The 143854-nt window shown below is 41.8% G+C and overlaps 4 protein-coding genes, 1 long non-coding RNA gene and 2 other non-coding genes across 24 annotated transcripts; 3 read left to right on the forward strand and 4 right to left on the reverse strand.

The window, feature by feature from the left end:
- Positions 1–569: 569 nt before the first annotated feature.
- Positions 570–19337, reverse strand: LRRC42 (leucine rich repeat containing 42). Of its 2 annotated transcripts, XM_019937748.3 has the most exons (9): positions 19122–19337; positions 17827–17859; positions 12992–13478; positions 8947–9078; positions 7430–7548; positions 6101–6189; positions 5815–5928; positions 2439–2523; positions 570–1066 (listed from the first exon to the last, which is right to left on the reverse strand). In XM_019937748.3, exons 3-9 carry the CDS (start codon positions 13462–13464, stop codon positions 792–794), a joined length of 1287 nt encoding a protein of 428 aa, XP_019793307.2. In that variant the 5' UTR covers positions 13465–13478; positions 17827–17859; positions 19122–19337; the 3' UTR covers positions 570–791. The 2 variants fall into 2 exon arrangements, with proteins under 2 accessions (XP_019793307.2, XP_004329613.2); XM_004329565.4 differs by lacking the exon at positions 17827–17859 and having other exon boundaries at positions 19122–19335.
- A 438-nt stretch (positions 19338–19775) lies between these two features.
- Positions 19776–54192, forward strand: IFT25 (intraflagellar transport 25). 14 transcript variants are annotated; one of them, XM_019937750.3, is made up of 7 exons: positions 19803–19948; positions 34143–34213; positions 34911–35023; positions 47871–47977; positions 49600–49668; positions 51858–51901; positions 53988–54192. In XM_019937750.3, the coding sequence occupies exons 3-7, from the start codon at positions 34926–34928 to the stop codon at positions 54099–54101; spliced, it is 432 nt and encodes a 143-aa protein (XP_019793309.1). In that variant the 5' UTR covers positions 19803–19948; positions 34143–34213; positions 34911–34925; the 3' UTR covers positions 54102–54192. The 14 variants fall into 14 exon arrangements, 12 of the variants coding, with proteins under 12 accessions (XP_073645619.1, XP_019793309.1, XP_073645605.1 ...); XM_073789504.1 differs by having other exon boundaries at positions 19803–19906; XM_019937752.3 differs by having other exon boundaries at positions 19896–19979.
- TRNAG-CCC (transfer RNA glycine (anticodon CCC)) lies at positions 47575–47647 on the forward strand. Its single transcript has one exon. It is a non-coding gene; the product is annotated as a tRNA-Gly (tRNA).
- Positions 54193–56638: 2446 nt separating the features above from the next.
- Positions 56639–56711, reverse strand: TRNAG-UCC (transfer RNA glycine (anticodon UCC)). Its single transcript has one exon. It is a non-coding gene; the product is annotated as a tRNA-Gly (tRNA).
- A 10856-nt stretch (positions 56712–67567) lies between these two features.
- On the reverse strand, positions 67568–82025 carry DIO1 (iodothyronine deiodinase 1). Its single transcript, XM_019937759.3, has 4 exons — positions 81643–82025; positions 73599–73742; positions 70438–70637; positions 67568–68636 (listed from the first exon to the last, which is right to left on the reverse strand). Exons 1-4 carry the CDS (start codon positions 81977–81979, stop codon positions 68568–68570), a joined length of 750 nt encoding a protein of 249 aa, XP_019793318.1. The 5' UTR covers positions 81980–82025; the 3' UTR covers positions 67568–68567.
- Positions 82026–93103: 11078 nt separating this feature from the next.
- Positions 93104–94406, reverse strand: LOC109550369 (uncharacterized). The gene is made up of 2 exons (XR_002176858.3): positions 93636–94406; positions 93104–93239 (listed from the first exon to the last, which is right to left on the reverse strand). It is a non-coding gene; the product is annotated as an uncharacterized lncRNA (long non-coding RNA).
- A 2765-nt stretch (positions 94407–97171) lies between these two features.
- YIPF1 (Yip1 domain family member 1) lies at positions 97172–132305 on the forward strand. 4 transcript variants are annotated; one of them, XM_019937760.3, is made up of 11 exons: positions 97192–97380; positions 97667–97739; positions 98111–98189; positions 102244–102407; positions 106914–106994; positions 107269–107356; positions 113478–113594; positions 116835–117001; positions 117362–117544; positions 121475–121606; positions 131750–132305. In XM_019937760.3, exons 3-10 carry the CDS (start codon positions 98159–98161, stop codon positions 121562–121564), a joined length of 921 nt encoding a protein of 306 aa, XP_019793319.1. In that variant the 5' UTR covers positions 97192–97380; positions 97667–97739; positions 98111–98158; the 3' UTR covers positions 121565–121606; positions 131750–132305. The 4 variants fall into 4 exon arrangements, with proteins under 4 accessions (XP_019793321.1, XP_019793320.1, XP_019793319.1 ...); XM_004312394.4 differs by lacking the exon at positions 97667–97739; XM_019937762.3 differs by lacking the exons at positions 97667–97739; positions 117362–117544 and having other exon boundaries at positions 97172–97380.
- Positions 132306–143854: the final 11549 nt, after the last annotated feature.

Consider the following 143854-nt stretch of genomic DNA (forward strand, 5'->3'; position numbering starts at 1 on the left):
TCAGAATCTACAGTTCAAAAAGATCCCCAGGGGACTTCCCTGGGGGTCCAGTGGTTAAGACTCCTCACTTCCAATGAGGGGGGCGTGGGTTTGATCCCTGGTTGGGGAACTAAGATCCCACATGCCACACAGTGTGGCCAAAAAAAAAAAAAAAAAATCCCCAGGTGATCTGCATGCACAATAAAGCTTGAGAAGCACTGGTCTAAAGTGAGTCATTGGTCTCAGGTTCTTCATCTGATAAATGGAGGTGATAATCCTTACTTGGCAGGACTATCGTGAAGATTCTTGGTGGTTTACTTAATAGACCTAATATTTGAGATTTTAATGAATGGTAACTATTATTTAAGAAGGCCATGTAATAGAGTGGGCTTTACAGCTGGACAGAAAGAAATATAAATTCTGGTTCTTATAAGCTCCGGACCTTAAACAACTCACTTAACTTGAGGCTGGGCCAAACCGGAGTAGTAACAAATGACGCTAAGCTGCCTTGTTAGTTCACATGGCCTTTGTCCCAAACCAAAGTGTTACTTCCTGTGGCTCCAGTCTATTTTTCACAAGGAGAACCTAAGGACAGCAAAAACGTTTATTTGAAAAAATTACTATGTATTGAAAATATACATTAGAAATTATTACATACTTCCATAGCATTCCCCTCCCCCACCACAAAAGTAGAAATATCCGCTTGCTATGCTAATGCCATAGGTAAATTCAAACGAAAAGGAAAACATCATCAGCCCCCTTTCCTCGAACATTAGAGTTGGAGGGAAAAATGGTCAACTTATACCCGCCAATCAATAGGAATTTAACAAGTCCCAGTCTTCCACAGCAAGACACACATATTTCTGCTTTGAAGACTGTGAAGAGTTGCTCTGTTCCTTCTCTGGCTCCTCGAAAGCTCTCTTCTTGCTCTTCTTTGACTCCTGGCTTGAGAGGGCTTCGTGTTTCAACAGTGGTCCATGGCAATCTGGGGCTTTCTCTTTATAGAACTGGAGTTTCTCAGAAGAATTCATGTGGGCGTCTGCCAGGTGACACTTCACTGGGGCTTCTGTTCGAGCCCGCTTCCCATCTGTAAGGGTGACAAACGGAAGGGCAATGAGCTTTCCTATGCCACTGCTAACGGCTGCCTAAGTCCAGAAAGATGATCCAACGGAAGTGATAAGAGGCCCAAACAGGGTGAGGTTTGGATTTATTTTATTCCCTACTGAGTGCCCTGTAAAGTAACTTACAGCAAATGCACCAGCACAGGTTGAAGGTATGCACTCACGTGAGAGTATCACAGATTTGGATTCAAATCTCAGATCTGCCACTTGCTGCATAAATGACCTTGAGCAAGTGACTTGCCTGAGATTCAGTTTCCTCATCTTTAGAGGGATATAAAACCTATTTCATAAGGGTGATGTGAAGATAAAGTAACATAAGGGGCTTAGCACAATGCTTGGCACAATAGTAAAAGCTTGAAAAAACGTCAGCTATTATTACTCAAAATCTGGACTTGACTCTGTCTTCTAAAAACAGCCAAGTTTGCGGCACAACTCTAGCAAATGATACAACCTTATCCTATATTTTTTGGTTTGCCCTGAATTTTTCTTATTTTTCTACCTTTATTTTTCCTTCACTTCGATTTCATCCTTTAACTCCTTAGAGAAAAAAAGTACTGTAAAATACACATAACATAAATTTAGCATTTTAACCATTTTTAAGTGTATAGTTGTGACATTAAGTACATTCACATTGTTGTGCAAACATCACCACCATCCATCTCCAGAACTTTTTCAGCTTGGCGAAACTAAAACTTGGTATCCGGAAACTAAAACTTGGTATCTATTAAATAGTAACTCCCTACCACTCCTCACCTCAGTCAGTCCCCAGCAACCACCATTCTACTTTCTGTCTCTATGAACTTGACCACTCTAGGAATCTCATAAGAAGACTCATACAACATTTGTCTTTTTGACTGGCTTATTTCACTTAGCAGAATGTCTCTAAATTTCAGCAATGTTATAGCATGTGTTAAAATTTCCTTCCTCCTTAAGGCTGACTAATATTCCATTGTATGCAAATACTACATTTTGTTTATCCATTCATCTGTCAATGGACACTTGGGTTGCTTGTCCCTTTTGGCTACACTTTTAATTCCTTTTTAATGTTCTATATCCATCTACTTTTGTACCACTGCAAATTTTTTCTGGAACAAGATGGGATGTCAATAAGCACATAGGTACATCATACATACATTTAATAAGTTATTTTCCTGGTGCTGGTACTCAAAGCTAAGTGTGAACTTACACTGTAAGCTGTGTTGACAGAATACAAGTCTCAGTGATCTAATTAAGTCAATACTATCATAATTAATTTTCCCACTGAGTGAAGATGAGCTAAGTGCTTTAAGGGCAAATAACCTAAGGGCAAAACACTCCAAAGGAAAGGGGATTTCTCACAGAAATGCTGAGCAGCTGTTCCAGGCTCCGAGGTTTCTCGTGGCTTCACAGCTTCCGAAGTCACACGCTCCCACTGCAGAACAATCTAAAATGTATTTGGAAAGATTTGAATCCAAACAAAATCTCAAGCTTTCCTTGGTCCCCACCCCTCTCTTTCCATGAACACAAACCCCCATGGTAATCTTACTTCAGATGATGGTGATAAGAAAAAGAACCAAGTCAAGTCTGGATTTTCTGTTTTAAGGCATGAGTTGGTCAGAATACAAACATGCTGGATATACATACTTGCACGACTCAGAAAAAATCTACAAAGCTGACTCCCTATTTTCATCTCTATTCCAATCTAGAAATAAACTGCATATCCTTAAACTAAATACTAAAATTTAAAATCTTAGTCGTAACACTTTTCACACATTCCTAGACTCACTTTCATGCCTTAAACTATACCAACTATAACTCACTCTTGTACGTGTGTGAAAGGACCATGTTTCCATATTCTCATGACACTTCATGATCAGTTTCCATTTTTTTTAACTGCTACAAATGTATTTTTATTACAAGCTACTATAAATTCTTTTGAAAATTTGGTTTAGTATAAACTACACATAAATAAACAATTATTTCACATATAGCACAAGTAGCAAGCACTTTAAATTCAGCACTTCTCATGGTATGCAATGAAATGATCATAAAAGAAAGTCAAGACAAACATTTTCAGGTCACAGAGGCAGCACAACACATAGTTTAAGAATATTGTTCCAGAGTTAGTTCCACCACTACTAGCCAGGGGACCCTTGGCAAGTGATTTAATTTCTGTCTTTCAATTTCTTCATCCGTAAAATCGGGATTAATAATAGTACATAGCCCACTGGGCGGTTGTGAGGATTAAATGAGATTAACATACATGAAGGGTTTAGCAGTGTCTGGAATATAGGAAGCACTCAATAAATCTTAGTTGTCAGCCCCTCTATGATACCTCCCTGAGCACGGAAAATGGGGACAGATCTAAAAGAATGCTAAGATGAACTGAATCTGGTGGCTCAGGGGACAATAAGGAAAACTGTGCTTCTACTAACAGAAATAAGAATGTCAATTAGGAAGAGCTGTTTGGGGATGGGGAAGAAGAAGACAAGCCTGGTTCTGGACAAGCTGAATTTGAGGTGCCTGGCAGAGATTTATGGAGAATATTTAGGAACAGGTCTAACGTGTAAGAGAAGGTGATATCATTCCCGCAGGGACAGTAAAGGCTCTGAGAACAGTTCAGATCACCAGGAGAGTGGGTGGAGTTAGAAGAGAAGAGGAGAAGAGGAAATGAGGAATCAGCAAGAGCTAAAGGGAGAAGCGAGAAAGTTAGGGGATACTGAGCAGGAAGGCCAGAGAGAAAAAGCATAAGGCATGCATGTTTATATCAGAACTGCAGAAAAGCCAAGGAAGGTGAATAATGAGATCACATGCCACCTTCAGGACAACACCTGCAGCAGAGCCGTGAGGGCCAGAACTAGCTTACAAGGGATTAAGAACTGAGTAGGCAGTGAGGAGGTGGGAAGATGAGAAAAGAAAACAGCTCACAATCGCAATGGGGGATAAAGAACATGTGAGAATAGAAGTAACATGTTTATACACATAAAGAAAATGGTCAACAGAGAGTGAGATTGAAGATGTAGTGGTGGGGCAGTAGAGGGAAATTATAAGTAAAATATCACAGAGTAAGCTGGAGATCTCGGGGAACAGAACTGAAAGGAAAAGAGGCCACTAAAGGGCTTATCACTGGAATAAAGCGGCATACCTGTTCCCTTAGATAGGAGGGAAGTGGGGTATGTTGCAGAATTGTAGAAATTTTGAGACAGAGGGAAGTAAAGGACTCCTGTTAGATGGCCTCATTTTTCTGTGTCACCTTCTGAGAATGAGGCAGGAGGAGGATGGAGTCAGCCTGAAACAGTTTCAATAAGGATCAACAAAAGATAGATAAAGCACTGCTGCCAAGTCCTAGGGCCCAGATGAGACTGCACAGTGCTTTCAGTCCAGGCTGTTAGGTATTTTACTTCATCCTTAGCTCTGCAAGAAAGGTCCTGGTTTCTGCATTTTACAGATAAATAAAGAGACTCAAAGTTGCCTTAAGTCATATCCCTATTGGGTTGCTGAGCCAGGATCCCAAACTCAGGCCTCTGACCCTACAGCCTATGCTCTTTCCACCATGTCACCTGCTACCATAACCAAACTACATCAAGCCCTTGTAAGACCATCCCACACCTGCCCCAAGTCTACTGGATGTATCTAGGATTCTTCCAGCACTATAAACTTTGTCTGGCAATGAACTGTTGTATTATTTCAGCATGCATTTTCACAAACTTCAAAGTGCTTCTGAAACACTGATTCACCAGCACCCCTTCTTGCTTACTTATAGGGAGGTGATGCTACAATCAGGTGGTTGGATAGGTCCACAACCATGCGTTATTGCTTGGAGCCAAGGAGGGATCCAGATCAAAAAGTTTGGTGGTTCCTCTAGGCCTCCAGCAATAAACATTGGTTTATAGCATCTGAAGGAGAAAGGCACCAGCCACAGGGAGGCTGGCATCTACTGGTGCTCTACTACTTGGTTACCTTCTGACTCTCTACTTAAGTCTGTACTTTACCAACTTAAGGAAGACCATCAAAAAGACAAAGAGAGCATCAAAGTTCAGCTAAGAAGCTGAATATGGAAGGGCTCAGTGTGCTCAAACTAGCATAGTCTGATCTGGAAATATGGCCTCAATATGTGTCACCCGTGTTTCTGCCAGTACTTGGAGGATATCGGCTTCGTTGAGTTGGACTAAGTGAACTTCCTTGAATGGTTCATCCAGGACATCTACCTTTCCAAACAGTCCTAGTTCTTTGTACATAATTTAAAACTTCAAAAAGAAAGAAAGAAAATGGGAGAGCTCAGGATAAAAAAAGGTTTCTTCACTAAGAGTTAAGAAATTTGCCCCCAAAAGGGAAAGAGTTAGATTTGAATTCTTATCAGTGTGACTTATTCTCTTTCCAGTATACACACACTGCTAAGAGAATCTGTCCTTGTGAAGTTGGTTCACACTGCTTTTTTGCATAGCAAGCAAGAATTCATTTATTTTCTGAGTCATTTATAAGAAGGCGTTTTCTTCCAGGTCCCATACGGATGAAGCACAATCTAGCAACCAGAGCATGAGATTTAAGGACTGGCACCTAACACCTTTTCTTAAGTAACTGGGTTAGTTACCAGGCCATCAGTATCTCGGATTCGACTGAAGATGACAATTCAGCCAAGGAATACCAAGAGGATTAACATTTGTTCAAGTGTTGAATAAGACACTTGGAATTAAAATGAAGCCACATTAACTGTAGGAGAAAATATCTGCCTTACCTGGTCAGCCCAGCCCTCTGTCTTGCAGTTACTGTGATCAAATTCCTTCAAAGGCACTTTGGAGTGAACGAGACCTATGTGGGTCTGAAGCTTGTGTTTGACAGCTTTGACGTCCTAGTAAGGGAAAACCAGAACACTAATGCACACACATCTGGTTAACTCCTACTTGCCTTCAGTAGGAAATAAACACCATCACAGATCCCAGTCCTCTCTAAATGCCAATTAGCAGAAGCAAAATATCAAATTGTAAGTCTGGAAAAGCAAGAGAAGGGAGTAGAAGTCTTACCTTGAGTCCCGTCCCAGAGATATCTAAGCAGTTTAGTTTTCTAAAAGAAAAGAGGTATCCAATTCCTGCATCTGTGATATCAGGGTTACCTAAATGTCAAAACATAGATAGTATTCTGTTATAGTTATAAGTATTGCTACAATGCCAACAATAAGCTCAGGAAAAAAGGCCAAACAATGATAAAATAGAAAATACTGAGTGAACAAGCTTTTCAGAGTAAATTGAATGTAGAAATCTTATCTTTCCTATTGTAATGTGAAGGAGCTACGCTGGATGATCCTTAACATCCTTCACAGCTTTAACTTTCTAGGAGCTGGGGGTTAGCAGAAAAATTAATGAACCAGATAGTTATTCCAAAGGGTTTAATTTGGAACCACATGAAAACAACATACGTAAACATGTATTAGAATGGTATATTAGACTTTGTTCACAGCCGTTTTACGTCCAAAGTAAAAGATTTCTTTTAAAAAGATTTTCAAGGATACTGAGGCACAAAGACTATTAATGTCTTACTAACCTGCATTTTTTTTTAATCCTTTCTTACATATCACCTTCTCATATCAGAGAGTACTGCATTTAGCACTGAGTCCTAAAGACCATGAGCACAGTGCCTGGCACATTGTAGACACTCCAAAAATATTTCTTAAATGAATAGACTTCCCTGGGAGGAAGGGAGGGCATTCATTATCATCTTCATTTCACACAAGCCAAAACCAAGGCTCAGAGAGGTTAAATAACTTGCACAAGGGCACACAGTAGCAGAGCAAGGAGTGTCCTCTGACCTCAAACCCCTGCTCTTTCTATTTTTTTGACACCATACCATCCTGCCACATATTTAATAAATGCTCAGTTAAATCATAAATGATCTTACCCTCTTTCTACTACTGGAGTCAATAACTGGTTCATTCTGTGCAAGTTATCAAAACTGTGAATTTCATCCTGATTTTCACCAAGCAATTATTGATAAAAAATGACCTAGCTGACAGACACTATAGATCAGCAACTCAAAGAAAGTAAAAATGAGCCAAACGTCCTTCATATATGCTGTGAATATGATGAAAGGTCGCCCTGTCTGCAGAGAGTAAGTGGCATGGGTGAATCTGTAAGGGCTTTTACTACCTCACAGAGGTGGCACCATGCCAGGAAAGGTATTTGGCCAGGAGTCAAGAGCCTCTGGCTTTAGGTCCTGCTCTGCCGTTAACTTGTTGTGGCACCTAAGAAAGTCACCTCCCCTCAATTTTATCACCTCTCAAACAAAGAGGAAGAACTAAATGATTTCTAAGTCCATTCTTCCAACGTTAATCATCTATAACTTCTAATAAAACTTACAAGATAAATCTAATAATGTTAGATTTTCAAGGCCTCTTTTCATCACTCGAACTGGTGCCGTCATTTTCCGCACCCCGGCATCAGATAAACAATTATCCTTCAGGTGGAGTTGAGTTACACTAGAAAACAAAGTCCATAAGTAAATTACTTAAAGAGCATTTGAGAAAGTCTAGTCATGAGAACATACTTTCATAAATTTCATTCAAAAATATATCTTCTAACCTCTGCTATTTCATACATAATGCATTTAATAAAGTTAAAGATATTTTGGTGCTACTTCAGTTGCTAAGTGAGGGTTAACTTACCGATCAAAGTGTCATGTAGTACTAGTCTCAGATGGCAGAGGGCACTAAAGGTATATGATGGAATGAGGTAAACAGGGACTGCATTAAGGATATAAATACACTTGTTTATCACAAAAGCTGCATTCCTGACAAATGCTGTGTGAAAACCAAAACCACTCTAAATATACTGGGAAAGTCTGCTAAGAACTCCTATGAGAATTCTTTATGCAAAGCACAATTCTTTCATTCTAATTATTTTATAAATCCAATTCTCAGATTGGGTTTATAAGGTACAGACATAACCCAATCCATTCAGCTAACCTGTAACTGGTGTTATTAATGTGTTCCACTGTCCCACACTCAAGAAATCCGAACCTTTACTAACCTTGTACAAAAATACCTTTGCACAAGATGAACCGGTTTGCAGGGCAGAAATAGAGACCCAGATGTAGAGAAGAAACATACGGACACTGAGGCGGGGAAAGTGGCGGGGGTGCGAGTGTGGTGCTGGTGCTGGGATGAATTGGGAGATGGCAATTGACATATATACACTAATATGTATAAAACAGATAACTAATAAGAACCTGTTGTATAAAAAAATAAAATTCAAAAAAAAAAAAAACCTTTGTACAGGGCAGTAGGTAGGTGTCACTGTCCTAGGCAGGCCCCAAGAAACAAGTTAGACTCAGGTTTGTAGTACTGTTATCCTTCTGGGTGTTTATTAAACCACAAAGGAATCCATCTGCCTTGTCTCTGCTGGCCATACTGAGATCAGTCGGACTATTTGTGAATGGTATGAACTGGATGATTTCTTTAAATTAAGGTTCTTGAAAAGGATTTATTTGGTTGTCTTTTAATAGTTCACATTTTAAATAATTTACAGTTCATTAGCAGTTAAAATAGAAAATGATAATGATTGTAGAAACTGTATAACTTCTCATCTCTTGCTAGAATAAACCACGGCAAAATCATTTTTCAACACAGGTAGCGTCAAGTATTATATGTTGAAATAAAGTTTATTGAGGTAAAGAACCTAGTGACTTACTTTCCTAAGAGTTGTCCAATCTATACTGCTTGTACCAAGTAAATGAAGATTGAATCGTTTTAGAAAAAAGAATTAGCAAATAAACACAGGATTGGGAAGTAATCAACATTCTTCAAGATGATCCCAATTGATCATCCTTTAAAAAAAGAAACAAAACAATTCATCTACAAATGGTGGCAGGTCAATACCTAGACAGGGCCTCATTGGTGAGATGTTCTAGAAGTTCATGCTCATCTCCAAGCTTGCAACAGGATAGATCCAGGCAGGTCAGCTCCCGGAAAGACTTAATCTCCTCGAGTTTTTCTGAAATCACCAGATATCTGTGGGGCGTGGAGAGCAATCAACAGCTTTTCTTTTCCTTCTTTTAAAACATCACCATTTGTGGCTTTGTGACACATCAACATTCCATCAGGACAAGGTACTACGTAATAAGCAGACTTTACTGATTACTATGTAGGCACAGGTTGAATTTTTTAAGCTAAAAATCTTTTTATGTGATGGTGGAATAAAAACTTTAAATAAATAAATAAAAACATATGAGCAAAGGCAGGACACGAGAGAAAAAATCTTCTTTGTTATAAGTCAGACAGACCTTGGTGTCAGTGCTGGGATTTCATCAGAGAATTTCCAAACTTTAGAATACTCGAAATTTTAATCACTCATTCCTTTAAGGTTGCTTTTTATCTAATGCTCAGTATCTAGTGCTTTGAAAACTGGAACAGGCCAAGAATTCTGGGTTCTAACCAGCACATCCCCAAGAACATACCAAGATATATTTGACAGTCAGGTTTTATCTTTTCTATTCAAACACAAGTTTGAGTAGCTGCCCACGTCACTGTGCCACTGTTATCCTGCTAACTTTACTCCAAAAGTATGTGCAGCATGACTATTATAAGAACTCACTCTAAACTAGATGGTTATTAAGGCAAACCTGCAAGCATGAACACTTTAATTACACTGGGGCACCTTGCCAATCTGCTATCGGGAAGTATCAGGAGGCCTCTGGAGAGGAAAAGAAGATCAAAAAGACACTGCACAGCCCAGGCTATGGCCTCCACCCTGCTTTCTAGTTGTCCATCTATTTCATATGATGTCAGTGAGAAAAAATGAAAAGGGATTAGAAGAGACAGGAAACAGGAGAGGAGTCTAAGAGAACAGGGAAATGCTTGTGGGCAAGAGCATGCCTTTCTCATCCACTTTTCTCATGGATGTCTAGAAGTTTCCACAGCGAGATGGTAAGCTAGGATCAGTGGGGTTATACTTAAAAGTGTTCACATTTCTCTACTGTTGCCAGAATCATAATTACCAAAAACAGCACTGAATAATCCAAGGACAAGAAGGGAGTTAGATCTCTTTTCTTCCTACTTCCAATCAGAATAAGATATACTGAAGCTGATCGCTGGCCTGACTGCTGGGTACAGATGGCCTGGGGCACTGATACCCCCTCTAAGCTGCCTGGTGACTGAGCTCAGCTGGGTACACAAATGAGCCTTATTTACTCAGACATATTTTAATTGCATTGTAAATAAAGCTGCTGTTTTCCATCTTCCAATCACAGAGTTGAAGTGGGTTAATGGGAATTTGGGGAATTACTGGCAATTACAGAAAGGAAAACACACATCCTTTGATCAGTTAACCAAAAGATATTTAGTAATTCTGAAACAAGGGTTATCTGGGAAGGACACAAAAACGTATAACATGATTAACAAACATTACAAAAATCAAAGCTGAGAAACGAACATGCAAAACCACAGACACTACTACATGCTTATCTAGGACGTAATTGAAGCTCTAGGGTCTCGCTCAAAATTAGTCTTACAACTTGCCCCTTAAAAAGTTCAGAAGAGTATAGTGGAGAAGCAACAGAAACAGCACAGATATTTTAGTGTCAGACCTGAGTTTGGGTTCCAGCAATGCTAATTACTTGTATGATTGTAAGAAACTTACTTAACCTCTGTGAGCCTCAATTTCTCCAGCTAGAAAATGGAGCTGATGATCACTTCCTTTAAGGACTATTAAGAAAATCAGAAAAAATGTTCCAAAAGTAAATGGCATCTCATAGGCCCTCATTAAATGGTAGCTATTATAATTACTTCGGTTACACAGGGTGATATTTTAAGGCAAATACTTGCCTCCCTGTGACCACCGGTGGGATTAAAAATCACAGGGAGGAGACAGTTTTGTAGGGTTGAAACCCAGTTGCACTGGCTTCTCCTTTTGGCAGGCAGCTTTGTGACCCAACCCCACAAAGCAAGTGCCTGTACCTACACGATTATCTTATTTTTCAATTATTTTCTCAAGCTCTTTCCCCATGACCTGAACCCTTTCATGCTGGTAAAACCTTTGCTGCTGCAGCTTCAGCTGAGAATTGCAAATGCAAACCCAAATCTCCTGCCTTCTTCCTATTTTCCTTTGAGGGTTCAAAAGAAGGCAAGTTTTTGATCACAACTGAAAAATCTTACTCTTATATCTGAATAAGGCAGCATTGTCTTATTTGTAATTGTTGCAATAAAATATGAGCCAAAAGATTGCTAAAAATGTTTCTTATATTTTTCTGATTATAAAAGTAATACACATTCCTTGGAGAAAAAAATTAAGAAAATCTGGAAAACTATAAAGAAAATTAAAACCAACTTCAATCTCATTACCTAAATTACATTTCAGTGGGCTTCTCTTCCCCCCCCCATATATGCAATACATGTAAATTTTTCTATTTTTTTTACAAACAAAATTGGGATCATACATATAATTTTAATTTTTATTTTTTTCATTTATTATATAATGAACATTTTACCACACCATTTTAAATGATCTTTGGATATTATCTTAAAAGTTATACACTATTTCATTATATGAATGTACCATAATTTATTTAATTAATTTCCTCTTGTTGGATATTCAGCTTTCAGATTTTCACTATAACAAATAGTACTACAATGAACACCCTTATGTAAAGTATTTGTTCTCATATCTGATTATTACATTAGAAATTAGAACAGACTCTTAATAAATGGAATTAATGGGTCAAACAAAAGATATGAATATTTTTAAAGCTTTTGATACATATTGCCAAGCTTCTTTCCAGAAATGCTACATTAATTTATGTGCTCATCAAATGTGAATGGAAGTGCTATTCTCATCCAATTTGACCACTGGAACAGTGTGCAGACATCACAAATGGATAAAAAGCATCTTCCCTATTGTGAGAAATACTTAAGGTATAATGGTACGTGGAGAAAAAAACAGAACACAATTTATAGATAGAGTATATTCCCAAATGTATAAAGATATATATAATGGTATACTATACTGCTATCTTAAAAATCTACACATATTGATGGAAAATGATTTTCAAAATATGTGAAGAAAGCAAAGTGCATACCAGTGTGAGTACTGTGTGTGTGCTGCCGTTTGTATAACAAAGGGGACAGCTATACATGCATGTGTATGTACAGAATTATCTCTGGAATTATGTAAAAGAAATTGATAACAGTAGTTGCCTCTGGGGAAGGGAAACAGGAGAGAGATGGGAGGGAGGCTTATGTTCCACGTTATACCTTTTTGTGTTTGTGTTTAAATTTTCTGTGTATTTTTTCAAGTTTTTCTTTTTAATTAGTAGATGCCTTGAAAGTCATTTTACACGATGGTGGTATAAAAATTTTAAATAAATCAATAAAAGTATATGAGCAAAGGCAGGTGATAAGAGAAAACATCTGCTTTGTTAGAAAATAGACAGACCCTGGTTCTGGTGTTGGGACCTTACTGAAAATTTCCAAACTTTAAGACACTTGAAATTTTAATCACTTATTCTTCTAAAGTTGCTTTTTATCTAATGCTCAATATCTAGTGGTCTGAAAACTGGAATAGAGACAGGAACTTTGGTTACTAATCTTCACATTCCCGAGAGCATACCAAGAGATATTTAGCAAATCACATTTTCTTTTCTATTTTCTCTTTCTAGAAAAGTTGGTAGAGGAGTATTTACTACCTAATGGAGGAGCTGTGGTAATCAACTAATCCTTGTAAAGTGTTTTCAAAATAAACCTAAGTGTTGTCTGGGAGGGTAAGGGAGAAAGACAATGATTTTTCTCAAAACGGCCTACCACTTCGTGTATGGAAATTCTGAACTCAAGGGCTGTTTGATGGGGAAAGTGCCCAAGCCCACTAAGCCCCGTAGCTTGACAGAATTCACACACCCAATAAAATACTCACTATCGTAATCAGAACACCCACCTGTTTCGCAAACACAAGGAGCAAAGCACCAGACTTCCATAGGCCTCTGTAAATTTCTGTAAAGCCCTGAGCCCTGCACCTGGCTCTGTGAATTTCTGTCTGGCTTCAGCAGCAGAGAACAGCTTTTCAGCAATCTGCTCAGGGAAGCCAATAAGGGAATCAATGTGATCAACATTGTCAGAGATGAAGCCCAGGACGAGGCTGAAGAGGGATTTGGCAGAGTACCGAAGATTCCCCTCCCGGGTGTATGTGAAGATGAAATGATCAGTCTTCTCTTTCTGTGCAGTATCATCTTCCCTGTTCATGCAAAGCTCCACCGAAAAGCCTTTGGGAAACAGTCTGAAAGGCCTTGGCTTCTGCAGGCTACTCCTGACACCATCCAAGGCCAGATTGACCATGTGCAGTTGCCCATTTTCTCGCACGTAGACAGGCCCTGGGTCCAGGTGGTTTTCTGAGTTGAGGTAGTAAGACATTGCCTTGGTTGCAACTGTAAAAGCAAGGCACAAGGAAATCAAATCCAATTAAAATGCCATTTGTAACGTGTAACTTCATCTTGCTGTGCCCAGAGTTTTATGAGCTTTCCAGGCAGGCCCTGTAGCTGATTTGGGGAATCAAAGCTTACCAGTTGCCTGTGAACTATGGCACTGGAGGTTACCTCTATTACCTCGACCTGGAAGCCCTTTCCTATGCTTCCCCTTTTCTTGTCTATCTGGTGAACTCTTATTCATCTTTCAAAAGCCAGCTCAAATCTCATTTCTAAAATTCACTCTAAGGGAGTTATCACAGAAGTGGTCAAAGAGTCACCTACAAGGAAAGTCATGGCAGCACAGCTGATATTAGCAAAACAACCGAAAATAACCTAAATGTTCAACAAGGGTGTTATTATATAAATGATGATACATCCATACCATGGAATGTTATGCAGCCATTAAAATGATAAAATTTTTTATTGATTTGCAAATTACAAATTGTACACGTGGAATTTACTATTTGTTTTTTTTTAATTAATTTATTTTTATTTATTTATTTTTGGCTGCATTGGGTCTTCACTGCAGCACGTGGGCTTTCTCTAGTTGCAGTGAGCGGGGGCTACACATCGTTGCGGTGCACGGGCTTTTCATTGCAGTGGCTTCTCTTGTTGCAGAGCATGAGCTCTAGGAGGCGAGCTTCAGTAGTTGTGGCACATGGGCTCAGTAGTTGTGGCACATGGGCTCAGTAGTTGTGGCACATGGGCTCAGTAGTTGTGGCTTGCAGGCTCTAGAGCACAGGCTCAGTAACTGTGGCACACGGGCTCAGTTGCTCCGAGGCATGTGGGATCTTTCTGGACCAGGGCTCAAACCCGTGTCCCCTGCATTGGCAGGCGGATTCTTAACCACTGTGCCACCAGGGAAGTCCAACTATTTCTGTTTTTTAAAACATGTTTACACACAGAACAAAGGCTAGAAACTAATAACTCCCTTGCTACCTTGGCACCTTCCACACATTTCTTTATTGCACTTGGCTCACAGTTCTGCTACTGATTTATTTCTGGGCGTGTTCTGCTGATTTGAGCTCCTTGAGAGCAAGGATCATGTTTAATTCATCCACCCTAACAACATAGTGCTCTGGCATGTAATAGTCCCTGAGTAGATATTCATGGAACTAAAGTTTACTCCTTTGCTAAACCTTACACAGACCACAAGCAACATGGTTTTTTGGATCCACAAATAAAGACCTCCACCACAAGAGCTAACTAAAAGCTATTAAGGTGTGATGCTTCCAAGGGCTAGAATAGCTTTTAGTTAGCTCTTGTGCCTTAACTTCTTCAGTTAGCTGGCACTTCCGAAGTAAGGCAACATATCAAAAACAGCAGGGTAAAAAAAAAAACAGCAGGGTATTTATGCAATCATATGGGTGACATTTTGTGTCCAAGCGCTAACTGAAATAAACACTTGCTTTCCTGAGGAACTGTGAGGTTTCAAAATATTCGAGAAATTGCCAAGTTAAATAAAATGAAAGTATATGATTATTATTGCTACAATTTTCAGGTAAAACTTAATATAATATAGGTCAAAAAGCTGCTATTATCTCTAAAAGACTCTGACTGACTTTTAGAGTGAACAAACCCAGTTTCTTCTGCATCAATGCAGGGCTAGGATGTAGCTCTGAAGCCACTTAAAAGTGTCAACAATCAATCAAGTCAGTGATCAAAAATGCTGAGTCTCTGGAGATCAAACACTGATCCTGTTTGTGGGTATCAGTATGATCCATGTTTCTCCTGAGGATAATTATGTGTATAAAAGCACATCAGAAAAGAGGGCCCTGCCACGCCCGAGAGCCTCGCTCTTCCCTGCTCATCTCCTTATGCCCTACTCTCTGGCTAAGCCATACGACCCAGGTAAGTTGGCTGTGTTCTCGTCTCACTGGCCCTTGCACATCCTGCTCCCTTTGGCTGGAACATCCTCCTCTGCTTCCCTGACCTAGCTAACTCCTAGTTATCATTAACACTCAGCTCAACCACCATCCCTCTCCTGAGAAAACTTCCTAACCCCTGCACTAGTGCACACATCTGTCTGGTTTTCCCAGAGCACCAATGTCTCTTTCTACATAGCACCTCGCACTGTGTACTGTCCGTTCACTTTCTAATATTTCCAAAGCTGTGAGCCCTTTGAGTACACGACACTTAACTTGATTCATCTCTCTTTTCTTTTCCAGGCCCAACACAGAGCCTAGCTTGAATAAGTCCTCAACAGATATTTGCTGAACCAAATGAAGAGGAAGGGTGAGACCTCAAAGGGACAGACTTAGTACTCTGAGCTGCAAGGCCTGCTGATACTGTTGCTAGGAGCCAGCTCCTCTACCAGGCAACAGCTGCAGACTCCTCCCCCACTCGCCAGACCCTTTTGCAGGTGGTAGAAGCAAAGAGGATGATGGGAGTATATTGCTACTGGTACTACCAGGGAGGAAAAAAAAATCTAAAAACCAGAAAAAAAAAATTGGCTGGCTCTCATAACCCATACTCTCGCCAGTATTCAGTGCCTGCTGCCGAGGAGATACTTCACTTATTCTAAGCTTTTCTTCCAGGGGTAAGCACCTGGCCCCTTCAGTCTCACAGAGTTTAATCTTGGTAAGGAGATAAAGCAGATCCCTTTCGGTCTTTATCTCTGGATTTGGACATTCAGAGTCCTACTCTACCTGTAGACCAGAAAGTAGATACCAGATATGGCCCCAAACAAGAATGACTTAATTTTAAAAGTAGAAAGACAAATTCCATGGAACATATTATAAGTAATCAGCACACTATAAACTTCCTGGCAACGAAATAGGGTCTGCCTATCTGTAGTACCCCTAACCATCACCTGCAATAGTGTCTTCCATAAACTTTGGAGTAAAATGGACAAATGGATGAATGGATGACCACTTCCGGTGAAAATCAGAAAAATCTGATTCCATCCAGCAGAGGGCACAAGCAGCTTGGGACCAAAGTGAGGACACTTACCCAGGCTGCCCCAAATCCTGGCAGCTCCGGCTTCCATGGATCATTTTCAAAAACGGCACAGTTCTGGCTATATTTTACTTTTAAATTACTCATCAAATGCTAGTTCTCTTTCTAAACGATGAAAAAAACCAAATATTTCCTGAAGAGTAAGCCCACATCATCTGTCCAGAAACCCCAAGGGCTCTCTGTTCTTCAACTATGATACTTGAGGAACTGACCATGGTCAGGAAATCCTGGTGACCTTTGATTTCTACTACTAAATTTGTGCATCTTGCACTTTCACAGTAAGGAGCTTCCTGAGAGTTTGTGAAGTACTATAAAATGATCTAAGAATTGAATTAATGTTTAAGCCTTTCAAGGTTAAGAACCATAAAGGTGAGAAAATTCCAAACAAAGCTTCTGTAACTTGACTTTGCTTGTGCCTGGCTGTTACACAGAGTGGTCTATTATAAGGGAGCCGCTCAGGAGACAGGGCCTATTCTATACCATGGCACAAATACTACACGAACTGGAAAATTTAAGTAATTGGTATGTGAAAGAATAACAATGTCCAGTGGAGATCTGTATTAGCTATACTTCATATTAGAGCGACAGAGTAACAGGGCATTCTGATAGCCTCTAAGCCTGTCTCCAGACAGGGAGTTTTGTAACCCATAAAACCTCATAGAAAACTATTACAATAGTGCATGTTCTAGTATTTGGTCACCACAAATGAGCCAAAGTTACCATGAAGCATGTCATTTCATCAAATGAATAAGATGTAGCCTTACTACATTAAAAACTCAGTTCTCTTCAGCCTCTTTGAATAAGAGGCAAGATAAAATAATTGATAACTAAACAGCTTTTTAGATCTTCAAGCCAGTTTGCCAAGCAAGACTCATGACTACCCAGTCAAGTGGACTGGAAGGACAGAGTCAGGGAAGCAGACAATTAAAATTGTGAGCTGAGTCTATGGATATCTAATTTGAAAAGAAAGAGAAGAAAACGCCTAACTTTAGTAGGTAAAGTAAGTTAACAATCCCCCAGGAATATTAATCATAGTAAGATTATGATGATAACAATAGTGGGTGTGAAAGCTACCACTGAGTTGCCAAGCACTGTTAGGCACTATATTAAATGATTCCTGTAATTCTCAACAATCCTACGAAGTCAGGATCGCCATTTAACAGATGAAGGCGCTCAGAGACGTAAAGTAACTTAAGAAACAGAACTAATAAGTGGCAGAGCCAGAATTCAATCTCAAGGCTGTATCACTCCAAAGCTCAAGCTCTTGCCACTGCATGATGCTGTCTCTCAAGAATAAAAATATGACATCAGCCTTAAGGATAAAAAAATGTTAAAAATTAATCTCACCCACCTGTTGGATCCCTCTGGTATTCACTGACTCAAGCTGGGGGGGAGGGGTGAGAGAGGGAGGAGATAAAAAAAACAGTGGACAACTGAGGAAAGAGTTGGTGGGAACAGAGCCAGGACAGAGCTACACTGAGGCCTCCCCTCCTTCCTCTGCCAGGGCAGAAATTACCCAAATCCACACACCAGGAAAACACCTGTCAATCCATGGCCGTCATCCCAAGGCTGCAGACACCCTTGGTTTATTTGAAAATGCAGTATTCTGAAGAAAGTTTCTAACATAAAAACCTGAACAGAAACTAGCTCCAAACCACCAATAACCAACTAACAATCTCAAGTTTATTGTTCTGGGTCACCACCATTATCCAGTTTTCAACTTACTTCTGTTGTCCTATAACTTGCACTTTCCTACCTGCCTTCTCACCATACCTAGCTCCTTACTTCCCTCTTAGAACAGACCAATCTCTCCTACACCCTGACATTTCACAGCTTTTCTACCTGCCAACTCTAAGCTTCTCACACAAGATCCAATCTCCACACCAAAATTCCTAATCCACCCCCTTCACCCACGCCCAGCTCCCCTGCCCCCACCTCTCAAACCTCATGCCCTTCCAATCCTTCCATCCCTTCTGAAATACGGCTCCCTGTCGCCCAGCTGCAAGCCCACCTCCACCTGGCTCTCCTTCCTTCCCCCCACACCATTCCACCCGCGCCCTCTCTAACCCCCATGCACTCTTCCTCTGTCCTTCACCATGTACTCCTCCCTTCCTCCCATTCTGAGATTCCCTCTCCCAGGACCCCAAACTCTCCATCTTTTTCCTGGTCTTCTGCCCTCAACCTTCAAAATCCTTCACGCTCACTATGCCCAACTTCACAGCCCCAACAACTTCTCCCTGCCCCCAAAACCCCACCCCTTCTCCTATTCCCATCCTAGATCCTTTCCTCCTTGCACTCTTCTAATCCCACTTTTTCCCCCTCCCCAGTACTGCAATTCTCCCTCTCTCTCTAAATTCCCACGCATGTCCCTCCCCAAATCCACCCAAGCTAATCCTGCTCCCTTTTCCCACCCAGGCCCCGAACCCCAAGTCTCACACGCCCCCATACACTACCCCAGCACCCCAACTCCACCCTTAAACCCGTCTCTGACAACCCTAGACCCTCACACCTTTCACCCAACCACACCCCAGCCCCGTCCTTCTCGGTCTTCCCCTCCCCCCATTCCACCCCTCCCTCAAACCTCACACCCGCCCCCACTCGCAGCCCCGGGCTCGGTGAGCGGCCCAGCCCGCGGCCGCCACCTACCTGTGCCCCTGCCTGGGGCAGCCAGCAGCAGCTCCTCGCTGACGGCTCCCTCCTCCCGCGGCGCGGCTGAAGGGGGAAGCGGCTCTGCGCCCCCGGCACAAAGCTAGGGAGGGTGGGACAGAGAGTGTGCGGGAGAAGGGAGGGGGCTGGGGGCGACCTGCGCCTTGGGACCGCGGGGCCGTCGGGGGCGGGGGGATGGCTGGGCAGGGGAGGCGCGCTTGCGCGATACCCGGCATGAGGGGCGGGGTCGCGCTTGGAGGCGGGGCCGGACCCGGGGCTGGCGACCTGAGGGCCTAGGGCTCTGAGCAGGGAGAGGTGGGGACTGCGCGTGCGTGCTCTTGCGAGGGCGGGTCCCGTGGGTCTCAGAAGCCCCAGGGAGCCAGCTTAGCTGGGGGAGGGTAAGCAGCGTGTGCTCGGGCGCATGCCTAGGGAAAGGCCCTTGGGCGGGGCTGCGGAGCTCAGCCCGCGCAGTAAGGAAGAGCACGGGGGCGTGGTCTGGGGGCGGGGCCTGAGGGAGACTGGGCGCGTACAACCGGGAGTACAGCGGTGCGCGACTGGGATCTCGGAGGAGGCTGGGCGGGAGCGGGGCGGAGCTGGGGACCGGCACGGTGCGCAGGGTGGGGCGGGACGGGGCAGAGCCTGTGGGCGGGGTGGAGCGAAGATCCGGGAGTAGGATTTGAGCGCCCGCGAATTCCGCGGAGGCCTGCGGAAAGGGAAGGGGGCGGGGCGGTAGGGAGACCTCGAGGCCCGACAATCAGCGCGCTTAGAGCTAACCGGAGGCCCAGGCGAGCAGGGTGGTTCGGCGGGCTCGGCTGGCACCGGGGGAGGTGGGAGCCTGGCTGGGCGAGGCCGACGGAGGTGGGGGATGCTGGTGGAGGAGGGAGAGAGCGAGCGTGGCTGGGGTTGTGAGGAGACGCGCGGCGCGGAGGCGGACGGTGGGCGGGCGGTGAGGTGACCGGGATGGTGGAAGACTGACGCATGACGCAGGTCTGTTCACTCCCCTGAGTCCTGGAGACACTAGTGCCAGCCCACGAACTTTCTGGAAGCCAGAAATAATGTTTTGACCCCCAAAAGGGAAAATCAGTTCCAAATAGAAATTAATAAATGTATCCAAATGTAACCTATTAACTGGAACGTAACCCATATACTTAAGAATTATATTTGATGTAGAATGTGGGTTCATATATTTTATGTAATTTGGGCCGGGCGTCCAAAAGTATGTGTTTAGGGCCCTTGGAGCTATTGAAATGGTCTTGAACTGAGTAGAAGGGTGTGGGACGGAGATGAAAGGGTAGTGTCAGGGCTGGTTGCCTTTCAAGTGATACCAAGCTATAGGCCCTGGCCCTGGGGAGGCAGAGGATGGCCGTTTTCTAATTTACACAAAAGTTCCCAGTGGATGATGTTATGGGAAAGGGTTTGAGGAGTCTGGTTCTAAGAGTACCAGACGCAAGGGGTACTCTTTCCTGACCACAAGAAGAAAGTGAACTGAAGGCTTGGCGCAGAAAGCTTTTTGGAAAGAAAGGTTACGTGAACTGGAGGTGAAAGGGTTGGGTAAGTGGCACTGGGTTTAGAGGAGGATAAGGCATCAGGGAAGTCCAGGGTCAGGGAGTTTTAAAAATGCAGAGGATGGCACCCCAGAGTGCACCACCTTTGATGAACTGAGGCCCTGAGTGAACACGTGTGAGTTAGGTAAGGCATCCCAGGATGGGGGGTTAGATTACATCCTGAACCTGCATTTTGGAGTTAAGGAAGCAACATACCTGTTGAGTTGTGTTATGGGTTTCTTCGGGATTGGTGTGCCTCTTTCGCATTAAGCGCAACAAAGAAACCTTAAAGTGAACCCAAATTCTGCCGCTTCTTGTTATTTAAATAATTCCATCCAACACAGGAAAAAGGAAGGGTATTGGTGGCTATAGGAGGTATGAAATGAGTTTTGTATTAAAGTACATATTTGCTTCCTTCAGATAATTTAGGTGGTAAGAATGTGACGTCAGAAAAGAACTGAACATTTGGAGAATACATGCTCTTATTTATCTACTACACATCAATGCTAGATATATTTCCCTAAAACATATTACTTTTTTAAAGCAAATTCTGTCCTTAAGTCTCCATCCCCCACATTTCCACTGCCAAGTAGGTTACCACAGGGTTTTTCTACCTCTGCACTATTCACATTTTCCGTCAGATAATTATTTGATTTGGGGGACTGTCCTGTGCATTGTGGAATATTTAGCAGCATCATGAAATGCCCACTAGATGCCAATAGCATCACCCCCCCACCCCCAGTATGACAGCCAAACTGGCTCTAGACATTGACAAATGTCCCCTGGGGGGCTGAATCACCCCCAGTCCAATTGAGAACTACTGGACTACAGACTAAAGCCTACCATCTTTACCTGGCTTTCAAGTTTCTTCATTATCTGTTCCTAATCTACCTTTCCTAGAATTTCATTCAGGCTAAAAGAACCCCAGTGCAAGAGTTCTTTCTCTGGTTTCCTCCGTAGGTTATCACCTAGTCTTCTTCTTGGACACTTTCAGGGATGGAAAAGATTAAAAATCTTTACTTTGCTGGAAAGTTCTTACATCTATGATGTCTTCCTGCTTACAGTTCGTATTTGTTGAGTCCAGTTAAATCCTTTTTCCATTTGTGAAGACTTGTGATATTAAAACTTGTAGTCATATTTCTCTCACTAAAGTATCTCTTCTTTAAACGATAGTCTTCCAACTCCCTCCATGTAACATAGTTTATAGATCATCATGAACGTTCTGTTCTCTGAACAATATCAAGCCTGATAATGTCCTACTTAAATTATACTACCTAGAACTGAACACAGTATTCTAGATGTGGATCACACTGTTTGCACATAACAAATTATTAGTTTCATGTTTGTCCATTCTCCTTGACTCTGAACTTAAAGGCAAAAACAACTCTTAAGTCACCATCTTTGTCTTAGGTTTACATAGTCAAAGATTACTACGTAGTGTCTTTGCATTACTAGCACAGTGCCTGGCCCTTAGTTGGTTTTCAAAGATTTTGGTAGAATTTAGTTCCTTCTTAGCTACACTAATGTAATTTAAAATAACATTCCTTTACCTTTGGGGGCAGATATAGTACACTCTTGCCTTATAGTGACTTTGCAATCAACTAATCCTCTGCATGTTATAGATGAAAGGTTGGCAAATTTTTTATGGGCTAGATAATAAATATTTTAGGTTTTATGAGCCTTATAGTCTGTCACAGCTATTCTGCTCTGTCACTATAGCACAAAAGTAGCTATAGACAATATATAAATGAATGAGTGTGGCCATTTCTAATAAAACTATTCATGGACACTGAACTGTGAATTTCATATTTCATATAATGTTCATGTGCCACAAAATATTTTGATTTTGAAAACATATTTTAAAATGTAAAAAACGTTCTTAGTTTATGGGCCATACAAAAACAGGTGTCAGGGTAGATTTGGCTCACAGGCAGTAGTTTGACAATCCCTGATCTAGGCCGTTCCTTGTGTGATTGATTTTTTAAGTCTGAGTATATTAAATATCTTATTCATTGCAACCTATCTTTCTAGCTTGCTCAGATTTTTTGTGTGCTAATTCTTTCATCCAGTATATTAGCTGACATCACAGCTTTGTGTCATCTGCAAAACTGATAAACATATTTTTTCCTTCCTTAATTAATAATAATCTTGAATGGGATAAGGGTAGAGGTCTTACACAGTTCATTTTGTTCCATTAATCACCATTCTTTGAGTATTACCATTCCAAGAATTATAAATATCTACCTAAAGTACTGCCTATCACCCATCCCATATTTATTCATCTCATCCACAGGCTGTCTTGGGATGCTTTGTCTGAAGTTTTGTTGAAATGTTCAGGAATATCCCTAATAGGTAGTAACTCTATCAAACAAACAAAAAGAAATATGTAGGTTTGGTATAACTTGTGAATTAATGGTACTGTTGCTTTCCAATTTTACTACTTTCTTGTTTAGATTTTCAAAGCTATCCTTTTAATAATAATGAAATTTAGTAATTTTAGAATTTTGTTGAAAATTCACATCCAAGTACATCAGCCTCCATTTCCAGGAATTCACCGTATTTTTTTGTCTTCAAACTAAATGTTAACAGTGTTCATATAACACCTGTTCTCTGGTATCAGTAGTATTAAAAGCTGTAGTAAGATTGGCAAGAAAAAAGGCAAAATAAAAGCATATTCGAATATATACTTTTTTCTGAACCACTGCTTTTAACACTTGACCAATCTTACCACAGCTTTTAACACTATCAATACTAGATTTTAAAATTACAATAGAAAATGCACTTTGTGCCAATAAATATAAAATCTAGGAAGAAAGAATTTTCTCAAAATACAGATTTCAAAATTGACTCAGGAAAGTGTAGAAAGCCTGAAAAGAACTACTGAATTGAAAATAGTCAAAAATCTACATACGAACACTTTACTAGGCTTATAGGATCCAATGACCCAGCAAATAGAAAAATAAGGGAAGCTCTCCAGCTTCTTTATGTTCAGGGTACAGTCTAAATTCCAAATCCAGACATAGACTAAATAACAACAAAAAAAATTATAGGCCAATTTCACTTAGAAATATATTTGCAAAATTTCTAAAAATAATAGCAAACTGAATCCAACTATGGATAAAAATACCAATACACCTTGGCTGTGTAGATAGAGTTTATGCTGAGAACTGGGGATGCTATAACATTAGAAATCTTGATTTAATTTATCACATTAACCTGTAGAAACATCTATGTGATCACCTTAGTAAATGTTAGAAGAGCATTTGATAAAATTCAACGTTCATTTGTGCTTAAAAAATAAAAGCTAACAAACTAAAGAGAAGGGAATTTCTATAACCCAATGAACAGTGTCTAACAAAACCTTCACTGAGCATCACATTTAATGGTGAAATGTTAGAAATATTCCTTGTAAAGAATAAGATTTTTAAAAAATAATGTTATTTTTTTGAAGATCATTTATAGTAACAATGGAAATGATAAGGTATCTAAGAGTGAATCTAATGAAAGAGGCGAAGATATGTTCCTAGAAAACTGTAAAACAATTTAAGGACTTAAAAGAAGTCTTAAGTTAATGAAAAGATACTCCAGATCCATGGATTTGAAAACTCATTATAAACATGTCACTTCTCTCCCAATTAATCTATAATGGAATTGAATTATAATTAACATCTCAGAAAATGTTTTAATATAATTTAACAAAACTATAATAATCAAGTATAAAGCATAAAACAAAAAATTTTTGAAAATTAAGTAGGGGAATTTACCTTACCAGATATTAAGATTTATTCTATCTTATTCTATCCTTTTAGTTTTATATTTAGAGTGTGTCTCTTGAAAAGAGTACTTAGTTTTTTTTTTTTCTTCAGTCTTAAAGTGTTTAGTTTACTAACATTTAATGGAATAATCTGTGTGTTTGTGCTTAAATCTGTCTTCTGGATATTTATTTTCAATTTGTCCTAACTGACTTAATTCTTTTTTTCTTCCTTTTCTACCTTCTTTCAAATTTACCATGTATTTTATGGTATTCCATTTTTTCCTCTCTGTTGGCCTCCTTTCTATAACTCTATGTTTTTTAGTGGTTGCTTTATCCTAAGTCTAGGATTATAACATGTATCCTTACTGTCTTTTTGTTTTTAACATCTTTATTGGAGTATAATTGCTTTACAATGGTGTGTTAGTTTCTGCTTTATAACAAAGTGAATCAGCTATACATATAGAAATATCCCCATATCTCCTCCCTCTTGCGTCTCCCTCCCACCCTCCCTATCTCGCCACTCTAGGTGGTCACAGAGCACTGAGCTGATCTCCCTGTGCTATACGGCTGCTTACTACTAGCTATCTATTTTACATTTGGTAGTATATATAAGTCCATGCCACTCTCTCACTTTGTCCCAGCTTACCCTTCCCCCTCCCTGTGTCCTCAAGTGCATTCTCTACGTCTGTGTCTTAATTCCTGTCCTGCCCCTAGGTTCATCAGAACCATTTTTATTTTTTAGATTCCATATATATGTGTTAGCATACGGTATTTGTTTTTCTGACTTAGTTCACTGTATGACAGACTCTAGGTCCATTCACCTCACTACAAATAACTCAGCTTCATTTCTTTTTATGGCTGAGTAATATTCCATTGTATATATGTGCCACATCTTCTTTATCCATTCATCTGTCGATGGACACTTAGGTTGCTTCCGTGTCCTGGCTATTGTAAATAGTGCTGCATTGAACATTGTGGTACATGACTCTTTGAATTATGGTTTTCTCAGGGTATATGCCCAGTAGTGGGATTGCTGGGTCATATAGTAGTTCTATTTTTAGTTTTTTAAGTAACCTCCATACTGTTCTCCCTAGTGGCTGTATCAATTTACATTCCCACCAACAGTGCAAGAGGGTTCCTTTTTTCTCCACACCCTCTCCAGCATTTATTGTTTGTAGATTTTTTGATGATGACCATTCTGACCGGTGTGAGGTGATGCCTCATTGTAGTTTTGATCTGCATTTCTCTAATGATTAGTGATGTTGAGCATTCTTTCATGTGTTCATTGGCAATCTTCTTTGGAGAAATGTCTATTTAGGTCTTCCACCCATTTTTGGATTGGGTTGTTTGTTTTTTTGATATTGAGCTGCATGAGCTGCTTGCATATTTTGGAGATTAATCCTTTGTCAGTCGCTTCATTTGCAAATATTTTCTCCCATTCTGAGGGTTGTCTTTTGGTCTTGTTTATGGTTTCCTTTGCTGTGCAAAAGCTTTGAAGTTTCATTAGGTCCCATTTGTTTATTTTTGTTTTTATTTCCATTTCTCTAGGAGGTGGGTCAAAAAGGATCTTGCTGTGACTTATGTCATAGAGTGTTCTTCCTATGTTTTCCTCTAAGAGTTTTATAGTGTCTGCCCTTACACTTAGGTCTTTAATCCATTTTGACTTTATTTTTGTGTGTGGTGTTAGGAAGTGTTCTAATTTCATTCTTTTACATGTAGCTGTAGTTTTCCCAGCACCACTTATTGAAGAGGCTGTCTTTTCTCCATTGTTATACTCTTGCCTCCTTTATCAAAGATAAAGTGACCATATGTGTGTGGGTTTATCTCTGGGCTTTCTATCCTGTTCCACTGATCTATGTTTCTTTTTTGTGCCAGTACCATTCTGTCTTGATTACTGTAGCTTTGTAGTGTAGTCTGAAGTCCGGAAATCTGATTCCTCCAGCTCGGTTTTTCGTTCTCAAGATTGTTTTGGCTATTCGGGGTCTTTGTGTTTCCATACAAATTGTGCAACTTTTTGTTTTAGTTCTGTGAAAAATGCCATTCGTAGTTTGATAGGGATTGCATTGAATCTGTAGATTGCTTTGGGTAGTATAGTCATTTTTACAATGTTGATTCTTCCAATCCAAGGACATAGTGTATGTCTCCATCTGTTTGTATCATCTTTAATTTCTTTCATTAGTGTCTTACAGTTTTCTGCATAGAGGTCTTTTGTCTCCTTAGGTAGGTTTATTCCTAGGTATTTTATTCTTTTTGTTGCAGTGGTAATTGGGAGTGTTTCCTTAATTTCTCTTTCAGATTTTTCATTGTTAGTGTATAGGAATGCAAGAGATTTTTGTGCATTAATTTTGTATCCTGCTACTCTACCAAATTCATTGATTAGCTCTAGTAGTTTTCTGGTAGCATCTTTAGGATTCTCTATGTATAGTATCATGTCATCTGCAAACAGTGACAGTTTTACTTCTTTTCTGATTTGGATTCCTTTTATTTTTTTTTTTCTTTGGTTGCTGTGGCTAAAACTTCCTAAACTATGTTGAATAATAGTGATGAGAGTGGGCAACCTTGTCTTGCGCCTGATCTTAGTGGAAATGGTTTCAGTTTTTCACCTTTGAGAACAATGTTGGCTGTGGGTTTGTCATATATGGCCTTCATTGTGTTGAGGTAGGTTCCCTCTGTGCCTACTTTCTGGAGAGTTTTTATCATAAATGGGTATTGAGTTTTGTCAAACGCTTTTTCTGCATCTATTGAGATTATCATATGGTTTTTATCCTTCAGTTTGTTAACATGGTGTATCACATTGATTGATTTGTGTATATTGAAGAATCCTTGCATTCCTGGGATAAATCCCACTTGATCATGGTGTGTGATCCTTTTAATGTGCTGTTGGATTCTGTTTGCTAGTATTTTGTTGAGGATTTTTGCATCTATGTTTATCAGTGATATTGGCCTGTAGTTTTCTTTTTTTGTGACATCTTTGTCTGGTTTTGGTATCAGGGTGATAGTGACCTCATAGAATGGGTTTGGGAGTGTTCCTCCCTCTGCTATATTTTGGAAGAGTTTGAGAAGAACAAGTGTTAGCTTTTCTCTAAGTGTTTGATAGAATTTGCTTGTGAAGCCGTCTGGTCCTGGGCTTTTGTTTGTTGGAAGATTTTTAATCACAGGTTCAATTTCAGTGCTTGTGATTGGTCTGTTTATATTTTCTATTTCTTCCTGGTTCAGTCTCAGAAGTTTGTGCATTTCTAAGAATTTGTCCATTTCTTCCAGGTTGTCCATTTTATTGGCATATGGTTGCTTGTAGTAATCTCTCATGATCCTTTGTATTTCTGCAGTGTCAGTGGTTACTTCTCCTTTTTCATTTCTAGTTCTGTTGATTTCAGTCTTCTCCCTTTTTTTCTTGATGAGTCTGGCTAATGGTTTATCAATTTTGTTTATCTTCTTAAAGAACCAGCTTTTAGTTTTATGGATCTTTGCTATTGTTTCCTTCATTTCTTTTTCATTTATTTTTGATCTTTATTATTTCTTTCCTTCTGCCAACTTTGGGGGGTTTTTGTTCTTCTTTTTCTAATTGCTTTAGGTGTAAGGTTAGGTTGTTTGTTTGAGATGTTTCTTGTTTCTTAAGGTAAGATTGTGTTGCTGTAAACTTCCCACTTAGAACTGCTTTTGCTGCATCCCATAGGTTTTGGGTCGTTGTGTTTTAATTGTCATTTGTTTCTAGGTATTTTTTTATTTCTTCTTTGATTTCTTCAGTGATCTCTTGGTTATTTAGTAATGTATTGTTTAGCCTCCATGTGTTTGTATTTTTTTAGTTTTTTTCCTGTAATTATTATTTAGTATCAGAGCGAGTGTTGTCGTCAGAAAAGATACTTGATACGATTTCAATTTTGTTAAATTTACCAAGGCTTGATTTGTGACCCAAGATATGGTCTACCCTGGAGAATGTTCCATGATTTGATTTGTGACCCAAGGCTTGATTTGTGACCCAAGATATGGTCTACCCTGGAGAATGTTCCATGAGCACTTGAGAAGAAAGTGTATTCTGTTGGTTTTGGTTGGAATGTCCTATAAGTATCAGTTAAGTCCATCTTGTTTAATGTGTTATCTAAAGCTTGTGTTTGCTTATTTATTTTCATTTTGGATGATCTGTCCATTGGTGAAAGTGGGGTGTTGAAGTCCCCTACTATTATTGTGTTACTGTCAATTTCCCCTTTTATGGCTGTTAGCATTTGCCTTATGTATTGAGGTGCTCCTATATTGGGTGCATAAATATTTATAATTGTTATGTTTTCTTCTTGGATTGATCCCTTGATCATTATGTAGTGTCCTTATCTCTTGTAACAGTCTTTATTTTATTTTATTTTTATTTTTTATTATTATTATTTTTTTGCGGTACGCGGGCCTCTCACTGTTGTGGCCTCTCCCGTTGCGGAGCACAGGCTCCAGACGCGCATGCTCAGCAGCCATGGCTCACGGGCCCAGCTGCTCCGCAGCATGTGGGATCTTCCCAGACCAGGGCACGAACCCGTGTCCCCTGCATCGGTAGGCAGACTCTCAACCACTGCACCACCAGGGAAGCCCTGTATTTAATTTTTGATAGTTTGATTAGTATGTGTTTCAGCATGTTTCTCTTTGGGTTTATCTTATATGGGACTCTCTATGCTTCCTGGACTTGGGTGACTGTTTCTTTTCCCATGTTTGGGAAGTTTTCGACTGTAATCTCTTCAAATATTTTCTCAGAACCTTTCTTTTTCTCTTCTTCTTCTGGGATCCCTATATTTCGAATGTTTGTGAATTTAATGTTGTCCCAGAGATCTCTGAGACTCTCCTCAATTCTTTTCATTCTTTTTTCTTTTTTGTGCTCCCTGGCAGTTATTTCCACCATTTTATCTTCCAGCTCACTTATCTGTTCTTCTGCCTCAGTTATTCTCTTACTCATTCCTTCTAGAGTATTTTTAATTTCAGTAATTGTGTTTTTCATTACTGTTTGTTTGCTCTTTACTTCTTCTAGATCCTTGTTAAATGTATCTTGTATTTTCTCCATTGTGTTTCTGAGATTTTGGATCATCTTTACTATCATCACTCTGAATTCATTTTCAGGTAGGTTGCCTATTTTGTCTTCATTTATTTGGTCTTGTAGGTTTTTACCTTGCTTCTTCATCTGTAATGTATTTATTTGTCATTTCATTTTTTTTGTTCTCTTGATGGGTGGTGCTGTATTCCTGTCTTACTGGTTGTTTGGCCTGAGGCATCCAGCACTGGAGTTTGCAGGCAGTTGGGTAGAGCTGGGTCTTGGTGCTGAGATGAGGACCTCCGGGAGGCCTCACTACGATTGATATTCCCTGGGGTCTGAGGTTCTCTGTTAGTCTAGCAGTTTGGACTCAGAGCTCCCACCACAGGAGCATGGGCCTGACCTCTGGCCTGGGGACCAAGATCCCTCAAGCCAGTCGCTGGGGGTTCTTCCCATCCCCTTAGGTGTCCACGGTCCCTCACTGGTGCCTCGTAAGTGCCCTAGATGTGAGGAGATGCGAATTCCGTAACCTCCTAGTATGCCATCTTGACTCCGCCCCATCCTTACTATCTTACTCTACTTTGAATTAATAGCATATCACTTCATGTTCAACATAAGAACTTTGCAAAAGTACTTCACAGAAAACACAGTGTCATTTACTTTTTTATTGCCTTTTGTGTTATTATATTTATTACTTCTACATCTATTAAATTTCTACCATTCATTGATATTGTTTTCACTTTAGTCAGTAGTCTTTTTTTTTTTTTTTCTTCTGGCCACACCACGCAGCATGTGGGGTCTTAGTTCCCTGGCCAGGGATCAAACCTGTGCCTCCTGCAGTGGAAGTGCAGAGTTTTAACCACTGGACTGCCAGGGAAGTCCCCTACTCAGTAGCCTCTTAAATAAATTTTAAGAATATTCTTTTATGTTAGCAATATATTTGCCATCTCCAGTGCTCTTCATTCCTTCCCACAGATCCAGGATTCAGCTTGTAATCATATCCCTCCAGCCTAAAGTACTTCATTTAATATTTTTTGTACTGTGGGTCTACTGGTAACAAATACTTTCAGTTTTTGTTTGTCTTTATTTTGCCTTCATCTTTTTTTTTTGGCCGTGTTGGGTCTTCGTTGCTGCATGCGGGCTTTCACTAGTTACGGCAAGCAAGGGCTACTCTTTGTTGCAGTGCACGGGCTTCTCATTGCAGTGGCTTCTCTTGTTGCAGAGCATGGGCTGTAGGCGCACGGGCTCAGTAGTTGTGGCAGGCAGGCCCTAGAGTGCGCGGGCTTCAGTAGTTGCAGCTCGCGGACTCTAGGGCATGTGGGCTTCATTAGTTGTAGCTCATGGGCTCTAGAGCGCAGCCTTAGTAGTTGTGGCACACGGCCTTAGTTGCTCCATGGACATGGGATCTTCCTGGACCAGGGATCAAACCCATGTCCCCTGTATTGGCAGGCAGATTCTTAACCACTTCGCCACCAGGGAAGTCCCTGCCTTCACTTTTTAAGGGTATTTTTGCTGGGTATAGGATTCTATATTTTTTCTTTCAGCATGTCAAGGACATCATTCCATTTTCTTTTGGCTTCCACTGTTAATGATAAGTCAGTTTTGATTCTTCTTGTTGTTTTTCTGCATATAAGGTGTTTTTTGCTTGACTGCTTTTAACTTTTTTCTTTAATTTTCAACAATTGACTAAGGTGTGCCTGGGTGGGATCTTCTTTGTACTTATGCAACTTATGGTTCACTGAACTTCTTGGATCTGTCGGTTTATGTCTTTCATAGATTTTGGAAAATTTTCAGCCATATCTCCTTAAATTATTCTTCTATATTATTCTCTTTCTCCTCTCCTTCTGGGATTCTAGTTACATGTATTTCAGATTAGTTTGATATTGTTTCACAGGTATATGATGCTCTGTTATTTTCATTTTTTTCCCCTCTGTTTCATTTTGGATTATTTCTATTGACCTATCTTTAAATTCACTGACCTTTTCTTGTGCTGTGTCCAATCTGATGTTAAACCCATCTAATGAATTCTTTATTTCAGATATGGTATTTTTCAGTTCTAGAATTTCTACTGTGTTCTTTTTTATAGTTTCCATTTCTCTGCTAAAATTCCCTTTCTGTTCACCCATTTTGTCCATCTTTTCACTGAATTCTTTAATCAATTTATAATTCCCGCACCTGGGTCATCTGTAGATCTGCTTCAAATGACTTTTTTTTAAGTTTTTAATTTTTAAAAAGTTTTTATATTTAAATTTTTTATTGAACTATAGTTTCTCTACAATATTATCTTAATTTCAGGTGTACAGTATAGTGATTCAGTATTTTTACAGATTATACTCCACTAAAAGTTATTAAAAGATAATGGCTATAATTCCTTGTGCTATTCAGATGACTTTGCATGTTCGACATTGTGTTTAAAAGAATGGTAGACACTGAAGTAGATAATGTTTTTTTCCCAGAGAGAACACACGATTTTCTTTGTCTGTTAGCTAGGATAAGGGGCAGATCATTTCAGTCCAACTAGGGGTTATGCTGGGATTGTAATGAGTTGTAGTTTTATTTAAATTGTTTCAGTTTACCTCTGATTTCACATATTTGAGAGTGAGATCAGTTCCTTCCTTCATCAGGGCTTTGGGATCTAAGTACCCAAGACCATAGAAATCTTTCTTTGCTTTTTAGCTCACACCCAGTTTCCTGTGAAACTCCACTTAGGGGTTGATTTCCTTGATCTGATTAAGAGTTGAGATGGGTGGGGCCTGGGTTACTTAGTTGCACTTCAACTCTGCTATACATAACAACATGGATAAATCTCAAACACATAATGATGAGTGAAAGAAGCCAGATACAAAAGAGTACAAACTGCATTATTTCCATGTACATGAAGTTCAGGTGAAATTAATCTGTAGATTAGAAATAAGAACCATGCTACCTTTGGGAAGGAGAGAGGGGTAGTGACTAGGAGGGGTCATAAGAAGGGCTTGTCTCAAATGCTGGTGATGTTCTGTCTCTTTACTTGGGTGGTGGTTACCTGGGTGTGTTTACTTTGTGAAAATCTATTGTACCATATACTTATGATTTGTGTTCTTTTCTCTATGTGTGTTATAGTTCAAAAACAAAAAAGAAAGTGTGTATGGTGGGGGAGGAGCTCTTGCACAAAAAAACAAAGTTAAAAAGAAAAATCAAGCTATAGAATAGAAGATATTTGTAATGCTATAACAAAGGACTTGTATATAGGTTATTTTGTTTTAAATTTTTCTACAAATCAAAAAGAAAAGGACAGAAGGAGAAAAAGCAACCCAATAGAAAATGAGCAAAGGATAAGAAAAAGCAAATAAGAGAAGAGGCCTCAATAGCCCATAAACATGAAAAGGTATTCAGCCTCACTAGTAATCCTGGAAATACAAATTAAAACCTTATTGAGGACTTCCCTGGTGGCACAGTGTTTAAGAATCCGCCTGCCAATGCAGGGGACATGGGTTTGATTCCTGGTGCAGGAAGATCTCACATGCTGCGGAGCAACTAAGCCCATGCACTACAACTACTGAGCCTGCACTCTAGAGCCCACAAGCTACAACTACTGAGCCCACGTGCTGCAACTACTGAAGCCCGTGTGCCTAGAGCTTGTGCTCCACAACAAGAGAAGCCACCGCAATGAGAAGCCCACGCACCACAATGAAGAGTAGCCCCCACTTGCCGTGACTAGAGAAAGCCCGCATGCAGCAATGAAGACCCAACACAGCCAAAAATAAATAAATAAATTTATTTAAAAAAAAAAAACAAAACCTTATTGCGATACCATTTCACACCAATGAGTTGACTAAAGCTAAAATGTCTAACAATACCAAGTTGGTGAGAATATGAGGGAGCAGAAAGTTTCATACACTGCTAATGGTAATTTAAATTGTTATAATTTAGAGATCAAATAGATCAATTATTGACTTGGAGATACATTGATTCTAAATTTTTACAATTCTACTTCTACAAAGAAAGATACTCTTTATTATAAAGATCTCCCACATTTGCCAATGGATACATGCACAAGGATGTGCATTGCAAATTTGTTTATAATAGCAAAAAATTGGAAACAGACCTAAATATCCATCATTAGAGAAATGGAGAAATACCTTACAGCAGTTAAAATGAATAAAGTAGATTTACATGTATCAACATAGTAAAATCTTGAAAACATAATATTGAATGAAAAAAGCAAGTAGCAAGGGGTATATATACTGTGAAAACATCTAAGTTTTAAAAGAACAGTACATATTGATACATATATGGTAAAAGTATAAAACTATAGTCAGGGACTTCCCTGGCTGTCCAGTGGTTAAGACTCTGCACTTCCGCTGCAGTGGGTGGGTTCAATCCCTGGTTGGGGAACTAAAATCCCACATGCTGCGTGACTTGGCCAATAAATAAATAAATAAAAATATAGGAAGTTTATTCACCAATTTCAGAATAGCTGTTACCACTGGGCAAGGAAGAGAATAAGGACAGTAAGGGGCTACTTATTTCTTAAAAAAAAAAAGTACCTATGGAAAAATGTTAACATCAAATCTGGGAAGTCAGTACACAGCTGTTTAGTAAGTGTAATATTCGCTCTACCTTGTTTGTTTATTTGAAATAGTTTTTTTTTTTTTAAGTTAGACTGGGGCTAGGCTATGAGGTGTATTAGAAGCCTTTCTTCCTTTTCCAAACACTCTTCATCTTTTAATTCTTTATAGATACAGCTTTCCCCATCACTTTGCATCTATATTTTGGTTTGTGCCTTATCACCAGTAGATCAAGGAGAAGGGTGAGTTCTGATGTAATCTTCTATGGTCTTCCTTGTGTCTTACCCTCCAGGGTTCATAGTAGAGCTCAACAATATCTTTTCATATGCTTTTTATCAGACTTAAAATATTACTCTCCAACAGAAATGTGTTTAAGTTCATGAACCAAGTGACTGATTTAGACTTTAAAAATAAGTGAAAAGTTATCTTCTCTCATTTCACATTTCTGCTCAAAAAAATATACCGATCATAAAGTATTTTTTAAGATTTAAATAACATTGCTTGCTATTTCAATTGATTAGTGTATGGATAAATAGTTACAAAGCGTCTGTTTTTATACTCTTCATTTTTTAAAATTTCTGAATTATAACTATATAAACACTTTTTAAAAACTTACCTACTAAGTCATGTCACTCTAGCGTATTAACTGTTTCCATATAATTGTTGAGGGTTTTAATTTTAGAAACAGAAAAATTATGTTGGTGTCAGGGACTTCTTTTGTGGAGTAGAGGAGTGCAAATACTCATATCTCACAGATTATCCCTGGGAGAGGTCAGAAGTTTACCTAAGTAAATATGTTAAGAGTCCCTCCCACTTGTTGAATAATTTGGTTGGTAAGCTTTGTGCTAGGCAACAGGCTTTCTCTCTTTTCCTTTGCTCAAGATAAAATTCAGAGAATAAAAAGGTTGCTTTTGTTGTTTTGTTTTGTTTTCCTTGCAGGTTAAATACTTTAAGATGAGAAACATTGATGTTTGTTTGAGCTCTGAAGGGACTGAAGTGATTTTAGCTACATCAAGTGATGAAAAACACCCACCTGAAAATATAATTGATGGGTAAGAGTTACTGTTCTTTCTTCCTTAAAGTCTTAATATTAAGTCAGTGAACCCCCTGAGTACTGAGATTATGTGTTTTACAACAACTAGCACTGTTAAACATAGTTTAATAAATGTCTGGTGAACTAAATTACCTGACTACCCACTTTAGTACCATCCCTGGAGCTAATTCAGTTGTGTATATTTAGGGTTTTGATCCTTTTTTAAAAAAATTTCTTTATTTAATTTCTTTATTTTTGGCTGTGTTGGGTCTTCATTGCTGCGCGTGGGCTTTCTCTAGTTGTGACGAGCGGGGGCTACTCTTAGTTGTGGTGCACAGGCTTCTCATTGCGGTGGCTTCTCTCATTACGGAGCACGGGCTCTAGGTGTGTGGGCTTCAGTAGTTGTGGCACGTGGGTTCAGTAGTTGTGGTGTGTGGGCTCTAGAGCACAGGCTCAGTAGTTGTGGTGCACAGGCTTAGTTGCTCCACGGCATGTGGGATCTTCCCTGACCAGGGCTCGAGCCTATGTACCCTGCATTGGCAGGTGGATTCTTAACCACTGTGCCAACAGGGAAGTCCCTGATCCTTTTCTTTATGAATTCCTAAACTGAACTTTTTAGAAAAATAGTTTTTAAAGATGTGGTCTAACAAGGCAAAACTTCAAACAACAGCTACCTCATTTTATGGAAGTATACATTTTAATATCTGGTTATAGTTTTATTCCAAGCTTTTCTTGGTAAATAGGAATATAAACAGTATGACTTACTATGTACTGACTATTTTCTTTCTGGTCTAAGCAACATCTTTGCTGAACTGAATGCTTCACTTCTTGCTATCCACCTGCATTGTTTGGTTCTCAGCTTCTTGATATCATTCCAGTCACCACTCTTCACTGTGCTAGGGCTTATTCTAGGTAGGGATAGATATCATTCTCAGACTTTTAAATTCCAGGAAAAAAGTAGTTAATGGAAGAACTTCTTTTTTAAAAAAATTGAGGTATGTGGGACTTACCTGGTGGTCCAGTGGTTAAGACTCTACACTTCCGTTACAGGGGGCGTGGGTTCAATCCCTGGTTGGGGAAGTAAGTTTCCGCATGCCGCAGCCAAAAAATTTTTTTTAAAAATTGAAGTATAGTTGCTTTACTTTAGTACCATTCCTGGAGCTAATTCAGTTGTGTATATTTAGGGTTTTGATCCTTTTTTTTTTTAATTTCTTTATTTAATTTCTTTATTTTTGGCTGTGTTGGGTCTTCATTGCTGCACGCGGGCTTTCTTAAATATTATGTAAGTTTCAGGTGTACACTGTAGCAATACACAATTTTTAAAGGTTATACTCCATTTATAGTTATTATAAAATATTGGCTATAATTCCTGTGTTATATAATATATATAACCTTGTAGCTTAATTATTTTATACATAGTAGTTTGTACCTCTTAGTCCCCCCAGCCCTATCTTGCCCCTCTCCACTTCCCTCTCCCCACTAGTTTTTTCCCCTTATCTGTAAGTCTCTTTCTTTTTTATTATATTCACTAGTTTTATTTTTTAGATTCTGCATATAAGTGGTATACAGTATTTGTCTTTCTCTGTCTGACTTATTTCATTAAACAAATACCCTCCAAGTCCACCCAAGAAAAACTCCTTTTTTAATAGTTCTGGCAATTTTATTACCCTCCTGAATTCTCTTTCTTGGTATTTGTACAGTGATCTGAGTTTGACTCATAGAATCATATAATTTTAGAGCTGGAAGGACTTATGAGTTCATCTTATTGAAACCTTTCATTTAGACTTGTGGTAAGAGAGATCTAAAGAGGTCAGGTACTAGTTTTAACTATCGAAGGCAGAGCCAATTGTAACATAGATCTCGTGGCTCTTTGTGTTCTATTGTGAGGTCCATGTATCTGTATAAAATTCTAGCAATTGGACCTGTTCCTTTAAGCCCAGTTCTTACCTCCTCTCTGACTGACATCTGTCCCTTTCCCTCAGGTAGGATAGTTTCCCTTTTTGGTGGGCTCCAGTAGAATTTGATATATATACCTCTATTATCTTATTTATTCCTTTATTATATAATTATTTATTTTTAATGTATGTCTCCCCTCTCAACTGGAAATTTCTAGAAGTCAGAGACTATGACTTCATCTTTGACTCAACAGTGTCTTAAAATATTTGTGGAGTAGCTTGTGAATTAGACCATCAAAGATTAGTCATACATACACTCAAACGTGTACACATATACATACATACATACATGTATGCATCTGTTAATATATATTTGCATAGGGCTTTATAGTTTTATAGATGTTATGTCATTTGACCCTCAAAGTAAGCTTGGGGAGTAAGAGGCCAAAAAAAAGTATTTTCACCCTCATTATAAAGATGATGAAAAAAATGATTAGAGGTAAAATGACTTACTCAAAATCATACAGATAAGCAAGTGTCAGAATCAAAACTAACACTCATGTCTTCTAACTCCCAGTTTCTAAAACTTAAGGTTTGAATAAAAAACTTAATATATGTGCCTCTTAATCCTTCTTAGTTTTTTATTTCCTGAAATTCAGGTAATAGTTATTTATCTCACTCTGCCTTAGAGTAGAGATATAAATGTGGGAACTGCTATGAGGATCACAGACCTATAGAGATGTACCTTAAATCATTTGCCAGAAATAGAGATCTTTCCAAAAATACTCCTTGTCTTTGATTGGAGATAAATCAAATTTTCAAGGCAAGATCAATTTACCTTACACCCTTTTGGTGACTTTTCTTTCAAGGGAATATGTTTATAGATCATTAAAATTGGCTGTTACATGTAACATAATACTTTAGACTTTATCAGTCCATACTAATGAATAAGTACATAATATTTTTTAGATTAGACCAAAACCCTTAATACAGAAAACTATATGGAGTAAAGTAGTTACTGACCCGATAAACTGAACAGAGCACATCAGAGACTTTTAATTCATATGCATTTCCAACAAACGCAATTAGATTTTATATAGTAGATAGTAAAATTTATTCTTTGCTCATAAGTTGATTTATCTAAATGGAAATAACAATAGAATTATTTGGAGAAAACAGTGCTGTAAATTTGCCCCTAATGGATAGTGCTCCCAATTCTCAATTTCCTCAGAAATAGAGTTTTAAAAAGTGATTATATTTCTACTTCCTCTTGACTCTACTTTTGACCCCTGGTATTTAACATGTCAGTGAAAAAGGAGAAAAATTTTACACAAAAAAAAAATGAGTTAGAAAAAGTAGAAGAGAGAGAGAGTTGGTTCCTTTGGCATAATGTAAAAGAATGAGAGATTTACAGTTAAAATTCCTGGGTAAGTGAACTATGTGTGTTACTTTGGGCTAAGAATATATGTGTTATTCTTTGAGCCTCAGTTTCCTGGTCTGAAAAGTGGGGATAATACCACCTTCCCTGACTACCTCAGAGTTGTGAAAGAATTACATGACTTTTTTTATTATCACATGAGATGATAGATGTTGAACAGTCAATGGCTATAAGGCCTTGTTTTAAGGAAACTACTATTTTGATGACTTCATTTTACTTAATTATAGGAATTCAGTTATTTTAAAATCCAAGTGCATCTCTATATATCTTTATGTTATTACTTTGATCATGTTCATTAAAAGCACCCAAGAAAAAACATAGAGCAAGTAAAAATTGTTTAATTTATTTAAATAAATAAAATTTTAAACCATATAAATATAAATAAAAAGAAATTGTGAAATAGTAAGCATAGTATAAAAAAATCAAGAATTGCGAGTTAGAGACCTGGATTCTGTTTTTTTCTTTTTTGTAACACCTTTATTGACATATTATTCTCATACCATAAAATTCAACCATTTAAGATATACAATTCAGTGGCTTCTAGCATATTCAGAGTTATGCAGCCATTTGCACAATCCATTTCAGCACCCCAAAAAGAAACCTCACACACTTTCATTGTCATCCCCTATCCCCATGAGCCCTAGATAACCACAGATCTACTTTCTGTCCCTACAGATTTGCTTATCCAGACATTCATATCAATAGAATAACACATATGTTGTCTTTGGACTGCCTTCCTTCACTTACATGTTTTCAAGGCTCATCCATGTTGTAGTATGTTATCAGTGCTCCATTCATTTTTATTGCCAAATAATTTCATTGTATGTATATGGCAAATTTTATTTACCCATTCATCAATTGATGGATATCGGAATTGTTTCTACTTTTTGGCTGAATTTTCCCCAGTTTTATTAAAGAATACCAACTCACAGATCCAAGGAACTCAGCAAACCCCAAGCAGGATGAATAACAGACCATATTATAGCCAAACTGCTGAAAAACAAAGATAGAGAAAAAAATTTTTAAACAACTGGAGCAAAAAAATACATTACATACAGGGGTACAGTGGTACCAGTGACAGCCAACTTTGCATCACAAGCAATGGAATTCAGGTGACAATGGAATCATATCTTTAAAATGCTGGAGAAAAAAGAGAAACAAACAAATAAACCTGTCAACCCAGAATTCTGTGTCTAGTTAAAATATCACTAAAAAATATAGGATATAAGAAAGACTTTTCACTTACCACAAACAGACTTGCATCACAGGAAATGCTAAAGAAAGTTCTGCAGGTTGAAATGATAAAATACTAGATAGAAATTCAAACATTCAGGAAGAAAGTAAGTGCATTGGAAATGGTAAATATTTCAGTAAATATAAAAGACTATCTTTTCTTTTAATAATTTTTTTAAAATTTTTTGTGGTATGCGGGCCTCTCACCACTGCGGCCTCTCCCATTGTGGAGCACAGGCTCCGGACGCGCAGGCCCAGCGGCCACGGCTCACGGGCCCAGCCGCTCCGCGGCACGTGGGATCCTCCCATACCGGGGCACGAACCCGCACCCCTGCATCAGCAGGCGGACTCTCAACCACTGCACCACCAGAGAAGCCCTCTTTTAATAATTTTGAAAGACAGCTAACCACTTAATGGCAAAAAACATTTTGTATTGTGGGATTTATTATATATGTGTGTATAAAATATATTAAAACAATGGCACAAAAGTGGAGTTCAGTGCAAATTGACTGTCATGAGGTTTGATAACCTTGAGAGCAGCCACTAAAAATAAGAGGTATAGTTAAATAACTAATAAAGGAATTAAGCAGCATTAAAACTTTTGTTGATTCACTCAAAAGTAGATAGGAAAGGAGGGAATTCCCTGGTGGTCCAGTGGGTAAGACCCCACGCTCCCAATACAGGGGGCCTGGGTTCGATCCCTGGTAGGGGAACTAGATCCCGCATGTGTGCTGCAACTAAGAGTTCACATGCTGCAACAAAGAATTCTGCATGCCGCACCTAAGAAGTCTGCATGCTTCAACTATAAGCCCACGTGCTGCAACTAAGAGCCGGTGCAACCAAAATAAATAAATAAATAAATATATATTTTAAAGTAGGTAGGAAAGGAGAAATGGTACAAGAAAAAATAGATGGGAGGGACAAATAAAAATGAATAGCAAGACTTAAACCCAACCATATCAATAATTATATTAAATGCCAGTATTCTAAACACTTCAATTAAATGGCAGAGAGGGTTATACTGGGTAAAAATGAAAGACCCAAGTATATGGTGTCTGCAAGAGATGTACTTTAAATATAAAGTCATGAATAGTTTGAAAATAAAAGGATGAAAAAGATTCGCCCTATCAATAGTAAGCATGAGAAGGTGGCTGTGGCTATAGTCATATCAGACAAAGTAAAATATAAGATAAGGAGTATTTCCAGATATAAAGGGGACATTTTATAATGTTAAAATATCAATTCCTCAAGAAGAAATAACAATCTAAATGTACGTTGACCTCATAATCGTTATTAAAAATACATAAAGCAAAAACTGACAGATGGGAACTTCCCTGGTAGTCTAGTAGCTAAGACTCCACGCTCCCAGTTCAGGGGGCCCGGGTTTTATCCCTCGTCAGGGAACTAGATCCCACATGCTGCAACTGAGTGTTCACAAGCCACAACTAAAGATCCCACATGCCACAACTAAGATCCCGCATGCCGCAACTAAAGATCCCGCATGCCACAACTAAAGATTCCACATGCCACAACTAAAGATTCTGCATGCCACAACTAAAAGATCCCGCATGCCACAACTAAGGATCCTGCATGCCACAACAAAGACCTGGCACAGCCAAATAAATAAATATTCTGACTTCCCTGGTGGCACAGTGGTTAAGAATCCACCTGCCAACACAGGGGACATGGGTTCGATCCCTGGTCAGGAAGATCCCACATGCCGCAGAGCTACTGAGCCCCCGTGCCACCACTACTGAGCCCACACACCGCAACTACTGAAGCCTGTGTGCCCTAGAGACCGTGCGCCACAAGTACTGAGCCCATGTGCTGCAACTGCTGAAGCCCACGTGCCTAGAGCTGACGCGGAGCAACAAGAGAAGCCACTGCAATGAGAAGCCCACGCACCACAATGAAGAGTAGACCCTGCTCGCCGCAACTAGAGAAAGCCCACACGCAGCAACAAAGACACAAGACAGCCCCCCCCCCGCAAAAAAAAAGAATGTTTTAAAACCAATAATTAGGGCTTCCCTGGTGGCGCAGTGGTTGGGGGTCCACCTGCCAATGCAGGGGACGCTGGTTCGTGTCCCAGTCCAGTAGGATCCCACGTGCCGCGGAGCGGCTAGGCCCATGAGCCATGGCCACTGAGCCTGCGCATCCGGAGCCTGTGCTCTACAACGGGAGAGGCCACAACAGTGAGAGACCCGCGTACCGCAAACAAAACAAAACAACAAAAAACAATAATTAAATTTCTCCCTTAGGAAGCTAGATAACAAAGAACAAATTTTACCAAAAGAAAGTAGAGGACAATAAATGACAAAGGTAAGAGCAGAAATCAATGAAATAGAAAATAGACAGAAAAAATTATCAAAGCCAAAAGTTGACTATGTGAAAAGGTTTATAAAAGTTATAAACCTCTAGCAAGACTGACTAAAATAAAAAGGGAAAATGCAAGTTACTAGTACCAGAAATGAAAGAAGCAATATCACTACAGATTGTAAAACAATAGTAAGTCAGTATCAAGAACAGATTTAGGCTAATCAATTTGACAATTTAGATGAAATGGACAGATTCCTTGAAAAACTCAACCTATAAAAATGACACAAGATGAAATTTAATAATTTGAATAGTTTATATCAATTGTAGAAATTATGTAAAATATTTAGAGAAAAAATAGTACCAGTCTTTTAGAAACCCTTTCAAAAATAGAGGAGAAACATTTCCCAGATTGTTTTATGAGAACAGCATAACCCTGATACCAAAGCCTGACAAAGACTTTACAAGAAAGGACAATTAAAGAACAGTATCCTTTGTAAACATAGACCCAAAAAACCTTATAAATTGAATTCAGCTAATGGAGTTTATCATAAGAATGCAAGATTGGCATATTCACCACATTATCACAGGAATACAGATTGAGTGTAATTTACCATATTGCCAGAACAAGGGAGAAAAAAAATATGATCATTCCAAAAAATCATTTGACAAAATTCAGCATCCATTCATGATAACAACTCTCAAAAAATTAAAAAGAGAAGGGAATTTTCTGTTTGATAAAGGCATCTACTAAAAATTTTCAGCTTAATGATGAAATAATAAATGCTTTCCCAATAGAGCAAATGAGTATATATAACAAAACAGAAACAGACTCACAGATATAGAAAACAAACTCATGGATATCAGTGGGGAGAGGGAAATGGGGAGGGGCAAGATAGGGGTATGAGATTAAGAGATACAAACTACTACATACAAAATAGATAAGCAACAAAGATATATTGTACAGCAGCGGTCCCCAGCCTTTTTGGCACTAGGGACCAGTTTTGTGAAAGACAATTTTTCCACGGACCAGGGGGTGGGGGTGGGGTGGTTCAGGCAGTAACACAAGCGATGGGGAGTGGCAGGTGAAGCTCCACTCACTTGACCACTGCTCACCTCCTGCTGGGCAGCCTGGTTCCTAAAAGGCTGCAGACCAGTACTGGTCCGTGGTCCAGGGGTTGGGGACCCCTGTTATACAACACAGGGAAATATAACCATTATTTTGTAATAACCTTAAATGGAGTATAATCTATAAAAGTAGTGAATCACTGTGCTGTACACCTGAAACTAATATAATATTGTAAATCAACTATGTTCGGTTAAAAAAAAATGCTTCCCCTCCAGTATTGGAAACAAATCAAGGATGTTTGTTCTCACCATTTCTATTCAGTATTGTCCTAGAGGTCTTAAACAATGCAATAAGGCAAGAAAAGACATAGAAGTCATAAAGATTGGAAAGAGAGCAAAATTATCTTTGTTCAGTATAGTATGATATCACTTACGCGTGGAATCTAAAAGACACAACAAACTAATGAATATAACAAAAAATGAAGCAGACTTACAGATCTAGGGAACAAACTAGTGTTTACCAGTGGGGAGAGGAGAGGGGGAAACTGTTGGGTGTAAGATAGGCTCAAGGATGTATTGTACAACATGGGGAATATAGCCAATATTTTGTAATAACTGTAAATGCAAAGTAACCTTTAAAATTATATAAAATTAAAAAAAATTTTTTTAAGAAAATTAGTAGACATAATGAGGATAATGATCAAAATGCACCCTTGTGGTATTTCCCCAAAGAGCCTTCCCCTTCCAGATGGCAACAAGGAAAAATAAGCTTTGGAATGAGTCCTCTTTACATATCTTGTAACCAAGTAGCCTTTTGAACTATTCATAATATTTATTTGAGTTTCAATTTCTCCAGGTGTGTGTGTGTGTGTGTGTGTGTGTGTGTGTGTATAAAGCAAGAGCTATTGGCCACTAAAAAATATTGCCTTTGTTCGCAGATTATGTGAATCTACACAACCCTAAGGAATCTGCAAAAAACTGCTAGAGCTAATAAGTAAATTTAGCGAGGTCAATACACAAAAATCAATTGTATTACTATATACTAGTAGGAAGCATTTAGAAAATGAAATTTTAAAAAATTCCAATTACATTAGCATTTAAGACGTGAAATAGTTAAAAATAAATTTAATAAGACATGCAAGACCTTTACACTCAAAACTATAAAACGTTGCTGAGAGAAATGAAAGAACTAAGTAAATGAAAAGATATACTACATTCATGATTGGAAAACTCAATATTGTTACAGTGGCTGTTTCTCCCTTAAATGACCTATAGATTCAGTAAATCTCGATAGACTTTTACATAGAAATTAACAAGTTGATTCTGAAATGTGTATGGAAATGCAAACTAATCTTGTCAGACTAATTTTGAAAAGAAGAAATCTTAAATTATCTGATTTCAAGATTTAAAATAAATACACAGTAATCAAAACAACATGGCATTTTTGTAAAGATAGATCTATATAGATCAGTGGAACAGACTAGAGAGCCCAGAAATAGACCCACACATATAAAGTCAATTACTTTTTGACAAAAGGCTAAGGATACAGAAACAGATCAATGGAATAAAATGGAGGGGCAGAAGTACATACACCCATAGACAGTTCATTAATTTTAGGAAAAGACACTTAGGTGATTCAATAGGAAAAGGAAAGTCTTTTTCTTTTTTTTTTTTTGGCAGCATTGGGTCTCCATTGCTGTGTGCAGGCTTTCTCTAGCCGTGGTGAGCAGGGGCTACTCTTCATTGTGGTACACTGTCTTCGCATTGTGGTGGCTTCTCGTTGCGGAACACGGACTTTAGGTGCACGGGCTTCAGTAGTTGCAGCACACGGGCTCAGTAGTTATGGCATGTGGGCTCTAGGGCGCACGGGCTTTAATAGTTGTGGTGCGCAGGCTCAGTAGTTGGGCTTAGTTGCTCCGCGGCATGTGGGATCTTCCTGGACCAGGGATCAAACCCGTGGCCCCTGCATTGGCAGTCAGATTCTTAACCACTGCGCCACCAGGGAAGTCCAAGGAAAGTCTTTTTAACGTGGTGCTGGAATGACTGAATAAACATGTGGATTAAAAAAAACCCTCAACCCCTGCCTCATACTAAACACAAAAATTAATTCAATATGGATAATAGAACTCAATTCAAAGCTAAAATAATTAAATTTCTAAAAGAAAATACAAGAAAGTACTTTTGTGACAATGAAGTAGGCAAAGGTTTTTTAATAAAGACACAGGGCTTCCCTGATGGTGCAGTGGTTAAGAATCCTCCTGCCAATGCAGGGGACATGGGTTCGAGCCCTGGTCCGGGAAGATCCCACATGCCGTGGAGCAACTAAGCCCTTGCACCACAACTGCTGAGCCTGCACTCTAGAGCCCGCGAGCCACAACTACTGAAGCCTGCACACCTAGAGCCCATGATCGGCAACAAGAGAAGCCACCGCAGTGAGAAGCCTGCACACTGCAACGAAGAGAGTAGCCCCCACTCACCGCATCTAGAGGAAGACCACGCACAGCAATGAAGACCCAACGCAGCCAAAAATAAAGAGAGGGAGGGAGGAAGGAAGGAAGGCAGGCACAAAAATTACTAAGCATAAATGAAAAGAGTAATAAAACTGGACTTCACCAAAAATAAAACTAATACTCATTGAAAGACACAATTAAGGGCTTCCCTGGTGGCGCAGTGGTTGAGAGTCCACCTGCCGATGCAGGGGACGCGGGTTTGTGCCCCGGTCCGGGAGGATCCCACATGCCGTGGAGCGGCTGGGCCCGGGGGCCATAGCCGCTGAGGCTGTGCGTCCGGAGCCTGTGCTCCGCAACGGGAGAGGCCACAACAGTGAGAGGCCCGCATACCGCAAAAAAAAAAAAAAAAAGTTTTTTTTAATAAATTTATTATTTATTTTTGGCTGTGTTGCATCTTCATTGCTGTGCGGGCTTTCTCTAGTTGTGGCGAGAGGGGGTTACTCTTCGATGCAGTGCACGGGCTTCTCCATGCGGTGGGTTCTCTTGTTGTGGAGCGTGGGCTCTAGGTGCATGGGCTTCAGTAGTTGTGGTGCACGGGCTCAGTAATTGTGGTTCGTGGACTCTAGAGCACAGGCTCAGCAGTTGTGGCACACGGGCTTAGTTGCTGTGTCGCATGTGGGATCTTTCTGGGCAAGGGCTCGAACCCATGTCCCCTGCATTGGCAGGCAGATTCTTAACCACTGCACCACCAGGGACGTCCAAAAGAGCTTTTTTAAAAATGAGAAAATACTTAACAGACACTTCACGAAAGAAAATATATGAATGGCCAAAAACACATGAAAAAGGGCTTAGAATAATTTGTCATCAGGGAAATGCAAATTAATAACATAGTCAGATACCATTTCACATCCACTAGAATGGCTAAAAAGCCTAACAACAGCAAATGTTGTCAAGGATGTGGAGCAACTAGAACTCCGTCACATTTCTGTTAGGAATGGAAAATGGCACAACCACTTTGGAAGTCTGACATCATCTTATAAAATTAAACATACCTTTACCTTATGACTCAGCAATTTCACTCCTAGTAATTATCCAAGAGAAATGAAAACATATCCACAAAAACACCTGTACAAGAATGTTTATAGAAGTTTTACTCACAATAGTAAAAAAATTGGAAGCAATTCAAATATTCAACAAAAATATCAAACAAAAAATGAATAAACAAACTATAGCATAGTCTATGGTGATAGGAATCAGAGCAGTGGTTGCATAAGGGAGGTTGTTTGGAGGGAAGAGAAGGGAAGTTTCTAGAGTGATGGAAATGTTCTTTATCTTGATTAGGGTATTGGTTACCTTTGCGATATTGGTTACATAAGCATATACATTTATCAAAACTTTGAATTGCACTTAAGAGAAATTCCACTGTAGGTAAATTTTACCTCCAAAAGAGAAAGAAAAACCTTATATAATTAAAATAGAACTGATTATTTCTGTAGTCAATACTATATATGTGTGTGTGTGTCTAGGTATATATGTAATTTTACATAGTATATGACCAACATTGAGTGCATGTTTTAATTTTTTTCAACAAACATCTGTTGTGTATCTGCTGTGGGTCAGCCATTGTGATAGTTGCTGGGGATATAAAGGTGACTAAGAGAAAGTGGCTGGACTTATAGAGGGTGTAGTTGGAGCAATAAAAACACAAGAGGAAAGTGCTAATGTAAAAATGGATGCTGTGTGTGAGGTGAGTGCAAAGGAGGGAGAAAGTTATTGTGATTTGTTGGGGTTGGAGAGATGTGACCAAAAAGTGAATAAACTTTTGCACGGGAAGAAGGGCTTTTTTAGGTCAAGAGAATCTCATGAACTAAGGCACAGAGGCATGAGCCTACATGACGTGTTTGCAGAATTTTAATTGGTCCAACGTGACTACAATAATGGGAGATGATATCACGATGGGGGACGATATACTTAATGATGGGACCAGATTGTACAGGGTCATAAAATGCCATACTAAGGAGTTTAGATTCATAGGCAGTAAGGGGTCACTGCTTTTAGGCAAGAGTGACATCAATTCCATTTTTTTTAAAATGTATCTGGTAGTAGTAAAGAATTATTAAAGTTGGGGAGAGATTAGAGGCAGAATGAACAGTTAGAAAGGGGTTGTGGGACTTCCCTGGTGGTCCAGTGGTTAAGACTCTGTGCTCCCAACGCAGGAGGCCCAGGTTCGATCCCTGGTCAGGGAACTAGATCCCGCATGCCACAAGTAAAGATCCCATGTGCCACAACTAAGACCCGGTGCAGCCAAATAAATAAATAAATATTTAAAAAAAAAAAAAAAGAAAGAAAGGGGTTGCAAGAATCCGGTGGTCGTTTATTTTTTTAAATAGTTATTCACTAGAATTTTGTGATTAAACATTTCTAAACATTTGGCTGTTTTTTTCTCTTTTTCTTTAAAATTAACAATAGAAATCCAGAAACATTTTGGACCACCACAGGAATGTTTCCCCAAGAGTTCATTATTTGTTTTCACAAACATGTAAGGATTGAAAGGCTTTTAATCCAGAGTTACTTTGGTAAGCATGATATTTTCATTTCACTTCATTTCATTAATTTTCATCATCTTCAGTTTTTTCATAGGCAGAAGGCACATATGTAAACTTTTGGCAAAACACTGATTTTTTTTTACCGCATGGAATCCAGTTTTCTTGCTGGGGTTGATGGGTGGGGAGTATGGGTTAACTGCCTTGAGCACAGTTAGCCTCTCTGAAACTGCAAATTTGAAACCCTTCCAAAGCACATAATAATTTCCATGCAATTTACTACGTGAAAGCCTTTGGCAAAAGACCGTGTTATGAATGTAAGAAGCCAGCTTGCCAGAACACTAGGTTTCTTGACATCTTTATTCCAGATTCTTTTGGCTAAGGGTTCTCTGTCAACTTTTTTCTGACAATCTGATAATCCTGATTATTTGCATTTGATAATTTTGATTCTTTTATTAATAATGGCATTTTCTGAGGGATTCAGGAAGACTATCTCCCACGGGAACATCATCCTAATCCTGTCTTATGTTTATTTAAGGATAAAGTATGTCAGACAAAATCATGGCAGGAAACAGGATATACCCCAGATGACTCAAATGAAGAGACATTATTGATGGGACTACTTACAGAATTATGGCCTGGGTTAAGGGAACAACTAGGGATGGTGAGACACCCAGAAAGTGGCTACAGCAGTAAGCCATTACCTCCCCTGGGCCAAAGGAAGGAAATAGTATTGCTGGAGCCCAGTAAGTGCTGGAGCCCATGCATAAGAGCCTGCCCAACAGGAGCTGTAACCAATGAACGGACATAACAACTGTCAAGACACGGCACTGAAATGGGAAGGACGCGGAGAAAATACAACCTGATGTCACTTCCCCACTGCTCTTCAGTTTCCTTCCAGTGCCTCCAGTTGGCCAAATCCAACCAGTAGTCAGTGGGCAAGTGAGTCCAGGTGATGCAGTCCCCAGGGGTCCTCCCCACAGGGCACAGAACACAGAAGGGGAAGAATGGATTTGGGGTGAAGGGAACTGATTTAGGGGTAAAGGAAAAAAACAGTGCAGAAGGAAGATGACTGCATTTTCTCTTCTGTCATTAATTGCGAAGGCTCTGGAGTCAGACCTAAAGTCTGAATTCCAGTTCTAGCACTTACTAGCTCTATATCATTGAACACTTCACCTGGCTTCTCTAAGTTGCCTGATTTCTTTAAGCCTGTTTCCTCATCAGTAAAGTAAGTTAATAATACCTTTCTCCTAAGATTGAAGTCAAGAGTCAATGAATATGTCTGACTCATAGTAGTTTCTCCATAAAGTTTTATGATCAAGACCACTAATGGTATTATTTACCAGTGTACAAAAAAACAAAAGCACAAAACAAAAATCTAGATAATTCCAAATGCAGAAAGGCCCTACTAGCTTTGTGTTGTATGCTTGCAAACACTTGTAAGATTACAGTTACACAGTCTGCATTTTACTGTAGGGACTTACGGAAAAACGGAGTGAGTGAGTGATTTTCAGAACATGTTGTTCCTGATCCCAGTACTTTGTGCAGTCCCACCAATGCCTGACGGTCTCAGACAAAGGAAAAAAGGAATACAGGGACAGCAACATAGAATTAGATAGATACTAACACTTTATTTTGTTTCTTTACAATGTCAGTACGGACCTTGAGGATTGAAAAGAGCACTTCTAAAGAGCCAGTTGATTTTGAGCAGTGGATTGAAAGAGGTATGTGCTGTTTCACCAACATTGTTCTGATCATGAAGAAGTAGAGAATTGTCCTTTACTCTGTATTTCCAACTGGGCTGCATTTTGGTGAAAAAAGATGACTTGAATGATACTTGTGACATACATATATATATATTTAAAAGGACCCTAGGTACCTTCTCCCCTATAAAGCTAGTGACCAGTCTTTCCTCCCACAAACCACCCCCAAGAGGTGACTAGGAACATTGAATGTTGAGGCTCAGGACTCAAGGAGACGAGGCATAGTAAAGAGAGTGAGTGAGACACGGAGTAGAAAACAAGGGATTTAAGTGGAAGCGTACATATTGAGTGGTGGGAACTCCAGCCTCCTTCCTGTGCTCTGCTCAGCAACCAGGAATATAGCCCCAGCCAGGAGATTGGAGGATTCATCTTTGGAGAAACTGAATGGTCCCAGAAGATCTATGGATACTGACACAGGCTAGCTCATTCCTGGTCACCCTGTCAAAGTCCAGTAGTCAACGAGTCTGGCTCATGCACGTTTTTCAAATGATCTATTCATGAGTAACAGAAGCCAAAAATCACCAGACATATGATGAAGGCCTTAAAACCTCAATATAATCAAGCCTTTAGCTCTAATTCCAATCTATAGGAAAAGGGGATAGAGAACAAATTAAATGAAACCACGAGGAGGCAATATGAGAAAATGAGGGACATTTACAGGACAACTGACCTGCTCTCTTCAGTAAGTCAATGGTGTGGGAAAAAAATGTGTGTGGGAGAGAAAGCAGTTCAAGATTAAAAGAGACTTAATTCTGATTTGAATAAACCAACTATAAAAAGACAGTTAGGGGGACAATGGGGAAATTTGAATATGGACTGGATATTAAAGCATTGTTTATTGTAATATGATAATGGCATTGTAGTTATATAAGAAAATATTCTTATTTAGAGATAGATAACCAAATATATAAAGGTGAAATGTAATTATGTCTTAGACTTTCTTTAAAATACCTTAGCAAAAAAAATTAGATAAATCAAGTATGGTGAAATTTTAGTAATTGCAAATTCAAGATTATGGGTATATATAGGAGTTATATCCTGTCTTTTTTATGTATGTTTGAGATTTTCCAATTTTTCATAATTTAAAAAAATGAAGCAAATGAAAGAAGAGGTTATTATTAACTTCTAGTAGAGGAGGAGTTGTCTAAGAAAGAAAATGTGTCACAATTTATTACTTATTTCAGCAGTAAATAATGTTTAGATAGATAATAGTATAACCATCAAGTATTGATTTCAAAATTGAGAGGATGGCAGGAGGGAAAATTTGCAGGAGGAGGAGGAAGAGGATATTGGTCCAAGAGACATAAATTTTACCTACCATAATATAAAGTCAGTAAAAAATTGATAAATCAAGAAAAGGAGTATAAAACATAATTCCAGGAAAAACAGCTTAAAGTGTTGAAAACATTTGCCTTTAGGGAGCAGGACTGGAGGAAAAGGGGTCAAGCAGGGAATTACTATTTTTCATTACTTCAGAGAAAGGTTAGGAAACAGAAAGTCATACATAATCTTACTTCCCAGAAACTTCCCTTTTTGTACTACATGCCTTTTAAAATTATGTACACTATTTTGATACAAACAAAATTAATTTCTAAATAATGTCGACATTATTACATCAATTAAATATTTCATGTTTCCTAAAGAATGTTTGATGTGATTAACTCATGACCAAATAAGATAATCTGTCCTAAAATTACGCAATTAAAGGTTTTCTAAAGCTGGACACCAGAAAAGATCAATTCATGGGTGGCATAACTCAGCATCATAGTGAAAATTCATTGTGAGAAACTGAGCCCTAGTCTGTACCCATGAGAATGGTAAGATGGCTCCTTTCAGGCCTGCAATTACTCTTAGTAACTTGATCCTTAAAAAGGACTTTCACATTTTATCAATTCTTCACTTTATATTCCTTTACTGTAATTTACATTTACTTTTATTTATACTCACTAGAGATATTTTATAGCTCATAGTTTATCTTTCATACCTTTTATATCAAATATCTCTATTTTTATATTGAATTTTAACCCCCAAACACTGGTAAATCTGGTCTGACTATAGTTTACCAGATATCGTGTGTTGCTGAATATAAATTTCAATATGTCCTCATGCATTTTGAGCCCTACCTCAATTCTGTTGAATTTGTGTTTTAGATCTGGTACATACAGAGGGGCAGCTTCAAAATGAAGAAATTATGGTAAGTAACTATACTTTGAAGAGATAAACATTATCTTTAGCCAGCACAGCATATTTAAATTTTACACCTAACTCCATAGTCATAAAGTTAATAAATACCCTCATAATATTATAGGTTCTGTGTCTCATCAACCAATAGAGACGGTTATTCTCAATAATGTATGACAGCATAATAATAATATGACAGCAAGGATAGAACAGAATTCACTTGTTTTTGTTTTATTTTGTTTATTCATTTATTTTGAAGTATGTACTTGCTTTCCTTTCACTTGATTCTGTAGGCCTTATAGAATAGGAATCAAAAAAGGTTGAGATGCCAAAATCGGATGTTAATTTAAGTATAAAAGGACAAGGGAGATTCAGATAAGGGAACTGGAGCATAGGATCAGCAACAAATAAGCCAAAGAGAGATGAGGTGAAAAGAGAACCAGCAGTTTCCAACAACATTCCATTGGGCTTTGCTTGTCAAGTGGAATGAATGCCCATTGATGAGGAAGCTGCTGCCTCATCAGGAGTTTCTCTGTTCCTGCTAGTTTGTCAGGCCCTGGTTTTACACAAACACAAAAAGCCAAACAACTGTGAATATGTGTTTTTTAGGTAGTAGTGTTTATTTAACTAAGGTGTCTCTAAATAAGGGTTAAAGAGGTACCTTGTCCATTAGGTTTCCTTCTTCACAACTTACTGGCAGCTGCTATGAAATCGGTGTTTCAAATGATTCTCTAGGAGTTTTTGAATCCTGTTAATTATCTTCTCTACCACCTAAGTGTGCCCAATGACTGGGGAGGCCAGTGGGGACCAGAAAAATGATTAATTAGACTGAATTTTATCTTCCTGTTTTTCTCCATCTTTATTAATGGGTTATGGTTAGTAAGCCTCTGCTGAGTATTTTGTTTCAGGACTCACTGTGGATCAGGGAGGGTTGCAGCATCATAGAGCATTTGGAGAAAAGTAAGGGGGAATGGAAGGCTGTAAATCACCCAAAGTTTAGTACCCTCTCACAACAGCTTTTACTATACTTATTTTCTTCTAGTTGTTAACCAAATGCATTACATAGTTATAATAGTATGTATGAAAAAATTTGTATCTTTTAAAAATTTAATATTGTATCAAAAGCTTCATAATTATAATTTTAAAATTAAATGTATGCAGATAGATGTTAACTGATTTCCTTTTTCCTCTCTCTGTCATTATAACTAATACTACAGGGGACATCTTATGCCTGTTCCTGCTACCACAATGTTCACCTTTTTAATTATTTTCTAAAATTAAATTTCAAGGAATGGAATTACTGGGTCCATGGGTATAGACATATTTAGAGCTTCTTATATATACTGCCAAATTGCTTTTCAGAGACTTTTTTTACATTTTTATATAAATGTAAAAGTATAATAATATTCAGGGTAGTGTATTCTGAGGCATCATCCAACAAATGAAATCTCTTATTATGAAAAATACTTCAGAAAAACACTTTAAAAAAATTAATCAGGGCTTCCCTGGTGGCACATGGTTAAGATCCGCCTGCCAGCGCAGGGGACACAGGTTTGAGCCCTGGTCCAGGAAGATCCCACATACCACAGAGCAGCTAAGCCCGTGTGCCACAATTATTGCGCCTGCACTCTAGAGCCTGTGAGCCACAACTACTGAGCCCTTGTGCCACAACTACTGAAGCCCGTGTGCCTAGAGCCCGTGTTCCGCAACAAGAGAAGCCACAGCAATGAGAAGCCTGCACACCGCAACAAAGAGTAGCCCCCACTCGCCGCAACTAGAGAAAGCCCATGTGCAGCAACAAAGACCCAATGCAGCCAAAAATAAATAAATAAAATAAATTACTTTAAAAAAATCAGAATTGTACAGTGCAATTTTTAGCTCCACCTGCTATTCTTCCTCAAACCAAGGCTGATATTTGGCTGCTACATATCAGAATAACTGTACTATTACATGTGGCTGGCTTCTCTTCTGAACATTATATCTTATGAGTCATTATATATTTAGAATATTATTCTTGCATCAAACACTTTCTTCTGCTAACTTCTTGTTTAACAGTTAACTAGAATTCTAAATCATCTATATTGATTTTTCCCCTACAGGTACATGATGGCCACGCCACTTACTTGAGATTCATTATTGTATCAGCCTTTGATCATTTTGCATCTGTGCATAGTGTTTCTGCAGCGGGAATAGCAGTCTCAAATCTGTCTTAATAATTATAACAAAATACTCTTGCACTATTTTTTAACAATATATTTATTTAAACATGAAGTTGTTATTATTAAAGGTATTTGTATCAATCTGTTTCAGTTTTTATTTATTTTCTCTTCAACATTTTGTAGGAATTTGGTTCATCAGACAGCAGTGACGGCCACCGTGTAGGTCATAAGAAAACTTTTGCTTTGGTATACAGCTTAATCAAGGACGTGACTATACATGAAAACAACTGATAATACATTGTGTCCCCACAGTATCTAACATAGTACTCTTCAGATATCAGTGCATTAATTTTTAAATTTATTGATTGATTAATGCAAAGGGCTAAGGGAGCAATATGGAAAATAAACAGTGTACGAGTTCAAAAAAGAGAAAGTATTTATGGGATGGTTTCTTTGAGGTCATGGAACTTGAACTGGGCCCTGTAGGACAAATCATTTTATTTTTTTCTCTTTATTTTATTTTGTTTTGATTTCAAGACCTCAGAGAAGAGTTAGGAAACATATAATCTTACTTCCCAGAGACAACCATTATTGATATTATTTGATTTTCTTTATATTTTTGGGAAGGAAAGGAACAAGATAGGACAGATTCAGGTGGGGATATAAGACTTCTCTGAACATATTATACAACTTGAATTTGAAAACATAAATAAATAATATAGCCAAAAGTTAAAGAGCAATTCCAAAATGTCGAAAACAACAGAAATGCATGAACCTAACTCTGTTACAATTGATAAACCCACAGGAAAAAAAAAATGGCATTAGAATATAGTATTTTATCTATGCAGTCTATGTTAGTCTCTTTTTTTATTTTTTATTTTTTTTTTATTTTTGGCTGTGTTGGGTCCTCGTTTCTGTGCGAGGGCGTTCTCTAGTTGCGGCAAGTGGGGGCCACTCTTAATCGCGGTGCGCGGGTATGTTAGTTTCTTATAGCTGCTGTAATGAAGTACCACAAACTTGGTAGCTTAAAACAATAGAAGTCTATTCTCTCAGTTCTGGAGGCTAGAAGTTGGAAATCAAGGTATTGGCAGGGTTTGTTCCTATCAGAGTTCTGAGGGAGAATGTGTTCCATGCCTTTCTTTTAGCTTCTGGTGTTTCTGGCAGTCCTTGGCATTCCGTGACTTGTGGCACCATAGCCCCAGTTTATGCCTCCATCGTCATATGGCATTCTTTCTGTGTTTCTCCACATCATCTTCCCTCAATGCATATTCTGTGTCTTCTCCTCTTCTTATAAGGACACTGTCATATTGAATTAAAGGTGCACCCTACTCCAGTATTATCTCATCTTAACTAATTACATCTGCAATGATCCTGTTTCCAAGTAAGGTTGCATTCACAGGTACCAGGGGTTAAGATTTCATCATATCTTTTGGGAGATGCAGTTCAAGCCACAACACAGTCTTAGTGAAATATATATGTGATAGTTAATTTTATGTATCATATTGACTGGGTCACAGTGCCCAGATATTTGTTCAGACATTATTCTGGATGTTTCTGTGTAGGTATCTTTGAGATGACAGTAACATTGGTGGACATTGAGTAAAGCAGACTGCCCACCATAATGTGGGTGAGCCTTATCCATCAGTTGAAGACCTTAGTAGAACAAAGACTGACCTCCCCTGGGCAAGAAAGAATTCTGCCAGCAGATGGGCCTTCAGACTTGTATTGCAACATCAGCTCTTCCCTGGGTCACTGACCAACCCTACAAATTTTGGATTTGCCAGCTTTCTTGTTATCACATGATACTTTCTTACCAGTCTCAGCATTCTAAAAAAGTAGCAAAAGAGGGACAGCCACAAAGTGCCAACACTTTGAGTCTCTGCTTGTATCATATTTGCTATTGTCCTGTTTCCCAAATCATGTTATATGGCCAAGCCCAGAGTCAGAACAAGAGGGGTCTACCCAAGGGAATGGATATAAGGAGGTGTGACTAAATTGGGAGTGGGGAGGAAGTGGTAGCCACTACTGCTAGAATCTACTACAATTAAACATGGTGCCTCCTGATATGATGCAATATGAAGCATATAGACCAACCTATGAAGTGCTCTTGCCAAAATTACTGAGCCTGAATCAAATCAAGTTCTAGAGTTATCTTTCACTTTCAGGAAGTTCAAGAGAGAGAGGAACAAGTAAAATGACACCACAAGGAAGCAAATAGACTTGTAGCCATTAATGCAGCTCAGTGAAACGCCCAGATCTGTGCCTTCTCTGCCCATGGTAAGATATACTTCCTGGCCTTCTTTGGGTAGGGCCATGAGACCAATTCTGGCCAATGAGATGAAGGGTAGTTGAATTCCAGGCTGAGCATTTAATTGCCTTCAAGAGACCCTTCAAAGCTCTTTTCTCTCTCCCACAATGACCAGCAATGTTATTCTCCACAGTAACTACTTCATCATTCTAGGTCTGGGAGTGAGACTGATGATAACAGGTAGCAGAGGTCCCAGTCAATCTGAGGTACACATAGAAGGAGAAATAAAGCTTCATTGTTTTTTTTTTGTGTGTGTGTGTTTTGGCCATGTGCGGGATCTTAGTTCCCCAACCAGGGATCAAACCTGGGCCCCCTGCAGTGGAAGTGCAGAGTCCTAATCACTGGACCACTGGGGAATTCCCAAGTCACTGATACTTTGGAGCTGCTTGTTACCCCAGCATAACCTGGCCTATCCTGGCTGATATACAGACAAATCTAGAATATGGCTTATCCTACAGGACAAGTGACCTGGTTTCTTCAACAAGTCAGTGGCATGAAAAATGCTAATTAATTAAGGAAGGGGATCCACTCAGAGAGATGTAAGAGCCCCAGAAAGCACATGCTACGTGTGGATTTTAATTGGATGCTGGTTTGAGCAAACGAACCGAAAAAAAGACATTTTAAAGATAATTGGGGAAATCTGCTTATGGACTGGGTTTTATTGTTCATTTTGCTAGGTGTGATACTGGCATTAAGCTTATCTAAGAAAAGGCCCATATTTTTCGAGATGCATTTAGAAGTATGTAGGGTAAAATAACATGGTATTTGGGACTTGCTTTAAAATACTTGAACATATTTTTTTAAAGGAAAAAGTGTTCGTTGAAGTAAATATAACAATAAATTGTTGGACCCAGGTTATGGATATATGGGGCTTCATTGTACTAGTCTTTCTACTTTAATGTATGCTTGAAATTCTTCATAATAGATAAATAACAATAAATAATGCTACAGAGGATATCTCTGTGCATAAATCTTTGCCTACCCCTCAGATGATTTTTTTTTTTTTTTTTTTGGCCATGCTGTGGCATGTGGGATCTTAGTTCCCCAACCAGGTATCGAACCCATGCCCCCTGCAATGGAAGCACAGAGCCTTAACCACTGAACCACCAGGGAAGTCCCGCCGATGATTTTTTTAGAAGAGATTCCCAGAAGGGAATTAGACAAAGTTAGGAACAGTTTTAAGGCTTTTGATACTTTCTGATAATTTGCTTAACAAGATTTGTTGCACAAATTTACTTACTCTCAGAAACGTAAGTTTTAAATAAATGGAAGAGAGTAGAAAAGCTACTTCAAGAGTAACGTTGATGCCATCAAAGATATGAAGGTGAGTACTCTCATAAAACGTATTTAGGGAGTGATGAATACATACGTCTGACTAGGGCAAAGGAGAAGACTAAAACCAGACATTGCAGCCAGACCAGAAAGAGCCTTTAATGCTTTCAGATATTTTCCCATAATGCTGGAGCCATTTAAGGTTTTTGAAAAGGAAGGTGACTTAGAGCAATTGTGTTCATGTTCAATAAAATCAAACACTGAGGATTTTCCTTTCGCCAGCTTCCTAAACTGGAATGTCAGTAATTCTTCATTTAAGAAACACTGTGTTAATTTGTATGGAAACACAAAAGACCCCGAATAGCCAAAGCAATATTGAGAAAGAAAAACGGTGCTGGAGGAATCAGGCTCCCGGACTTCAGAATATACTACAAAGCTACAGTAATCAAGACAGTATGGTACTGACACAAAAACAGAAATATAGATCAATGAACCAGGATAGAAAGCCCAGAGATAAATCCACACACATATGGTCACCTTATCTTTGATAAAGGAGGCAAGAATATACAGTGGAGAAAAGACAGCCTCTTCAATAAGTGGTGCTGGGAAAACTGGACAGCTACAGGTAAAAGAATGAAATTAGAGCACTCTTGAACACCATACACAAAAATAAACTCAAAATGGATTAAAGACATAAATGTAAGGCCAGACACTATAAAACTCTTAGAGGAAAACATAGGCAGAACACTCTATGACATAAGTCACAGCAAGATCCTTTTTGACCCACCTCCTGGAGAAATGGAAATAAAAACAAAAATAAATGGGACCTAATGAAACTTAAAAGCTTTTGCACAGCAAAGGAAAACATAAACAAGACGAAAAGACAATCCTCAGAATGGGAGAAAATACTTGCAAATGAAACAATTGACAAAGGATTAATCTCCAAAATAAACAAGAAGCTCATGCAGCTCAATATCAAAAAAACAAACAACCCAATCCAAAAATGGGCAGAAGACCTAAATAGACATTTCTCCAAGGAAGATATCCAGATTGCCAACAAACACATGAAAGAATGCTCAACATCACTAATCATTAGAGAAATGCAGATCAAAACTACAATGAGGCATCACCTCACACCAGTCAGAATGGCCATATCAAAAAATCTACAAACAATAAATGCTGGAGAGGGTGTGGAGAAAAGGGAACCCTCTTGTACTGTTGGTGGGAATGTAAATTGATACAGCCACTATGGAGAACAGTATGGAGCTTCCTTAGAAAACTAAACATAGAACTACCATATGACCCAGCAATCCCACTACTGGGCATATACCCTAAGAAAACCATAATTCAGAAAGAGTCATGTACCACAATGTTCATTGCAGCTCTATTTACAATAGCCAGGACATGGAAGCAATCTAAGTGTCCATCAACAGATGAATGGATAAAGAAAATGTGGCACATATATACAATGGAATATTAGTCAGCCATAAAAAGAAACAAAATTGAGTGATTTGTAGTGAGGTGGATGGACCTAGATTCTGTCATACAGAGTGAAGTAAGTGAAGTCAGAAAGAGAAAAACAAATACCGTATGCTAACACATACATATGGAATCTAAAAAAAAAAAAAAGTTATGAAGAACCTAGGGGTAGGACAGGAATAAAGATGCAGACATAGAGAATGGACTTGACGACACGGGGAGGGGGAAGGGTAAGCTGGGACGAAGTGAGAGAGTGGCATGGACTTATATACACTACCAAATGTAAAATAGATAGCTAGTGGGAAGCAACCACATAGCACAGGGAGATCAGCTCAGTGCTCTGTGACCACCTAGAGGGGTGAGATAGGGAGGGTGGGAGGGAGACCCAAAAGGGAGGAGATATGGGGATTATATGTATATGTGTGTGTGTGTGTGTGTGTGTATGTGTGTGTGTGTGTGTGTGTGTGTATAGCTGATTCACTTTGTTATAAAGCAGAAACTAACCATTGTAAAGCAATTATACTCCAATAAAGATGTTAAAAAAATAACAACAACAACAAAAAAATACTGTGTTAGACTGTGTTAGGCTTACAGATTGCTGGAAAGGATTTTCAGAGGTTATCTGATTGATCTCTTTGGCACAAGCCTAGTAAATTATCTTTAAGTCTTTTTCTGTGTCTCTCTCTTCTGTGAATGCAGAGAAGTTGTTCTCAGTGCAGTGCTTGTAATACCACATTATGATATTTGAAAACAGCATCCTTTCACCTTCATTTTCCTAGGCTTTAAAAACTCATTTTCACTTGATAAAACCACTCTAAGTCTCAAGCAATAGATACAATAATATGTGGCTTTACCTTTTGTTTTTCACTGCTGAACCCATCATCTTTTTAAAGTCTCATTTGTCCCCAGTTGGCTTGCTTCTATCCCCCTCATTTGGCCTTGTCTCCACCTGCCCACCAACTCCTGACTGCGATTCAGACATTTGTGGGGTTTTTTTTAATTTATTTTTTGGCTGTGTCGGGTCTTAGTTGCGGCATGCGGGATCATTGTTGCGGCACGCGGGCTTCTCTCTAGTTGTGGCATGTGGGTTTTCTCTCTCTAGTTGTGGCGCACGGGCTCCAGAGCTAGTGGGCTCTGTAGTTTGAGGTGTGGGGCTCTCTGGCTGAGGCGCCTGAGCTCAGTAGTTGTGGTGCACAGGCTTAGTTGCCCCACAGCATGTAGGATCTTATTTCCCTGACCAGGGATCGAACCTGCTTCCCCTGCTTTGGAAGGCGGATTCTTTACCACTGTACCACCAGGGAACTCCTGATTCAGACCTTTGAGTTTGCTGTTTCCTCTGCCTGAAAAGCTCTTTCCTTAGGTATCTATACAGCTAGCTTCCTCATTTATTTCAGATCCTTACTCAAAATCTTCTTCTCAGTGAGGCCTTCCTCACAAATTACGGAGCCTCCCTACCCTCACCACCAGATTCCCACCCCCAACCCTGCCCCCCTGCCCATGGGTTTAGGCAGCTGAGGTAGCCAGCCTGTGTCCTGTGCTTCAAGCGTTCTTGTACCTTATTCCTCTTTTCTCACTACTTCTAAAATTCAACTTAGATTCTTTTTCCTTTAATGATATCCCAAGCATACTATGAAAGAGGGCAGTGCAGCCTCCTTTCAAGCATGAATATCTCGGGTCGGGGGCTCAACTGAATGAATTGCCCTTGGCTTCCATACCCTTTTAGGGACAGCCCTGCTCATCACTATCTATTTTGTCTTACTTATCCTGTATATCATGTTTATTGTCTCTCTGCTTCACTAGAATGTAAGTTCCACAGGGCAGGGAGTTTTGTTGCTTTTGATCATGACTGTATCCTCAGGACGTAGAAAAGTGCCTGGCACATAGCAGATTTTCAATAAATATTTGTCGACTAAATGAACATTGTTCATTTATTTGCATGTCTATATCTCTTTATACTTTAAAATCCTTGAGGAATTTTTAATAAAGCTAGCTAATAATATATACATGTTTGGATCACTTACTGTGGGCCAGTGCCTGTCACAATGCCTTGCATAAAGTTAAACAACCAATCAGTATTTATTTAAAGGATTGGATAAAAAAGTAAAAATCTAATAACTTTTTAACCATGTACTCAAGCAAGGCAAAGAAATATTATACAGACGAAAATTGTGTCTATCACTTACTTATACAGACTTTTTTAAAAAGCACTGTGCTGTGAGTTATATCTCAGGAATGCCTCTCTGTGTGAGGCATCTTTTGGGACCTTCCCCTTCTAGGTGATGTTCCAACAGCCATTTGTAGCTTGACCCCAAGCTACAAGCCTTCTAAAATCTAATGTGTGGCAGAATGCATCAAAGTTTTAAACATGTATAGTCTTTGACACAGAAATGCCATTTCTAGGAATCTATTCTAATAAAATAATCAGATAAGTGACAAATGGACAAAGATGTCTAGCAATGCTGTTTATAAAATGGGAATCTGGAAACGACTCTGCATCCATACATTAGTAAGTATGATATGTACAGATATCATATATCATACTTTATAATGGGATATAAATCATATATAAATATAGAATGGTAACTTCTGGTTAAAGATGGTAGAGTAAAGGGATTTTTACTCCACTCTTCCTCAAAAGTCATTCACAACAAAAAAGATTACAAAGAGGAAGAAAAAATTTTCTCTTCAAGGAAGTAGGTACAACCTCTAACTGGGAAGCATACTTGCTAAGTACTGTGAAATCAGGATTCAGTGAAGGAGGAAGATGAGACTTGACATGCTCTCCCAGAGCTAGACACTTTCTTAAACGTGTCACAGTTCTGAAAGGTTTATCCAACAATCCTTTGATTAGATTGAAGCGATCTTGGTCTGTAGGCAGCTTCAGGATGGAGAATGTCCCCACAGAGCTCAGGTTAATCATTCAAAATGGCGGAGGAGGTGGAGCTGAAGGAGGAGCCAGGCAAGATACACCAGCGGAGGCTGCTGGAGGTACCGCATGGTGAAGGAAGGCGTCTTAGATAGCTTGGACTGCCGTAAAAAATACCATAGACTGAGCAGCTTAACACACCTTTATTTTCTCACAGTTCTGGAGGCTGAAAGTCTAAGATCGGGGTGTCAGCATGGTGGATTTCTCGTGAGATGTCTCTTCCTGGCTTGTAGATGGCCACTATCTTGCTGTGTGCTCATATGACCTCTTCTTGGAGCAAATACAGAGGGAGGGAGGGAGGGAAAGAGGGAAGGAGAGAGAGGGAAAGAGAGCACTTTCTGGTATCATTTTTAATGTTTTTTATTTTTGGCTGCATCAAGTCTCAGTTGTGGCACGTGGGATCTTTCATTGTGGCATGCGGGCTTCTCTCCTGCTGTGGCGCAGGCTCAGTAGTTGCAGTGCACAGCCTCTCTAGTTGTGATGTGCAGGCTCCAGAGCACGTGGGCTCTGTAGTTGTGGTGCCCGGGCTCCAGAGGATGTGGGCTCTGTAGCATGTGGGTTGCAGCATGTGGGTTCTCCAGTTGTGACCCACGTTCTCAGTGGTTGTGGCATGTGGGATCTTAGTTCCCAGACCAGGAATCAAACCTGCGTCCCCTGCACTAGAAGGTGGATTCTCAACTACTGGACCACCAGGGAAGTCCCTCTGGTGTCTCTTCTTATAATGACTAATCCTATCGTATCAGCCTCCCCCCCACCCCATGAACTCATTTAACCTTGAATGAGTCCTACCTCCAAATAAAGTCACATTGGGGCTTAGGGCTTTAACATATGAATGGGGGTGGGGGGAGGGCACAATTAAGTCCAGAGCAGGTGGTGAGAAGGCAGCTTACCTTGGATCTATGAGCCCCATTGCAAAGGAAATAACGAGAGTATTCAAGACAACCAATCTAAATCAAAGTTGCAGATTGCCCTAGCTGACAGTTCCTCTTTCTATATTATGCTTCAGCAAATAACAAGCCCTATTAAAAAAGAGCAATCAGAAAAGATCCAGAAGAGGATTGCTTTAGGTCAGGGTCTCTAGAAACAGAGCTTTAGAGAGGAATGGTTGTAAGAGTGATTTACTGAGGGAGTGCTCTCCGGAAGCAGAATAGGTCAGGGGAGAGAGTTAATCAAAGATGGCTTCAGCTGAAGTCTGGCCTCAGCCTGATGCCACAGGGAGCTTTGGAGCATGAATGACACCAGAGAGGTATGCTCTCCAACTTGGAGGCAAGGGACAGGCCTTTGTGCTCTCAAATCCATCAGTCATTGGCCATGGGCCACCCTCAGGGGAACATAACCTCTCAGGCATTGTAGCTCCTGTCACTTAGAGCAATTCTCAGGAGAAAAGACACTTGTGAACCATTAGCAGCCAACACTCACAGCAGCTGGCAGATGGATGCACTGATGTGGAAAAGGGATCTGGGCAGAACACTGACGGCATCTATAGTAACAATAGTTCTCAAAGTGTGGTCCCTGGAACAGCAACCTCCTCCTCATCGGAGAACTTGTTAGAAATGCAAATTCCCTAGCCCAATGCCAGATCTATTGAATCAGAAATTCTGGCGGGGGAAACCCATGAATCTGTTTTAACAGTCCCTCCAGATGATTTTGATGCATGTCAAAGTTTGAGAACCATTGTGCTATAGGGACCTATGACTAGAAACTATAAGACAAAAAGATGGGAGTGGGGCCCAGAAAAATAAGGCAGTTACAGGACACTCATTGCAACAGAAATTACACAAAGAACACATCAAGAATGGAGACCCAATAGTTATCTCTCAAAAAATCAAAAAGAGGGACGTCCCTGGTGGTCCAGTGCAGGGGATGAGAGTTCAATCCCTGGTCGGGGAACTAAGATCCCACATGCTGCAGGGCAACTGAGCCCACGTGCTGCAACCACTGAACCCGCCCGCTCTGGAGCCCATTCGCCACAACTAGAGAACCTACGTGCCACAACTACTGAGCCCGCATTCTCTAGAGCCCACGTGCCACAACTAGAGAGAAGCCTGCCTGCCGCAACAAACAGCCGTGAGCCGCAATGAAAGATCCCACATGCTGCAACTAAGACCCAACACAGCCAAATAAATTAATTAATTAAAAAAAAAAGAGAGCTCAAAGAGGTGCAAAGATTTAAAGAAAAAGAAGACGCAGAAGATGAAAATTGAGCTGGCAGAGCTGAGAAAAGAAATGGAAGAGAAAAATAAACTGTTTCAGAGCTGAAAGCCACATAAGAAGCAAAGGGATGATGATGATAATTGTAGCAGTCAGCATTGAGTTAGGAAAACTGAAATCAATCTAGATATTTAGTTAAAGCTGGGAAGGAAATAATGCAGGCAATTTGTTACAAAGTGTTGAAAAGTCTGGGAAAACAAACAGAAGATGAGAATGTAACCCAGAGCTGAAGCCCATGGGCCACACTCACTGTTGATCAATGGAAGCACCATTACTGCCTCTGAACAGAAGCCACTCCACCACCATGGCTGGTGATCCTAAAGCAGCTACCATGCACAGTCTCCTGCAATCCCTACAGCCAGAGATGGAGAAAATGACTTCTGCCTTCTGCCCACCTCTAATCTCCACCAGTGCTTCGCATTGGCAGAACCTAACCAGAATGCAGTGTTCAGGCTTCTACCTCCTGAAACCCAGAGGAGAGTGTGGAAGAGTAGGAAAGAGTGAGAACCAACAAGCCGTATCTGGAACAATAACAAACCCAACTTAAGACGAATCAGGATCAGAGGAAAAATTTTGAGAAAAATCACAACATGGAATCGAAAAGAACAAAGATTTTAAAAGTTATGGAGAAGATAATAGTTATGGAAGAAAAAAGGATACGACATACCCATAATTATAGTCCGTGAGTAAGATAATAGAACAAAAGCAACAGAGAAGATGTTCAAGGCAACAAAAAATGTCCTTGAAATTTAAAAAAAAAAAAGAAATCTTAAGATCAAAAGAGGATATTGTATTTACCTTAGTCCTTTAGGTCTACTATAACAAAAATAACATAGACTGGGTGGCCTATAGATGACAGAAACATTTCCTACAGTTCTGACGGCTGGAAATCTGAGATCAGGGTGTCAGCAAGGTCAGGTGAGGGCCCTTTTACAGGGTTACAGACTTCTTGTATCCTCAGATGGTGGAAGAGGGCAAGCCAGCTCTAATCCCATTCATGAAGACTCCACCCTCATGACCTAATCACCTCCCAAAGGCCCCACCTCCTGACACTATCACACTGGGCTTTAAGATTTAGCATATGAATTCTGAGGGGACACAAACATTCAGACCACAGCAGTAAATTGTGACATAGAACAACCAACACTAGACTACATCTTGGTGAAGTTACTGAACTTCAAATATGAAGAAAGAATCTGACAAGTTTCCAGGCAGAATAAAAGCAAGTAAGTGCCAGGGGAAATAAATGAGGCTGGCCTCAGACTTTTCCTCTCATGACTGCTAGACAACAGTGAAACAATGTCCACAGACCTCTGAAGTCGAGACTGAAACATAAGAATCTGAAACCCAGCCAGATATCCTTCAGGCTTAAGGACAACAGCTGGTCATTAGAAGCATGTAAGACTTCAGGGAATACAGGATCCACGAGCCCTTCTTCAAAAAACTGCATACTTGAGACTTTCAATGATGTAATCTATATGGCCAATTGGATATCCTGGAATCGAACATCTAACAATGCTGGATAAAATATTTTAATACACCTTTTGAAGTTAATGGCTGAACTTAGCAGAAATAAAGTTTTCTGTGGCCAGGAACCAGTTGAGAGCCTGACTCTGGGGAGTTGAACAAGCATTAAAATCACTGGGCCACTCCGAGGGCATCTGCCAATTTCTGAGAGTCAGAGCCTGAGCTTCCTGGGCCTCCTGCCAGGCACATAAGGCAATGTCTTGCATCAGCTAGAATGGGGTGTAGGCTCAGAGTCCCACATAAAGCCAGGTACCACAAAGGTCATCACCCTTAGAGAACAAGTGAACTAAAAACGTAAACCCTCCCACTGAAAGCAGACCGGCATGGTATTTTGAAGAAGATTCTTCAAATCAGTTGAAGTTCTGAATGCAAACTGTACTCAGAGTGGGACAAGACATTTTAACAAGCTTCTTTTACTTCCTCTGGATAACAAGATCATTCTTGTTATCCAGACCCAGAGAGGTCACCTTCAAATAGAAAAGCCCTTTCTTGATCATGAATTAGAACTGAATTCAAACCTCTTGCAGTCTCCTGGGCAGGTTGTTTTCCCACCTTTGCCCATGCTGTTTAGCCCACTTGAATGCTCTTCTCCCTTCCCATACTCTTCAGGCTCCCATCCCAGATTATAGAAGTCCTAGGGATCCTAGAAGGCCAAGCCCAGAGGCTCCCACCCCCACAAAGCTTTCCTAGACGCACCTAGCTCAGAAGGGCTGCTCTCTCCTCTGTGCTCTCTGAGCTTTAGTCTTCACTCTAACCCATCATAGTCCAGCTTGAATTATGGTTATTGCAGTGCATGTCCACCCCCATCCCCCCTGCCCTAGGAGGTTAAGCTGCTGGAGGACCAAAGCTGGACTTTGTCATCTTTGCATCATCACTCAGCACCCAGAAAAGAATCAGTGCTCAATTAATGTCTGAAGCATTACATTGAAGAGAATTGAATTGGAATGTTTGGGATCTATTTTAGCTTTCTGAAAACTCCTCAGTTCCAGCTACTGTTTGTTTAAAACCGGGATATTTCTGTGCACTTATAGACGTGAATTGAAGGGGGCCCAAGGAGGCAGCTGTGGAACAATAATGATGGTAACCATAAGAGCCAACACTTCGATGGCATTTTCTCCAAGTCAGGCACAGTTCTGAGTGCTTTATTTATGAGTCCTCTGTGGGGTAGGCCCTATTGATACCCTGTTTTGTAATAGTTCAAGATACAAAAGCAGCTTAACCAAAGTCACACAGCCAGCAGGGAGCACAGCTAGGACTCTGGTTTGAAGTTAGAGATGGGGTTTGAATCTCAGCTTGTTACTTACTGGTTCTGAGACCTTCCACAAGTTACTTAACTCTGAGCCTTGGTTTCCTCATCTCTAAAACAGGGCTAATAATCTCCTCTTTGCAATATACAGAGATATTAAATAAGACTACGTGTCTGAAAGTGCCTGTGCCTGATAGATGATTAACAACTATTTTTTAAAAAGTAAAATAACGACATTAATAATAACATGTGGCAACTAAGGCAGAGCCAAGGAGAATGTGTTTTCATGTTAGAAAAAATGCTTCCCAAGTCCATTCTGTTATGTCATGTGAACGTAATATGACTCCCACATGGATGTTCTCTGGCAAGGAGCTCACAAGACAAAACCATGTTAGACAGGTAACACATAGAGACTGAGTGTTCTTCCCTCCAAAGGAGGGCCTTCCAACATATGTTATTTTTTCTAATCAGATTACATTGGTCTATAATAAAAGCTAGAACAAGCTGACACACATTAGAAAAGACAGTGTAAATATCGCACTGAAGCCATCTGAACTAGCCTGATATTTTTTAATCATTCTGTATTAGCTTGCTGCATCTTAAAACATTTTCTTTCAAATCAAGTCACAGCTGTGTGTACTTTAGGCTGTGGCCATCATAAACAAATATGAAAAGAGGCAGAGTTAAAACAGATCAATACCAATGGTTATTCATTAGTCTGATGTAATCTAACACAAATGACCATTAGGAGACTTGTGAAGAAATCAGAGAAGCAGAATTTCAGATATGAGCTTCTGCATAACTGAATGACAGCTCTGTATTGCCTGTGGTCTAGTTTGGTCAAGGTTATAATGTTTTTAGGAAGCCAGTCCTCCCCACAAGTGGCTCTTGGTAAGTGAAGATAGTAGAAGATTCCCGGGTATGGAGAGCCAGACTTCTATGAAATATATTCAAAGATGGTAAAGTGAGTACCCGCCTCTTCTACAGTAGAATTGAAGACATATTACCAGGGAAACTCACCTCTCATCACCCCCACCACTTTCTGGTTTAAATCTTTTGGCAAGGGAAGCGTTCCCATTTGTACTGTCTGCTCCCATTCCTACTCCTTTCTCTTTAAATTCCTCATCTCTCTCTAAACACCTGGAGTTATCCCCATGCTTAGTTCTAAAAACCAATCTAGTTATTAAATTATCAATTCCATAAATGGCAAATTTGGTAAAATGAAGTTACTTCATTTAAGGAATGCCATAGTGGAGTGGCTGGATGTTCAGAAGGAAGCCCAGGGAGTGCGCCTGCTCTCACGCTGAGACGTTGTGCAATGAACAAGATCTCCACGGTGGGGGCAGTGTGGAGTTGTACCTTCTTTAACACTCAGCTCACTTGCAGCTTCATTTTCTCATTGTAACAGTTGTTTGCTTGGATAAGAAAAATCTGGGCTAGTGATTCCGCTGGGGACACAGGTCAAGAGGTAAATGTCAGCTGGGATGGGGGGCAAGCCAAGCCTTCAGAAGACCTCTTGTTGAGCACCTAGAACTGGGGGATCTGTCCAGATTAACTGTGGAGCTTTTCCAGAACAGCACGAACTTCTTCTGGACGGTAGTTCCAAGGGCCAGGTTTACCCTGCAAGAAAAATGAGTCAGCATTTCCAGATTTCCACCTTGCAGGAATATGTAGGTCTGGAGCTTAACTGAGAAATCTGGGCTGGTGATACACATGTGGGAGTCATCAGGATGGTATAGTCAAGGCAGGCACCCATGAGGTGGTTGAGATCACCCGTGTGGAGTGGCACCAACACTTAATGGGAAGACTGGACAGAGAAGCAGGAGGAAAACCAGAGCAGGTAAAGTGAATAGTTTTAAAAGGAGAAAAGGGGTCTATACAAATAAGCTTCTCTTCCACAGTCAGACCTTCAGACCAGCCTTATCTACTTCTCCACCTCTCATCAAGTTCTGCCCACTCTGCATCAAACTACCTCTGCCTCTCCAGTCCCACAGCCCCAGTTCAGCCCTCTTCATCTTCTGTTTGGGCAGCTGCCACACCTCCCCCCACCCCCAGTCCTCAGCCCCTGCTCTCTCCAGTCCCTTCTTCACCCAATAGGCCATGATCTTTCTAAAGTACCGATCTGATTGTGCCTCTCCCCTGCTCAAAACTCTTCAGTGGCTCTCTTTTGCCCTAAGATGTAGGCCAAACTCCTTGGTCCAGAATGAACCCTTTGTAACAGAAGTGTCCCGGATTCTCCATTCACACCCTTCCCTAATGTGTCTCAGTGCCTCTCCCCACCCTCTCCCCTATATTTGCAATGGTTTTCACTCACCATGTTCACGTGGCTGGCTTCAGTTGTCACCTCCTCTGAAAGGCCTACCTTTCCCCGACATTCAGAAAATTTATAGTCTGAGAGCTAAATCTGTCCTGACGTCTCACACCCTTTCATTTACATATTGTCTGTGCTGGTTTTGTGCTATAACAGCAGAACTGAACCATGTCGGCAGGGATTATTTGGCCCACAAAGTTGAAAATATTTACTATCTGACCCTTTACAGAAAAGCTTTGCTGATCCCTGTTCTGGAGTCTCACAGCACTCGGGCCAAGTTAACGTTCTATTTGTGTCTTCCTTATCACCTCAACTGTGAGCACCTTGAAGTAAGATGTGGGCCATTTTAAATTTGTGTTTGTGTTTACAGCGCTTTCCAGGGTAGGGACTCGGTACCTAGCTTGCCTCAATCGTGCCACTTTACTACCATGTCACAGGAGAGAGGAAAGGAAGAAGGACCTGAATCCTCATGCTGTGACCCTTAGCACCCTGAGGATTCATCTGCAGGTTGTTGCTTGTTTCACCCGTGTGAGTAGGGCCTGTCCGACCACGTGAACATGGTGAGTGAAAACAGTTGCACTGCGGCATGATCGCGAAGGGTGTGAATGGAGAATCGGGGGCACTTCCATTACAAAGGGCAGAGGAGCATCCACGTGACTGGGCTGCATGTGCTTGCCAAGGCTTGAATCCCTTCAGCAGCTATAAAACTTAATTTCCATCCTCTCAGGGGAGGCTACCAGTGCTCACAGGGTTGGAGGCTATGCTTACTCCCCTCACCCTCGCCAGGCTGGAAGCACTGAAGGGTGGTGACACAATCACCAGAAAAGAAGCCTGGACGTAATGCCTGTCTCGAATTCCTGCTTCAGCATTTCCAGCTCCTAACTGCAGAGTTGGTTCTCTTCTGGCCTCTACACCCCCTTCCACGTTCAGGCCTGTCTCAGGGATTAGCAGCTTCAAACCCTGCCACTCCTATCCCATCCCAGAGGATTTGGAATTGAAATCAGAGCCTGTGCAGTGTGGCCTTGGGCAAGGCAGTTTCCTTCTCTGAGCGTTGATACAAAGTCCTGTCTTTGTCCTCGCCCTCCCTGGCGCCCTGCCCCCGGTCACCACCTTGTACAGGATCCTGCCGTCCTGGAGCACGTACAGCCTCTCAGGCAGCGCTGCGTAGAGCTGACTGCTCTGGTTCTTCATTGTGTCCACCACCACGGGGCACTGGGGGCTCCTGTCCAGCAGCAGGCGGGCTGCCCGCAGGCGGTCCTGGAGATGCTGGTGATTCTTGATGTCCACGTTGTTCTTAAAAGCCCAGCCATCTGTAAGAGAAAGGCCGGACAGCAGCCCCACAGGCATGGCACCTACTTCCTGCCGGCCAAATACACCCCCGCCACACACACTTTTAACTGAGGGTTGCAGATGGAGGACTTCTCCACTTTGGCACTATTGACAACTTGGGCTAGATAATTCTTTGATACGGGGGCTGTCCTGTGTGTTGTAAGGCACTGAGCATCATCTCTGGCCTCTACTCACTAGATGTCAGTAGCGTCCCCCTGCCTTCAATTCGTGACAACCAAAAATGTCTCATACATTATGAAATATCCCCTGCGGGACAAATATAACCCTCAGTTGAGAACCACTGCTGTAACACCGTCTCCTCCAGGAAGCCTTCCCTGACACACCCAGCTGTGTGATATTGGGCGAGCTCTTTAAATTCTCAGTTTTCCCATCTGTTAAATGGGATTAACAGAACCTACGTTGCAGGTGGCTGTGAGGCTTACATGAGAGAACATTGCAGAATTCCCAGTACTCTGCCTGGTTCATAGTAGATGCTTGAAAGATATTGGTTTGTTTTGCCTCACTGCCCCCAAATAGCGGACGGGTGGGAAAGAAGCTGGTTTTCTTTTTTTTTTTTTTTTGCAGTTTTCATTCTATACTGCAGGTATTCTACTACTTTGCTCTGGAGATGCCCCACCCCCACCCCCAAACCAAACCCATTTAAGCTGCTTCACTTTAAATGGAAGGGGATTTTCAATTGGCCTCGTTTGCGAGGTGCCCATCTGCCTACTTAAAGAGAGGGTACTCATTAGCTAATGGGCCCACAGGTTGAAAAAATAACCATAAACTGCTACTGGCCTTGCCCTTCTACTTGGGTAGAAGGTTCTTTCAGAAGCCACGTGGCTTGCATTTATACTAATAGTTGCCTCCCAGGGTAATATAAGTTGCTGAAGTCCATCAGCAGAACTGGCCCCACCTGCTCCATGCTTCCGAGTCCTCTCTGCTTAGTACCTTTCCCCTAGGAAACCCAGCTTTCAGGAGAAATTTCTCAGTGGCTTGAGGTGGACAGCCCTGGGTCCAGGAAAGGGTTAAACCTGCTAGTCTGATTCCAGGAGAATGGGGGAGGAGACAGGTATCAGGACCAGAAACAATTTCTGGGAGGATCCAACCCCTTTTGTTGCAATGTGTACTTTTAGAGATCAAAGCGGGATCCTCTACCACCTTATTACTCCAAGTGTGGTCCCTGCGCTAGCAGCCTCAGCACCACCTGGGGAGCTGCGTAAAAATGCCGAGTCTCAGGCCCCTCCGCAGCCCCACCGGGCCAGAATCTGCATCTTTATAAGATCACCAGGTGACTTAAGTGCACTTTAAAGACTGAGCAGCGCTGACCCCACAGGTAAATCAGCTTCGGCAGCGCTTTGGCCATCAGCTATGAGAACATCAAGGCATCGCCTCTTCTCAACGGTGGAGACCACAGACACCTGTAGGTGCCCAGGGTCTCTCTCTTTACTTGACGGCAGCTGCTCTCCCAAAGCGTATTTAACAAAGAGGCACATTGTGCTTGCCTTTGCTCTCCTGATACCTATGCTGTTTGTTTTGAATTTTATTTTGGAAATGTTCAAATATACATAAAAGTAGAGAGAACAGTTTAATGAATCTCCGTGTACCTGTTACCCTATGCTAATATTTTAAGTTGCCCCAAAGCCGTACATGAGGCTAGAAATGGGCAGCTAAATGAACACAGTGTTAGGTTGAAAGCAGTTCTCCAACCTCTGGGTGCATATGAACTAAGATGCAGTGGGCCTAGGGTGGGGCCCTGAAATACGCATTTCCAACAAGCAACCCAGTTGGATCAGACATGAGGAATCTAAGGACCACGCTGGGGAAAGGGCTGCTGGACCAGCTTTGCTGAAAACGAATCAATAGCAATCTCTACACTTACAACACGTGGATAAGCCAGCAAGGCTAATACTGGCCTAAAGGCTCACTTATTCACCCAACTATTACTGAGCACTGACTCTGTGACATGTACTGTGCCAGGTGCTGGGTGACAGATGATCAAAACAGCCTCTCATCTTGTGGGGAGATGGGTGAGTAAATGACTCGTCCCCCTCAGCCACATGAGCCTTCTTGCCTTCTCCAATCTCTGGGTTTGAGACTTGGGCCAAACTCATGTGTTGAGTCCCCATGAAAATCAGGGAGACAGGGATGTGTCTGACCGTCTTATAAAGTTCAAGGGGCTTAGACCAAGCTGTAGAAGTTTCAGGAAGGGACATGTCTGCCCATCGTAAGGAAGGACTTTCTCACAAACAGAGCTGTGCAGCAAAGGAACAAGATTTCCCATGAGGTAATGAAGATGAGTCATCACCTATGAGGGGCTGAAGAAAGGATCCCAGCCCCAGGTAGAAGCTGGCCCAGAGCAGTGGTCCTCAAAGTGTGGTCCCCAGTCCGCAGCTTCAGTGTCACCCGGAGCTGGTTAGAAATGGAAATTCCCAGGCCCCACCCCAGATCTAACTCAGACTCTGGGGTGGGGTCCGGAAGTCTGCTTTAACAAGCCCTCCAGGCGCTTCTGGTGCTCACTGACGCTTGGGAACCACTGTCTGAGATGAAACAAAGTCCCTTTGATCTTGGAGAGGCTTGGAATGGATTTCACAGGTTGCTATAGAGCCGCCATTTCACTTGTGACATTTCAGGTCTAAATTCCTTGTGACTGTGCTCATATTAGCTCCTCTCCCTTGGTTTCCCTATTTATCCATTCAGAATGTTAGATGCTCTCCCAGCTAGACCTGTCGCTCCAGGTTTTCTGCTCTGTGTGCCTAGTTGAGAGCACAGACTGTGGAGTTAGCGAGTGGTGGGTAAACCTAGCAGGGACTGGGAGATGGTAGGTCCTCAACAAATAGCGGCTCTTTCTCTCTCTCCTCCTCTTCTCCCTACCCCCAACCTTGAGCAAAGGGGGGAGAGAGAGAGGGAAGAGGTGGAGGCAGGCAATCTTTCTTTTTTACCTGATGCGTGTGCTTCTTCAATGTAAATGATGAGAAAATCTGCTATGGAACTAAAATCTTCAATAAGTCTCTTGAATTGGTCAAACTTGAAAATAAATGAAGGTCAGGTGCAACTTCCAAAATTCAGCACCAGTGGCCTGTTGCCTGAAACAAATAGAATCACGATCACCCAATAATCGACACACAGCATTTCTTTTGCAAGCACCATCTTCACTCCCGCTTTCATTCTATTACCTTTATTTCCCCTCTAAGATGGAGCCAGGGCACAGTGCGGGATGGAAGCCTGGAGCGCGTGATCTAGCAGAGGCTGGAGCCAGTTTACTCCACTCCAAAATGAGGGGATTCTATCAGGTGGTCTCAGCAGACCACCTGCGCTCACTGGGTGGTAATTAAAATAAGGACAAGGAGAGTCCCTTTCATGCGGTTTAGAAGGCAGGCACACATCTATTCTCTCATTGATGTAATCAGTATACTACAAGGTGGGTGATTTTTTTCCCCTGGTTTATAGCCTGGCTCCATGTCACACAGCAGGTCAATGATGGAATTAACATTGTGGCTTCTACATTCTCAATTTGGTGCTCTTTCCATTCAAAGCACCTCAGTTTCCTCACCCACAAATGGACATAATACTTACCTTATAGGATTGTTCTGCATCTTTATAAGATCACCAGGTGACTTAAGTGCACTTTAAAGACTGAGCAGCGCTGACCCCACAGGTAAATCAGCTTACCTTATAGGATTGTTCTAAGGATTAAATAAGTTAAAACAGAAAAGGGCTTAAAATGGTGCCTGCCCATAGTAGGTGCTCAATAAATGTAAGCTCTTATGTTCTTAGCTCTCATCTCCTCCCTGTGAAGTGGGGAGCAGTGGAGGAGACTCCACAAAGGGGAGTGAAGCGTGGGGACTGGCCACATAATGGGCTGGGCCAGGGCAAAATGAAAATGCAGAGTCCCTTGTTCAAAAAGTGGGAGAAAGTGCCGTTAAATACATTAAAATAGAAAGTTTTCTTGTGCAGTATCTCTCTTGCCCTGGCATGCTGCTTTTCAGTTGCTGTTTAATGTCATGCTTCCCTGGACACAGGGATATTCATAGGGCGAATGCAGACTCTCACAGTCACCCAGGAGCCCCCAAACTCTGTGCACGTGTGTATGTGTGCTTGTGGCTGCTGGCTACCAGCTTTCCTTTCCCTCCAGCCACCAGACCAATACACCATGCCCCAGCCAGGAGCACAGAAACTGAGCCAGACATATCATCTTCCTACCTGCCATCACCCCAACCCACAGACTATTGCAACCTCCATGCAGGGACATGCTAGGTACCTTGATGAGGGGAGAGGGGGCAAAAAGCTTCTCCCGCCAAGTCACCCCCAGTCACTTGCCAAGTTGCTTCATGGTGCTGTCAGCCCAGGCTAGGGATGACCACCTCCACGCCCTAATATGAGATGCGGTGGGATGCCCACACCTGACCCTAACCTTTCCCATACCTTGGTTCAGGCCCCCTCTGGGGCCAGAAGGTGGTAGCAGTCACTGGGTGGGAGCAGGAATGAGGCTGGATAGGCTGGGGCACTGGGAGCGGAGGAGTGGGGCTTAGAGAACGTGTTGGGGGCAGGGAGGCTGTGGGAAGCAGAAGCCTGTGTGAGCCAAGGCTCCAAGTGTCCAGGGCATGTTCCATTGTGGAAAAGTCTTCTCTTACAAAATGCAAATTAAAGATAAAGCTATTGGACTTCCCTGGTGGCGCAGTGGTTAAGAATCTGCCTGCCAATGCAGGGGACACGGGTTTGAGCCCTGGTCCGGGAAGATCCCACATGCCACGGAGCAACTAAGCCCGTGCGCCACAACTATTGAGCCTGTGCTCTAAAGCTCGTGAGCCACAACTACTGAGCCTGCATGCCGCAACAAGAGAAGCCACTGCAATGAGAAGCCTGTGCACCGCAACAAAGAGTAGCCCCCGCTCGCTGCAACTAGAGAAAGCCAGCACGCAGCAACAAAGACCCAACACAGCCAAAAATAAAGAATAAAAAAATAATAAATAAATACATTAAAAAAAAAAGATAAAGCTATTAAGAATTTCAAGACAGCTACTGCAGAGCATTCAGCCCAAGCTCAGGGCCCTTCTGAACATGGCACCCTGTATGATTCATTAGTCCCGCGCCCATGAAGTCAGCCCTGGTGGGAGTCTTCTGTAACTCCCCCAGTCTAGACTGGGGGTAACTCTAGGGAGCGGCTAGCACCCTGTGGCTACTTATGACCAAAGCTGACATCGCTGAACCCTTACCGTGCACCTATTAGATAGAGCATGGCAGGTCCCGCACTGTGACATGGCCGGTTTGTGTCTGTATCCCCCAGGCTACTCATTGCACCTGAGGGTAGGGCCTGTCCCTCATTCTTCTTCATGTCCCCAACATCAAGCACACTCTCATTCCATTACAAGCATTTACTCAGCGCTCATAATGCGCAAGGTTCTCTGCCGCACACTGGGGGTTCAGCAGAGAGCGAGAGCAGCAGGTCTCTGCCTGCATGCAGTTGGGGTTCTGTTTAATGGGGAGACAGGCAGGAAGCAAGCAAAAGCATCAATGAAGTAATTTCAAGTTGTGATAAGTGACACAAAAGAGACTCTAAAGGAGTGACCTCCTTGAAGACAGGTGGGTCAGGGGAGGCCTCTGAGGAGATGCCATGTATCCTGAGAAACAGGGAAGAGCCAGCTACATATGGGCAAAGGCAGGAGAAGAGCATTCCAGGCAAAGGGGCTCCATGTCCAAAGGCCCAAAGAAGAACAGAGCTTGGTGTGTTCAAGGACCTGCAAGGCCACTGTGACTGGAACCAGGCCAGGGGCAATGAGAGACGTGACTGGAGAGGTAGGTATGGGCCAAAGCAGGCAAGCTCTCCTATGCCTTGTATAGCAGCTGGATTTTCTTCCAGGTACAAGGGGACATCATGGAGATAAAGTAAGGATGCTGGATATTTGTTGCAATTTTGGCTGCTCAGTCTCTAGCCCTCCTTCCTCCTTGGAATTTATATTTTGTGTACTATTAATGGGGGGAGCGTGCCCAGCCTTGGTCTGTAGAAGGCAGGGGGGCCAGGTCCATTCTCGCTCCCAGCAGCCAGGGCACAGGCAGTGACCCAGGCTGATTGGGCTCTCTCACATAGCTCTTTGATTCTGGAGTTATTGAGATGGTAGAATTCTTCCACGGCCCAGTGGTAGCGCCCCGTCAGGGATGGTGGAGTCCTATAGTGGTGACGAATTCCCATGGCAATCACAGTGACAGCAGCTTCCAGGCCCAACTCTTGATGCTAAAAGATGGTCCAGGCCCAGTGCTCCAGCTGTGGTTGATTCTGGGGAGCCTGCAACATCTTTCTAATACACTTTGTACGTGTGTAAATGTGTATGACTAAGAAAATCAGAGTGAGTTTCTGTTGCTTGCAAGGCAGAACTCTGACTGCTACAGTAGGCTGTGAGATGAAAAGTGGTCAGCTTACACTTGAAGATCACTCTGGTTGCTCAGTGGCAAAAGGACTGAGGGTGAGAATGGAGGCAGTTAGCAGGGGTTGGTGGAATCCACATGAGAAATAATGGGAGTCTGGGCTAGTCTGTGTGCAGTGGGGAAGGGGAAAAGGTAGAACTGACAGGACTTGTTGATGGATGGGGAGTAGAGGGCATCTTAACTCACTTGTGGTTTATTGGGTTAGTTATTCCCTCACCTCATTCTGCAAAGGATTTGAAGCAGCTTATACATATAATAAATAAAATTATTTATTTATACATATGATAATAAAATATCAAATAAAAATGTAAAAACACCATGGCGCTCTGAGAGGCACAGAACAGGTCTCACGCATTCATTATAACTGAGCTAGTATTTGACTCCGAGTTTCCATGTGGCCAAGGAAAAGGAGAAACATGATTACTTATATATTCCTCATTTTTCAGTACCTGAGGAGGAAGCAGGCCAGTTTCTCTGGAGATACAAAGCTCTCCTCGTCCTTGTCTCACAGATTTCCTCATAGGAGGCCCTAGGAGGCATTGAGAGGGCCTCCATTGGTCGCATCCTCACCCATGTGCAGGGTTTGCCCAGGTCACAGCAGGAGAGGCTCAGAGGCCAGTCATGGCCAAGTGACTGGCCACTGGCCTCCAGTGACCCCAGGGAGTCACACTTCAGATAAGAACAGAGGAGATTTAAGGTCAGGACCTGTGCAAAACGTGAGCTGTCTGGAATTTTGTTCTCAACTGGATAAAAAAAATGCACCATCCACTGGTTAGGACACTGGAAGAAGCAGAGCCATTTGTTTAATTATTTATAGTGTGTCTGGGTGCAATGGCCAGTAGGGAGGGCAAAGTTTAAACTTAGTTCCCTGCTTTCCTGCTAGCAGAGAGAGGAAGGATGGGCGCAAGTGGATGGCTGTACTGGGGGCTGGCAGCCTGCCCATGTCCACAGGCCGCAGTGCAGAGGACACCAGTTCAAGAACATCAGGCAAGACTGGCAAGTCCAGTTTGTTTGCATAAGTGGGAAAACGGCTCTGTGGTGGCACTAGACTCGAACCCACCATTGGTTAGCTTACTGGTTGACCCCCAAACCAGTAAATCAACTCTCTACGCCAGGCTCTCTCAGCAGAGAAAGCTAGCTTATAGTTGACCCCTCATAAGTATACCTGGAGAGATTCTAGAAGATTTTAAATGGGGGCTGAAATAAATCCTGTTTCAGATTAGCTGCTAGGTTCCAAGAAAAGAAATCATCCGGACTTGCCTTCTACCCCAACGTGCCAGTTAATGTTTTGCGGTACATGTGTGTCTGAGAGTGTGTGTATGTCTTGTGTGGGCACATACATGCAGAGGATAAGAGGAGGCTGGGAATTTCTCTGAGCCTCTGTTGTTTTATCCAACAACAGAATGTACACTAGCTGAGAGTCCTAAGGCTCAAGTCTGGTTCTCACTCTACAAGAACTCTCTGTGTGACTCTGAGCAAGTCCTTTACCTTCCTGGGCCTTTGCATCTGAAAAATGTAAAGGTTGCTTTAGATTATCTGTAAAGAGTTTTCCAGACTTTCCAGTCTGTGGCTCTCAAATGAGTTCATTTTTATACCTAAAGCATACAACAGAGCTTTTTAGTGAACTGGTGGGTTTCCAAAACACATACAGGATGTCTTTCTAATAAGCAGAACTGATCATGTTAACTTCCTGCTTGAAAATCTTTCTAGAACTCATCAATACAGGATAAAGGATACCCTCTTTGCTAAGACGCATGAGGCCCCACAAGCTCTGATCCCTGATGGTGTCTCCAGCCTCATTCTTCACCCCTTCATACCTCCCACACCCCACTTCTGCCAAACTGACTGAAGCCCCTCCACATATCAGACCTCTGCTGCTCCTCCCCTCTGCGTGGCTCTGGTCACCACTCTCCTCTTCCTCACCCACCTCAAGGCTTCGGTCCCTAGACCATCAGCTCACCATCCTCTTCTCCAGGAAAACTTCCCCTGGCCACCTTCCTACCCCACCTGACTCCTCCCAGAACTGCTGGGTCCCCTTTCCCGCTCCATCATCTCCCTCTGTGAGTCATGAGATCTTCCAGTTGTGTTGATTTCTGTGTTGTCAGTATCTATTATTTCAGGGGACTCTGGGCCACTGTGCTGAAAGCCAACTCTATTTTATAAATAGAGTTTTCTTTTGTCTCTCAGACTCCCTCTCTCCATCTTCAGTTTCAGGTGTAGCAGCAGGGAGCAGAGACAAATAGAACAGTCTTTAAAACGTACACTGGAAAAAAACAAAACGTACACTGGCTCACTGGAAGGTAAACAGTTAAAATAAGCAAGTGAATGCTGTGAGTTGGCCGTGAGGCAAGTTGGCTTTCATGGAACCGATCACTAGACCGTCAAAAGTCAGCAAATTGGCCTGGTTCTATCACAGCGCTTGGCACGAGGCAGACGCACAGTAAAGATTAGCTATTACTCTCATTGCTCTTATTATCAGTGGTCACTTAGTGAATGTTTATTGAATAAATAGAGGTCATTTCAGCACAATGGTTTAAAGTCATCAGCAAAAAACTCTTCCCCTTCCGTCTGATTGCAACACTCTTTTCAAGCTATAAAAATCTTACTCATTCTTCAAGGCCTAACTCCAAAGCCACTTCCTCCAGGAAATCTTCCAAGCCCTGCAGGCAAAGTTCATACCTTTGTCTGCCCGCCTCACGGAACTGTACGGATTTGTTTATTACATCTGTCTGTTCCGTGGAACCATACGTTCCTCAAGCAAAACAGCAAGCTCTTTCCTAGCTCTGAGTCCCTGGCATCTAGCTGAGGGTCTGGCTCATAGGGAACGCTCACAAATGTCTGTTGAGGTGTATTGAAAAAACAGGGTGAAGAAGCCCTGATTCTGGGTCTGACTTGGTCTCTCACTGGCCCTGTAACCTTTGCTCTCAGTTTCCTCCATTTCCGTTTTAAAATGAAAACATTGGATCAGGTCAGCCTTTCCCAGAGGTTGTTCTTTGGAACCAATATGATGATGATAAGATTTTCCTCTGGTGGAGAGTGGGGAGTTGTATGTGTATGTTAGGAAAATTGGTCAGTGCCGTGTTAAAGTTTTTTCAAGCTTTGTTTGTTTTTAAGCTTCAGGGTGTCTTGGAGCCTTTTATATGTTCATGTGCGCGATGAACTTCCGGGAGGAGAGTATAGTATGCAGTGTTTCCCAAACTATTTTGACCAGAGAACTCTATGTAGTAAAGCACATGTGTGGGATTTGGGTTCCAAAAAACATGCTTTGAAAATCACTAGATTAGCCAGCTGCCTCAGGGGCCTTCTCTACTCTGCTGTGTCTATACCCTGAGAATTCAGAGATGAATCAGACACAGCCCCGTCCCAAGCCTCCCCACTGGGCGGAAGGATGACACTTGAGCTTCGGTAGCCGGGTGCTGGGTAGGAAGGATCAATGTCCAGGAGAGATGCAGGCAGAGATCCATGAGTTCAGAAGGGAGGGAGAGCAGGCCTCAGTGAAGGGATCTGAGCTGGCTTCACAGGGAGAGGCATGAGAGCAGGACCCTGACGATGAGGAATGCTGGTGACAGAGGGGAAGGGCCAACACCACCAGCAAAGGCAAAGAGAAGGGAAAGCACAAGGGATGTAAAGAACCAGCAGTTCATCTGGAGGCAGTGGGCCTGAGGGGAAGCCTGCAGATGAAGTCGGGAAGAAAAGCTGGAGTCAGATCAGGAAGGACCTTCAGCACAAGGCTGAGCCTGGGTTTCATCCCAAATGCAGATGGGGGCTGCTGAAGGTTGGTGAGCTGGGGCACCAGTCATCCAGGAATGTGCTTATGGAAGGGGAAGCTGGCAGCCATCCACAAGTTCGGTGGGAAGAGATGGCAAGACGGGGAGGAGGAAGGACAAAAAGGGAAACCTGACCAGAGAGGCCTTTAAGAACCCAAATAGAGCTGGTTTGCCTGGAAGAGAGAGAGAGAGAGAGAGAGAGAGAGAGAGAGAGAGAGAGAATCTTCAACAGATATTTACTGAGCAACTACCATGAGCCAGCAGCAGCCAGGGGGACCCAATAGTGAATTAGAGGCCTGACCTCCACCTGCACAGAGCTTGCAGGCTAGTGAAGGAGACAGACATTCATCAAATACCCACACATAATTACAAACCACAATGGGTGTGATAAAGAAAAGTTTAGGATGTTAAGCATAGAAGAGGGAGTAGGCCAGGGGACCGGGGGTTGGCTTGTCTCAGGAAGTGTCACTGGGCAAGAGTGGACCAGGTGTGGGGTGGGGGGTAGGGTGGGGCGGCAGTGAAGAGCATCCCAGGCAGAGTGACTGTGCAGTAAGAGAGGTGCTGAAGGAGCTGACAGCCAGTGTGGAAGGTTTGCGGTTTGATTGCCTGGGAAGGGGACGATGCCACTTAGAAGAACAGAACCCAGGAGAGGTGCTAGTTTCAGGAAGTGGGAAGAGGACAAGAAGCCAAAACAGAAGCAGCTGGATTAGTAGCATTCAGGCTTTCCAACCCACCTGCCCACCCCCATCAAGCACCCCCATCCAAGCACCTCTCAAGCTTGGACCAGCCTCCTGACCTTGCATGAAGTCCCAGATGTTGCACCTCTGTCCTGACAGGCGGACCACGGGGCAGTTTGGGGCTCGACCCCCTTGCTCCGTCATGTCCTCCAGTCGCTGCCAACGGACCTTCAGGATGAACCAGAAATACTGGGCACTGAAGAAAGTGGGTATCCAGTTTTCATAGGAGAAGTGGGGATTCTTGGCCATGCCAGTCTTCTCACTCATGGCCAGGATGTTCTGCTTGACCCTCCTGGGAAACAGTGTCAGAAGCACTTTGCCCATGGCCACGTGCAGGCCCACCTGAAAGAGCACCCAGAGCCTCTTCAGCCACAGCCCTGGCAGGGGCAGCCCCATTGTGGCAGAGCCAGAGCTGGCTCTGAGGCTGGTGGGCAGAGCAGAAACCGCCGGGCCACAAGGGGTGGAGCTGAGCAAAGGTGCAGGGTAGCAGCAGCCAACCCGGATGTGAAGAAGGTGCCAGGACAGAAGGTGTTTGCCTTCCTGTCAGTGGAATGGAAAATTCCAAGCCAGGTGCTAAAGGTCTGTTCTAATGATCATTTCTGATTCTTTGCCTTAGCCTTTGAGAGATACTTGGACCGGGAAACTTCAGGTCTTAAATTCTCCCTCTGATAAATTTTAAAAACAAACACTTTAAAAGGTCACACTTAGAGGGACTCTGTGTTTCTTTAGAAAGGCTCTGCTATAAGTAAGTTCTAATGTTAAGTAGTCTTTTAATAACGTCAATTGTTCTTTCCTACTGAAGGATGCTTTTCCCACTCACAGCTTCTAGCTGGTGGTTGAGAGTTTCTGGAGGCATAACCCTTCCCAGAGGATCTGGGTCTGGAAGCTCTCCAGGTAGACAGAACTGGGAAATCTGGAACTGCGCCTCCACTTAGCACTGGGGGTAGAGTAATAAATACAACACTCTGCTCTCGGCAGGGTGCAGTGTAGAGCAGGGAAGGGTCAAGTAAACAGAAAATTACCATTTAGTGTGTTAAGTACAGAGAGGGAGGTTGAGTGGGGGCTATGGGAGCATGGAGAAGGGGCAGCTTATTCTGTTTAGAGAGGTCAAGAGGAATTCCCCAAGGAAGTGATGTCTATGCTGAAACCAGAAAGACAGAAGAGCAAGCAGTAAACCAGGCAAGTGGGGTCAGTGGTCCTGGTGGAAGGAGCCACACGTCCAAAGAACTACAAGCTAGAGAGAGCCTGGCTCTCTCTGGAGAAACTGAGAGAAGAATCACAGAAGCTCAGAGAGGGAAAGTGTCTTAGAAAACATCGAAAACCACTTTCTTTTTTAAGCAGGGAAACTGAGGCCCAGAGAGGGGAAGTGGCCTCAGGCCAGTTCTGCCATTAATAATTTCTAAGGAGTTAATTCACAAAGTTTAAGTTTACCCCTCCTGAGACATTTACATACCTGTGTGTTAGGGCAGAAGGAAGAATGACAGGAAAGTGGCTGTCACCTCTAAAAAGTGTCAACCTTGGCCTCTAGCACACAAACTTTATTTAGAGAAAGAAAAACCGTCTCCAAAAGATGTTCTCTTTCTGAGCATATCAATGCAAATGCCACATGCTGTGCCCACAAAGTGCAGACACCTGCCTCTTCAAGCCATAACAACCCTCATGTGTATGTAGCATTTGGCCAGGTACAAAGCAACCTTATATCCCTGGTGTCACTTGTTTTTTCCTGTTTTTGTTTGTTTTTAAATAGGCTATTTTTTGAGCAGTTTTAGATTCACAGCAAATTAAACAGAAAGTACAGTGAGTTCCCATATACCTCCTGCCCCTGCACATGCACAGCCTCCCGCTCTATCCATATCCCACCAGAGTAGTACATCTGCTACAACTGATGAACCTATGTTAACAAATCATTATCACCCAAAGTCCATAGCTTACATTAGAGTTCACTCTCGGTGGTGTACAATCTATGGGTTTTGACAAATATGTGATATATACGTATCCACCATTATGGTATCATAAAGAACAGTTTTGCTGCCCTAAAATCCTCTATGCTCCACCTGTTCATCCCTCCCTCTCCCCTGGCAACCATTCATCTTTTCAGTGTTTCCATACTTTTACCTTTTCTGGAATATCATATTGTTGGAATTATACAGTATGTAGCCTTTTCGGATTGGTTTCTTACGCTTAGTAATATGCATTTAAGAAACTTCCATGTTTTGTTTTTTTTTGCTGTATGCGGGCCTCTCACTGTTGTGGCCTCTCCCATTGCGGAGCACAGGCTCCGGATGCGCAGGCTCAGCGGCCATGGCTCACGGGCCCAGCCACTCCGTGGCATGTGAGATCTTCCTGGACCGAGGCACGAACCCGTGTCCCCTGCATCGGCAGGCGGACTCTCAACCACTGAGCCACCAGGGAAGCCCACCTCCCTGTTTTTTCATGACTTGATAGCTCATTTCTTTTTATCGTTGAATAATATTCCATTGTCTGGATGTACCACAGTTCATCTATTCACCTAATAAAGGACATTTTGATTGTTTCCAAATTTGGGCAATTATGAATAAAGCTGCTGCTATAGCCTGAATGCTTGTATCTCCCCAAAATTCATATGTTGAAACTTAATCCCTAAAGATGGTATTTGGAGGTGGGGTCTTTGTGAGGTGATTAGGTAATTAGAGTAGAGCCCTAGTGAATGGGATTAGTGCCCTTATAAGAGAGACCCCAGAGAGCTCCCTTGCCCCTTCACCATGTGAGGATGCAACAAGAAGGTGGCTGTCTAGGAACCAGGAAGTGGACACTCACTAGATACCAAATCTACTGATCCCTTGATGTTGGATTCCCAGCCTCCAAAGCTGTGAGAAATAAATTTTTGTTGTTTATAATCTACCCAGTCTTTGTATGGTATTCTGTTATAGCAGCCTGAATGGACTAAGACAGCTGCCATAAATATCTGTGTGAGGTTTTTTCGTGGACTTGTTTTCAACTCATGTGGGTAAATAGCAAGGAACACAATTGCTGGATCTTATGGTAAGAGCATGGTTAGTTTTGTAAGAAGCTGCCGAACTGTCTTCTAAAGTGGCTGCACCATTCTATATTCCCACCATCAATGAATGAGAGTTCCTGTTGCTCCACATCCTCACCAGCATTTGATGGTGTCTGTGTTCTGAAATTTGGCCATTCTAAGAGGTACGTAATGGTATCCCACTTGTTTTAATTTGCAATTCCCTAATGGCATATGATGTTAAGCATCTTTTTATATATTTATTTGCCATCTGTATATCTTCTTTGGTGAAGTGTCTGTTCCAATCTTTTGCTCATTTTTAAATCAGATTATTCTTTTTTTAATCGTTGAGTTTTAAGAGTTCTTTGTTTACATTAGATAGCAGTCCTTTATCAGCTACGTCTTTTGCAAATATTTTCTCCCAGTCTGTAGCTTGTCTTCTCAGCCTCTTGACAGTGTCTTTTTCAGAGCAGATGTTTTTAATTTTAATGAAGTCCAACTTATCAATTCTTTTTGCATGAATTGTGACTTTGGTGTTGTATCTAAAAGTCATCACCAAACTCAAGGTCATCTAGTTTTTCTCCTGTGTTTTCTGCACGTTTTATGGTTTTGTGTTTTATATTTAGGTCTAAGATCCATTTCAAGTTAATATTTGTGAAAGGTGTAAGGTCTGTGCCTAGATTCATTTTTCTTGCATGTGGCTGTCTGGTTGCTCCAGAACCATTTGTCAAAGAGACTTTCTTTTCTCCTTTGTATTGCCTTTGTTCCTTTGTCAAAGATTACATGGCTATGTTTGTGTGGGTCTGTTTCTGGACTCTCTCTTCTTTCCATTGATCTATTTGTCTATTCTTTTGCCAATATCATACTCTCTTGATTACTATATCTTTAAATTAAGTCTTGAAGTCAAGTCGTGTCAGTCTTTCAGCTTTGTTCTTCTCCTTCAATATTGTGCTAGCTATTCTGGGTCTTTTGCCTCTTTGTATAAACTTTGAAATCAGTTTGTCAATATGCACAAAATAACTTGCTTGGATTTCGGTCAGTATTGTGTTGACTCTATAGTTTAAGTTAGGAAGAACTGGCTCTTCCTATTCATGAACATGGAATATCTCTCCATTTATTTAGCTCTTCCTAGATTTCTTTTGTCAGAGTTTTATAGGTGTCCTTGTATAGATCTTCTACATATTTTGTTAGATTTATACCTAAGTATTTCATTTTGGGGGGTGCTAATGTAAATGGTATTATGATTTTAAATTTCAGATTCCAATTGTTCATTGCTGGTATATAGGAAAGCAATTGACTTTTGTGCATTAGCCTTGTATCATTCAAACTTGCTATAATCACTTATTAGTTCCAGTAGTTTTTTGGTCAATTCATTCAAATTTTCTTTTTTCTTTTTTTAAAATTTATTTATATTATTTATTTTTGGCTGTGTTGGGTCTTCGTTGCTGCACGCGGGCTTTCTCTAATTGCGGCGACTGGGGGCTACTCTTCGTTGCGGTGCGCAGGCTTTTCATTGTGGTGGTTTCTCTTGTTGCGGAGCATGGGTTCTAGGCACGCCGGCTTCAGTACTTGCAGCATGCGGGCACAGTAGTTGTGGCTCGCCAGTTCTAGAGCACAGGCTCAGTAGTTGTGGTGCACGGGGTTAGTTGCTCCGCAGCATGTGGGATCTTCCTGGACCAGGGCTCAAACTTGTGTCCCCTGCATTGGCAGGTGGATTCTCAACCACTGTGCCACCAAGGAAGCCCCATTCAGATTTTCTACATAAACAATTGTGTAATCTATGAGCAAAGAAAGCTTTATTTATTTCTTCCTGATCTGTATACACTTATTTCCTTTTCATACTTCCAGTATGATGTTGAAAGAGTGGTGAGAGGGGATATTGGAAGAGATTACTGAGAGGACATGACCACTAGTTAACCTGTAAGCTGGACTTGGGCAATCAGAAGCTCCTCACCTCCTCCCCTGTCTTTGGAATGTGTGTTCTGCTTGCCTTCCCCATGCTAGAAGCTACCCAAGTATGCAGCCTGAGATAGTAATGTGATGTTGAGATCATCTGGATGGTATGTATGACTGAACCCAGTTAAGTCCTCTGTATAAACTTTTAAGATAATGGTGGGTGTGTTCAGAGATCTACTTGTCTTGTGGCTGCCCAAGACAAGCCTCGTAAATCCCCTTGCTTATTTAAAATGCCATCCTGCCACCTACCAATCTGGAGTGATCTGCCTCTTTCTTTGGTCTCTCCCTGCCTTCCATGTAAGGGGACCAGTTTGCAAACCATCAGAGTATATTCTTGCCTTATTCCTGATCTTAGCAGAAGAGCTTCTAGTTGTAACATCATTAAGTATGATGTTAGCTGTAGGTGTTTTGTAGACGTTCTTTATCAACTTGAGGAAGCTCCCCCTTTATTCCTAGTTTGCTGAGAATTTTTATAATTAAGGGGTGTTGAATTTTGTCAAATGCTTTTTCTGCATGTATTGATATGATCATGTGATTCTTATTCTTTAGGCTTTTTATGTAATGGATTACAGTAATTGATTTTTTAATGTTGAGCCAGCTTTATATATCTGGAATAAATCTCACTTGGTCATGATATACAATATTTTTTATCACTGTTGGATTCAATTTGCTAATATTTTGTTGAGGATGTTTGCATCTATATTCATGAAAGATATTGGCCTCTAATTTTCTTTTCTTGTAATGTCTTTGTCTGGTTTTGATATTAGGGTAATGCTGGCTTCACAGAATGAGTTAGGAAGTATTCCCTCTCCTTCTAATTTCTGGATGAGATTGTAGAAAACTGGCATAATTTCTTCCTTAATTGTTTGGTAGAATTCACCAGTGAACCTATCTGAGCCTGTACTTTTTCTGTTTTGGAAGGTTATTAATTATTTATTCAAATTCTTTAATAAGATACAGGCCTATTCAGATTGTTTATTTCTTCTGGTGTAAGTTTACACAGATTGTGTCTTTCAAAGAATTGGTCCATTTTACTATGTTATCACATGTGTGGGTATAGAATTATTAGTATCCCTTTATTATCCTTTTAATATCCATGGGATTGGTAGTGATGTCCCCTCTTTCATTTCTGATACTAGAAACTTGCATCTTCTTTCTTTTTTTCTTACTTAGCCTGGTTTATCAATTTTATTCATCTTTTCAAAGAACCAGCTTTTGGTTCATGGATCTTCTCTATTGATTTCCTGTTTTCAGTTTCATTGATTTCTGCTCTAATTTTAACTTATTTTCTTCTGACTACTTTGAATTTAACTTTCTCTTCTTTTTCCAAATTGCTAAGGTGGAAGCTTAGATTATTGATTTTAGATTTCTCTCTCTTTCTTCCTTTTTTTTTTTTTTTTTTTTGCAGTATGCGGGCCTCTCCCGTTGTGGAGCACAGGCTCTGGACGCGCAGGCTCAGCGGCATGTGGGATCTTCCCGGACCGGGGCATGAACCCGTGTCCCCTGCATCAGCAGACGGACTCCCAACCACTGCGCCACCAGGGAAGCCCTCTTCTTTTTTTTTTTGGCTATACTGCACTGTTCGTGGGATCTCAGTTCCCCGACCAGGGATTGAACCCGGGCCTTTCTTTTCTAATATATGCTTTCAATGCTATTAATTTCCTTGTAGGTACTACTTCTGCTGCATCTCACAAATGTTGTTAAGTTGTATTTTCATTTTCATTTAGTTCAAAATATTTCTTAATTTATCTTGAGATTTCTTATTTGGCCCTGTTATTTAGAAGTGTTTTGTTTAATCTACAAGTATTCTGGAGTTTTCCAAGTATTTTTCTGTTATTGATTTCTAGTTTGATTCCACTGTGGTCTGACAGCATATATTGTATGATTTCTGATTTATGTTTGTTTTGTTAAGGTATGTTTTATGGCTTCAAATGTTGTCTATCTTGGTGAATGTTCCATGTAAGCTCGAGAAGAATGTGTATTCCACTGTTGTTGGGTGAAGTGGTCTATAGATGTTAATTACATCCAGTTGACGAATGGTGCTGTTGAATTCTCCTATGTCCTTTCTGATTTTCTGCCTGCTAGATCCATCCATTTCTGACAGAGGGGTATTAAAGTCTCCAACTATAAGAGTGGATTTGTCTATTTCTCCTTTCAGTTCTATCAGTTTTTGCCTCATGTATTTTGATGCTCTGTTGTTAGGCACATACACATTAAAGCTTATGCCTTCTTGGAGAATTGACCCCTTTATCGTTATAAAATGTCTTTATCCCTGACAATTTTCCTTGCTCTGAAGTTTGCTCTGTCTGAAAGTAATATAGCATTCCAGTTCTCTTTTGATTAGTGTTAGCATAGTGTATCTTCTTCTATTCCCTTACCTTTGTCTTTGGAAAGAGTTGTTATGTAAAGTTATTAGAACTATATGATCTACATCTGCAATCACTGGCCCTATTACTTTTTTATTTTTGTTTTTTTATTGTGATAAAATACACATAACATAAAATTGACCATTATAACCATTTTTAAGTGTATAGTTCAGTGGCATTAAGAACATCCACATCGTTGTGCAGCCATCACCATAACTCTTTTCATCTTGTAAAACTGAAATGATACTCATTAAACAATAATCCTCCATTCCCTCCTCCTGCTAGCTCCTAGCAACCACAATTACATTTTCTGTCTTTATGATTTTTGACTACTGTAAATACTTAATATAAGTGGAATTATACAGTACTTGTCTGTTTATGACTGTCTTATTTCACTTAGCATAGTCCTCAAGTTTCTTCCATGTGTAGCATACTGTGAAATTTCCTTCTTTCTTAAGGATGAATAATATTCCATTGTATGTATATAAAACATTTTTCTGGGCTTCCCTGGTGGCGCAGTAGTTGCGAGTCCGCCTGCCGATGCAGGGGACACGGGTTCGTGCCCTGGTCCAAGAAGATCCCACATTACGCGGAGCTGCTAGGCCCGTGAGCCATGGCCACTGAGCCTGCGCGTCCGGAGCCTGTGCTCCGCAAACAAACAAACAAACAAACAAAAAACATTTTGCTTATCCCTTCATCTGTTGATGGACATTTGGGTTCCTTTCACATTTTAGCTACTGTGAAAACCTGCTTTCCTTCTGGGAATTTGGAATTTAGGTACATGCTAGACAGAGGATGACTATGTGACTAGCCCCCAGTAGAAACCTTGGGCATTGTTCTCTGATGAGATTCCCTGGTAGATGATATTTCACCCATGTTGTCACAGCTTGTTGCTGGAAGAGTTAAGTGTATCCTGTGTGACTCCACTGGGAGAGAACCCTTGGAAGCTTATGCCAGGTTTTCCCTGGACTTTGGCCCCGTGTGCCTTTTCCCTTTGCTGATTTTCTCTTGTATCCTTTCACTGTTAAAGCATAGCTATGAGTATGACTATAAGTTCTCTGAGACCTCCTACGTATCATTGGACCTTGGGGTGGACCTCTGATACACCATGTTACACAGGCTGCCCATAAATATTTCAAAACTCCAGTAATTCTGTTATTTTCAGCAGTACATCAACCATCACTTTGGAAGCTGACAATTATTTAGAATACAAAGTAGTTATAAATATGTATAACTGAAATCTAAAAAGTGGTTAAATATGTTTTGCCCTTCCTTTCCAATTGCAGATATGTGTTGGGAGTTGGGATTCTTGGTGCTATAACATCAAAACCAAAGGAAAGAATCATTTTGTTATTCTAGAAACTAATCCTTATTTTAAATGAAGAGGCAATGAGTTTAATATACATATCTTCATTACTGATTGATCATAAGTTATTCCTTTATTCTCACTGAAAAACTTTTCAGGTATGTATTTGTATAAATCAATTCATTATTACTTTTATATCTTATTGTTTATTTTCTTAATTTTTAATAACTTTGATTTTCATTTTATTTATTATTATGGTTACATTCTATTACTGGCAAGAGATCATGGTTTTCCATTTCATGGAGTCAATAGAAGTTTCTCTTCAAAACAAATGTGTTTAAGTTTTAAAAGTGACCTCACAAAACCATAAAAAGAAAGAAGGAAAAGGGGGATCAATAGCAAAATTGCAATAAGTAAATATAGATGATGGTATACGGGATTTCATTATATTGTTCATTACTTTTTTGTGCATGCTTGGAATTCTGAGTACCAGAAAGGTTAGCTGAGAATTTCATTTCTGGCAGTACGTCAAACTTTTGCTCACTAAACAGTTAGCTTTTCCATGAAATAACTATTTAACGTACTGCTTTCATAAGAGTTAAGGGAATACCTCCAAGCATTCACACATATGTATATACGTAAACATAAATAATATCATTGGGTAAAACCAAAGTAGGGAACTGGGCAAAATAGTCCTGGGCAAATAGAAAAGTTAGAGCAGGCCTGAGAGGCGCCAGTATCAGCTCTGTGGTTGTGAAACTAAGCCCTGAACCAGCTGTAGAATAGGAGAGCTGACTGAGATTCCTGTATTAAGATGGAAACTCCTCAAAGGATATGGAAGTGGTCCCCTATCAGCAGTGACTCCTGGCTTCTGGAAGATGCAATAGCAACTCCTCTATGAAGAGGTATCGCCTGTATCTTGGTGTCAAAAATGACCATGTACTTTTGATAAAAGAGCCAAATAGGACTTTTTAGAAAAGACAAAATATTTAGATATTGAGGATTCACATAGATTAGGGTGAAACTAATATGAGCTCACAAAGATTATCAACACACAAAGAAACAAACCACCGTGAGTGAGAATCAGCAGAAACAACAACGTTCAGATCCTCAAGAATTTCAGACATTGGAATTATCAATAAGACTATTTAAATAGCTATAACTACGTATTAAAGGTTTAAAGCACTCATAGGCACCAGGGCACCCTGACAGCAAAGATCAGCTTCCACCAGTAAGCTATTAAATCATTTGCCTTCCTGGATTAAAAAAAAAAAGCATTAATAGGCTACCCAAAATGATTTTTAAAAGAGTCAAATAGAAGTTTTAGGAAACAAATACACAATTGTTGAATTAAAGACTGGGGGGAGGGCATCCTGGTGGCACAGTGGTTAAGAATCCGCCTGCCAATGCAGGGGACACAGTTTCGAGTCCTGGTCCGGGAAGATCCCACATGCCGCTGGGCAACGGAGCCCATGTGCCACAACTACTGAGCCTGCGCTCTAGAGCCTGCGAGCCACAGCTACTGAAACCTGCATGCCTAGAGCCTGTGCTCCACAACAAGAGGAGCCACAGCAATGAGAAGCCCGCACACCACAATGAAAAGTAGCCCCCGCTCGCCGCAACTAGAGGAAGCCCGCGTGCAGCAACAAAGACCCAACGCAGCCAAAAATATATTTTAAAAATTAAAATAAAATAAAATAAATAAAGATGGGGGAATGTGTTAAATAACAGATTAGGAGTCACTTGTTCAATAGAGTATTTTATATATATATATATATATATATATATATACATATATAAATATATATAAATAAGCTTAAAAAGCAGACAGGAAAAAATAAATAAAATGAGTTAAAAGCAACAACCAAAATAAAATAAAATGAATGTATAACTTTGAACTAGCAAGAAAAAAATAGCTAGTGAAAGAAGGGAAAGAACATGAAAAGATGCTCAACATCACTAATCATTAGAGAAATGCAAATCAAAACCACAATGAGGTATCACCTCACACCAGTCAGAATGGCCATCATCAAAACATCTACAAACAATAAATGCTGGAGAGGGTGTGGAGAAAAGGGAACCCTCTTGCACTGTTGGTGGGAATGTAAATTGATACAGCCACTATGGAGAACACTATGGAGGTTCCTTAAAAACTAAAAATAGAACTACCATACGACCCAGCAATCCCACTACTGGACATACACCCTGAGAAAACCATAATTCAAAAAGAGTCATGTACCAAAATGTTCACTGCAGCTCTATTTACAATAGCCAGGACATGGAAGCAACCTAAGTGTCCATCGACAGATGAATGGATAAAGAAGATGTGGCACATATATACAATGGAATATTACTCAGCCATAAAAAGAAATGAAATTGAGTTATTTGTAGTGAGGTGGATGGACCTACATTTTGTCATACAGAGTGAAGTAAGTCAGAAAGAAAAACAAATACCATATGCTAACACATATATATGGAATCTAAAAAAGTAGTACTGGTGAACCTAGTGGTGGCGCAGGAATAAAGACACAGAGTAGAGAACGGACTTGAGGACAGGTGGGGGGGGGGGGTGGAGAGGGGAAGCTGGGACGAAGTGAGAGAGTAGCACTGACATATATACACTTCCAAATGTAAAATGGATGGCTAGTGGGAAGCTGCTGCATAGCACAGGGAGATCAGCTCGGTGCTTTGTGACAACCTAGAGGGGTGGGATAAAGGAGGCTCAAGAGGGAGGAGAAATGGGGATATATGTATACATATAGTTGATTCACTTTGTTGTACAGCAGAAACTAACACAACAATGTAAAGCAATTATACTCCAATAAAGATACAAAAAAAAGGTAAAGAAGATATAAAGAAGTAATTAATGTGAAAAAGATGACTGAAATATCTACATATAAAAATAAATGCATTTAATGTAAGTGAATTAGCAGCACTTCTGGAATGGAAGAATAAGAATCTCTGAAAACCCACTCCTTCATAAAAGCATGAGAACACTGGCAAAAATTGTCAAAATCAACTTCTTTCGGTATTCTGTAAATTAATCAAAGAAAGGTTTGTGATAATCAGAGAAGTGTCTATTCAATAAAAACAGCTGAATCTTAGTAAGAACAGTGAGCTTTGTGGTGTTTTAACTTGCTCTAGTCCCATTCCCCTCTCCCCGCTCCAAGGTAGCCTTGAAAAACAACAGCTTCACAACCATGGTTGTTGCAAAAATTAGCAATTTAGTAACCACTGGAAGGGGAAGAATAGGTTTGGAGCTCTTCAAAAAGTCCCATTCACAGACAATTGTCATTATGTGACTTGTCTGACATCTCCTTTGGAAAGCTTCATTCTCAGGTCTTGGTTTTATTTGATCTGACTCAGAGCTCACGCTATAAAAACAGGGCATTTGCCAAAATAATCAGTGGCAGTTCGCTAACATTGCACCTGAGACGGATGATGCAAAGGCCAGCAGCCTTCTTCTCCCTGGGATGGGCGTCACTCAGCAGGTGTTGGAGACACTTTCTGGAGCATGGCTTAGCTGTGGGGTCACCAGCTTTCCCCTGCGGAAAGCCAGGGGACTCTGTCAGGATCACATGCAGCATCTAACAAGGCTCATACTTTTCAGACCGTCCCCTCCACCCCCATCCCTGTCCATTAAAGCAAGGCTTGCTCCTCTGCTTCTCTTCCTCCCGCATTCTTCCCCCATTCTATCTAGGTGAGGGTGGGGTGGGTTCTCTCTCACCGGTTCATTCCCCTCACAGAGCAGTTAGAGCTCTAATTAGTATCATCAGCTGGGCTCACCTTCCTTACCATAGTTGGACAGATGAGTTAAGGAAATATGAACATTTTGAGCTCAGAGTTTTTCAACCTTGACACCATCGACATTTTCAACTAGATAATTCTTTGTTGAGAAGGGCTATCCTGTGCATTGTAGGACGTTTAGAAGCACCCTGGCCAGTAGCACCTCACAAGTCATGACAATCAAAAATGCCTTCATAAGTCAGGCAGAGAAAGACAAATATCATGATATCACTCATCTGTGGACTCTAAAAAAATGGTATAAACGGACTTATTTACAAAACAGAAACAGACTCACAGATTTTGAAAACAACCTTATGGTTACCAAAGGGGAAAAGTGCAGGGGAGGGATAAATTAGGAGCTTGGGATTAACATACACACACTACTATATATAAAATAGATAACCAACAAGGACCTACTGTATAGCACAGGGAACTCTACTCAATATTCTGTAATAATCTATATGGGAAAAGAATCTGAAAAAGATGAATATATATATATATATATATATATATATATATATATATATATAGCTGAATCACTTTGCTGTACACCTGAAACTAACACAACATTGTAAATCAACTATACTCCAATAAAATTATTTTTTTTAGAGTGAATGATGGTTTTTATTTTTTTTTTTTTGCTGCTTTGGGTCTTCGCTGATGCACGCGGGCCTTCTCTAGTTGCCATGAGTGGGGGCTACTCTTCACTGCAGTGCGTGGGATTCTCATCCTGCAGAGCATGGGCCCTAGAGGGTACAGGCTTCAGCAGTTGCGGCGTGTGGGCTCTAGAGTGCAGGCTCAGTAGTTGTGGCGCACAGGCTTTGTTGCTCCACAGCATGTGGGATCTTCCCCGACCAGGGATCGAACCCGTGTCCCCTGCATTGGCAGGTGGATTCCTAACCACTGCACCACCAGGGAAATTCCAATAAAATTCTTTAAAAAAAAATGTCTTCACATATTGCCAAATATCCCTGGGAGCAAAATAGTCCCCAGTTGAGAATTGCTGTTTTAGTTAAACCGGTATAGTTATCTTTGATTCTTGTCTTGTTTTGAGCCAAAACTTACATATCATTATAATTAATATATCAATAAAACTTTTACTTCTGTTTCCAAGAGAAGAAATATATAGTCTAGGTGTTATCACTGCCCTGCCCCCCCAGCCTGACACACACACACACACACACACACACACACATATCACTAGCAATGGGGTTGTTGTTGCCATCTGACTGCTGAGGAGTCTGGTTCCAAAATTCCATCCTGAGGGCTGCTTTCTGGGGCCACTCTTGACCAACATGACAGTGTGGGTTCCTCATCTCATGTGAGTACTTTATTGGCAAGTGTGAGTCCAAGGATCAGGAGTGAAGGACAGGAGTTGTAAAACAGAGGAGAAAGGAGAGCTATTGCAAGGGTGAATTGCAATGCAATGGTGGAGGGGAGGAAGGAGAACCAGTGCAAGGGTGCAATTCTTTGTTGAGGGTGCTCTACAAAGAATTATCTAGTCAAATTGGCCACTTCCAAAGGCATTTGGTTGTTTGATCCTGCAAGACAGTTTGAAAGCCGTATGAAATATCTGAGGAGAGTCTGAGGGGAAAAAGAGAGAAGCATGTATTCATCAGTTACTGACTCCATCGGTCAAAGATTTGTCCCATGAGGCATTGACCGCTCCCCACTTCCGCACTTCTGGCTTGCACCTGTCCCAGTGCTGAACGGTTCCAGCAGTCCCATAATCCCAAGGTATCAAGACACAAGCCCTGATGCAGAAAGCGAGAAGCCCGAGTTATGGACTTGAGGTGAAGCTCACTTAGGTTACAGCTGCTGAAGCTGGAATAAGATCAGTGGTGGTGAAATAAGCAGCTGATGAAGCCAAGAGGATCTGCCATGGGGCACAAGAAGTGTTTGATACATTTGCACACCGAATTCGTGTGTTGCAATTCATTCCTGGTACACATTCAACCAAAGTACCCTGCACATACACACACTAACTTCAGCTTTCTCTTTTTTTTTTTTTTTTTTTTTGCGTTACGCGGGCCTCTCACTGTTGTGGCCTCTCCCGTTGCGGAGTACAGGCTCCAGACGCTCAGGCTCAGCGGCTATGGCTCACGGGCCCAGCCGCTTCACGGCATGTGGGATCTTCCCGGACCGGGGCACGAACCCATGTCCCCTGTATCGGCAGGCGGACGCTCAACCACTGCGCCACCAGGGAAGCCCCAGCTTTCTCTTCATAAAATGAGGATAATCACCTCAAGCTTGCTGGATTGTTCTGAGAATTAGAGATCTGCATGTATAAAGCCTGATCACAATGTCAGTTCAATAAATACGCTCCGTATGTGTGTAACTATTTTATTAGTCAGATGTAATAAGCCATTCCGATTGACCATAAGGGCCCAGTGTAGTGAGGCCAAAGTCAAAGGTTCCACCTTGTATAGGCAGCGAATTTGGCTTATGCTGCTCAGACAGCCAGAACTTGATCGCTCTACAGTTAACCTTCAGTGAGCAACTATCGTGTCCCTGGTTCTGGGCTGCTTTGAGGACCTGGAGACCAGAGTCATTCCTGATCCTTCCCCCCAAAGCACTCCCACGCCGGCAAAGATAGGCAAACAATAACAACTGCCATGGTTTAAGCAAGCACAGGGGACTATGGGAGCAAAAGAAGTCCTGGGAGGCGAAGGCAGGCTCTCCCTAGGAGGAGGGAAGGGTACCGACAGCTGGAGGGTTGTGTAGGTGATAACCAAGCAAAGACTGGCGGCGGGGCAAAATATTTCTCACCGGCTCACTCAGTGCAACTTCACCGTCGCAGGAGTGAAGGAACAAATTACCTCACTTACGGGGGTGTCCCTAGGAACAGACATCATCCTTCCCTAGATCACTGATTCAACACTCAAAAACTAATTGACTCGTTCTCCCTCACTGGTTAATTAAATTTTTATGGCCAAAAAAGAATGGGGGGATTGATGACATTTTTTTCTTTTCACAATCGTCTTCCGTTACGCTACTTTATATTTCAATAAGAAAAGAGGTATAACCAAACATAAAGTAAACCCAGAATTCTCTGCGCCCCCCATCCCCGGAGCGAGGTGAGCCAAGGCGGACCCTCTCACGTCCCCACCGGTCCGCCCAGCGCCACCTGCCTCTTTAAGAGCCGAAGCCTAGCCCTTCGAGGGGCCGCAGAGGAAGCGAGCTTCGGTACAGTTGCCCGCAGAGGTCTCGGGAAGCGGCGTCTCCGGGAGGTGCTGTCTTTTTAAGGAGGCGGGGCTCTACCCGGAGGAGGTGGAGAAGGTGTGCCCCTCGGATCTCCGGTTTCCGGCAACTCGGCGGCACCAGAGCCTGCTCGAAGAATCTGAGGTCCGAGGCTTCCTCGCACCAGCTGGACGCCGAGCCCCGCGAGGTGAGGTGGCGGGGTCTGTGGGGCCGGCCCGGGACTGAGGGAGCTCGGGATCTCCTGCCCACCCGGGCCGCTGCGGCCCAGCTTCTCCTCCTAAAACACTGTCCGTGGTTCTTGGGTAGCTCTTTCCCAGACCGTCCTGGACTCACGGTGCCCCAGGCTGTAGGGTCCCCATCACTCCAGCGCCTACTAATTGCTTCGCTATGCACTAAGCGCCTTACACTTACTTGCCTCAGTTAATGGCACCCAGTATCGTGTGAGTAGGTACAATTATGAACCCATTTTACAGATGAGAACATTGAGGCCCCCCAGGAGCCCACAGTGTTACGGCCAGAAGCAGCAGAATCGGGAATCAAACCCAGGTCTGTTCGACTCCAGAGCCTGTGCCCTTAACCACTGGCTAGGCTGACAGCCTTTGCTCTCCACTGCCCTCATAGCCACCTCTCTCAAACCCCAACCTCCCCTTCCTCATTCTTCCATCTCCAGGCTGCACCTGGCCCTTAAACACCCACACAGTGAGATTGCATGGAACCAATGGAGCCCCCCACCATTAGTTTTTTTTTATAACGGTTTTAATAGTATCTGATGCTAAATGGTTATCTTTATATAAACCTATCGGATCCCACTAAAAAAGGACGCAAGGAAAAGCAATACCATTTCTAATGCTGAAATAAGATTCGTTTGTAGATTTTTTAATGTTATCGTATGAAATTTATTTATTTTTCCTTTTTAGACCTCTGTAAATTATCTTCCTAATAATTGGGAGAAGACCCTTGGCTGGATGGCAGCTGTAGATGACTTGCAGTTTGAAGGTACATCCGTTGGGTGCCCACCTTTTATGATCAGTATTTCTGCAGTCACAGCAGAATTTCTGTTGCTATGCTGGTGCATGTATTAAAGAAGATTATTTCAGACATCTTGGTAAAAGAATGTTTGCCACACTCAGGTTATTCTGTTTGTTCACATCAGCTGTTCTTTTTTGCCAAACAGCCCTTCAGATTGATAATATCATACATTTAGTGCAGTGATTACAGAAAATGTTTATAGAGTTCTTGCTTTAGTTCAACATGCATTTATTGAGCACCTGTTTTGTGCTTAGAATTCTGCTAGATACAGGAGATCAAAAGATAAAGGAGAAGCTTTTTACATTGGTAGAGTAGATAAAAGTGTAAAAAGATAATTATAATGAAACGTGATCAGGTCATTCCTTCACTGACTCAGTAAATCTCTCATGAGTGTGACCATGAACCAGGGAATTGTTCTAGTTACCAGGGTAGAAGAGTGAACAGTTTCTTCCCTTATGAAGCTCTCAGTGTAGGGAGGGAGACATTTATTTGTTAAATGATCATTTAAATATATATCTATAAACTATGAAAGTGCTGGAGGAAAAGTTCATAACTCACAACCCAGAGCCTGACCTAAGCTGGGGATTGACGAATGTTCATTTGCCTTGTAAACACTTGTATAGTATTTCCTAAATGGCAGGCAGTGTTCTAAGTGCTTTACAAATATTTACTCATTTACTCCTTATGTCAACTTTATGAAATAGTTATTTTATTCTCCCTATTTTACCAACGAGGAAACTGAAGCACAGGAAAATTAAGTCATTTGCTTAAAGGTTACAGTAAGTGGTAAAGCTGGGTTTGAACCCAGGCATCACAACATACGCTATCTTACTACTATCTAAGGAAGAGATACGATGTTTAAAGAGAAATCCACTTCATCAGCCAATACTGTCAGTTCCATCTGCAAAATACAACCAGCATCTGACCACTTCTCGCCCCCTCTACCGCTATCCCACCGTGCTCAAGGTCACCATCACCTTATGTCTGGATTATAGCCCTTACCTTCCTTCAGGTCTTCCTGCATCCTCCCTTACCCCCCTACAGTCTGTATTTTGCAGCCAGAGTAGACCTTTAAAACCAAGTCAGATCACGTCATTCCTTCTAAAACTTCCAGTGGCTCCCATCTCACTAGGAGTGGAAGGCAGAGCCCTTTCTGTGCTTAGGAGGCCCTACATGATCCAGGCTTCCACTGCCTCTGATTTCATCTCCTGCTACTCTAGCCCTTTCTCTCTGCCTACCCACATGGGCCTCATCACTGTCCCTCCTAGATGCCAGGTACACTAACAGCTTAGGGCTTTTGAGCCATCCTTCTGTTTGGGACATTCTTAGTCCAGCGAGCCACATGGCTTGTTCCCTTGCTCTGCTTAAATCTCACTTCATTCCAGAGGCCTTCCTTGGTTATCCTATCTGGGAGTACAGTGCAAGAAAGTTCAAGTGTAAAGAACAGCACGTGCAGAGTACTTGAGAAGGGAGGAAGTCTGTTTCATTTTCTTTCCCAAGGAATTAAAAGAAGGCCAGAGTACCAGAGCACAGATGGTGGGGGAGGCCTGTCACAAGGTGAGGTTTGAGAGGAAGCAGGAGCCAAGTCACACAGGACTTTCTACACCATGTTAAAGACTTGGCTCTTTAGAAAAGAACACAGGGTGCTGTGGGGGTCATGGAAAGCTTCTCCGAGGAAAAATGGTAGTGTTAAATGAAAATGTGAAGGTCAGGGCCCTGCAGGTGGGAGACATTGTGTCAGGAAAGGAACAGCGGCAAAACATAGCGTAGGATGTAGAAGCAGATAGTGTTGGTGGCAGAAATAAGAAACATACCAGTCTTGCCCTCAAGGCACTGAGATGGACAAGAATAACTAATACAGAGCAGAATATGTGAATAGTCATGTGCGAGGTACACACATCCTACATTAAAATCAGACTTTCCATCTGCTGTTCTTCACACACGGAACACATTTTCTGTCTTCTGGGTCTTGCTCATCCCATACTCTTTGCCTGAGATGCCATGCCCACTGCTTCTGGCCATCCTTCTCATACGGCACCTTTTCCAAGTAGCCTTTCCTAATCCCATCAACTAGATGAGTTATCATCTCTTGAACCTCTTTGGACTTGATACCTCTAAAGTGACACTCTCTGTTCCTCCTTCTGGCATGTCATTTCCCCTGGTAAACTACTGTTTTTAAAATATGAAACTTAAATATATCTTCCTTGGACTGATTCCCTCAGGCAAAGTTATAACCATCTTTTTAAATGTCAGTGCCCTGTCCAGTCAGTAAATGATAGCAATAACAGTATTTATTATCTCATATCATCCTCAAAATCTCTCTGCGAGATAAGTATTTTCTACTTTTTATAGTTGAAGAAACAGAGACTCAGGGATATGGAGTGATTTGCCCAAGGTCATGGAGTGCTAGAGTCTTATCTTAAACAGAGGACCCTCTCATTCCAGAGCCTCATGCTGCCAAAACATGGGAGACTGAAGCTTGAGTAGTTGTTACGGATCAGCCACCTTATTAACTTCAGTCACTTTAATTCTCTCCATAAAACTATTTGCGTAGCTGAAAGGCAGTAAGATTGGGCTCGATTATCCAAGAGCCCCATCCTACTGCCATGATTGTAGTGTTACAGTGGTGCCCTGCTGGCCTCCTTCCTGAGTCCTGCCAAATTCCACAGCTGCCCTAAATTTTATCTAAGAGCAGCTAAATAAAGTTTGTTAGGATGCCCAGAGACAGGAAGTCACAATCATGGCTGGTGGACATGAATAGGTGAGGTTCTTTTGGAGAACAGTTTAGCAGTATGGCTCAAGAGCCTTAAAGATGGTCTGCACCCTTTGACCTGGTGATCACACTGATAGTGTTCATACTAAGGCAATAACCCCAAAAGCTTTCTCCTCACAGATGCTCCTTACAGTGTTATTTGTACTGATGAAAAACGAGAAGCACCCAAACGTCCAATAACAGTGGAATAATTGTGTTAACTTGTGGTGTCTCTCTCCTACTCTTCCCACCTCCAGCTGATGAACTGTTATGTAGCCACATAACTGATCATTTTAAAGACTGACATAATATGAAAAAAATAATTTTTTCTATAATCCCTGGCAGATGGAGCAGGGTACAACATTGTTTACATAGTACTGTCGCATCCTAAATCAGTACTTGGTACACTGTAGGCTCGCAGTAAATATTTGTTGAGTGAATGATCATCACTGGCATGAATCTACTCTATAGAGAAAAGGAAATACACCAAAAGTTAATAGTGTTTGCTTTTATGTGGATGGGACTAAGAGTGATTTTTATTCTGTTGTTTCTACTTTTTTTTTTTTTTTTGCGGTACGCGCGCCTCTCACTGTCGTGGCCTCTCCCGTTGCGGAGCACAGGCTCCGGATGCGCAGGCTCAGCAGCCATGGCTCACCGGCCTAGCCGCTCCACGGCGTGTGGGATCTTCCCGGACCGGGGCACGAACCCATGTCCCCTGCATTGGCAGGCGGACTCTCAACCACTGCGCCACCAGGGAAGCCCTCTACTTTCATTTTTGTCCTCGTGTTTTCTGTAGTGATTACATAGGACTTATTGGAAAAAATAACTTCCATTAAGTTTTTTTGAACTTGAATCAAAGAAGAGAGGGTTAGATTGGTTACCTGCTACTGGCCAGGCACTCTGCTAAGGGCTTTACTTGAGTAATATTCCTAACTTTCCCAAAATTCCTGAAAATAAATATTATTCTCCCCATCGTATAGATGAGAACACTGAAGCTTATAGAGGTTAAGTTACTCAGGCTTGAATACTTAGTAAGTAACTGAGCCAGGACTAAAATTCTGGTCTGACTTCAAATTCTGTTGTTTTCATAATCATTTTTCTTTGTCAGCTTGATTTCTAGATGAGATTTTTTTTCAGAGCCTTTTGCCACTTGTCTCAGATAGGGTCTATAGCAAAGCTGAGGTTGTAACAGCTTGTCTTTAAATTAAAAGTATGGCATTTCCAGTGTGGGTAAGGTCACTGATACCCTTGTACTCTAATTGATTTCAGAATTTGGTGATACAGCCACTTCTCTAGCAGCAAACCCAGATGCCACCACAATAAGCATCGAGGATCCTGGTGAAACCCCAAAACACCAGCCAGGACCCCCAGGAGGCTCAGGGAGAGAAGAGGATGATGAGTTACTAGGAAATGATGACTCTGACAAAACTGAGGTTTGAACTTGTCTTTTAAATTGTTTTTTTCTTTTACCTTTTTTTTTTAACATCTTTATTGGAGTATAATTGCTTTACAATGGTGTGTTAGTTTCTGCTTTATAACAAAGTGAATCAGCTATATGTATACATATATCCCCATATCTCCTCCCTCTTGCATCTCCCTCCCACCCGCCCTATCCCATCCCTCTAGGTGGTCACAAAGCACCGAGCTGATATCCCTGTGCTACGCAGCTGCTTCCCACTAGCTATCTATTTTACATTTGGTAGTGTATATAAGTCTATGCCACTGTCTCACTTCGTCCCAGCTTACTCTTTTAACTTTTAAGAACCTCGCTCACACATTTATTCACTGTCTCCTGTGTGCCAGGTAGAATGCCAAGCAGTGGCGACACGAAGGTAAATCATGTAAATCAAGGTAAAACTGCCTTAGGGGAGAAACAGGCGAGCAAACAGACCATTGTTACCCATGGGAAGCATGCTGGGGTTGTGGGAGCAGAGACAGGGGGGTTACAGAAGGCTTCCTGGAGGTGGTGACATTTAAACTGAATCTTGTTGAAAGAATAGGCGAACCCAGGAAGAAGGTGTGGAAGGTGATCTGGGCAAAGGGAACAGTTTTGGTGACGTCACAGAGGCATGACGGAACATGGTACAGAAAGCACATCTTCCATCTTCATGTACGTTGGGAGCAAAATATAGGTGGAGACAGGAGATGAGGCTCACAGATAGGCAAGGACTCAACCCCCTGAGTATGAATTGTATTCTGAAAACTGTTGGGAGCCGTTGAAAGATTTTAAACCATATGACCAGATGCGTTTAAAGATATTTAAGATACAGTGGCCCTGTGGAGTATGAGTTGGCGGGAGACGGACTAGAGGCCAGAAAACCAGGTAGGAGACTGGTGAAGTGGCCTGAACTAGAACTGGATACGGATGTTTAGCAGATGGGCTCACTAGGACTTGGTGGAAAAGGGGTGAGGAAGAGAGGGAAGATTCTGTGGAGAGTTCTGGGTTTCTGCATCCGGTTGAATTTTGAATATCAGAGCTGTTTTTGATCACAAAAATTTACTTGCATGTACACTGTTGGTGCATTCCGGAAAAACAGTATTTCTAGTAATATTTTATAAATGGATCATGATCATGATTCACTAGAGGAGTACTCAGTTTATAGCAGTGTGTTCACAGGCTCCTGAAATAGTGGAGTGGCGAGTGCTCTTCGTGGAACTCCATGCAATATCAAAATAAGTACCAAAGTGTATGTCAGATTAAATAGCACTGTGTACTAGATATTGTGGCAAGAGCTCAGACTTAGGAGCCTGAGTTTGAATCCAGGTCTGCCCAGTAGTAATAGCTCTGTGGTCTTGGATAAGGTACTTTAATTTCCCTAAACCTGGATCTCCTCATTGGAAATATAAGAAAATAGTATACTGACTATTGTCATCATTATCATCACAAGAGCTAATATTTATTCAGTGTTTAATAGCTGCCAGGTACCATTTAAAGTTCCTTACTTGGATCATCTCATTTAATCCTTAAAACAACCCTATGCAAGGAACTATTCTCAGCTTCATTTTGTAAATGAGAAACCGGAGGCACAGAATTTCAGGGACTTGCCCCAGGACACACAACTGGCAGGTGCACATGGAACTTTAAAGCAAGGCACTCTGAGTCCCTCTGTATTAGAGTAGTGTATGTTAAGTGCTTATCAAAGTTGTTGGCACCCTCAGGATACAGGAATGATTTTTAGTATAACTGAGTGTATTAATTAGTTGCGGTTCTCCAGAGAAATAGATCAATAGGATATGTATATGTAGAGAAAGAGATTTACTTTTTTTTAAATTCGTTCACATGATTGTGGATGCTTGGTGAGTCCAAAATCTGATGGAGGATGCTGGCAGGCTGGAGACTCAGGAAAGAGAATTTGAATCCAAAGGCATTGTGCTGGAGAAGTAGGAAGAGCTGATATTGCAGATGAAGTCTGAGGGCATCTGCTGGAGGAGTCCCTCTTGCTCAGGGGCTCACAGCCTTTGGTTCTCTTCAGGCCTTCACCTGATTGGCTGTGGCCCACCCACATTATGGAGGGCAATCTGCTTTATTCAAAAAGTCCACCAATTTAAATGTAAAGCTCATCCAAAAACACCCTTACAGAAACATCCAGAACAATGTTTGATCACATATCTGGCATCATGGCCCAGCCAAGTTGACACATAAAATTTACCATCACACTGAACAACAGCAGCCATCAAAAGTTTAAGAAGAAATGTATAGGGAAAAAATCTTAAAACTGAGAACATTATATCCATTATCCTAATTTTGTCAGGGAATCGGGAAGAGGTTACCAATATTCTATGATAGTGACAGAATTTCTTGACCTAGCTTATGGAACATGGGTCTCTGGTGTTCAGTATCTTGCAATATTAGAGTTGGAAAGAATCTACAGTTTCCTCTACAATAAGTCCCCTACATACGAACCTTCAAGTTGCAAACTTAAAGATTCGAACGTGTGTTCGCATGTCCAGTCATGTAAGTTCATGTGTCTGGCGTACATTGTCACATGTGTGCATCCTCTACAAGTGTTTGTGCTTCTGTGAGCTTTACTGTACAGTACTGTATAGGGTGCAGTATCTTTATTTGAAGCCCAGGATGTCCAGAAGCAAGCGTAAAAGCAGCGGTGATACAGCTGGTACAGTACTACCCAGACATCACTGGATCGTTTTTTTAAGAGGGTAGATAGAATTGAATCCAGCAAGGAACCAGAACCTGTGCCATCAGTGGCAGGAGTGAATGAAATTGCACCTTGCCCTCCGTGTCCTGTTGCTGAAGATCCTTCAGCTCTACCGTCTCCCACCTCCTCTCCCTCCTCCAGTCAGTAACTCTTCTTGCCTGTTCACTCAGTGCCAGCCCCTGTATGCCAGCTGTTATACTGTACTACTGTACTTTTCAGGGTATTGTACTGTAAGATTAAAAATGTTTTCTTGGGCTTCCCTGGTGGCGCAGTGGTTGAGAGTCCGCCTGCCGATGCAGGGGACACGGGTTTGTGCCCTGGTCCGTGAAGATCCCAGATGCCGCGGAGTGGCTGGGCCCGTGAGCCATGGCTGCTGAGCCTGCGCATCCGGAGCCTGTGCTCCGCAACGGGAGAGGCCACAACAGTGAGAGGCCCGCGTACCGCAAAAAAAAAAAAAAAAAAAAAAAAAAAGTTTTCTTTATTTTTTGTGTTTGTTTTTCATGTATTTGTGTGAAAAGTATTATAAACCTATTACAGTGCAGTACTGTATAGCTGATTGTGTTCGTTGGGCACCTAGGCTAACTTTGTTGGACTTAGGAACAAATTGGATTTCCAAACGCACTCTCGGCATGGAACTTGTTCGTATACAGGGGACTTACTGTATTTCAGCTTCCCTCTCAAGATATTAACACTGTCCGTGGTATGTCAGAAAGACAGCACTTGAATACCTCTAGGAGCAGGCTGCTCATGACCATGTAAAGCAGCCCCTACCACTTTTGGAAAACTTTAATGGTGGAAAATTTTTCCTTATAGTGAACAAAAAATATCTGCCTATAGTACCTTCCCTCGTCTTGCAAAGGTCCTTAGAGTGCATCTGTACTTTTTGCTGTATGAATCCTCTTCAGATATCTGAGGATGACAGCCACACTTCCTGGCATGGGGCGTGCATTCTTCTGTAGAGAGCTGTGCTCTTGGTACAGGCGTGGCCCTCCTAGTGCGCCTCTTCTAAATAGGAATTTTGGTTTTTTGTTAGAGCAGTATATTTTAAGTTTTTAATTCTTTAGAGTGAGTCAGTATATCAGATTTTTGAGAATTCAGGTGGTGATAGTAGTGAGGATGTTGAAGCGGAGGAAGGGGAAAAGATATTTACACTGACTGCCTTCTGTAGGTACATGTTTGTGTGTGTGTATATACATATATATGTTGTTTTGTATAGTAATTAAGCTAGTCCTTCCTATTATCCTATAAGGTAGATCTTGTTACCTGTACTTTTTATTTTTTTAATTATTTTATATATTTTTTTGTGGTACACGGGCCTCTCACTGTTGTGGCCTCTCCCGCTGCGGAGCACAGGCTCCGGACACGCAGGCTCAGCATCCATGGCTCACGGGCCCAGCCGCTCCGTGGCATGTGGGATCTTCCCAGACCAGGGCACGAACCCGCGTCCCCTGCATCGGCAGGCGGACTCTCAACCACTGCGCCACCAGGGAAGCCCACCTGTACTTTTTAGATAAGGAGGACTGAGATGAGTCTAGTGATTTGATGAAGCCATCCCCTAGTGGAGGGACCAGGATTTGAAACCTTTTGGTGTGTCTTCAGAACTGACGCTTTTATGTCAGGCTGAGAATTGGGCGTGGCTGTGGTAAACTTGATTGATGAATGCAGAAGAGTTTTGTCTTTCGTACATCTTGATTTTCCATTAGACCCTCTCTCTTTCTGTGGGTAGCTAGAATAAGGAAATTGCTTCTGTGTTCATTACGTTTTTTATTTTACCTCTGACAGTTACTTGCTGGACAGAAGAAAAGCTCCCCCTTCTGGACATTTGAATACTATCAAACATTCTTTGATGTAGACACTTACCAGGTTTGTAAACCAGATTTACCTTTCTTTTGTCGTATAATGCAGACTTGTTCCTTCTATGGTTAAACAATCGAGCAACGTGAAAGGTTTTGTATACTGGATATGGTCTTCAAAGTAAAAGGTCAATTAGCATTTGAAAGTACTAAATGAAATAATAAAAAAAATACTAAATAAATAATAAAAGCTCTAATCACTGAGTTTCAGTTTTGCAGTGCAAACTTATTAAACTTTAAGAAAAAAAATCTTCAGTAGACTTAACTGCTGTGCTGTTTTGCAGGTCTTTGACAGAATAAAGGGGTCTCTTTTGCCAATACCAGGAAAAAACTTTGTGAGGTTGTATATCCGCAGCAACCCAGATCTCTACGGTATGTGTAGTGCTGTTTTGATTCTTTTCCATGTCCCAGCTAAGCCCAGGTGAGTGTGCGGGTTGCCTGGAAAGTCGGAGAAGCGCACTGTTGGTGGGGCATGTGGTGTTTTATTTGACTCTTCTGAGCTTTGGTAGCAACTGTTGGAAAGAATTTGGAGAAGATGCAATTGTATGTTCTATTAATGCGCTGATGACAAGTAATAGTATGTCCTTTGAAAATCTTCAAATGACATTGCAAATTCAAGACAAATTAAGTCACTTGTGTAAGAGGAGATCGTTGATTTTAATTTTAGAGGATTTCATGGTGGGGGTGAATGTGGAGGAGCTTCTCTCATGCTTATTCATGATGTGCTGAGTTCCAGCTCTGCACAGGCTGGCTTCCCCTTGAAAGTCTGTAAGAGGATGGGCCAGGGGATAATGTCATTCCGACCTCCCTGCTATCCGAGAAGGGATCAGAGGTCCATCCCGTGATCCTGAAGGAAAGGGTTCCAATAACGGTGGCCCGTGTTTGAGGGGAGAAGAGAGCCGGCGGCTCTGAGTGCTTCTGTTTGCAGGTGCTGTATGAAAGACTTGGTGCGCACGGGCACACTTAATTCTTGCATCAACCTTTGGGTAGGTATTATTATCCCCGTTTTTCAAAAGAGGAAGCTGGTGCTCAGTGGGGTTCAGTAATATATATGCTCAATCCTAAACATTAAGTTTTAGAGTGATTATACTTGTTGATTATAAGAGGAAAAGGAATTCAGGAGAATCTATTGTGTGCCAATCACTACATACACTCTTTAATCCTTTTCAACAAGGCTATGTATTAAGTACTCTTATCCCTGTTTTCCATGTGAGAAAACTAAAACTGGGATTTGAAACATCATGGATGAACTTGGAGGGTGTTAATGCTTAGTGAGATATGTCAGACAGAGAAAGACAAATGCTATATGGTGTCACTTATATGTGGAATCTAAACACTAAAACAAATTAGTGAATCTAACAAAAAAGATACAGACTCACAGATATAGAGAACAAACTAGTAGTCACCAGTGGGTAGAGGGAAGGGAGGAGGGTCAAGATAAGGGCTAGGGGATTAAGAGGTACAAACTAGTTAAGTATAAAATAAATAAGCTATAAGGATATACTATGCAGCACAGGGAATATAGCAAATATTTTATAATAACTATAAATGGAATGTAACCTTTAAAAATTGTGACTCACTGTGTTGTACACTTGAAACTTATGTAATATTGTAAATCAACTATACATCAGTTAAAAAGTAAAAGTAGGGAATTCCCTGGTGGTCCAGTGGTTAGGACTCTGAGCGTCCATTGCAGGGGCCACAGGTTCCATTCCTGGAACTAAGATCCCGCAAGTTACACAGCATGCCCCCCACCCCCCGCAAAAAAAAATGTAGAACTAGCTCCTAGTTCAGTTTTATGTAAAAGCCCCCATTTATTCTATTAGACCGGTGTTTTTAAGCTACAGAACCTTTTCATCAAATGGCACGGATGTCCAATATTTAAAACCAGTCAAAGTGGAGCAGCTCTGATGGAGGTTGAGGAAAGTCTCCCTTCCACTCAGCTTCCTCCCTCAGGGACAGACACAGAAGTTCCATCCAGATGTCCATGGAATTGCTGGAGCTCCAGTGAGCATAGTGTGAAAACCATTGCCTTGGCCCAGGCCTCTCAGCTAAAGGTTGCCAAGGTGGCATTTCTTTCTAGCTCTCATTCATCCTTACTTCTAGCCTGAGAACTTCTTGAGAAGCAGACTCTGTGTCTGAGGAATCCACGTCGTCAGCACCTGGCAGAGGGCTTGGTGCAGAGTAGGTACTCAAAGAGTTTTTGAGCACCTTATTTTGTGCTAGAGACTGAGGATTCAAAGATAAAGTCATGATCTCCATCCCCAAGGAGAAAGAAGAGAGGGACCCAGCGTTTGTTGAGCACCTAACAGGTGCCAAGCGTGGAGTTCAGCACTCTTTTACTGTGTTACACTGTTTTATTTCCCACGCTCCAAGGTAGCCTTATCTTACAAAAGAGAAAAATTGAGGTTCGGGGAGGACAGCCTGCCCATAGTCACAGAGTTAGCAACAACAACAACAACAATAATAATAGCAAACACACATAGAAGGCTTGATATATGCCAGACACTGTTATTAGGGAACAACCTGTATTAACTCTTGTAATCCTCATAATAACCCCAACTTTATGAGGTAGGTACTATTATTATCCCCATTGTATAGATGAGGACACTGTGTGGCATAGAAGTCTAGCAACTGGCCTAAGATCACGCAGCTAGTAAGTGGCGGAGGATTCAAATCAGTACTGTAGCTCATAATCCATATTCTTCATCACTGTGTTTGGCTGTCTCTCGTGACAAGGCCAGGATACGAACCCAAAGCATCCTTCTTCCCACAACACTACTAATCTCACGAGCCCATAGACATGGTTAAAAAAAGAAGGTACAATATCGGTAAAGTGTTTTCTAGCAGAGAGGGCTGGGCCTCGTGGGGTGGGTTGGAGGAAAGTGGTCAGGAACAAGATGGCAGAAGAGCCAGTCTGCAGAATCTGAGGGAAAGACTGATGAATTTGACTACATTTAAACTAAAATTTAAAATTTCTGGGCTTCCCTGGTAGTGCAGTGGTTAAGAATCTGCCTGCCGATGCAAGGGACACGGGTTTGAGCCCTGGCCCGGGAAGATCCCACATGCCGCGGAGCAGCTAAGCCCGTGCGCCACAGCTACTGAGCCTGAGCTCTAGAGCCCGCAAGCCACAACTACTGAGCCCACCTGCCACAACTACTGAAGCCTGCACGCCTAGAGCCCGTGCTCCGCAACAAGAGAAGCCACCGCAATGAGAAGCCCGCGCACCACATCGAAGAGTAGCCCCCGCTCACCGCAACTAGAGAAAGCCCGTGCACGGCAACGAAGATCTAACACAGCCAAAAACATAAATAAAAATTTCTACACCACAAAATAAACCATAAGCAAGGTAAAAAATAAATAAACCACAGACCAGAGATAATATTTCAATGCACATAACCCACAAAGGATGCAAAGCAAGTGTACATGTAGGATACCTACCGGTTATGAGAATAAAACCAAGTATAAGTTCTGGGGGAAAATGAGCAATTCACAGAAAAGGAAACCCAAATGGCCAATAAATATAGGAAAAGATAGTTATCCCTACCTGAAATAAAAAACAGGATATTATTTATGTCCATTATTTTAGGAAGCATACAGATTGGCTTGTCTTCATTCATTCGTTCAATTAATTCAACAAACACGGAACACTTACTCTTCTAGGCACTGGAGGTACAGTAGTAAATAACACACAAAAATCCCTGCCCTGAGGGAGTTTATAATCTAAGTTTAACAATAGACAAAGAAAACAGGTAAAATATCAATACATAGTGTGCTAGTGATAAATGCTAAGGTGAACATTTAAAAGCAGAGAAGAAAGACAGTAAATGTTTGTGTAGGTGGGTGGATTTGAAATTTAAAAACTTTTTAAATTTATTGAGTAAATGCCTGAAGGAATTGGGAGCAATACATATAGATATCTCAGGGAAGAGCATTTGAAACAGCTCAGCACGTGCAAAGGCCCTGGGGCAGGAACTTGCCTCATGTGCTCAAAGAATAGTGAAGAGTCTAGTGTGACTGGGCCAAAGTGAACAAGGGTGTCTAGTGGCTGAGGTCAGAGGGACAGTGTGGAGGGGCATATCATGTAGGGTCTTGTAAGCAAGTGAAGACTTTGGCTTTTGCTTGAGTGAGATGCCATCGAAGGGTCTGAACAGAGGAATGACCTACTCTAAGTCAGCTTTTCATAAACATTGATACCAACTATTGCCAAGAATGTGGAGCAAGGGGAACTTTTGTATAATGTGGGTGGGTATGTAACTGGTGCCACAAATTGGAGCAGTTTGAAGATGCTCATACCCTACAACTTAGCAGCTCTACTCCTAGATAAATAGTCTTAGAGAAACTCGCATATATACAAGAAGGCATGTTGAAGAATATTATTATTCATTACCTCAGCATTGCTTGTAATAGCAAATATTTAGAAATGACCAAAATATTCATCGCAGGAGCATGGATCAGTAAATTATGGTGTGTTCATATACGGAATTTTGTAGGTTTTAGAAATGAATGTGATCTATAAGCATCAACATGGATACATCTCAGAACGATAGTCAATTTAAAAAAAAGCATGTTGTAGAAGGATATAAGTAGTATGACAGCATTAGAAAGATTTGAAAAAGAGGCATGATGGGTATACCACTGTTTGTTTTATCATTTTTGGGCTTTTCTGTATGTTAGAAATATTTTATAACATAAAATGCACAATAAAAACTAAATTAATGCTCCCTCCCACTCCACCCCGCCCCATAATTAGAGTAGGAATTTGGCAGGAACGAGGAAGAAAGAAGACAGAATGAAGCATTGTGGCAGGCCTGGTGGTTGTGTTTCTCTAGAGGCCAAGCAGGTGGTTGTGTTTCTCTAGAGGCCAAGCTTCCTGTGTGCCTGAGTGCACCAGAGGCAGCAACTGTGTCTGTCACACATCACTGTGTCCCCAGCACCAGCCCAGGGCCCAGAGGATAGTAAGTATTTAGTAAATAATGGCTGACAGGATCCGATAGTCTCTGCTTTCTAGTTATGGGTACTATAATATTTTGACCACTTGTGGTCGCATGCTTTGATGGTCTCAGCCCATCAACAGCACGTCAGTTTTGTTCATTTGTTCACTAAAGCTTTTGGGGATTTTTAAATTATTGTTGTTGGTTGTAGGGGTTTTTTGTTGTTGTTGTTAAATATTTTATGTGTTAGTCACTCAGAATAATACAGTGAACAGGATCTAATCCTTGGCTACATCAGGGCGCCTGCAGGCTAGTGAGTAAATGGCACTCCTTGGGAAGCTGATGTTGGTGGCTCTTTGGAGCCTCCCAGCCAAGTGCTTGCGCTCCCTTTCCCACCTTAAGGAAGCAACTTGACTTCGAAAAGCGCTCATGCGTTTCTGCTAGTCATCTCCCCCAACACAATAATTTTCTTAATTTTATATGTCAAGGTGCCTGCAGTTATCCCAAAAGATATTGCAGAATATTAGTGAAATTGAAATTCATAAAATTTATTAAAATCTCTAAATTTAAAAATTGTATTTGTTCTAATAGTCCTTTTTCTAGATGGGGAGAAACAAGGATGGTGTTCATGAAATCAAGCGAAATAATGAAAGGGATTTACAAAGCATGGTACACTCATCCACTTAGCGGAATTTTTTATAATCACTAAAAAAGAATTAGCTGATTTTTATGAATAGCTATAGTAGAATCTCCAGAACATAATAAGGTGGAAATACATATGCTTGTTAGCGTTTGTATAAAGCGCGTGCACACACACACACACACAAATATGCATTTGCTTATATGTGTATAGGAATCTCTGGCAGGATTCACCAGAAACTGGTTACAGTGGTGAGCTCTGTGGAAGCAAAATGCATAGCTAGGAAACAGAGAGGAAAGGAATTTTACTTTTCTCTATATTCCCTTTTTGTGCCTTTTGAACACTGAACTATGTGCATGTATTACTTTTTGATTAAAAAAAAAGAAAAAATAAAGACACACATACACGGTGATTTGTTAGATTAAATGAACCCTTTCCTAAAGTGTTCTGCTTGCCCTACTCTTCCATTTAGACAACAAAGGACCTGTCTGATTTAAAATATTTTTCTCTGGCATTAACATTTGGTACTTATGTAAAGGAAGTAACCTTTGCTTCCTGTATCCTGATGGTGAAGGTTTAACAAAATGTCCATAAATTTTTTTTGATGATCCTCCAATACAAGAAACTATAAGCAAATCAGTGTCTTTATTCATGGAAGGTGTTTTGGTCTGTGCATTTCAATCCCCCTTGTCTTTAAGGCAGCTAATTACTGAGTTGCATGTTTGACCTTTTAAAAAAGAAAATCCCCACTAAACGAGTACCGATTCCATCTAAAATTCATTTTCCCTTCCCTTTAGATTCCATCTAAAATTCATATTCACCTCACATGAATAGGGTGAGGGAGATAAGAAATTATTTTGTGAGAGCCTAAAAGCTGGTTCTTCATTTTCTTGTCTGAATTTTCTGGTTTGCTTTGCAGGCCCCTTTTGGATATGTGCCACATTGGTCTTTGCCATAGCAATTAGTGGGAATCTTTCCAACTTCTTAATCCATCTGGGAAGGAAGACATACCATTATGTGCCCGAATTCCGAAAAGGTTGGTGAATAGCTTGACTCATTTGAAATGCTGTTAGCTGGTAACCGTGAGTTCCTTCTACCCACTGAGCTCTTAGACCCCTGTCTGTAGGTCCTGCAGCCCTTTTTTTCTGTCTTTAAGGGCTCAAAATTAATCATCCGTCTATATAGATCCACATAGTCTTTTTATTTTCTATTGTGGTAAAATATATATAACCTACAATGTACCATTTTAACCATTTTTGAGTGTATGGTTCAGTGGCATTAAGTATATTCAATATTGTGAATCCATATACTCTTTTGGAATACTGGAAGGCAAGGCCCCATAGCAATCGGAATTTATCCAAAGAAAAATGTACAAAATAAGTAAAAAGCAGTGTGCGTGAAAGTCTCCACTGTAGCATTATTTGTATTATCCAAATGTTGGAAACAATAGGGGCATTGTTATTTAAGGCATGATGACTCAGCTAGCTGGGTCTGTAGCCATTAATTATGAAGCACTTAGAGCAACATGGAAAACTCATAATCCACACTTAGGCCGGGGGCTTCCCTGGTGGCACAGTGGTTGAGAGTCCGCCTGCCGATGCAGGGGACACGGGTTCGTGCCCCGGTCTGGGAAGATCCCACATGCCGCAGAGCGGCTGGGCCCGTGAGCCATGGCCGCTGAGCCTGCGTGTCCGGAGCCTGTGCTCCGCAACGGGAGAGACCACAACAGTGAGAGGCCCGTGTACCACACACAAAATAAAAAAACAAACTTAGGCCAGTGCTGTTAGCAGCTTTGTTAAAGAGAAGTTTACAAATGGTCAGGGCCCAGGAGGGAGAATGCAGAAGTGAACGTGTCCTAGTGATGGGCTTGTGGATGACGTGCTTAGTTTAAAACGTCCTTTCTTGTGGCAGTATTGGATAGCTGGGGGAAAAAAACCAAACAGCTTTGAGGGATTTGCAGATGTCAGCCACCCAGGTTGGAGGTGTTTGGCTCTGCAGGAGATTGACCTGTGCCACTTTCTCCATTCTCTCCTTCCCTCCCTCCGTCCCTTCTGGCCTGCTCTCCTGTTGAAAGGCTGTATAAGAGCATGGGCTCGGGAACCAGGCCATCGGCTTCAGGCTCCAGCTCCACCATTCACTAGCTTCTACCTTGCTGGGCAAATGATTTCATCTCTCTTGGCTTCAGATTCCTTATCAGTGAAATGGGAATAAGAATACCTATATTATAGCGCTATTGTAAGAATAAAGAAGTGATGTATGTAAAGAGGTTAGAATAGTGCCTTGTACAAAAAGAGTTCAGTAAAATTAACTATTGCTATATATGTATGTACACATATCTGTGTGTCTGTAGAGAAATGTATTTACCTGTGTGTGTCCATGTAGCCTTCCTTTCGTCCCCTCTACCCTCGATGCCCATTTTCCCTTCTTCTCTCCTCCATTATGGAGTCAGACCTGGATTCAGTCCCAACTCCATTTGTCAAGTAACCTTGGTTTAAGTTTAACTCAATAAATGTTATCCATGAACTATCAATATGCCTTCAAGTAGCTCAGTGGTTAAGTAAAGAAAAACAGGTAAATGGATATTGCTGTAACAAATGGTATGTGTTAATTTCTATATCAGGAGTCTGTAGAGGTATATTGACAGAGAAGAGGAGTGAATCACCCTGCCTGAGGGTGTGGAAGCTGTGGGGGGAGCGGGGAGGGCAGGGGTCAGGGGTCAGGGGTCCTTGTCTGTTCTTATCGTGTTTGGCCGGGCATCCCAGTGGGAGTCATGGGATGTATGTGCCAGTAAGATAGTCATTGACTCGATCAATAAATATTTTTCCATTTTATGTAAAGATTATAAGTCACACATCCAAGGTCATGTCCCGCTTCTACCACTTATTAATTATTTGACCCTAACCAAACCACTTAGCTCTCTGATCCTGTTTCCTCATCTCTAAAATAAAGATATAGATTATATGAAATAATGTGTTTATATACAAGTTAACAATATAAAAAGCTTATTCTTGATTGGGCATTTATTATTTATCAATCAGTGTTCTAAATATACGTGTTTTTACTCATTGAATTCTCCTAATAATCTTATAAGGTGGTGTACTATTATTATTCCCATTTTACAGATGGGAGGCAGGAAGGTTAAGTAACTCACGACCCAGGTCTACTCAGCTGTAAGTGGCAGAGCTAGGATGAGAGTCTGCGTATACAGTCTGTAGCTCTGACTGTTGAACAACGTTACCTCTCAGTAAAGCACTCAGTGTAATGCCTGACACCCAGTGGACAGCTGTAGTCACTGTAGCAATTCCCTTCCCCTCCCTTTAGTTATTCAAGAAAAAGGCAGTATATCAGCAGAATTACATTTGGCTTAATGCTGGAGTTCCCCGTGTGAAAAAAACTGCTCTGGGAGCTGAAAATGTTTTAGACAATCACATATCTTACCCAGAGTCTGACTGTAGTTGCTAGGAGTGCCTTTGTTCTTGCCAAGAGCGTTCAGTGGATTACCTGGTGACTTTCATCTGGGAAGGGCTGGTGTTGCGGACTGAGCCCTTTATGATCCTCCACTCCGGAAGAGGGAGGACGAATCCTCTAGGGCGTGCTGCTAGAGGAGGGGGAGGGAGGGACAGTAAGTAATACACTGAGCATTGTTCCTCTGAGGAGCCGCTAAGTAGCATTTCCACCACAGAGACCGAATTATTTAAAGAAGAAAGTGGAACTGGAGACTATTCCAAGCAATTCATCAGTGAGCTGGAACTCCCTATTTCAGAGACAGAAGGAACTCTAAGTAGCACGTAGAACAAGTTAATCTGAACCCAGGTCATTTTCGTAAATTTGCTAAAGAAATCAGTGTCAGCTCTTGTTATATTAGGAAGGAAGATGTGTTCTTCCAAGGGGATAGTTGACTTGTATTTGATTGAAATGCTCTGTGTATTTAAACACTTGCAGTGTGGCCCTCGGAAGTATTTCAGTTGCATAATTCAGTTGTTTAATACTATTAGTTGTTAGTAATTAAGTGAATTATAGAAACCATAGGAAAGACTACTGGTCATCACCGCAAACACAAATGCTAAAGGGGCATGGATTCAGCACATTTATAGAGCACCTACTGCTTGTTGGGTACCGTGCCAGGCCCAGGGGTTGAGACCAGTAAGACACCATCCCCTGGTCCAGTGAGGCAGGTGGACACTCCTGCAGGAAGGAAGTCCAGCAGGTACCGGAAGTGCCATGACAGTGCATTAAAGGCATGGTGCAATTAAAACTTGTGTCCTCTCACCCTCAGTGTCCATCGCAGCCACAATCATCTATGCCTACGCCTGGCTGGTTCCTCTTGCACTCTGGGGTTTCCTTGTGTGGAGAAACAGTAAAGTTATGAACATCGTTTCCTATTCATTTTTGGAGATTGTGTGCGTCTACGGATATTCACTCTTCATTTATATCCCCACAGCGGTAAGTACCACACTGATTCTGAGTGAGGCCCTGTTCTTAGTGGAAAATTCAACCAGCATCATCATTTCTAGCCTAACACTGATGTGCATCTGAAAAATACCCCTTGAATTTAGAAGTTTAGTGGGAATGGAGGCCGGGGAGCCAAGTGCTTTCCCTGGATCTTGAGCCCTTTGTTAGGAAAGCGCTCCCCTCAGTCTGCACGCTGGTGGCGTTTCTCTGGGCTGTTCTGGGAAACCCGAGTGGCAGTGAAGGCCCAGCTGCTGACAGGCTCCTGGGCCTTTATGAACACGTGCGCCTGGAACGAACAAATGCCTCGCTGAATGCCTCCCCCAAGCCCTCCCCGCCCTCCTTTTCTTTCAGATACTGTGGATCATCCCCCAGAAAGTGGTCCGCTGGATTCTAGTTATGATTGCCCTGGGCATCTCAGGCTCTGTCTTGGCAATGACATTTTGGCCAGCAGTTCGTGAGGACAACCGACGCATCGCATTGGCCACAATTGTGACGATTGTGTTGCTTCACATGCTGCTTTCTGTGGGCTGCCTGGTATGGTCTCATTCCGATGCTCTTCCGGTGCGCTTTCGATGCAAATGCTAAGACCTCAAACTGTTAGGCACCACGGTTCTTTAAAAATTGGCTCCATGAAATAAATATCGTTTTAAATAGACTGTCCTAGATGAGAAATAATAGTCATGAGAATTTGATTATAATCTCTGACTTCACCTAACTTCTGAAGTTTGGTTGAGATTTGGTGTCTGGCCAGAGGAAGTAGGGGTGGCTGAGTGTCTACATATAGAGCTGGGGAGCGGAGGGTCCGGGGGGCGGGGGTTCCACCTCTGGATGCTTTTACTGGTTTTCTGCACAGACTCAGAAAGAGTTTTGAAATTCAGCATTTCACAGGTAGAAAGCTCGAGAATGAAGTCAAAATAGGAAAAAGTTATCTTTAAGATGAACAACATGTAAAACAATGTTTGAATTAATGTGTTTAGGTATCTTTTTAGGGAAACCATGTGCTTTTGAGTCAGGCCCAGATTGAAGACCAGCTGTGTCACTCACTGGCTGTATGAGCTTGGGCAGGGAACCTAACTTCTCTGAATCTGAATTTCTTAATCTGCAACGTGGGTATAATAGTTCTTGTCACAGAGGGTTGTTCTGAGGATAAAATAAAATAATACATATAAAGCACTTAACATGGAATTTGTCCCATAAATACCCATAAATTAGATCCCTTTCCTTTGATCCTAAGGAGACATGTTCTTTGTAATTTCTGTACACACTGTGTGTAAAACTTGCTGCCCAGGGCCTTAACAAGGACTGGTATAGGTTTTTTAAAAATTCCAAATCCAAGAATGTTAAGGTCATGGCTGCCCACAGGAAGATGTTCACATAGCACATGGCCAGACCCTTGGTCAGGCTTTGCAGGAGTAAAGATTTCTTTGGCACTGTTTGATCTTGAATATTTTCTGTAGACAACCATGGTCTCATTAAGTGCTTGAATAAGATCCCAATACTTTATCATTGAACAAGTCTCATAAAAAGTGCCGAGTTCTTGGTTGACATGCATTTTACATATGCCTAAACTTTAACCCCTTGAGACAGCAGAGTGACACTGTTAATGTCTGGCACTTGGCATCTCTGGGCTGATGCCTAGAAATGCTGCTGTGACCTTCCTGTCTGCTGAGGAAGAATGTGCTTTGCACTGTGACTAACTCTCTCGCTGTAATGCCTCTCACTGGTGTCTTCCCATCTCTCTTTTGAATTTTGAGTGAGTGTGTGTGTGTGTGTGTGTGTGTGTGTGTGTGTGTGTGTGTGTGTTATGTACCTTGTTAAGAAGTTGGTGAGGGGAAGGAGGCAGGAGAAAGGCATTGCCGTGTTCTGTTGTGTAAAGAGTAGAGAGGCGCAAGGCAGATGGGGCTATGGAGCAGGGAGGTGTTGTTGTTATCAACACGTTTAATTTGGTACCTGTGGCCGGGATCTTTTACCTCCTATGCCTACTCCTCCCTTTTGGGGTAAATGACACTGAAGTTAGGGTTTACCTGCCCATCTTGCTACTCAGGAACTTTCTAAAAGAGAGCATCATAATGAAGTAGAAAGAGCACTCAATGCTGCTTAGCATTGAGAGCCTAGGCTCTCAGAACTCAGAACCTGGGTTTCCTCATCTGTCAGGGAGATTCATATTTCATGGGCTTTTGTGAGACTCAGTGAAATGGCTGTGAAAGCGCTTCATATGCTGTGATAGTTCCTTCAGATGTAAAGAAGTTATTAAACGAGCCCTGTGTCATCAGAAACTGCCAGGGCCACTCTGCTGCCTGTTCCTCCGAGTGCCCCAGTAAGAGCGGTCCCAGGCCACAACTCTAGGGACAGTGCCCTTTCATTGGTGCCCCTCCCTGGCATCTTCCCATCTCTCTCCTGAACTTCTTACACATGCACACACGGTTGAGAAGTTGGAGGAGAGAAGGAGGCAGGAGAAAAGACATTGCCCTGTTCAGTTTTAAGAGACTCAGGGGAGCGGGGCAGATTGGATGGTGGAGCAGGTAGCTAATTGCAGGTGTAGGACCGCTTCTTGGACGGGAGGCACAGTTTTCTTTCCTCGAGGAAGGGAACCATTTGTTTAGCCAGGGGCCCACTGGGTCTGGGGTTTTGTTGTCTCAACTCCATCACTACCTGCTTTTTTGCTTATTAGTTCACCCCTCTGGACCCCCACCTCCTCACTTAGAAAAAGAAGTAAAAGATGTTACCACAAGGATGAATGATATGTACAATTACTATCACTGCAAAGGCAGGGAGAGGAAATGACAGGGGAGTTACTTGAGCTGAGGGGCACTGGCTGAACCAGACAGCTTGGCCTTCTCACTGTCCCCTGGGGAACACGAATTGGTGTTTTCACCTTAGTGCAGTGAAGCATATGACAGCCCAGCACCTGCACCTGCTGTGGGTCCCTCGGTGCTTGTACTTGTACACGATCTCTAAGTTGGTCCTGGAACACACCTGGCAGGGAGACTAAGGAGGCACTAGAGGTTGCATCCTTGGCTGGTGTGTTTGGAGATGCACAAACCTATGTTTGAGGTGGTACTGCTCCGAGTAGAGGGTCTGTGCCCTAGTGTTTGTGGAATTAATTATTTTTATTTTCGTGGATTATTTTTTCCAATCCTTTCATTTAACAGATAAGACTTGTGCAAAGTCATAGTGCGAGTTCCTAGCAGAGCCAGGTTTAGAAGCTGGGCTTCCTGGCTTATTCCATCTGGTGAGGGTTTCCTCCAGGAACCTGGAAGGTAGTTGTTGTTCTTGCATCCTGGGGGCGTCTTGGCTCAGTGCACATGCAAGATAACTGGAGGGGCCCAACGCTAGTAGCATGGCCCCTGCCCCTGCTCGGGTTAGGGACCATTCTTCTCCTTCCTCGGAAAACAGCTGCTGGAAGGGGCCTTGGGGAGGAAGGCTTTTAAAACTACTAGAATTGCCCAGGGGATGTGGCAAACTAGAGGGAGTCTGCAGCTAGGAACTTTTTGAAATGGATTGTTGAAAACTTAACTCGAAATAGGAATTATGTTGGGGGAAACTCCAGCGTGTTGTGTTGGCGCCCCCTTCTGGCTGATAGAGAGCAGAGCTGGTGAGATGGCTCTTGACTTGGTGGCTTTTTATCTTTTTTACCTTCCTGAGGCCCCGGCTCCAGGGGCGAGTCATGCGCAGGCAGTGGTCCCTGATTTACTAACGGGTTCACCTGTCCTTCGAACAACCCGAGTTCAGGGCTAGTGAGATTGGTATTTTCCCGGGCTCACGTTAGGCTTCTCAGACCCCGAAACAGGTGGGAAGATCCTCCCTGATGTTTTTCCGTTTTCCACCTCCTTCTGATTTTTGATAGTTAAATTGTAGATGGTGAGTGGAAGCCCTTATCAAACCTTTCATTTCCAAGTTGAAGAATTAAGAGGTGAAGCCTGCCTAGCACTTTCTTTGAAAGGTCTTTACGGGGAGCCGACTGGTTTGGCAGCAGTCTACCTTGGTTCAGTTCATTAAGTATTGATTGTTGACACGGTGTGCCCGGCCCTGTGTGAGGGGCTGGTGACGCAGAGACAAGAAGGACACGGTCTCTGGAGGAGAGACTGTGGTGATTAAGCTTGAGCTTTGCAGTCGGAAAGACCAAGCATTGAGTCCTGGCTGCACCACTTGCTGCCACGTGCACCTAATCGAATGGCAGCCTCTCTGAGCCTCAGTTTCTTCCTCTGTCAGATGAGGGTAGTGATAACAACCTCACCGAGTTGTTATGAAGATTAAGTCATAGGTAGCAAGTGCTTAATAAATGGTAGCAAAGTTTAAAAAGGCAGTCTCAGTCGAGTAAGAGGCAGAAACAGAGACAGTTCAGTGATGACCAGTGCAGTGGGGGAGATGTAGGGAGCCCAGAGGTACTGTCAGCGTGGAGTCTAGGACACGCACCTGGACCATTATTTGTTAACCACCCTCATGGGTCTCCTTTTCCTGCAGGCCTACTTTTTTGATGCACCGGAGATGGACCATCTCCCAACAAGCACAGCTGCTCCAAACCAAACAGTTGCAGCAGCCAAGTCCAGCTAAAGGGGAAAGTGAGCGATCATCGTTTCGTCTTCTCGCTATGAGGTACAGTAAAAATGGGCAGGGGCCTCAGTCCTGCTGCTGTTAGCATGAAGCGCTGAGAGGGCCAGGCCCTTCTGTCTGTCTGCATGATTCAGTGTGCTGTGTGTGCACACGCATGTCCCTGTGTGTGTCCCTCTTGCTGAGGCTTCAGTTGGGAAGTAGACTCATCTGGCTTTATACATTTGGAAAACACGAGCTCTCAGATTCTTCTGTAAGAGGAATTCCTGCCTTTTGGCCCCAGCATCCCCTCTCCTCTACTCCCTGTCCCCTTCCCAGCAGCACAGCATGGATTTGTTCCATTTGATTACAGTCTAGTGGTTTCCTCCAGTTTCTCTGTGACTTCTCAGGCTGGCCTCAGACCCTGAGTGTGACCGCTCTTGAATTACTCATGCAGTTCTCCGAAGCTTACCAGTTCTCACGCCCAGTTTGTTCTTGGGCCTCTTTGATGATTCCACTGTTGGTGGTTAGCTCAGAGGGTCAGAGTACAGGAAAAAGACCCTGTTCCTCCATGACTGGTTCTCGCCTCCCCGTTCCACCTCCTCTGTGTTCTGAGCCTGCAGCCATGCTGAGCTGCTTGCCATCTCCAGAACACATCCTACCTTTGCACCTGCTGATCCAGTTGTCTGAAATGTTCCTTCCCTTCCAACAGTCATCATTTACCTGTGAACCCATTACACCCTATATTATACATCACTTTATTAGTGGTGCTCGAAACACCAGTCACTCACTGTCAGTGTGTCCATCTGCTTATCCATTTGTTCACGCATTTATTCATCCATTTGTCCTCCATGTACTAGGGTGTCTCCCCATAAGAACAAGGAATGGGTATTTCTCTGTTTCTTCATTGCCCACCACATGACGTGGTATATACAGTGGGTGCTCAGTAAATGTTTGTGGAATGAATGAATGAAGCCACACTCTGCACATGATCTCACTGTGGGCCAAAACCTTTACTCTATGTTGTAATCATGGGCTGACCTTTCTGCCCAAGCTGCTGTCTCCCAGAGCAACAGGGTGTGGTGCAATGACCAGGGCCTTTAGAGTCAAACAGAATGAAAATCCCTGCCCTACCATGTACTAGCAGTGTGCCTGGGGCAAGGGGCTGACTCTCTCTGAGCCTCAGCTAACTTACTATGAAATGAAGATGATACAGTCTACAGGCATACCTCGGAGATATTGTGGGTTCGGTTCCAGACCGCCACAGTAAAGTGAGTATTGCAGTAAAGCAAGTCACATGAATTTTCTGGTTTCCTAGTGCATATACAAGTTATATTTACACTATGCTGTAGCCTATTAAGTATGCAACAGTATTATGTCTAGAAAAGCAATGCACATACCTTAATTAGAAAGTATCAATACTTCATTGCTTAAAAAAATGCTAACCATCACCTGAGCCCTCTTTGAGTCCTAGTAGTAGTGACATCAGAGATCACTGATCAGAGATCCCCATAACAAATAGGATAATAATGAAAAAGTTTGAAATATTTCAAGAATTACCAAAATGTGACACAGAGATGAATGCTCTTGGGAAACTGGTGCCAATAGACTCGCTCAATGTGGAGCTGCCACAAACCTTCAATGTGTAAAAAACAACAATATCTGCAAAGTGCAATAAAGTGAAGAACAATGAGGTGAGGTATGTGTGTGTATTATATTACAAGATTGTCGTGAAAGTAGAGATCGTGTTTATAAAAGCTCCTGGCACATAGTTGGTGCTCAGTAACAGAATCAAGCTGCGGTCCCTCTGAAAGGGGTTAGTCATCTGTGCGGAAACTTGGTGGTTCTTACTCACTTTACCGTCACCCTTTATTTCCTTTTTGTAAAACAAATGGAGATTTTCCCTCTTAGTTGAGGAATTTAGGTTGCCGACCCTGCAAGGTGACAAGATGCGATTGGTCAAACAGAGGCCTCTCCGGTTGCCTTGTTGGTGCGACAGTCATCCTGGCCAATGGCGTGACTGGGAAACCACTGTAAATGTCAGAGCCTGATTTCCCCGCTTCCTCTCTTCACATTATAGGTGATGCTAGAATCAAAGAAGGTCAGAGCCCTTGGAGATGGGATGTGCTTCCCTCTTCTTTTTACAATAAGGAAGCTGAGGCCAAGAGAGGACAGTGCCCTGCCCAAGGCCAGGTTTGGTAGCAAACTAACGTGTATATCACATTCTATGTTACAAAACACTGTCCAGATCACTCTCATTGGCCGCTCTTACCAGCCTTGTTGTCCCCCATTATATGGATGAGGGAAGCTGGGCTTTAGTAAGTCTGAGTTGACCAAGATCACCCCTCTCTTAGAGGCAGAGCTGGGAATCAAACCCAGGTCTTCGGGAACCAATTCCTGAGGTTTTTTCCACTTTCCCACTTTTTAGGCTGATGTTCTTTTTACCATGAAAACTTGCAGGCTCCCCTGCTGACCTTTGGCTCTTTTGGGGGGCGGGGAACGCCTACTTTGCTAATCTAGAGGTCTCCACACTACTTTGATTGCACAACCTGTCAGTTAAGAATTTGAGGACTGTATTATCTATTTCTGCCTAACAATATTGCCACAAACCTAGCAGCTCAAAAAACACACATTCATTATCTCACTGTCTCTGTGAGTCAGGAATCCGGGCGTAGCTTTGCTTAGTTCTCTCCTTCTCCTTCTCCTTGCTTAGTACTCTCACAAGGCTGCACTCAAAAGTGTTGCCTGCGCCGGGGTCTCGGCTGAAAACTGGGCTGGGGAAGGATCTTCTTCCGAGCTCACATAGCTCTTGGCAGGATTCAGTTCCTTGTGGCCTGCCAGACCAATGGCCTCCTTGCTGCTGATCAGCTGGAGGCTGCCCTCAGTTCCTTGCCACATAGGCCCCTCCATATGAGGACTTTTACTTCATCAAAGCCACAAATGGAGATAATCAACAGAGACTCTTAGGAAGATGCAAGTTACCGTCTATGTAACGTAATCACAGAAATGACATCCATCACCTTTGCCGTATTCTTTGGATTAGAGGCAAGTCGCAAGTCTTGCCCACACTCCAGGGGACAGGACACATCAGGGCATAAATACCGGATCATTGGAGGCCATTTTTATTTTTTAATTTAATTTAATTTAATTTAAATTTTTAGCTTTATGGAGGATGAACTGACAGAATGGTAAGATATTTAAAGAGCACATTGTGATGATTTGCTGTACATATACATCATGGAGGCCATCTTAGAGTCTCTCTGCCACAAGCACACACCTTCAGTGACACGTTTATAGTTGAAGCATTTACAAAGACTGTTGTCAACCCATATAGTAACTATTAAAGCTTAATTCCTTATTTTTTGATGAAAAATAAATATTATAGAAGTTCTAATATTTTGCTTCCCCTGCCTCAGTGGCTTGTTTTCGGAGCCCACTGCCTTAGAATGAGCGCGTGGTAGGGTGTCTGCATTACTGTTGAATTGTCTGCACATTTGTCCAGCTCATCCTGCAAACGGACTCCATTGACTGTTAGCAGAGAAGGCCCCAGAGCAGGATGGATCTTCATCTGAGGTCCATGGGGAAGGGACTCTTATTTCACTTGGACTCCCCGGCCTTGGCCTAATACCCGCCTAGCACAGACAGGGCGAGTGCTTCGTTAATAGCGTGGGTGGAGGTGACTTTGTAAGATTCAGGCAAGAGTCAGGATGTGGGCTTTTACCAGAAGTGCCTTGGCTCACTGAGTCCTGGATCATAATTTACTTCCTCACTCAATGTTTATTTGAGGCCACTTTGTGGCCTCTGTGAGCTGGGCACTGGGGACCTGCAAAATCAGATAGAGTCTGCCTCAAGGCGCCTTGGTCCATGGGTAAAACAGCTCACCAGATAAGGACCAGGCGGTGGGCCAGGCTGTGTGAGAAGTGCATGGCCAAGTTGTGAGCTGATGGGCACTGTGGGAGCACAGAAACACTGACTCATTTGGCCTGGGGGAAGGCTTCACAGAGGGGGTCTTGCGTGAGCAGAAAGCAGTTAGTTACCCGTTTTTCTGAAAAGAGTAGTCAACTTCCCGTGGCTTTTGGGAAAGTGAAGACGTAGGCTGTTCATTGAGACACAGTGATGCGCTGTGGGCTCACATCACCTAGAACAAGAAAACCTGAGCTCAGCTGCAGAGGGACAGAGGTGGAGGACACAGTGGCCACAGCTGCCTGGCTCTCTGCCTTGCCTCAGAATACCTGACATCAACCTGGAGAGGGGCTCTCTCAGCCTGCTCCTGGGCTGAGACTTCATACATACAGTTCCTTTCATACATTTTGGTTATGAAGTCTCCAGACCAAGTGTCCCAGGTGCTATACACCTTCAGAGAGTCAGAAGCTGGCATCTTGGAAGATCCTGGCCCTTAGGGCCCTTGCAGACCTCCCATCCTGATTTACACAGATTTGGTACCTATGGGCTTTGCTCAGATCTATAAACTTGGGTGTCAGTGTCTCCATTTGGGTATCAAGTCTCTAAATGAGATAGTGATGAACAGTTTCTTCGGAGCCTCCCTGGCAGAAGCATCAGCCGCTTTGCCAACGAGAGGGCTGTCCAGAGCCCTGAGCGCTGCAGATTTATGAGCTGGCTGTGCCTCCCACTGTAAGCTGTGGACTGCCAGCTTTCACTGGAAAAGAATGACTTCTAATCTCACAGATAACTTTCCTCATGGAAATCTGTGCAGTGGAGGGCTTAGCCTGGAAGGGATTACTGGGAGAGCATTAACCCCTTCTTTCCCTAGAACTTCAGGATCACGAGGGAGCCTCCAATTACTTGTAATCAGGGAAGCTACCTCTACATAAGTCATTGAGACATTATAAAGAACATCTGGCTTTCTTCTTGCCTTCCTTCCTTCCTTCCTTCGTTCTTTCTGTTTTATATTAACTTATCACCTGAGGGCCAATGCCAGTTCTTCTCTGAGCCAGGACCCTGGTGCACCTAGGGAGTCTTACTTTGGCTTGAGGGATGGAGTATCTGAAGGACTGTATTCAGATTGGGGCTACCTTCCCAGGGGCAATGACAAGTGGCTCTGTCCAGAGGAGGACGGCCAGCAGGTAAATATACCGCAGTGTGATAAGGGCTTTAATAAGGGATGAGCAGAGGGCTTCAGGAGACTCCTTTGTAATTAAAACCCTCCTGATTCGATACACAGGGTTTATATGCAATTATCCTTTCACTCACTCATGTCAAGAGTTCATTTTATAAGCCAAAGCTTCAAATGTTCTTACTAGGTTTATACACATCAGTTCTTTTATTCTGAAATCAGCTTTAACTCAATGAATGCTGTAATCCCCTTTAACACAGTGTCCAAACCGCATGATATCACACCATAGCTAACACTGTTTTCTACAGCCCCTTATTCTTTTCCACACCATGTCGGGAAATGTCCCTTCCCAGAGAATCCATTTTCAGTTCCTCGGCTATTTCTTTTTCAGTTTTCTTCTTTGTTCCCTTTCTTTGAGGAAAATTGGTAGACCCTGGGATGGTAAGTGGGTCAACACAATAACTTTTTATTCTTTTATTTGACTTATTTAGTGGAAACTTTTAAACATAGACAAAAGTATAGAGTGAATAGTATAGTGAATCCCTATGTACCCCTCCCCTCTCACTTTCAACAGTTGTCAACTCATGGCCAGTCTTGTCTCATCCATATACCCGTATATTCCCTACCTCTTTCCCCTGTATTATTTGGAAGCAAATATAGAACATCCTATTATTTCATCCATAAACACTTAAATTCTGTATCTATAAAAGATACTCTTTTCAGGGACTTCCCTGGCGGTCCAGTGGTTAGGACTCTGCACTTTCACTGCCATGGGCCCGGGTTCAATCCCCAGTCGGGAAATAAGATCCCACAAGCCGGGGGCTTCCCTGGTGGTGCAGTGGTTGAGAGTCCGCCTGCCTATGCGGGGGACATGGGTTCGTGCCCTGGTCCGGGAAGATCCCACATGCCGCGGAGCGGCTAGGCCCGTCAGCCGTGGCCGCTGAGCCTGCGCGTCCGGAGCCTGTGCTCTGCAACGGGAGAGGCCCCAACAGTGAGAGGCCCGCATACCGAAAAAAAAAAAAAATACCCACAAGCCATGAGGAATAGCCAAAAATAAATAAATAATTAAAATAAGAGGCTAAAACAACCTTTAAAAAAAAAAGAAAGTTATTCTTCAAAACCTAACCATAGTGCCATAATCACATCTTAAGAAATAATAACTCTTGGGGCTTCCCTGGTGGACCAGTGGGTAAGACTCCATGCTCCCAATTCAGGGGGCCCAGGTTCGATCCCTGGTCGGGGAACTAGATCCCGCATACATGCTGCAACTAAGAGTTCACGTGCTGCAACTAAGAGTTTGCATGGCGCAGCTAAGAGTTTGCGTGCCACAACTAAGGGTCCGCATGCCGCAACTAAGAGTCCACATGCTGCAGCTAAAAGATCCCACGTGCCACAACTAAGACCCAGTGCAGCCAAATAAAAAAATAAAAAATAAATAAATATTAAAAAAAGAAATAACTAATATCAATACATTTCAGTGTTTGAGTTTCATATTGCAATTGGGTGTTGTACCTCTTAAATGCCTTTTAAATTATAGAGTCCTACTCCATCTTTCTCTTTCCCTTTGCCACTTATTTGTTGAAAAATCATTTATCCTATAGTTTTTCACTGTCTGGATTTTGCTGATTGTTTCTCCATGGTATCATTTAACATATAGCTCTGTCCTCTGTTTTCTGTGAATTGCTGGTTGTATCTAAAGGTTTGATCAGATTCAGATTGATTTTTTTTTGCAAAATTACTTGATATGTGCCGTAAAACCCTTCCATCCATAAACTCATAATGTCTAATTATCTCTCTGTCTTTTTGATATTAGTAGCCATTAATAAACAATGCCTAGACCCATTAATTCAGTATGGGTTTCAAAATGATGACATTTCAGTTCTATCTTTCCTTCTTTATTTATTTACTAGAATACTTCTTTACTAAAAATTTCCCTTCATCTGTGTGGTTCCGGTGATACAGTTTATATTAGAAAAGCAAGATAAATGATTTTTTTCTTTTTATTTACCTCCTTTCAAAATAGTAGTTGGCTCACTAGGATCTGCAGCAATGACCAATTAGTTTCAGTCCATTGCAAATACTATGCTTATTGATGCTCAAATTGTCCTGTATTTGGCCACCGGGAGCCTCTTCAGTTGGCCCCCGAGTCCTGCCGGCACGACCCTAGGAGTCTCTGGTAACTGCCTTGTTATCTGTTATGACCAAATGTTCTAGGCTCATTTTGGACGTTTCCTGTCCCAGACCCAGACTGAGCCATTTCTCTAAGGAGTCCAGTCCTGGTTCCATTCAGGGAAATAGTATTTCCAGGTCACAATTTGGATGCTAGTGGTGCTCACTGCAACTGGCTTAGTCATTGTTTTCAGGCCTTTTCAGTGTCAGAGCTAGGATAATATGATTGTTGTTTGCTTGATAGAACATATGTTGTGAGTTCATACTGATACTTCCAATTCCTGTTTAGTACAGTACTAAACTGCTTGTATCTTATATTCATATCTCCTTTCTCCTGTACTGAGGATCTCATTTCTCACTGACACCATCAATGATCGAATTGGGCTATCACATAAGTACTTACTTGTTTTATCCCACTGTGCACTTACAGGGATCTAGTAGTAAAAGTACCAAACTACCTCTAACTACTGGAAATGTTACTTTAAAATCTTTGAAGGGAATTCCCTAGTGGTCCAGTAGTTAGGACTTTGTACTTTCACTGCCATGGCCCAGGTTCAATCCCTAGTCGGGGAACTAAGATCCCGCAAGCCGTGAGGCGCAGCATAAAAAATAAATAAATAATAAAAAATAAATAAATAAAATCTTTCAAGATTTTTTTTTTAAGTTCTGGAATATGCTTTTCCCTCCCTTGTCTGCTTGGAAACTTCCTATTTATCCTTCAGGGCCTACTTCAGATACTCTGTCCTTGGTGGAGTTTTGCTTTACTGCTCCAGGTAATATTACTTACTTATTTCGCTGGGCTCTGCTACAGTTCTTTGTATGCTTCTCTATTGTGGCCATTTTCTTATGAACCATAACTTCATAGACTGAGGGTTCCTTGAGGTCAGAGATTTATTTACCGATATAGCCCCAGCACTCAGCAGGCATTTGGGGAAAGCTTGATTTTGAACAAGCAAGGGTTATATACATACCATATGGCACTCAAAACTTTCCTGGGATCATTTGCCAAGCTATTTGGAAACTCTTGTTCATTCATTGAGGACCTACTCTGTGCTAGGTGCTGGGCTACTGGTGAACAATGGAGATAGGTTCTTACCTTCCCAGATTTTACAGCCCAACTTTATATCTCCTGCATCACACAGACTAGCAGACCTTGCTGAGTTAAAAAGAGAATCATGACTTTGGGAACTTCTGGTTGGAACACCCCAGATCAGGCAATGGTGATACTGTCCAGGCTTGTTTGCAGGGATGGGGCCAGGAAGGGAGTAGGGCATGCCACAGGGGGCCACCGTGGTGGGGAGCCAGACGTGGCCAGGGAGGCCTTACCCAGGTCTTAGGCCTGGAAGTGGCGAGGGAGCCCTGGCTGATGGTGACATTGTGGGCCAAATCTTTCCATATTTACGAAAATAAATCTTTAGTGCCTGCCCTGTGGGCTGGTTTGTCCCTACCTTTACTTAGCATTTCAGAAACCGGAGCCCATGTTTACCAGAAGGCCAATCAGGACTTTAGGTTCTTTCACTCCAGCAAATTACAGCATCCACCCTTCTCCAACCACTTTTCACAGCTATTTTGTTGGCAACTTTTCCCTTTTCTAGAGCCAGTGGATTTAGGCAGATCTCCCCTGCCTCAGCCTCACCTTCATGGTATGCTTAAATGCTGACACTGATTGTGATGTTTCCCCCGATGAGGTCGCCAGGGAGGCCTGGCTTATTCTCTTAGGGGGAAGGCCATGCATTAGGGACCCCTCTCTGCCACATTCCTTAATCTCCCCTGGATTTCACCGTATCTCTAGCCTCTTTTTCCAAGTTCCCGTCTCTTGCAAATCCTCAACTAGGTGTACCAACAGATGCCTCAAATTCATTATGTTCAAAACTAAACTCATCCCCCCAACAACCAGATCCTCTTTCATTTTCCTGTCTCAGTGAATGGCACTACCATCCACACCGCCCCTGATTTCAGACTAGGTTAGATTCTTTATCATACCCTCTCATGGTACCTTATAATCGTAATTACATAAATAACGTTTTATGTATTTGTTTACTCTGTAGTTTCCCTTGCTGGACTGTAAGTTTCTTGAGAGTTAGAACCATGATTGCCTTATTCATCGTATCTGGTGCCTGGCTTGTGAGTCCTCCAACAATATTCATTGGATGAATTAAGAAATCTACCTGGTCACCCAAGCTAGAAACCTCAGCATCAGTGTTGATTCCTCCCTCTTATCTTCCACATCTTATCTGTCAGCAAGACTTGTCTGTGCTACCTCTGAAATATTTCTCAAATCTGTCCTATCAGTACCATACCCAGCATTCAGGACCTGATCATCTCACATTTAGACTACGGTAAGAGCTTGATGGGTTTCTCTGTCTCTCTTCTTCTCCTCCTTCTGATCCATCCTATATGTAGCCATAGGGGTCTTTGAAAATCTATAAATCTGATTGTGCTTTTGACTGCGTCACTCTTCTACTTAAAAACTTTTTTTTGGCCTCCTGTTGTCTAAAGAAAACCCAAACTCCCTGGATTGCCATGATCCATCCCTAATCTGTTTGTCCTGCCTCATATCCTGCCATTGTCCCCTGTATAACCATATGTTTCAGCAACCACAAACAGCTCTCACTTTCCAAATCTTTTTATGTCTTTTTATGTAAAAAGATATTTACTTTTATCTTTCCTCCGCTAGCACCAAACACAGATCAGTCACAAAGAAGAGAGAAAGGAGGGTGGCTGAAGGTAGCTTTGGGATGTGTATCAGAGAAAGTCATTGGGTTTCCAAAGAAATAGAGGAAAACTTTTTAAAATGTCATTTCCTCTGCAGCAGGAAGTCTTCTGTGGAGCCTATAAATCAGGGCTCAAGGCTGTAGGTTTAGGGAGCTGGTGGAGGCAGACTTTTCTGGTGTTGAAGTTATATCTCTAAATCCTTTCTGTACGGGGGCAACTTGATCTTGAACGTTACTCTTTTTGTTTTTCAGTTCTCTTCAGTGGGTTTTGGAGTATGGTTCTTTCGGACATGGCATCCACTGCAGAAAAGCAGAACGACCAAAGCGCAGGAAAACGGATGGAATGGCCCCAACCCCCAACATCTGGGGGGTGCCACACTGAAGCCTAATCACCTATTTAACAAACAAAAATTAAATGTTGTTGAGTTGAGACGTGTCATTCAGCTCTTCTCTCTCACTGTCACTTGTCATTGTGACTGTGCCCTGGTTTGGAGAGAAATACGAGGGGCTGGGTGAGGCTGCTCAAGTGCCCTGCGTTTGCCTCTCGTGGTCACGTGGTGTGCTTGACGTTAGCTACACCCTTAGTCCCTGAAATGGATCCATCCTAACTTGGGTGTCTTTTCTCTGGCTCGTGTACAGATTACCTAGGTGAGCCTCTGCTCCCCTTGCCATCCTAAAGTGGCCAAACAGCATGAACTTTGGTTGGGATTCATTGGGAGGCTGAAAATTTGTCTTTGGTGACCTGACTCTGGGCAACTGAACCTAATGGTTGCAAAATAAATACAAAATACAATAATAATAATAATAATGTCTGTGTCTGCATGTCGTGACTTTGAGCTCAGGTTCTTCCTTGATGTTTTATCTTCAGCCTGCCGGAGGTTGCTGGGAGTCTGATTTAATGTGCTAGCTGTTGGAGTGCGGGGGTTAAAATGGACATCCGAATTTTTCTTCCTCTAAGCATGGAACAGTGTGTTTAAAGGACATGCTTACCTATAACCTATTTTGACATACAGATTTTAGAAAATTCTTTTAGTGCCCTTTGAGTGCCTCTTTAAGGTGGTGTGACTTCCTGGCTAGAGACCATGAAAGGGAGAAACCAGTGACACCTCAAAGATACTTGTTTATACTTTGTGTTCAAAATATACACCATCTGGGGCTTCCCTGGTGGTGCAGTGGTTGAGAGTCCGCCTGCTGATGCAGGGGACACGGGTTCGTGCCCCGGTCCGGGAAGATCCCACATGCCGCGGAGCGGTTAGGCCCGTGAGCCATGGCCGCTGAGCCTGCGCGTCCAGAGCCTGTGCTCCGCAACGGGAGAGGCCACAGCAGTGAGAGGCCCACATACCACAAAATAAATAAATAAATAAAAAATACATATACACCATCTGGGAGGCTTAGCTTCTTCTAGGTCAGGATTGCTGATTTCCCACTGTTACTGTTGTCCTCTTCAGGACAGGAGTTCCCCGTGTATTTCTGAGACAACTACAAAGACACATTTGGACTTAAAGGGATGATCATGCAGATAAAGGAAGCGGCACAGAAATTCAGGCTACAGTGAGCTTAAGGTCACCATGGCAAACTTCCCATTGAATGCTGACCGTCACCCCCATTACCTTATTCAACAAATATATATTGTGCACCTACTATGTGCTGATCACCTTTCTAGGTACTGGGGCAGCGAACAAAACAGACAAGGTCCCTGTTCCCATGGATCTGACAGTCCAGTGATCCCTGCTAAGGGATCACCAGCCTCAGCCTCACCAAGGCAGCCGTTCCTCCTGAACCGCTCCTGCTGTTAGAAGCGCCTCTGCGGTTTTCACTGATTGGTCCGAGCTCCAACCCTGGGCTCTCAGATCAAAGTCTGAACTCCTTTCCCTTTGTTAACTTCTGATGTTTGAAAGCAACTGTTCTGCGCCCCCTGAGTCCTCTCCAGCTAAATATTTCTTTTGTCTTTAAGGACTCTTCAAAGAACTTGGTATTCATACTTTCCAGTCACCATCTGAACTGGTGCCCTGGCTCACTCTTTCTTTAACACTTAACTCCTGCTGCCCAAGGCAGTGATTCTTATACATGGGCATCTGTGCATTCCCCTGTACAAGCCATCTGCAACCTCCCATTCTTATCTCTTACCGAAAGTGACAGGATTTTTCTCTTATTGAAGAATAGAAGCATATTGTGAAATTTTATATATATATATATATATATATATATATATATATATATATATATAGTTTCTGCCCCAGTTCAGTTCCTGACACAAAGCCCCTAAAGCCCTTGTAAATAGGGGTGCTAGGAGAATCTTTTGTTCTAATATTTGGTCTTTGACCCCACTTCCTGACAGAGAGCCCTTAAGACCCCGAGTGATAGAAGTGACTGGCAGAGCTCCTAAATCCCTTGGAATTTCCTGGATAGTGGAGCATTTTTGGTTCTAATTAGGAGACTCTTGGGGGTTCCTGGATGGGGCTGGTCACCCGAAAGACCAAGCCATGATTAGAAGCTTGGAACTTTCATCCCCACCCCCTATTCTCCAGAGAGAGGAGAGGGACTGGAATGGAGTTACTAATCAGTCATGCCTATGTGATGAATTCTCCATAAAAATCCCAAAAGAATGGGGTTTGGAGAGTTTCTGGTTTGGTGAATACACCCATGTGCTGGGAGGGTGGTACACCCCCAACTCCAGATGGACACAAGCTCCTGCACTTGGGACCCTCCTAGACCTCACCCTACGTATCTCTTCATCTGGCTGTTCATTTGTAGCCTTTAAAATGTCTTTTGTAATTAACCAGCAGTAGTAAGTTAACTATTTTCCTGGGTTCTGTGAGCAAATTATCAAACCCAAGGGGGTGGGGTCGTGGGAACCTCCAATTTGTAAGCCAAGTCAGACAGAAGTCATGGGTAACCTGGGGACCCACTGCTCACAATTAGCATTAAGACCCCTTAACGTGTGGGTGTGCAGTAACTCCAGGCAGTTGGTGTCAAAATTGTTTAGGGTGGAAAACCCCACATATCTGGTCTCAGAAATGTTGTAAGTGTTCAAGTAAAGGAAAACAGGTTTTTTTCCAGGCACATATAAATATCTGATTTTGAGGTGGAAATTAGTTACTACTAAGTATTTTTAAGTTTGACATGATTTGTACATTTTTCCAAAATTATGTTTAGAGATTCTATGATACAGTAGTCAGAATTTAATATTTTAAAATTAATTAATTTGTTTATTATTTATTTTTGGCTGTGTTGTGTTTCCGTTGCTGCGCGCGGGCTTTCTCTATTTGCGGCAAGCGGGGGCTATTCTTCGTTGCGGTGCGCGGGCTTCTCATTATGGCGGCTTCTCTTGTTGCGGAGCATGGGCTCTAGGCGAGTGGGCTCAGTAGTTGTGGCTCACGTGTTGTAGAGCGCAGGCTCAGTAGTTGTGGCGCATGGGCTTAGTTGCTCCGCGGCTTGTGGGATCTTCCCAGACCAGGGCTCGAACCCGTGTCCCCTGCATTAGCAGGCGGATTCTTAACCTCTGCGCCACGAGGGAAGTCCCAGAACTTAATTTTTAAGTAAAGATTTTAGACACAACCAGCATCATAAATTACCACCATCATCTTGTGAAAGAGAGGACATTATAATGTCAAATAATCTGGAAGGGCATAATCTCAGTACTAAAAGTTTGAATAAATTTAGTTTATGAAAAACCGACTACATTCATTCTTTCTCACCTACCAAGTACCAGTGAAAACTTCATGAACGAACCAGCATCACCCTTTTGGAAGCCACTGCCCTTAGGAACCCCACGTAGCCCTTAAGAATTTCATTCAGCTGTCAAAGAACCCAGAAAAGCAGTGGCTTAAACAAATTAGTAGTTTTATTTTTCTCATTTAATAGAACTTTGGAGATAGTCCCAGGTAAACCTTGCTGCTTCATGAGGCCATCAGGGACTCTGCCTTCTATCTTTCTGTTTTTCTTTTGCAGTCTTTAGCATGAATTTGTCATCATCTGATCCCAAGATTCCTGCTTCCTTCTCCAGCAAAGTGTAGGCAGTGAGGAGTCCGCCTCTAAGCCAAAAACCTGTGTCATATTTCAGACTCAACCATAGGCAGTTACAAAGCTTTGCCCACAGGTCTCCCGGGAAGGTACATAGCCTGTGCACTGCACTCTTTGAGGGGATTTACAGTCAAGGGCTCTGGCCCCATCCTACCATCACCCCAGTCTTAGCCCAGGCTCCTTATGCGGAGAAGGGGGAGCCTAGCCATGGCCTCTCTTAGGTGTCTCTGCAGAGACCAACTTACTGGCTGTTGGCGGGGGGAGGGGGAGAAGGGGGCGAGAGTGGGGCCTTGAAATGTTTCCTCCACCCTGACTCAGTATGCAGTACTTTTTCACTCCTAGCCCTTCCCCCCTCCCTTCTCCCTGCCTCCCTGGTCTGCAAAAAGGCAGGAGCCGTTTGTTCAGGGATCCTTTAGCAGTGAGACAATCCCACCATCTGTACTAATCCACCTGACTCTTGCCTGGCACTGTTCCAGGGAGAAAAATGGAACATTAGGGGAGCCAGCACTTTCTCCTGTTTAGTCTCTTGCTTATACTGTCACAGTAGATGATTAAATCCTTGACCATTAGTTTCATTTTTACTACTCTACACAGATGCCTAGCAGCTCAGCTGTCTGCAGCTCAGCTCAGCTTTTGGCAGGAAGAAAGAAGGGAAAGGGCAAAAGGGGTTGGTTGGCCAGCTGAGTTGATCTGCCTTTTGGTGAGCTTTCTCCAATGCCCCACTGATATCTTATGCTTATATCTTATTGGTCAGAACTGGATCACATAGTCATCCCTAGCTGCAGGGGAGGCTGGGAAATGCTTTTTATCTGGGCACACTGCCACACTGCCACCCAACCAGAATGGGTTTTATTTATTTTTATTTTTTAATTTATTTATTTTGGTTGTGCTGAGTCTTTGTTGCAGCAGGTGGGCTCCTTTGTTGCGCCTCACCAGCTCCTTTAGTTGTGGCACATGTGCTCCTTAGTTGTAGCAGATGGGCTCCTTAGTTGTGGCTCGCGGGCTCCTTAGTTTGCAGCTCACTGGCTCCTTAGTTGCGGCACATGTGCTCCTTAGTTGCAGCTGGCGGGCTCCTTAGTTGTGGAATGCAAACTCTTAGTTGCGGCATGCATGTGGGATCTCGTTCCCTGACCAGGGATCAAACCTGCGTCCCCTGCATTGGGAGGTGTATTCTTAAGCACTGTGGCACCAGGGAAGTCCCCAGAATGGGTTTTAGATTGATAATTATTACATCTTGGAATCCCCTACTTTTAGAAAAGTTAGTAGATGGTGGTTTGTCCATTGTCTGTTTGATTTCACTGGTTGGCATTATATAAAGAATTGAGAGAAAAGCATTCTGGGAAGATAGCAGTGGCATTTTTTAATCTCCCTGAATTCCACCATTAAAAAAAAAAAACAAAACAAGCAAACAAACAACAACAAAAAAGCCACAGAGCAATTGGGATAGCAAAACCAAAACCTATGGACATCTATAACAAAACTGGGAGACAAGACAGCACCACAAACCCCAAAATTCATGTAGGTGGAAGCCACTGGTGGCTCGAAAACTTGCATGGTATCAGCATTTTTGTGGAAAGAAGCAGGGGAAGCAAAGAGTGTCTTGAGAAATCTGAAAATAAGAGAACCCCAAAATAGGTACTCCCTGGAAAGTACAGTGGGCCAATAGGAAAACAGCAGCTGGAACTGCGGGGGGCAGGGTGTTGTACAACCCTGTTTGCAGCTGATGAGGGCAAGGGGTCCAAAGTAAGGACTGAAGAAGCTGGAGCAGCCCGGGTCCTGTGAACCCTCCAAACCAGACAAAGTACCTTTGCAGGACACTTTAGAAAGCCACAGGGAATATACTACAAATAGGGTAGGCCAGGGATATTTTGGACAAAGGAAGGGGAAGTCCAAATGAGAGCTGGGAAGGGGAACAGAGCCAGAAGATCTCGGAAAGTATGAAGCCATACTTCTTCTGACCACTTCATGGAAACATAGACAAGGAAGCTGTAGAGCCTTGAATTTAGCAAAGCTATCCTAACTCACTCCTCCCCACTAAATGTGCAGGAAAACTAATTTCATCTAAAAGTGAGCAACAGAAAGGACTGGAGTGAAATCTCATAATGAAGTTATTATAAGAAAAATGAGAACAAGGAGCAGAAAAACATCCTTAATGAAATAAAGCATCCCAGAAAGATATGCCCACAAAACCAGGTAAAAACTGTAACAGTATTTCAAAATGAGCTGAAGTAAATTAAGGAAATATTACAAGATATGAAAGAAAAGTACAAGTCAGAATTAGAAAGCAAAAATTAGGTAATCAAACTTAGGAAAGAATTGGAAGGAAAAGGGAAAATTCATCTTACAAGTGAAGACTGAACTAGAAGGAATATGAGAGTAACATGGTTTTTGCACAACAGATAATGCCTTAAGGGAATAAAAAGTGAAAAGAAGGAAAAAATTTAAATTCCAGAATAAATAAAGAGAAATCTGAGAATTCAAGAGAAAATGACAAATATAGAAGATAGGCAAAAATATCTAAAATTGTATTACACAAGTCCCTGAAGGAGAAAAGAATAATGGGGCAATGAAGGAGAAATAATATATTTAAAAATCTATATAAAAGAAACTTCCCTGAAAAAAAAGATTAAAAAGACTCGAGATTGCATATAGAAAGGGCACACCTTGTGCCTGGGGAAATCAACCCAGAAGATCAATACTGAGACATATTCTAGTAAAATTAATGGATTTTAAAGAAAAATTATTTGGGGCATCCAGGCTAAAAGACAAATTCACTTATAAGGGAAAGAAAATCAGACTGTGATCAGACTTGACAACAGCACTTTATGTTAGGCGACTATAGTGTAACAATATATCTAAGACACCCAAAGAAAGGAAACCAAACCGACCGACTTTCAGGTGTGAAGGCCACAGACAAAATGTTATCAACATGGAAGAACACAGGCACTATTCTCATGAGACCTTTCAGAGGCATCTTCTAGGGAACATACCTCAGACAACCAGACTAGTGAGACATTGACATAACAGGTGGTGAGCACTAAATATATTTACTTGTATAACTAAAAATAAGTGATGGTTATAAGGGAAAGAATATAGTTTTTAATGGTTATGTGCTCTTAAAATAAATATACAGTATAACTAACAAAATAGAAAGAGAATGGGGAGAACATTTATAAGAGGCAGACAAAGCTTGCTGATTGCCTTATAGTTATTAACCAAAATATTTCTTCCAACCCGGGGCTGGAGAAGAAGGGGAGGAGGAAGAAGTTACTAGATAATGTCAATATTGTTCATAAGAGGAAAAAATAGACAATAGTTGCCTTCCCCAAATAGAGGGGATTAAAGATGTAACACAGAGGAATGATTAGAACAAAAGTACAAGCTTTTGTAAATATTAAAACCAAAAAATGAGTGAGCAAGCAAATAAACAGACCACAGAGTGAAAAATTATTTATATAAAAGAGTTGAGGGCTTCCCTGGTGGCGCAGTGGTTGAGAGTCCGCCTGCCGATGGAGGGGACACGGGTTTGTGCCCCGGTCCGGGAAGATCCCACATGTCGCGGAGCGGCTGCGCCCCTGAGCCATGGCCGCTGAGCCTGCGCATCCGGAGCCTGTGCTCCGCAACGGGAGAGGCCACAACAGTGAGAGGCCCGCATACAGCAAAAAAAAAAAAAAAAAAAAAGAGTAGAAATTTTCACATAGATGTGGGTGTGAATCCCTGCTTCACTTTACCTCTGTCTGCTTGGCTTCCTCTGTAAAAGTCTATATGTATGTATGTAGACTTAAGTGCCTGGGAGCACATCTTATTTATATGTGTGTGTCTATATATACATATATAGACACACACACACACACATAATATATATAATTGATCTTGAAGGGCAAGTGTGAGAATTAAATTTATATAATATGATTTTCAGTACCCAGTATATAATAAGGGTTCAACCAAAGCAAGATCTGTAGCCTTTTCAGCAAGGGAGGGGCAAAGCTAGGACTTGAAAGTAGGATTGTCCGGCTATGAAGTTTGCTCTTTCTCTACTGTGCTACTCAAGGCAGCACGTATCCACTGAATGGTGGAATTACAGGATTTTTCAGAAGGAGAGATTCCATGCTTCATGGAAGACATGGCATGCAAAGACATAGAGTCCAGCTTAAGTAGAGGCATGAAAGAGAAAACAAGATGTGTTGGTGAGGAGGTGAGGGGTCTGTAAGAGATCAGTTTTAGTGTCTTAGACCTGTCCTCATCCTTTTTCCAAGGACAACTTGTAAACGAAAAACTGATAGTCAGTTCTACCAGGTGTATTAGTTGAGAGTATGGTTTAGGAGAATGAGTGTCTAAAGATAGGAAGGTCCTGACAGCAGCGACTCTGCTCTGATGTACACCCCCGGGGCCCAGCACAGTGCGTGGCCTACATTCAACCTATACTCATTGCTGAGTAAATGCTGGTGGGGTGAATTAATAAGGTAATACCTAAAAGATAAACCAAGTTTTTCAAGGAGTTTTCAAGCCCTCAGCAGGTAACTGTATTTATCTACTCACTATTTGTATCATTTGGGGTAGGTTAGATTATTCTACAGTAATAAACAACTCCAAAATTTCAGCAGTTTAAAACAAAAAGTTTCATTTCTTGCTCATGTTACAAGTTCATCACAGATTCGCGGGGAAACTCTGTTCTTCGTAGTCACTCAGGCCCTTGGGTTGTTGGAATGAGCACCATCTCATATGTTGTTGGTCACTGTGCCAGAGGAAAAGAGAGCTCTGGAGGGTCTCTCAGTGGCAATTAAATCTTCCACCTGTAAGTGACACGTGTCACATCTGCTTACAATTCATTGGCCAGAAGTGTCACATGGCCATACCTAACTTTAAAGAAGGCCATGAAGTGCAATCCTATTATATGCCTAGAAAACAAGAGCCCTGATATGCTTGGTGAACAGTATTAATGATCATCACATTATCTGAAGGTGGGTAATGGGGCTCCATTTAGATAGGTAGATAGAAAGAAAGGACAGTGTACACTAGTATCCCCCCTTTTTACAGTTGAGGACACTTGTGCACTAAGAGGTTGTTACTTGCTCACACTAACCTGCTATTAGCAGGGAGCTAGGATTCAAATCTGCATCTGCCTGACTCTAAAACCTTTACCTGCCTTTGATCCTGCCTTTGATCCTGCCTCTTCCTCATATACTAAGTAGCCTCACCTTCACCCATGGATTTCATTTTACTGTCTCTGTGTCACTGGCAGAAGGTTAAATCAGACTTTGCAAACAACCCAGGCCAGTTTAAAAGGAAGAAAAAGTCATTTCTGAAGCCTGGATTATATACTTTGTTTGTACTGTGTGGATTTTCCCTCAAGGTTCTCCCTCTCTCTTCATTGCACTTTCCTTTGAAATATAATCCACCAAACAGCCATCAAGAGGTAAAGCCTGGCTCCAGAGAGTGGGTATCAAAGGAAGGAGGAGGAGTTTGAGCCTCATTTTCAATTTGCTAAACCTTTCAAATTCTTCCCCAAGGCTTCAGTTTGGTAAAGGAAAAATAGTAATGACTTATGTTTATCCTGGGGAATATGTGTTTTCCATGCCCCCTTAGGAAATGTCATCAATGTGTTTTGAATTTATTTTTTGCTTGATTCATCAAAATATTGTTGCACAAGAGACTTTGGATGTCCAAAGAGCTGTCTTTTAAAATAAATGTCTTTTATTTCACCTCTGGAAACAGCTAATCACATTTTATCAAGAGTCAGCAGCCTTCTTTCTTCAAAGGACTGAATTTAACACTAAAAGGGTTACAGATGGGGAGAAAGAGGGGTCATGTGCGACAACCACCCCCTAACATTAACAGGCTATAAGATGCCCAGGACTATACAGTGTGAAGGTTTTGAAATGAAAACTTTAGGAAAATGATGGCTCACTTAAAAATATTAGGAAAATTTGGGCAAAAAGTAATTCCCATATTCCTTACCTCGTTGGGAGAGAGTGGTGGTTAAAAATGAGAGCCCAGATTCCTCAGGGACTCCCATTATTCATATGTTAGATCATCTTTGCCTATCTTCTTTATTTATTGCTTTTTAAAAATCCTTTTTGTTTCTTTCTTGTTTCATTTTTGTTTGAAAAATGTTCTTCCCTTTTATATGGCATTAATCTTCTGTTTCTTTGCTCTTGAGTTCCTCCTAGTTCAACCTTCATTTCTATAGTGATTTTTCCTATATTTCTATTTTTATATTCCTATATATCTATTTATATAGATACTCTTTCTTTTTTACAGGTATTCATAATATTTTATTTTCAGTAAGACTAGACTCGTAAGGTATTCATTTTTTCATACGTGATTTTGGTATGTGTATTTACTTTTTCTTTCATCTATCTCTTCAATAAACAAAATTGGCTTTGCTTATTGTCTCTATTATGGGTCTGTTTCTATTTTCTTTCTTTATTTCTTTTTTTTAACATCTTTATTGGAGTATAATTGCTTTACAATGGTGTGTTAGTTTCTGTTTTATAATGAAGTGAATCAGTTATACATATACATATATCCCCATATCTCCTCCCTCTTGTGTCTCCCTCCCACCCTCCCTATCCCACCCCTCTAGGTGGTCACAAAGCACTGAGCTGATCTCCCTGTGCTATGCGGCTGCTTCCCACTAGCTATCTATTTTATATTTGGTAGTGTATATATGTCCATGCCACTCTCTCACTTCATCCCAGCTTACCCTTCCCCCTCCCTGTGTCCTCAAGTCCATTCTCTACAACTGCATCTTTATTCCTGTCCTGCCCTTAAGTTCTTCAGAACCTTTTTTTTTTTTTTTAGATTCCATATATATGTGTTAGCATGCAGTATTTGTTTTTCTCTTTCTGACTTACTTCACTCTGTATGACAGACTCTAGGTCCATCCACCTCACTACAAATAACTCAATTTCGTTTCTTTTTATGGCTGAGTAATATTCCATTGTATATATGTGCCACATCTTCTTTATCCATTCATCTGTCAATGGACACTTAGGTTGCTTCCATGTCCTGGCTATTATAAATAGAGCTGCAATGAACATTGTGGTACATGACTCTTTGAATTATGGTTTTCTCAGGGTATATGCCCAGTAGTGGGATTGCTGGGTTGTATGGTAGTTCTATTTTTAGTTTTTTAAGGAACCTCCATACTGTTCTCCATAGTGGCTGTATCAATTTCCATTCCCACCGACAGTGCAAGAGGGTGCCCTTTTCTCCACACCCTCTCCAGCATTTATTGTTTGTAGATTTTTTGATGATGGCCATTCTGACCGCTGTGAGGTGATACCTCATTGTAGTTTTGAGTTGCATTTCTCTGATGATTAGTGATGTTGAGCACCCTTTCATGTGTTTGTTATATAGATATTCTATTGCTGTATATTTCCTATATTTCTATTCCTATATATCTGTTTCTTCCTGGTGTTCTATATCATAATCCTGAGTTTTTCTAGTACTAATTAGTGTTGTTCTTTCATCTTTTGTATCATTTTCTTAATTAATTTTATTCCATTTTGGAGGATTAGGTTATAGTTTCATCTATTTAGTGCATGTGTCTTTCTAGTATGCTTTTGGTGTCCATAGGGATGCTTTTAAATCTTCTTTTCATATAAGCCAAGAAAGATAAAGTGACTTTCCCAAGATCAAATAGCTACTAAGTGGCAGAGCAGGTATTCACACACGTTTTTCTGACTCCAAAGCCTGTTAATCTTCTTACTAATTATATTTATCATATATTGAAAATCTACTGTGTGGCAGACAATTTACAACAAAATCTAATTTAATACAGCATCTTGCAACATCTTTTTATTATTGATGAAGAAACCAAAGCTTGGAGAGCAACTGCAGATGTTGTGGGCACTTGTGGTGGTTTCAACAGCTCTAGGGTACTAGCTCCTTAGTTCCTGCTCAACAGAAATGGTGTGGTTTTAACAGCAGTAATGGAACTACCTCAGCAGCTGAGCACTGCATGTGGGCCGATGAGCTCTAATGCAGAGGGAGTAGTATCTTTCTGATATTTGGGTAATAATTCCTTTCTTCCTTTTGCTACTACAACCCTGTTCTTTCTCCCCATGTTCTTTTAGCCCTTCCAATACTTTTGTTATCAATTCTTTGAATTAAATCCCCCTTTGATTTAAATAACAAAGTTTGTTTTCCTGAATCAGACACTATCTGATGCATTTACTTGTTTCCATTCATTATTTTGTTCATTTAACAAACGTTTATTGACTACCTACTAATGTTATGGGTATTTTGGAAACAATGATTAACAAGATAGACAAAGTCCCTGCCCTCATGAAGCTTGTAGACTAGTGGGAAGAAAGATAATAACTAAGG

The sequence above is a fragment of the Tursiops truncatus genome, chromosome 1 (genome assembly GCF_011762595.2).
Source record: "Tursiops truncatus isolate mTurTru1 chromosome 1, mTurTru1.mat.Y, whole genome shotgun sequence".
NCBI classification, from domain to species: Eukaryota; Metazoa; Chordata; class Mammalia; order Artiodactyla; family Delphinidae; genus Tursiops; species Tursiops truncatus.

Coding starts and splice junctions, on each gene's coding strand:
- LRRC42 (XM_019937748.3), bottom strand. CDS start 13,464: ATGTCTTACTACCTCAACTCAGAAAACCACCTGGACCCAGGGCCTGTC. Junction 6,190..7,429: donor AACATTATTAGATTTATCTT/GTAAGTTTTATT, acceptor TTTGACATTTAG/GTAACCCTGATATCACAGAT. Junction 1,067..2,438: donor AACAGCTGCTCAGCATTTCT/GTGAGAAATCCC, acceptor TCACCCTTACAG/ATGGGAAGCGGGCTCGAACA.
- IFT25 (XM_073789494.1), top strand. CDS start 29,195: ATGTTTGTGAATTTAATGTTGTCCCAGAGATCTCTGAGACTCTCCTCA. Junction 29,511..34,142: donor CACTCTGAATTCATTTTCAG/GTAGGTTGCCTA, acceptor AATTCTTTATAG/ATACAGCTTTCCCCATCACT. Junction 35,024..47,870: donor CCTGAAAATATAATTGATGG/GTAAGAGTTACT, acceptor AATTAACAATAG/AAATCCAGAAACATTTTGGA.
- YIPF1 (XM_019937760.3), top strand. CDS start 98,159: ATGGCAGCTGTAGATGACTTGCAGTTTGAAG. Junction 117,002..117,361: donor TCATTTATATCCCCACAGCG/GTAAGTACCACA, acceptor CTTTTCTTTCAG/ATACTGTGGATCATCCCCCA. Junction 117,545..121,474: donor TGCTTTCTGTGGGCTGCCTG/GTATGGTCTCAT, acceptor CTTTTCCTGCAG/GCCTACTTTTTTGATGCACC.